The sequence below is a fragment of the Ranitomeya imitator genome, chromosome 1, assembly GCF_032444005.1.
Source record: "Ranitomeya imitator isolate aRanImi1 chromosome 1, aRanImi1.pri, whole genome shotgun sequence".
In the NCBI taxonomy this organism is placed as follows: Eukaryota; Metazoa; Chordata; class Amphibia; order Anura; family Dendrobatidae; genus Ranitomeya; species Ranitomeya imitator.
Genome location: NC_091282.1, coordinates 373,108,602 through 373,252,780, shown reverse-complemented (window position 1 = coordinate 373,252,780; position 144,179 = coordinate 373,108,602). Strand labels below are relative to the sequence as shown.

The following is a 144,179-nucleotide window of genomic DNA, read 5'->3' as shown; positions in this document are numbered from 1 at the left end:
AGCACTCTGCCCCATCTGTTCCCAATCCTGCCCCATCTGTGTCCAGCAATCTGCCCCATCTGTTTCCAATCCTGCCCCATCTGTGTCCAGCACTCTGCCCCATCTGTGTTGAGCACTCTGCCCAATCTGTTTCCAATCCTGCCCCATCTGTGTCCAGCACTCTGCCCCATCTGTTTCTAATCCTGCCCCATCTGTGTCCAGCACTCTGCCCCATCTGTGTCCAGCACTCTGCCCCATCTGTTTCCAATCCTGCCCCATCTGTGTCCAGCACTCTGCCCCATTCTGTGTCCAATCCTGTCCCATCTGTGTCCAGCACTCTGCCCCATCTGTTTCCAATCCTGCCCCATCTGTGTCCAGCACTCTGCCCCATCTGTTTCCAATCCTGACCTGCCCCATCTGTTTCCAATCCTGCCCCATCTGTGTCCAGCACTCTGCCCCATCTGTTTCCAATCCTGCCCCATCTCTGTCCCGCACTCTGCCCCATCTCTGTCCCGCACTCTGCCCCATCTCTGTCCCGCACTCTGCCCCATCTCTGTCCCGCACTCTGCCCCATCTCTGTCCCGCACTCTGCCCCATCTCTGTCCCGCACTCTGCCCCATCTCTGCCCCATCTGTGTCCAGCACTCTGCCCCATCTGTGTCCAGCACTCTGCCCCATCTGTGTCCAGCACTCTGCCCCATCTGTGTCCAGCACTCTGCCCCATCTGTGTCCAGCACTCTGCCCCATCTGTGTACAGCACTCTGCCCCATCTGTGTCCAGCACTCTGCCCCATCTGTGTCCAGCACTCTGCCCCATCTGTGTCCAGCACTCTGCCCCATCTGTGTCCAGCACTCTGCCCCATCTGTGTCCAGCGTTCTTCCCTGGGCCCCCCGGATCTCCGCTCTCAAGGAAAAAAAAAAAAAAAAAAAAAAAAGTTCTTCTTACCTGGCCGTGCTCCTGCGGCGGGCGAAGTTCTCTGTCTCCACGCAGCTGCAGCGTGCACTCGCTGGCGACTGACAATGATGTCAGACGCCGGCGAGTGCACGCACGCTGCGGCTGACATCAGCTGCCAGCCTCAGATTGGCTGGTGGCTGTTAACTATTGACATGCGGGCCCGCACCCGCACGTCAATAGCTTTGAACAGCTGCAGCATCGGCGCTAAGGGCCCGGTTCAGCCTGCGGCTGCCGGTAGGGGCCCGGTGAGCAGATGAGACGGGGCCGGATGCGGGCCCACCGGGCCCCATACGCCAGTCACGGCCGTCATGCCCTGATGGCGGCCCTGTAAAATGCTCACATATATACATACAGTATACAAGTATATGACGTCTTCTCACGCATTATAGGTGAGGTGTGTTATTAAAGATAATTCATAAAAATACACACATGCATTGTGTGCTGGTATTAGGGTACTGAGTGCAGCACTCCTCTGCAGACATGGCATCTCTACACTGATAGAACTATAATATATATACATACACATATACACACACACACTGTACACTATACATTACGTACAATATATACTACAGATACAAGGATCATATATACACTGTACGCTATACATTAACTACACTATATACTGCAGATACACTATTACATATACAAGGATCATCTCCAGTATATCCATACACTTATTTACAAACAATAAAATACATATACTGCACACTATATATTACATCCACTATATACACATAGTATCATACGCACACTATTATATATACTTACCTATCCTGCAGGGCCTTCACCACCTGCACCATTATCCCAGGGCAGCAGTCAGTAGGAGGAGCCCCCAGCACAGCAGGAGACTATAGAGCAGCTGCTGTCTCTTCCAGTGCAGACTCTTGGTCACCCCCTCCCCCGGTCCCGACTGCAAGTGATGCGAGTACAGGGAGACTTCCTACACAGCAGTTTTCCTAGCACTGGTGTTATGGAGACAGAGAAGTGTAGCCTAGTGCCGGCAGCTTGATCCCACAGGAATAGTGGGGCCCCGGGGTCCCTCCTGCAGCCCAGTGAGAAGCCCTAGTTCTGGAGCCACTAGGAGGCAGCACCACAGAATTGCTGACCTTTCCTGGCTTCAATCTCTTCCTGCAGACTCAGAGCTCCGGTCACTGCTGCTGTTATGTTCTGGAGTAGGTGAGGGTGAGAGATGATGGAGGCGGCACCGAGCTCTGCACAGAGCAAAAGCCCAAGTCCTTGTGCAGCGTCTGCTGCAGTGAGTGCGGCCACATCAGACAGGAGCGATGCAATCACCTCATAATACCTCCAGACCAGCAGGAAAAGAGGTGGGGCCCAAAGTGTATGAGACATGCTGACTGCATGTCTGGTCACTCCGGGCCCTCCCTCCTTACCTCTCCTCACCGGCCCTGAGTGTGGGAACTACTATGAAGGTTATCATACAGTTTGGTGATCATGGGGGCAATCATGCAGTGTGGACGCATGAAACCGTGTCAGTGCTCCTGTGGGGCCATCATACAGTGTGGGGGCAGTCAGAGTGGGGGCTACTAAGGGGCCATTATATAATGTGGGCCCTACTTTGGGGCCATTATACAGTGTGGCCTACTACACCATTATGATGAGGGGGTCTAATGTGATAAATTGTGTAAGTGGTTGGAAGAACTAACATCTCTCTCTAACCCCTTAAGTGACGTCCCAGTTGTATTTATTGCTGCTGTATGTATATAAGTTATATATCTGTGTAATATATATGTAATATCATTGTGCTGGTAGGCTGAGTGTAGTACTCAAAGTTAGCCACAAGATTGGGTACATTATAGATGGAGTTGTAGCGTTGTAATGGTTAAACATAGGAGGGGCACGGTGGACTTAAGGCAGGAAGGACTTCCTTATAGATCTCAGTTGGGACCTGGGCGCCTGTGCAGTTCACTTGGGCTAGACAGCCCTGGGCTACATCGTGCCACGCAAAGATAGAAAAAGTGAAAGGCCCAGCCATATAGCATCTCTGGCCAGGACCTCATCAGAAAAAGCAACAGCAACAGTGCTAGTGGTGCAGTATTAGTGGGACTGCAGTTGCTAGAAAAGGCTAAGCAGTACAGGCAGGTTGCTCATCATGTGGCAGCTTATTGCGTGGGCTGGCGCCCTCAGAAGTGGTGCGAAACAGCTGAGGGAGTTCCCAAATGGAGTAAGGCTGAGCAGAGAGGATGCTGAGGGATCGAAAGGTACGGTCCGTCTCGGAAGCGAGCTTAGGGAAAGAGAGAGAGGAGGTCAGGGACAGAAGAGGAGTTGCACGTTGTGAAACCTGATGTTGATGCTGGAAAGAATGTGGATATGCTGTGTAAGGAACTCAGTAAAGCAGTTGTTGTTAAAATTGAGCTGGACTGTGTCTCTCTTTGTGTGATACCGACGACAAGCAGCCTTCAGCAGCCCAGAGAGGAACTTGATGGTGCAGATACCCAGAACACAGGTATGTGTACTGTTGGAAGAGGCCAGGGTGTAAGACAGGGATTACTCTTAGCCATGACTACCACCCTGGCCCATCCCAACAATTGTGCAGTTTGTGGAGGCATTATGCTGTGTATAGGAGAGATGTGGGGGCATCATAGTGCAGCGCCCCAGAGATCTGGTCGTTGCAGTAACGTCGCTCTGCCACTAAGGGGAGTGATGGTATGTCTGATGGCACTAAAGGAGTTCTACTGACCAGGTATCACCAAGCACACACTACACTTCACACTCCGGCCACTAGGGGGAGTAAAAGGCTTATTTATTGGGCCACTCCTCACATTGGTAAAACTAGGGGTTGGACAGGAAGTTAGGCAGGACGAAGCCTGGGAGAGCTCCAGGGAGGACCTGTCAGAACTGGGAAATCTGGCAGGTACCTAGCGAAAGGACAGATTGTTACGGAACTGCGCCCGCACTACCTTGCGGCGGTATCCTAAGAAAGAGACACGAAGTGAAGGATATTGTGGAACAGTGAGAAACGAGATCAGCACAAAGGAGATCCAGTAGGAGTCGTGCCCCGAGAACGGCAACATCTTACTGAGGCGCGTGGCCGGAGCACCAAAGAAGTAACAGTCTCCACGCATTACTTCAAACAGCGGCAGGACAGTTAATTACAGGTTGGCTGTCTACCATACAACACCTAAGAAGGACATAGGAGGCAATCGTGGAAGAGGGACGACACTAGGGTTCCAGAATAACTCCAGGCCTACCTGTCATAAAGGTGCATCTTAGCCATAACATACCTGGGGGACGGAGAAGAGAAGGATCTAGAACGAACGAGGACAGAAGTTGTGAGGACTTTCCTGAATGCTCAGCAGGGAAGCACTACAGCACACAGGCGCTAGTGGGTAGACACTGATTTCCACCTGCAAAGGAACTCTGGATGTGCCTTCGGACCGGCCGGTCTCAGACAGCCCTGTTGAAAGTGCCCTGGATTGAGGATCCTGAAACCTTCAGTAAAAGGTAAAGAAACTGAACCTTGTGTCCTCGTTATTCTTCGCACTACGCACCATCACCCTTAATTGGACGCCCCTTAGCAGGGTCACGGACCGGGTCCAGCCACCGTGACAACCCCAGAACTGAGACAGAAAGGACCGGTACCGGGTAACCTGTGGCCCTGTGTCTGGGGGCGATCCAACTTGGCGTCACGAACAGGATTCTACTTAAGCCTGAAGAATCAGGTCATGTGTGCCTTGGAATTGTGACTTATTGCAAAGACTGTGTACCGCTATTTGCCGCCAAAAATCCACCATTGCCGCGCCGTGTGGAGCGCGAAGGGAGGAGCCATAGCTTCGTGGGTGGAGCCGGCTGGAAAAGCGCGCGGAGCGGAAGACGCGGTGAGGCGCCGACCCCGGAAGGAGAACCCCGACCCCGACAGATTAGCAAGGGGGAGGAATGGCCATGCAGGGCCCCGGAGGAGCGGAGGCGGAGGCCACAGCTGCAGACTCGGGAGCACTTCCGGATTCCGCGGTAAGCGCAGCCACAAACACAGTATCACCGCTAGAGGCCGTGGGGCTTACCGCTCCCACCAACCAGCCGGATAGTGCCGCCGCTACAGCAGCCATAATGCCCTTCTCTATGCCGTACCTACCAGGGGCCGCCTGGCTCCCACGATACTTTGGAGAAGCTCATACGTTAACTGACTTTAAATAAGGGATTTGTAGCCTGCTCGAGTTTTATCCCTTGACGGAGCCTCAGAAGGTTCATATGATAATCGGCCAACTCTTTGGAGCGGCATTGAGGGAAGTAAAGTCCTGGCCCGCTGCGGACAAGAAAACTGCGCAACAATTATTTGCCAATCTTAAAGCCACCTTTGACACCCGCACCGCTACGGAAATTAAATTGACGTTCTATGGGTGCAAGCAGCAGCCGCAGGATAGCTTACGGGACTATGCCCTTAATCTGCAGGAGGCGCTGCGGGCCATCAAGCAAAGTGACCCAAGCAGCATGCAAGATGAAGATAAACTCCTAAAAGAGCGGTTCATCGAAGGGCTCCTGTGCAGTAACCAAAGGGCCCAGCTACACTTCCTGGCCATGCAGAATCCAGACCTGACTTTCGCGCAATTCAAAGATAAAGCTATCCAGGCGCTACCGGAGCGGCAGCCCAGCCGTGCCACACTTCCCAGGCGGCAAGCCCTCCCATACCACCAGGAGGTGGCGCCGGATGCACCTGTCTCCGCCGAGGCCGATGCCCAGATCCTGGACGACGACTCCCCTGCAGGACTGCGCCTCCAGGTAGAGGAACTGACCAGGAGCGTTGCTGCCCTAGCCCAGACCATCCAGTCCCTACAGGAGGCCCCCAAGGAGAAGATCCAGCTGGCTTCCAGACCGGAGGATGACCCCTGGCAATGACCAAGGAGGGTTCCATCGACCAGAGGCAGAGACGACGATCGTTTTCATCAGGATGGACGACCTATCTGCCGCCGCTGCCATCAGGTGGGCCATCTTGCAAGGTACTGTCAGTTAAACGAGCAACCCCTGGGGCCAAGGGCCAACCCCCAGGAGTAGGACGCCCAGGCCCGCAAAATTGGAGAGCCAAATACGTCGGGGGGCGTCCTGTTCTCCCCATCGTGATCGACGGTATCCCCATGAACGCTTTGCTGGACACCGGTTCCCAGGTGACAACTATGCCCTACATTCTTTATAGGCGTTATTGGGAGGACACTGACATCACCCGTGCTCCTGATGATGATTTCACCATAATAGCAATGGTCAACCACTGCCGCAAATGGGATATAAAGAGGTCACTATTAAGGTGGGGCAGGTAGAATTGGAGGCCCAAGGAATTGTCATTGTTGATATTGACCAGCTTGAACGTAACCCCATGATGACCATCGGTACTAATGAAATAGAAAATTGTCTTGCAGAAGTTATTATTTTGTTGCAGCAAGTAGCAGAGACAGCTGGTCACAGTGAACAACGTGCCTTACAGAAAGAAATCAGAGCCCTAATGCGGAGACAGCAAGTGGAGCTGACTGGTGGTGAAATTGGCCGGGTCACAGTGAGTGATTCGAACCCCATTGCAATACCCCCCAGGAGTGAAATGTTAATATCGTGTCGGGCAGCCATAGGTCTCGGGGGTAAAGACTATCAGGCCCTGGTAGAACCTGTGTATTCGGAGAATAGGCCTACCCTCCTGACAGCCAGAGGGGTGGTTGACGTCCGCAAGGGGAGGGTGCCGGTACGTGTTCTTAACTGCGGGGAGGAGGAAGTCCACCTAACTAAATATGTCACACTTGCCAAGCTGTTTACTGTTAATAATAGTGTGATACAGGCACCCGGGCCCTTGGCTCCGTCCAAGTCGGCGGAGGACAATGGCTCTGCAGAGCAATCAAAAGATCGGTGCCAAGAATTACATGTGGGCACTGATGCTACTCCATCTCACCAGATACAGGGGGCCTACAGGGTGGTTCACGAGTATGAGCGGGTATTCAGCAAACACCCCCTTGATTTCAGGCGGGTAAATGGGATTCAACATCACATCCCCACAGGAGATCACCCGCCCGTAAAAGAAAGATACCGTCCTGTACCCCCAGCTCATTATCAGTGTGCCAAGGACATGTTGCGAGAGATGAAGGAGGCTGGGGTAGTGAGAGACAACTGTAGCCCCTGGGCAGCTCCATTAGTCCTTGTTAGAAAGAAAGATGGCACCATGAGGATGTGTGTGGATTATAGGCAATTAAACCGCATTACACATAAGGACGCATACCCCCTGCCTAGGATAGAGGAGTCCTTGGCTGCGTTAAAGTCTGCTAATTACTTCTCTACTTTAGATCTCACCAGTGGGTATTGGCAGGTTCCCGTGGCAGAGGCGGACAAAGAAAAGACAGCCTTCACGACGCCGATTGGTCTTTGCGAGTTCAACTACATGCCCTTCGGATTGTGTAACGCCCCAGGGACGTTCCAGAGGATGATGGAGTGCTGTTTGGGACGCAAGAACTTTGAGACCGTGCTGCTGTATCTGGACGATGTCATTGTCTTCTCTAAGACCTATGAAGACCATCTGAAGCACCTGGCCGAGGTCTTTGAAGCGCTGTCCAACTTTGGCTTAAAGGTGAAACCGTCCAAATGCCATCTGCTCAAACCCAAAGTACAGTACCTGGGCCAAGTGGTGAGTGCCGAAGGAGTGGCCCCAGACCCCGACAAGGTCACTGTGATCAAGGACTGGCCGCAGCCCAGTAACATTCATGAGGTCCGGCAGTTCCTCGGGTTGGTGGGTTACTACCGGAGGTTTATCAAGGACTTCAAGAAGGCCGCGCTGTTGCAAGACCTGTTGGTGGGCCAGCCCAAGAAACCCAAGGGTAAGAATACCCCGTTGGATTGGAACGACGGACTGGAAGGATCGTTCACTTGCTTAAAATCGGCATTAATGGGAGAGGAAGTACTAGCCAACCCGGAAAACGACCAACCATTTGTATTGTACACGGACGCCAGCAACGTGGGACTGGGAGCGGTGCTGTCCCAGGTCCAGAAGGGCAAGGAACGAGTAATCGCTTATGCCAGCAGGAAGCTTCGCCCCACTGAAAGTAACCCAGACAACTACAGTTCCTTTAAGCTGGAGTTCCTCGCAGTCGTTTGGGCCGTGACGGAGAGGTTCAAGCACTATCTGGCCTCAGCAAAATTCACCGTCTTCACAGATAATAATCCACTTACGCACTTGGACACAGCGAAACTCGGCGCCTTGGAGCAGCGGTGGATGGCCCGGTTGTCTAATTACGATTTTACCATCAAGTACCGGGCGGGGCACAAGAATGCGAATGCCGATGCATTGTCCCAAATGCCTCACCTACCCGAAATGGAGGAAGACCCAGAAGCATTTGAAGAAGTGGAGCTGCCCGCTTTCCATCGTCCCAAGGCAACTCAGTGTTCCCATCAGGTGGAGAACAGGCGCAGAAACAAACAGGGCGCCCCGTTGAATCCCCTGCCCCACCACGGGTGGACAGAGAACCAGGATGGTGACCCTGCGGTCCGTCGGGTGAAGGAGCTCCTGACGCAGGCAGGTTTGTATCCTGGCCCGGATGATCCACCGGAGACATTACAGTTGTGGAAGGAGAGGGACAAACTGTTTCTTCACGATGGCAAGCTGTGCCGAAGGAACATCGACCCTCGCACTCACGAATTAGTGTGGCAGATTGTGGTCCCCAGACAAGATGTGCCCATGGTCCTGGGAGCATACCACGATGGGGCAGGACACTTCGGATGGAGAAAGCTGGAGAGGCTACTCCATGGGAGGTTCTACTGGGTCGGCATGAGGAAGGCCATCGAGAAGTGGTGTCGAGAGTGTGGCCCCTGTAGCCTATGCCAACGGGCTCCCCTGCAGCCCATCATCACCAAACGGCCGCTCGAGTTGGTCGCGCTGGATCATGTAAAGCTAACACCTAGCCGGTCAGGGTATATCTCCGCTCTCACCATTGTGGACCACTATTCCAGTCGTACCAGTCAACGATCTGACGGTTAGGACGGCTGCCAAAACCTTCCAGCAGTACTTCTGTCGACCCCATGGGTACCCAGAGAAGGTGTTGACCGATCAGGGGCCGGCATTTGAAGCGGAGGTGTTCCAGGAGTTCTGCAATTTGTACGGGTGTAAGAAGATCAGAACCACGCCGTACCATCCACAGACCAGCAGGATGTGTGAAAAGATGAATCAAGTGGTGGTCGACTTACTGAAAACCTTCCCTGTAGAGGAGCGGAACTTGTGGCCTACAAAGTTACCAGACTTGGTGGACATGTACCGTACAACCACATTCCGGTGAATTCCACCAACTGCACCTCAGCGTACCTGATGCGAGGAAGGTCTAGCAAGTTACCCGTTGATCTGGACATGGGAGTTCTGACCCCCGAAGATATATCACCAGATGCGGATTGGGATACCGAGAGGCAGCAGAGGTACCGCAAAGTACAGGAATGTGTGGAAAAGAGTCTCGCTCAGGCCAGACAGAAGCAAGAGAGGGACTACAACCAGCATGCTCCCGTGGCTCCATTGGCACCGGGTGAGCAAGTACTCAAAAGAAAGAGGAGACTACACAAGCTTGATGATCAATGGGAAGCGGAACCGTATACCATTCTCCCCTCCGACTTCGACAATACAAAGGTCTGTCTCATAAGTAAGGACGGAGAGGAGACCTCAGCGGCCATATCCAGAGACCACCTGAAAATATGCCTGGATAAGCTGAAAGATGGGGAAACAGATCCCAGGATTTATCCGCCCGTGGAAGAAGAGAAGATGATACACACTGTTCTTGGCGATTTTCCCCAGTCCTGGACTCAAATAAATCAGGCCATTGTGGTACCTGTCCTAACGTTCCGTCAACCGAGATCACCAGAACTAAATGTGGTGCCAGCGCAGCCGACCCCACCAGAAGATGCGATGCCAACGGTCGATCCAGCGGGTCCTCCCTCTGTCATAGGTGAATCTGCCATGGCCACCACTAATGGTAGCACTGAGGACGCAAGTATGCCAGTGCTGCCCAGAATCACTAGAAGTGTAGCTAGAAGACAGTGCTCTACACTAGCGATAGCAAGCATAGCGGGTCCTGTCAGGCCAGTAGCAACCCCTGCGCTGCGGAAGTCCACGCGTAGCACCAAGAATCAGACTCCACTTCTGTGATGTGCTACTGCAGTGCAGTATGGAGCAATCTCCACCAGGGGGTGCTGGATAAGGAAAGGAGGCTGCACACACAGCACAGCTACACTGAACAACAACACAGGTGTCACAGGTAATGAAAGGGACATGAAACAAGCCAAGGTCATACACGGAGATAGCAGCGCGGTACAGAAGGGGCGAGCAGAGAATCGTCGGGGGCAAGCAAGATGTCAGAACCTACCGGGAACGTGGTAACCAAAACGTGAGGCGTACGACAGAGTCGGGGTACAGGCCAAAGGTCAGAACAAGTAACAAACGGGTGCAGTCAGTCAGAGGCAAAGAGGAACACTTAGAACAGGGATCCAGGTCAGGAGCTCAAACAGTGCAGGATGAACTTATAGCTGACACTGGCCCCCAGGCTGCAGAGGACTTAAATAGCACAGCCAGCTCCAGGGTGAGGCAGAGAGGATTAACTCCCACATGACCAGTCCAGAGACAAGAGAGCTGAACATAATCTCAGAACTGGATCATGACAACTTCGTTATAGACCTTGGCGATATTAGCGATAGTTGTTATTTGGTTGAAAATGCTTGTGCAAATATTTGTGTTATAGGTTAAAAATGGACAAGGGCGTGATGGACAGTGAATCACTCCAAAACTTTCACAGGGGCCCCTTTGTTTACTCGGGGTCCCTGCTATTCTATGGTTACACCTACAGAACTGGGAGTCATGGACTATGCATGACCAATCTTTTGCAACGTTCAAGCGTCCTTACCTTCCATAACGGAAAGCACTGTTATATTTATTTGTTCATAGTATATATATAAGAATTTTTGTGTGTTTTCTATTAACATGTACTGCTGTTCTTCTTTTCTCAGTCCGGGAGTACTGGATTTAACCGGGGGGGAGTGCAGCGCCCCAGAGATCTGGTCATTGCAGTAACGTCGCTCTGCCACTAAGGGGAATGATGGTACGTCTGATGGCACTAAAGGAGTTCTACTGACCAGGTATCACCAAGCACACACTACACTTCACACTCCAGCCACTAGGGGGAGTAAAAGGCTTATTTATTGGGCCACTCCTCACATTGGTAAAACTAGGGGTTGGACAGGAAGTTAGGCAGAACGAAGCCTGGGAGAGCTCCAGGGAGGACCTGTCAGAACTGGGAAATCTGGCAGGTACCTAGCGAAAGGACAGATTGTTACGGAACCGCGTCTGTTGTGATAGGCAATTCAGTATCACAATGGACATAGCGGTCAGAGCACATACAGTGATCTGACAATAACCCAAAATAATAGAACGAGCTCTGAGACGTGGGAACTCTGCAGACCGCAATCCCTAATCCTCTCCAAACAACACTAGAGGCAGCCGTGGATTGCGCCTAACTCTGCCTATGCAACTCGGCACAGCATAAGAAACTAACTAGCCTGAAGATAGAAAATAAGCCTACCTTGCCTCAGAGAAATACCCCAAAGGAAAAGGCAGCCCCCCACATATAATGACTGTGAGTTAAGATGAAAAGACAAACGTAGGGATGAAATAGATTCAGCAAAGTGAGGCCCGACTTTCTTAATAGAGCGAGGATAGGAAAGATAACTTTGCGGTCTACACAAAACCCTAAAGAAAACCACGCAAAGGGGGCAAAAAGACCCTCCGTACCGAACTAACGGCACGGAGGTACACCCTTTGCATCCCAGAGCTTCCAGCAAAACAATTAGACAAGCTGGACAGAAAAAATAGCAAACAAATAGCAAAGAAGAACTTGGCTATGCAGAGCAGCAGGCCACAGGAATGATCCAGGGAAAAACAAGTCCAACACTGGAACATTGACAGGAAGCATGGATCAAAGCATTAGGTGGAGTTAAGTAGAGAAGCACCTAACGACCTCACCAGATCACCTGAGGGAGGAAACTCAGAAGCCGCAGTACCACTTTCCTCCACAAACGGAAGCTCCCAGAGAGAATCAGCCGAAGTACCACTTGTGACCACAGGAGGGAGCTGTGCCACAGAATTCACAACACGCGCCTGCACTACCTTGCGGCGGTATCCTAAGAAAGAGACACGAAGCGAAGGATATTGTGGAACAGTGAGAAACGAGATCAGCACAAAGGAGATCCAGTAGGAGTCGTGCCCCAAGAACGGCAACATCTTACTGAGGCGCATAGTCGGTGGCCGGAGCACCGAAGAAGTAACAGTCTCCACGCATTACTTCAAACAGCGGCAGGACAGTTAATTACAGGTTGGCTGTCTACCATACAACACCTAAGAAGGACATAGGAGGCAATCTTGGGAGAGGGGTGACACTAGGGTTCCAGAATAAATCCAGGCCTACCTGTCATAAAGGTGCGTCTTAGCCATAACATACCTGGGGGACGGAGAAGAGAAGGATCTAGAATGAATGAGAACAGAAGTTGTGAGGACTATCCTGAATGCTCAGCAGGGAAGCACTACAACACACAGGCGCTTGTGGGTAGGCACTGATTTCCACCTGCAAAGGGAACTCTGGATGTGCCTTCGGACCGGCCGGTCTCAGACAGCCCTGTTGAAAGTGCCCTGGATTGAGGATCCTGAAACCTTCAGTAAAAGGTAAAGAAACTGAACCCTGTGTCCTCGTTATTCCTCGCACTACGCACCATCACCCTTTATTGGATGCCCCTTAGCAGGGTCACGGACCGGGTCCAGCCACCGTGACAACCCCAGAACTGAGACAGAAAGGACCGGTACCGGGCAACCTGTGGCCCTGTGTCCAACCTGTGGCCAATGGGAGCTCCTGTAAAGTCTATTCAATCATAGTGAAATGCATATAAGATATTAAAAGTAAAGACATATTCATTACCAGAGATGGCAGAGAGGATCCAGGCGTCCACCACACCCGACGCGCGTTTCGCAATGAAATGTTTTGTCCAGGGTACAGGTAATGAGGGGAGGACAGAGGAGTCTCTTAAAGAAGAAGTTACAGGTCTGTGAGAGTCCGAAATCTTGCCTGTTTTTAGATGACCAAATACTTGTTTTCCACCATAATTTGCCAAATAAACCTTGCCAAGTCAGACAAGGTGATTTTCTGGATTTGTTTTCTCATTTTGACTCTCATAGTTGTGGTCTACCTATGATGTCAATTACAGGCCTCTCTCATCTTTTTTCTTTTTAACTTTTTGTAATAAGGGGAAGGGAGGATAAGGGAAGGGAGGGAAGGAAAGGGTGGGATATGAAACATGGAAGACGGGTATGGATAGAGGGTAAGGATAAGCAGGGTCAGGGGAAGGGAAAGGAATCCCCATGTGTATGGGGAAAGAGGGGAAAAAAAAGACAGGCATATAAACAAACAAACAAGCAGTGGCATAAATTTGCCCAAAATAGTTGTCGCTTAATATCAGCACCTAAAAGTAAAGCATCTTTTCAGTATAGAAGATCAGTAGTCGGTAATATTACCAAGATGAAATGTTGCATAGGAACTAAACCTAGAAGTAAATCAATCGGAAATATGAACAAAATCAATTGTAGCTTATTAGCTAAACTTAGAAGTCTTTGGAAAACAACGGTAATACATGTTATGTTATGTAATATATGGCCTGCCGCATCCGGGAACGCCCTATTGGCTGCACTAAGATCAGGTGGAGGAATGTTCGGTTCATTCAAATAAAAGACTGTAAAAGTGGAAAAGAATTAGTTCAACTACTCAGATATCTAATCGTAGATTAATTAGTAGCCTTGAGGTTCAATCAACCTGGGCAACGATCCAACTTCAGTTTAGATGGTAGTCCAGAGGTGGCCTTAGAGATTTTGAAACCAGCACCTTCAAGGAAATTAATTCCCTCGTCCGGAGAAGAAATATGGATTAATCTGGAGCGATGATGATTGAGTCCAGACATAGGGAATCGCAGCACGCAGAAGTTCACGAGTGATGTGGGAAAAAGTTTATCTTTTGCAGAGTGTCTCTTGACAGGTCCTTGTAGAATATTAAATGGTTGTATGGAGATAAAAGAAACCTTGGCTCCCTCGACACACCAAGAAGCGCATTTCTCACCCAGTTGGGGTAAAATGAAACAATGACATCTCTTGACAGGTTCTGCGGAAGAGAGGGCGGCCTGCGTATTTGAGGAAACGTAGCTTTTCAATTGGAAGGTCTGAATCGACTCCGGGATTCCCCTAATCTTGATGTTGTTTCTCCTTCTGGAGTCCTCATAATTAGCCAAGTTGGTTTTGAGGAGAATAATATCCTTTTGAATCTCATCCATTGATTTTGAGGGTGTGATTGAGAATTGAGGAATGCTAATTTTGACTTTTTTGTTAGAAGATTCAATTGCTTCTGGAACATGAAAAGAACCATCATAGGTGCCACATAATGCTGACTCTGTGTCGTTGGCCACTGATATTAGCGTATATTGGAAGAGTCTTTTTATGAAAATTTTGGATGCTTTAGGGTTATTTATCTTTCTGGAGTCAGTCAGTTGGTCTTTATGGTCTTGTAATAGGTCGTTATCACACTTTCCATTAGGCTCCTTTTCCCCAAGATTCAATGCAGATAGAAAGGTTTTAAGTAAATTAATCATGAAACCCTCTGTCGGGTAGCCATCAGATGCATGAATCTCCTCCATCAGTAGTAAATTAGGGGAGGATCTTTCAAGATTATGAATTTCAGCGGGATTAGAACTCTCAAATGAAGCCCCACTTGACGAAATAGTGTCAGAGAGATCACCCATACTGTGAGTAGAAGTGTCAATATTTTCAAAAAACTCCTGAGTGTATACTTACTATGCTCTCTAAAGAGTCGGGAGAGCTGTTTGAATGATTGATCAAGACAACACTGTCGTTACCGTCTCCATGAGCCCCAAATAAAGCATCAAACTTTTTAAAGGAAGTGATTATATCGTTATTGAGCACTGGATCAATTCCAGGACTGTCTGTCAGGTTGCATCACACCTCATGAGCAGTTGTTGTATTGAGAACTGTTAATAAGCAGTGTTTTCCTGTTAGCGGGTGGGCTGCGGACCCTTGCTAAAATGAATAGCGCTACTACTCATGTACTTTGTAAAATGACTGTTTTTTTAACATGTTGCACTTGGTTTTAATGAATACTATGAATTTCGTTGAATGTGGGAGCAGGGGATTGAGGGAGGAGTACGCTGTGGCCGGGGTATTTCTTCTTTCATCATATCCTCTTACACATTGACCCGTGGAAACGCTGGTTCAGCACGAAACGGCCATTGTCAGCACCTGCTATCGCATGCTCCTATCCTCACTCTCCCGGCCATGATATTTTATTGAGATTTAATAAAGGATGTCATTTTGAAGATCGGTGAGTGCCATCCCTTTTTCTTCTATAACCGTGGAGTGCTCCTATGGAAAGTTTTGGAAGAGACGATGCATGGTTTGTAAGTGTGGTAATTCCCTTCCCTCCTCTACTTTGGCTTTACACCCATCCTCCACTCCCCACTGTATTCTTCTGTTATATGTGAATATTTGTATGCTTGCTATTTTCAGTTACCCTTGTTTGTATAGCTTTCTTTGTCATGTTGGAGTACTGCGGTGCACAGAAGTGACCCTCTTCCCTGGGTGGGGGAAGAGAACACATGGAGGGCTAACTCAGGAGATAAGGCAAGGCGCCCCCTAGTGGTAGGGACATGGAAGGAACCCTTGGTCCCAGGTCACCCACCAGCTGAGATATTGAGTTTTCTTCCCATATTGGAAATATCTGAACCCTCAACCCTCTAAGTACAAAAGTACAAAAACAGATTTCTGACATTCCACTAAGCTCTTAATATTACACCAAACCTTGGAAGAGATTTGTGGAAATTAATTAGTTCCCTGGAGTCTAAAAACCATCATCTGTACCTGAATCCTCCGTTACGATGGTAACAACTGTACCAAACACACCTTGTGCCTGATTATTCCAAGCTGCCTCTCAATCATCCAGATCCATAGTAACATTGGTGTGCCAACACTCAAGAAAACTGGTGGAAACACAGTTTTCTACTGAATGCAGGCACACTTGATTGCTTATCCGCGCACTATTACAGCTGCACATGCACATGCAGTCCGGACATCTATTATCCCGGCGCATGTGTAACGTATTGCCTGACACACCAAAGCTGTCTCTGTGAGATCCACAGATGATAATTATTTCTTTTGTTTTAATTACATTTTTTTTATTGAGAATTTTTGTATAGAAACAATACAAACATGCCCTCACAGATCCCCAGTCTCTCCCACCCCAACAAAGTACAATGAGACATAACAAAATGCAATGTAAACTGGACAATCATTCTGCTAGTCAGAGTACATAATAGAAAGGATATTAGTATTACATATACAACCACAATGATTCTTATATTTCAGAATTTAGGAGTTTTAAATAGATCCAAACTATATATCTTTGCAATTCTCGGGAGGCTAAACCGGATGTCAATACAAGAGACTTAAAATTTTTCGAACTTGGTGATTGAATTTCTCTTTAAATAAATATTCCATTCCACGTTCAACAGCCAGCTAATCTTATTTATGAATTCTGGGATCATATGGGTTTTTTCAGTTATCCAGTATTGAGCTAGTAATTTCCTAGGCATATACAACATATGAAAAACAGCAGTTTTACAATATTCGGCAATAGTCAAATCTTCAATGTACCCCATTATGCATACCAAAGGTGTGCCTATTTGTACTAAATACACCCTATGATTAATGTCCAGTACACCCTTCCAAAAGGATTCTAGCAGGACCAAAGCATATGTAATAAGTCTGCTGAGTTCATCTTATATCTAGCACATAGTGAAGGTGGTCTAAGCCCAATATCAAATAGGAATTTAAATGTTTTTTAGACTTGATGTACACTGCTAAAAAATAAAGGTAACACCAAAATACCATATTCTAGATATCACTGAATGAAATATTTCAGTTGCACATCTTTATTCATTACATAGTGGAATGTGTTGAGAACAATAAAACATAAAAATGATCAATGTAAATCAAAATGAATATACCATGGAGGTCTGGATTTGGAATGATACTCAAAATTAAAGTGGAAAATGAAATTACAAGGCTGATCCAACTTCAGTGGAAATGCCTCAAGACAAGGAAATGATGCTCAGTAGTGTGTGTGGCCTCCATGTGCCTGTATGACCTCCCTACAATGCCTGGGCATGCTCCAGATGACGCGGGGGTTGGTCTTCTGAGGGATCTCCTCCCAGACCTGGACTAAAGCACCCGCCAACTCCAGGACAGTCTGTGGTGCCACGTGACGGTGGTGGATGGTGCGAGACATGATGTCCCAGATGTGTTCAATCAGATTCAGGTCTTGCGAACAGGCGGGCCAGTCCATAGCTTCAATGCCTTCATCTTGCAGGAACTGCTGACACACTCCAGACACATGAGATCTGGCATTGTCCCGCATTAGGAGGAACCCAGGTCCAACCGCACCAGCATATGGTCTCACAAGGGGTCTGAGGATCTCATTTCAGTACCTAATGGCAGGCAGGCTACCTCTGGCGAGCACATGGTGGGCTGTGTGGCCATCCAAAGAAACGCCACCTCACACCATTTCTGACCTACTGCCAAACCGGTCATGCTGAAGGATGTTGCAGGCAGCAGATCGCTCTCCACGGCGTCTCCAGACTCTGTCACATCTGCCACATGTGCTCTGTGTGAACCTGCTTTCATCTGTGAAGAGCACAGGGCGCCAGTGGCGAATTTTCCAATTCTGGTGTTCTGCGGCAAATGCCAATCGTCCTGCACGGTTTTGGACTGTGAGCACAACCCCCATCTGTGGACGTCGGGCACTTAGACCATCCTTATGGAGTCGGTTTGTAACCATTTGTGCAGACACATGCACATTTGTGGCCTGCTGGAGGTCATTTTGCAAGGCTCTGGCAGTGCTCCTCCTGTTCCTCCTTGCACAAAGACTGAGGTAGCGGTCCTGCTGCTGGGTTGTTGCCCACCTACGGCCCCTCCACATCTCCTGGTGTATGGGCCTGTCTCCTGATAGCACCCCCAGCCTCTGGACACTACACTGACCAACACAGCAAACCTTCTTGTTACAGCTCGCATTGATGTGCCATCCTGCATGAGCTGCACTACTTGACTCACTTGTGTGGGTTGTTGAGTTTGTCTCATGCTACCACGAGTGTAAAAGCGCAACCAATATTCAAAAGTGACCAAAACATCATCAGGAAGCATTGGTACTGAGATGTGGTCTGTGGTTCCCACCTGCAGAACCACTCCTTTATTGAGTGTGTCTTGATAATTGCCAATAATTCCCATCTGTTGTCTATTCCATTTGCACAACACCATGTGAAATTGATTGTCAAACAGTGTTGCTTCCTAAGTGGACACATTGATTTCACAGAAGTTTGATTTACTGGAGTTATATTCAGTTGTTTAAGTGTTCCCTTTATTTTTTTTGAGCAGTGTATAATGTACAGCTGGGAGAGTCTATGAGATTTGCTTAAGGATAATTGTGGAATCCTGTCTAGAATGTTCTGCCAATGGGCCTATTATGCCCTCCCATTTTGCGTTATATTCATATAGGATATTTCACAGTACAAGATCGAGAAGGGTGCTGTACAATATTGATATTAAACCGCCAGAACAGTGTGAAGTGTCTATTCTGTGTATAATCAAATTTTTAGATAGGGATGTGTCTTGATTAGACCTTTCTGCTTTCAAACGTGGGTCTTAGTTGAAAGTATTTAGAAAATTGAGAATGAGGTAACCCAAACTCCGATTGTAAATCAGGGAATTCCTTGATTAGATCGTCTTTTAAAATATCGAGTAGCCTAAGTATCCCTCTAGGTTTCCAGTTTCCAAATCCTTGTAGACTGCAGAGATTGGGTAAACATAGTGTTTCCCAAAGGGAGGTAAACGGAGTTGTCCTTTGTATATTTTGCAACTCTCTCTCTTTCCGCCAAAGCCAGTGAATTAGTAGTACTGTAGGGAATGTACCTCTGAGAGCCTTAAATTTGTTTGCTGCTAGAGAGCTCCATACAGTCTAGAGGAGATAAAATCGTATTGTACTATGCGGCGTGAAGCTCCTCCGCCCCTGGGATCATCCAAACCTTGTATGTGATTTAACTGTGCTGCTCTAAAGTAAACCCAAGGATTAGGTTCTGCCAAACCTTCATTACTTTTCTCTTTTTGGAGTGCTTCCAATTTAATTCTAGGAGTTTGCCTACTCCAAATTAATTCCCTAAACAGACGGTTAATTTAAAAAAAATATCTTTGGGTAATCCAAATAGGGGAGTTATGAAGTGTGTATAACAGATGAGGCATCCAGATCATTTTAATTAAGGTTGTGCATCCTACTACTGACAGTGGCAATTTGGACCAAGTTTCTCTTTTTTGCTTAAATTTCATGAGGATTGTAGAGAAGTTTAGTCTGCTATAGTCATTTAGTTGTGCCGTTAGGTTAATACCTAAACATTTGAATTTAGAAGCTACTTGTAGACCAGAGCTACCATAGAATGGTAGATAATCACTATTATCTAGTCGGAGTAGAACTGATTTGTTCCAGCTGATCTTTAATCCCTTTAACCCAAAAGCCTGTCATTTTGTGTGGTAATATCTCAGGAACGTTTCCACAGATCTGACTGATTCTGAGATTGTTTTCTCGCGACATATTGTACTTCATGATAGTGGTAAAATTTATTCAATATGACTTGTGTTTATTTGTGAATAAAACAAAAATTTGGCAAAAAATTTAGCAATTTTCAAACTTTTATTTCTTAATCCCTTAAACTAGAGAGTTATACAGTGGAGGAAATAAGTATTTGATCCCTTGCTGATTTTGTAAGTTTGCCCACTGGCAAAGATATAAACAGTCTATAATTTAAAGGATAGGTTAATTTTAACACAGAGATAGAATGCCAAAAATAAAATCACATTGTATAAATTATATAAATTTATTTGCATTTTGCAGTGAGAAATAAGTATTTGATCCCCTACCAACCATTAACAGTCTTGGCTCCTACAGACCAGTTTGACGTTCCTAATCAACTCGTTACCTGCATTAAAGACAGCTGTTTTGCATAGTCACCATTATGAAAGACTCCTGCCCACAGAGGCAATTAATCAGTCATACTCTAACCTCTATAACATGGGCAAGACCAAAGAGCTTTATAAGGATGTCAGGGACAAGATCATAGACCTGTACAAAGCTGGAATGGGCAACAAAACCATAAGTAAAACGCTGGGTGAGGAGGAGACAACTGTTGGTGCAATAGTAAGAAAATGGAAGAAATACAAAATGACTGTCAATCGGCATTGATTTGGGGCACCATGCAAAATCTCACCTCGTGGGGTATCCTTGATCATGAGTGAAGTGAGAGATCAGCCTAAAACTACAGGGTGGGAACTTGTTAATGATCTCAAGGCAGCTGGGACCACAGTTACCAAGAAAACCATTGATAACACATTACCCCGTAAAGGTATAAAATCCTGCAGTGCCCGCAAGGTCCCCCTGCTCAAGAAGGCACATGTGCAGGCCTGTCTGAAGTCTGCCAATGAACACCTGGATGATTCTGTGAGTGATTAGGAGAAGGTGCTGTGGTCAACAATTGAGGTCTTTGGCATTAACTCAACTCACCGTGTTTGGAGGAAGAGAAATTATGCCTATGACTAGTGATGAGCGAGTATTACTCGTTGCTTGAGTTTTCCTGAGCATGCTCGGGTGATCTCCAAGTATTCGTGAGTGATTTGTGGCTACTAGACAGCTTGAATACATGTGGGGATTCCCTAGCAACCAGGTGACCCCACACATGTACTCAGGCTGGCTAGCAGCCATAAATCATGCAGCTGCGTCGACAAAAACTAAATCTCCGAGCACTGACAAATATTCGGGGAAAATCCAAGCAACGAGTATACTCACTCATCACTACCTATGACCCAAAGAACTCTGTCCCCACTGTCAAGCATGGAGGTGGAAACTTTGTTTTGGGGGTATTTCTCTGCTAAGGGCACAGGACTACTTTTTTTTTTAAACCAATAAATGTAGAATGAACAGCACTCCATCCGGGTGTAGAAATCTTGAAAAAAAGCTTTATTGAGCCATGATACAGTAACGTTTCGACCGACACTCGGTCTTTATCAAGCATACAATACAGCACAGGGAGCCATCTTAAGTAGTGTGGATGCCACACAGTGCACCAATCACCACCAGACGCCGCCCTCCCACATAGAACAATAAACAGGTAACTCCTAAAGAAACAGACATCGGTATTACACATACAATAGTGTCATAAATACATAACCTTATATCACATAAAGAACCACGCTTCACCGTATGAGTAGAAAGATCTTCTTATATTTATCCTGGATCCGTGAGCCGCTGCTTCCTGTGTCTCCGTCACCATGGGAACACTCGACCAATCCGCTACCTCCGGTCATCACAGTCCAATCCCAGTGTATTACACCAAAGGGAAAAACACCCAATCACACCCTCCGGTGCATATTATCCCACAGAGGTCACCCAATCAATAGTGCTCTATACTCAAGAAAAAAATCAATCCCCATACAAAACTTCCGGGTCAATAAAGTTCATACACAGGACGCATTGGGAAGCGCAGGCGCATAGGGCACAAAGTGAACCGCCACCCCATGACCGCAGCCGGGGCCATCCCCCAAGACATACCGCGCACGCGCACCCACACGGACACCCAAACTTCAGGCGCCGTAGACGCGCGCAGGCGCACTACATCCGGGACGAGACACCGCCGCAGGCCCGAAGCGTCAGCTCACCCCCGTGTTCCAACGCGCAGGCGCGACCTCTCAAACTATATAGTGCACTGACAGCGGGTACATAGGGAGCTACTTCGGTGGCGCGCAGGCGCATCACATCCAGGGCGAGATCCAAAGGAGCTCCTCCCACGACATAGACCCACGAGCGCAACCTCCGTAGGCATCACCCGCATGCCCTCATCGGGCACATAAGTCATAAAGAGAACTCCATCCCTATTATATTTGATAAAAACCATAAAGAGAACAAATGACCCCCATAAACTATGGTAAGTAGCACAAACGACAAAACGGCAATAAAAGTGAAAACCAAACATACACCATATCTATAGTACAATGAGACAATCGGACAGCATAAATGGAGACAGATACATCAATAAACATCCATTCATTAATAAATTCTATAGGACAAAAAGAATCCTTTTAGACAATAAAGAATCCATCTCCATCAGCCTCCGACTGTCCCAGTGTCTACAAGAAAAAAGATAAAAACATGACATTAACAAAAATTATCAAAAATCCAAGGTCCAATTAAAAACAAACACTGACGAATCAACTGACCTGCGGGGTAAAGACCATGTTAAACACACGATAATAAATTAAAATCCAAATTCAAACTCTTAGGTTGTAGCGACCCCAATGTGTAAATCCATCTCATCTCCTTTTTCTTAAGTATCTGCACCCTATCACCTCCTCTTCTCAACATGGGAACACTATCAATGACCCTGAAGCGAAGCTGGTTCACAGAATGCCTCATCTCCAAAAAATCTTTCGGAACCGGTAAATCCATCAAGCCCGTCCTTATAGTGCTTTTATGCTTGCTAATACGGATCTTTACTGCTGTAGTCGTCTCACCCACATAAGTCAAGTCACATGGGCACACAATCATGTACACCACGTAACTTCACAAGCAGGTGTATCTTTCCTTTAAGAAGATCTTCTTGCCAGTATGGGGGTGATAAAAAAATTCACCCTTCAGCATATTGTTACAACAGGCACAACCCAGGCACAGAAAATTGCCATGCCTGGCTGTGCCCAAAAGCTGCTGAGTAGGGGTCCTCTCGGAACCGATATCAGATCTCATTAATCTATCGTTCAAATTCCGACCCCTTCTAAACGACATCATCGGAGGTGACCTAAAACCCACAACGGACGGCAGTCCCCGTTGGAGAAAAGACCAATGTCTCTTCAACACCCGACCAATTTGATTGCTGGCAGAATTGTAGGTAGACACAAAGGGGATACGCTCACATGGCTGCCTTCTCGGTGGCATATTACAAATGCTCTCACGCGATGTATCGCGGGCCCTCGTCTTAAACTCATTCACCACCACCCTTGGGTATCCCCTCTTTAAGAATTTACCACACATCTCCTCCAGTCGTAGGTCCACCCTTTCTTCATCTGATACAATACGTCTGACACGTAAAAGCTGACTCCACGGGAGGGAGCCCACCATTCTCCTGGGGTGATTGCTGTTAAATAACAGAAGGCTGTTCCTATCTGTCCCCTTGATGTAAATATCAGTCTTCAATATTCCCCCATCTTTATACACCAGGGTGTCTAGAAACTGTATCTGAGTGGTAGAATGGGTAAGTGTAAACTGTAATTCGGGGTACACATTGTTGAGCTCCCCCCAGAAGTCCTCCAGTCCTTTCAGGTCACCATCCCATATGACAAAAATATCATCGATATAGCGCCACCAGGCTCTGACGTGGCGCCAGGAGTTGGAACTGTACACAAACCTGTCCTCGAATACCGCCATATAGATATTAGCATAAGTGGGGGCCACATTGGACCCCATGGCGGTACCCCTAAGCTGCTGGAAATATTCATCCCCAAAGAGGAAATAGTTCCTCCTCAGGATGAATTCCAGCAGCGTGAGGACAAGCTGTGCACACTCTGGGGCCACGTCAGAGCCCGATAGCGCACAAGACGCCGCTTTCAAACCTTTCTCATGCTCAATGGACGTATACAATGATGTCACATCGAAAGAGGCCAGAATAGTAGATTCATAGATTACTGTGTCACGGATTTTACCAAGGAAGTCACTTGTGTCCTTAATATATGACCTTGCCATCACAGCAAAGGGGCGTAACACTTTATCCAAAAAGATCGCAGTCTTATTAAACAGTGAACCTCTCCCGGACACTATCGGTCTGCCAGGCGGATTGTATAAATCTTTGTGAATCTTTGGTAATGTATATATAACTGGCACAATAGGCGCATCAACCATCAAGTACTCAGACAACTTATGGTCAATGAGTCCCATGGCAAGGGAATCACTGACCACAAGTTGTAACTCCCTCTGGAGCCGGGGGGTGGGGTTAGATGACAATTTCTCATATACCCGATGGTCACTCAGCTGGCTCTGGATTTCTGCCCTATATTTGGCTGTATCCATTACTACCACTGCCCCACCTTTATCAGCTGGTTTGATGGTCAATGCAGTGTTCTTTGCTAATTTATCAAGAGTCGATTTTTCCAACATGGTCATGTTATACTTAGGTCTGGGTTTGAATGTAGTTTTAATTTTGTCAATATCCCTTTGTACAAGCTCAATATAGGACTCCACAAAGTGGTTCCTATTTGGTGGTTGGAACTTACTTTTGTTATACAATCCCACTTTTTGTAATGAGAAACTATTGGTTGACTCCTCAACTATAGCATTATTCTCCATGACCTTATCGGAAAAAAAAGATGACAGCCTCAATCTCCTGAAGAAGGCTTGTAAATCAACCTCAATATTAAACCAGTCCGGATTATTAGAGGGACAGAAAGATAGGCCCTTAGACAGTACTTTAAGTTCTACCTGTGATAACTCAACAGATGAAATATTTACCACCAGCCTGTCATCAGTCACTGAATCTCCCTCGTGTTCCTTGTCCTCATTGTGGTATTGCGCACTTGACGTTGTTCCTTTGATGCTCCTTTGTTTCCTGTGCTTCCAACCCCCTCGGCGACCACGTTTTCTGGAGTGGTTTTGTCCACTGGTCCTTTCCCCAAAAAATGGGTCATTCTGGTACTGCTTCCCGCTGTAGATTCATCCGTAGAATCCGACTCCGCCATTGTAAAACCAAAATTGGAGTGCTTCTTCCCCTGTTGTCTCATGTACTTCTTATGGGTCATAGATCTACCACGCCCATTACCGGGATTCTGGTTAGATTTTATCTGCCAGGAGAAGACCCGGCCCACCCGGTAATCCTCCGCATCACGAAACCACTTGTTTCTCTTGGTGGTCTCGATCTCATTCCTGAATTTCCCCGGATTTTCCTCGATCTTAGTTTTGAGGGAACCCCAGACTTGTGCTGTCAGCTGTACTGTGATCTGTACCTCAAGATCACTCACGCTTTTCTTAACCCCTTCATGACCCAGCCTATTTTGACCTTAACCCCTTTACCCCCAAGGGTGGTTTGCACGTTAATGACCGGGCCAATTTTTACAATTCTGACCACTGTCCCTTTATGAGGTTATAACTCTGGAACGCTTCAATGGATCCTGGTGATTCTGACATTGTTTTCTCGTGACATATTGTACTTCATGACAATGGTAAAAATTATTTGATAGTACCTGCGTTTATTTGTGAAAAAAACGGAAATTTGGCGAAAATTATGAAAATTTCGCAATTTTCCAACTTTGAATTTTTATGCAATTAAATCACAGAGATATGTCACACAAAATACTTAATAAGTAACATTTCCCACATGTCTACTTTACATCAGCACAATTTTGGAACCAAAATTTTTTTTTGTTAGGGAGTTATAAGGGTTAAAAGTTGACCAGCAATTTCTCATATCTACAACACCATTTTATTTTAGGGACCACATCTCATTTGAAGTCATTTTGAGGGGTCTATATGATAGAAAATACCCAAGTGTGACACCATTCTAAAAACTACACCCCTCAAGGTGCTCAAAACCATATTCAAGAAGTTTATTAACCCTTCTGGTGCTTCACAGGAATTTTTTGAATGTTTAAATAAAAATGAACATTTAACTTTTTTTCACAAAAAATGTAATTCAGCTCCAATTTGTTTTATTTTACCAAGGGTAACAGGAGAAAATGGACCCCAAACATTGTTGTACAATTTGTCCTGAGTATGCCAATACCCCACATGTGGGGGTAAACCACTGTTTGGGCGCATGGCAGAGCTCGGAAGCGAAGGAGTGCCATTTGACTTTTCAATGCAAAATTGACTGGAATTGAGATGGGACGCCATGTTTCGTTTGGAGAGCCCCTGATGTGGCTAAACATTGAAACCCCCCACAAGTGACACCATTTTGGAAAGTAGACCCCCTAAGGAACTTATCTAGAGGTGTGGTGAGCACTTTGACCCAACAAGTGCTTCACAGAAGTTTATAATGTAGAACCGTAAAAATAAAAAATCATATTTTTTCACAAAAATTATCTTTTCGCCCCCAATTTTTTATTTTCCCAAGGGTAAGAGAAGAAATTGGACCCCAAAAGTTGTTGTACAATTTGTCCTGAGTACGCTGATAGCCCATATGTGGGGGTAAACCACTGTTTGGGCGGATGGGAGAGCTCGGAAGGGAAGGAGCGCCGTTTGACTTTTCAATGCAAAATTGACAGCAATTGAGATGGGACATCATGTTGCGTTTGAAGAGCCACTGATGTGCCTAAACATTGAAACCCCCCACAAGTGACACCATTTTGGAAAGTAGACCCCCTAAGGAACTTATCTAGAGGTGTGGTGAGCACTTTGACCCACCAAGTGCTTCACAGAAGTTTATAATGTAGAACCGTAAAAATAAAAAATCATATTTTTTCACAAAAATTATCTTTTTGCCCCCAATTTTTTATTTTCCCAAGGGTAAGAGAAGAAATTGGACCCCAAAAGTTGTTGTACAATTTGTCCTGAGTACGCGGATACCCCATATGTGGGGGTAAACCACTGTTTGGGTGGATGGGAGAGCTCGGAAGGGAAGGAGCGCCGTTTGACTTTTCAAAGCAAAATTGACAGGAATTGAGATGGGACGCCATGTTGCGTTTGAAGAGCCACTGATGTGCCTAAACATTGAAACCCCCCACAAATGACACCATTTTGGAAAGTAGACCCCCTAAGGAACTTATCTAGAGGTGTGGTGAGCACTTTGACCCACCAAGTGCTTCACAGAAGTTTATAATGCAGAGCCGTAAAAATAAAACAAAATTTTTTTCCCACAAAAATTATTTTTTTAGCCCCCAGTTTTGTATTTTCCTGAGGGTAACAGGAGAAATTGGACCCCAAAATTTGTTGCCCAATTTGTCCTGAGTGCGATGATACACCATATGTGGGGGGAACCACTGTTTGGGCACATGGGAGGGCTCAGAAGGGAAGGAGTGCCATTTGAATGCAGACTTAGATGGAATGGTCTGCAGGTGTCACATTGCGTTTGCAGAGCCCCTAATGTACCTAAACAGTAGAAACCCCCCACAAGTGACACCATTTTGGAAAGTAGACCCCCTTAGGAACTTATCTAGATGTGTGCTGAGCGCTTTGACCCACCAAGGGCTTCACAGAAGTTTATAATGGAGAGCCGTAAAAATAAAACAAAAATTTTTTCCCACAAAAATTATTTTTTAGCCCCCAGTTTTGTATTTTTCCGAGGGTAAAAGGAGAAATTCGACCCCACAATTTGTTGTCCAATTTGTCCTGAGTGCGCTGATACCCCATATGTGGGGGGGAACCACTGTTTGGGCGCATGGGAGGGCTCGGAAGGGAAGGAGCTCCATTTGGAATGAGGACTTAGATGGAATGGTCTGCAGGTGTCACATTGCATTTGCAGAGCCCCTAATGTACCTAAACAGTAGAAACCTCCCACAAGTGACACCATTTTGGAAACTAGACCCCCTAAGGAACTCATCTAGATGTGTTGTGATAGCTTTGAACCCCCAAGTGTTTCACTACAGTTTGTAACGCAGAGCCGTGAAAATTAAAAAAAAAAATCTTTCCCCCCAAAATTATTTTTTAGCCCCCAGTTTTGTATTTTCCCGAGGGTAAGAGGAGAAATTCGACCCCAAAAGTTGTTGTCCAATTTGTCCTGAGTACGCTGATACCCCGTATGTTGGGGGAAACCAACGTTTGAGCGCATGGCAGAGCTCGGAAGGGAAGGAGCGCCATTTGGAATGCAGACTTAGATGGAATGGTCTGCAGACGTCACATTGCATTTGCAGAACCCCTAATGTACCTAAACAGTAGAAACCCCCCACAAGTGACCCCATATTGGAAACTAGACCCCCCAGGGAACTAATCTAGATGTGTTGTGAGAACTTTGAACCCCCAAGTGTTTCACTACAGTTTATAACGCAGAGCCGTGAAAATAAAAAATCTTTTTTTTCCCACAAAAAATATGTTTTAGCCCCGAGTTTTGTATTTTCCCAAGGGTAGCAGGAGAAATTGGACCCCAAAAGTTGTTGTCCTATTTGTCCTGAGTACGCTGATACCCCATATGTTGGGGTAAACCCCTGCTTGGGCACACGGGAGAGCTCGGAAGGGAAGAAGCACTGTTTTACTTTTTCAACGCAGAATTGGCTGGAATTGAGATCAGACGCCATGTCGCGTTTGGAGAGCCCCTGATGTGCCTAAACAGTGGAAACCCCCCAATTATAACTGAAACCCTAATCCAAACACATCCCTAACCCTAATCCCAACAGTAACCCTAACCACACCTCTAACCCTGACACACCCCTAACCCTAATCCCAACCCTATTCCCAACCGTAAATGTAATCTAAACCCTAACTGTAACTTTAGCCCCAACCCAAACTGTAGCCCTAGCCCTAACCCTAGCCCTAACCCTAACCCTAGCCCTAGCCCTAACCCTAGCCCTAACCCTAACCCTAGCCCTAACCCTAGCCCTAACCCTAACCCTAGCCCTAACCCTAGCCCTAACCTTAGCCCTAACCCTAGCCCTAACCCTAGCCCTAACCCTAACCCTAGCCCTAACCCTAGCCCTAACCCTAGCCCTAACCCTAGCCCTAGCCCTAGCCCTAACCCTAGCCCTAACCCTAGCCCTAACCCTAGCCCTAACCCTAGCCCTAACTCTAACCCTAGCCCTAATGGGAAAATGGAAATAAATACATTTTTTTAATTTTTCCCTAACTAAGGGGGTGATGAAGGGGGGTTTGATTTACTTTTATAGCGGGTTTTTTAGCGGATTTTTATGATTGGCAGCCGTCACACACTGAAAGACGCTTTTTATTGCAAAAAATATTTTTTGCGTTACCACATTTTGAGAGCTATAATTTTTCTATATTCTGGTCCACAGAGTCATGTGAGGTCTTGGTTTTTGCGGGACGAGTTGATGTTTTTATTGGTAACATTTTCGGGCACGTGACATTTTTTGATCGCTTTTTATTCCGATTTTTGTGAGGCAGAATGACCAAAAACCAGCTATTCATGAATTTCTTTTGGGGGAGGCGTTTATACCGTTCCGCGTTTGGTAAAATTGATGAAGCAGTTTTATTCTTCGGGTCAGTACGATTACAGCGACACCTCATTTATATCATTTTTTTATGTTTTGGCGCTTTTATACGATAAAAACTATTTTATAGAAAAAATAATTATTTTTGCATCGCTTTATTCTCAGGACTATAACTTTTTTATTTTTTTGCTGATGATGCTGTATGGCGGCTCGTTTTTTGCGGGACAAGATGACGTTTTCAGCGGTACCATGGTTAGTTATATCTGTCTTTTTGATCGCGTGTTATTCCACTTTTTGTTCGGCGGTATGATTATCAAGCGTTGTTTTTTGCCTCGTTTTTTTTTTTTTTTTCTTACGGTGTTTACTGAAGGGGTTAACTAGTGGGCCAGTTTTATAGGTCGGGCCGTTACGGACGCGGCGATACTAAATATGTGTACTTTTATTGTTTTGTTTTTTTTATTTAGATAAAGAAATGTATTTATGGGAATAATATTTTTATTTTTTTTTTCATTATTTTGGAATATTTTTTTTTATTTTTTTTTACACATTTGAAATTTTTTTTTTTACTTTTTTACTTTGTCCCAGGGGGGGACATCACAGATCAGTGATCTGACAGTTTGCACAGCACTCTGTCAGATCACTGATCTGATAGGAGTGCAGGCTGCTTCACAGTGCCTGCTCTGAGCAGGCTCTGTGAAGCCACCTCCCTCCCTGCAGGACCCGGATCCGCGGCCATCTTGGATCCGGGGCTGGAGGGAGCAGGGAGGGAGGTGAGACCCTCGCAGCAACGCGATCACATCGCGTTGCTGCGGGGGGCTCAGGGAAGCCCGCAGGGAGCCCCCTCCCTGCGCGGTGCTTCCCTGTACCGCCGGCACATCGCGATCATCTTTGATCGCGGTGTGCCGGGGGTTAATGTGCCGGGGGCGGTCCGTGACCGCTCCTGGCACATAGTGCCGGATGTCAGCTGCGATAAACAGCTGACACCCGGCCGCGATCGGCGGCGCTCCCCCCGTGAGCGCTGCCGATCGCACATGACGTACTATTGCGTCCTTGGGAAGTAAAGCCCACCCCACATGGACGCAATAGTACGTCTAATGGCAGAAAGGGGTTAAAGACCTTGCCGTTTTTTGCAATTCTGACCAGTGTCCTTTTATGAGGTAATAACTCAGGAACGCTTCAACGGATCCTAGCGGTTCTGAGATTGTTTTTTCGTGACATATTGGGCTTCATGTTAGTGGTAAATTTAGGTCAATAAATTCTGCGTTTATTTGTGATAAAAACGGAAATTTGGCGAAAATTTTGAAAATTTCACAATTTTCACATTTTGAATTTTTATTCTGTTAAACCAGAGAGATATGTGACACAAAATAGTTAATAAATAACATTTCCCACATGTTTACTTTACATCAGCACAATTTTGGAAACAAAATTTTTTTTGTTAGGAAGTTATAAGGGTTAAAATTTGACCAGCGATTTGTCATTTTTACAACGAAATTTACAAAACCATTTTTTTAGGGACCACCTCACATTTGAAGTCAGTTTGAGGGGTCTATATGGCTGAAAATACCCAAAAGTGACACCATTCTAAAAACTGCACCCCTCAAGGTACTCAAAACCACATTCAAGAAGTTTATTAACCCTTCAGGTGCTTCACAGCAGCAGAAGCAACATGGAAGGAAAAAATGAACATTTAACTTTTTAGTCACAAAAATTATCTTTTAGCAACAATTTTTTTATTTTCCCAATGGTAAAAGGAGAAACTGAACCACGAAAGTTGTTGTCCAATTTGTCCTGAGTACGCTGATACCTCATATGTGGGGGTAAACCACTGTTTGGGCGCACGGCAGGGCTTGGAAGGGAAGGAGCGATATTTGACTTTTTGAATCAAAAATTGGCTCCACTCTTTAGTGGACACCATGTCAAGTTTGGAGAGCACCCGTGTGCCTAAAAATTGGAGCTCCCCCACAAGTGACCCCATTTTGGAAACTAGACGCCCCAAGGAACTTATCTAGATGCATAGTGAGCACTTTGAACCCCCAGGTGCTTCACAAACTGATCCGTAAAAATGAAAAAGTACTTTTTTTTCACAAAAAAATTCTTTTAGCCTCAATTTTTTCATTTTCACATGGGCAACAGGATAAAATGGATCCTAAAATGTGTTGCGCAATTTCTCCTGAGTACACCAATACCTCACATGTGGGGGTAAACCACTGTTTGGGCACATGGTAAGGCTCGGAAGGGAAGGAGCGCCATTTGACTTTTTGAATGAAAAATTATTTCCATCGTTAGCGGACACCATGTCGCGTTTGGATAGCTCCTGTGTGCCTAAACATTGGCGCTCCCCCACAAGTGACCCCATTTTGGAAACTAGACCCCCCAAGGAACTTATTTAGATGCCTAGTGAGCACTTTAAACCCTCAGGTGCTTCACAAATTGATCTGTAAAAATGAAAAAGTACTTTTTTTTCACAAAAAAATTCTTTTCGCCTCAATTTTTTCATTTTCACATGGGCAGTAGGATAAAATGGATCATAAAATTTGTTGGGCAATTTCTCTTGAGTACGCCGATACCTCATATGTGGGGGTAAACCACTGTTTGGGCACTCGGCAGGGCTCGGAAGGGAAGGCGCGCCATTTGACTTTTTGAATGGAAAATTAGCTCCAATTGTTAGCGGACACCATGTCGCGTTTGGAGAGCCCCTGTGTGCCTAAACATTGGAGCTCCCCCACAAGTGACCCCATTTTGGAAACTAGACCCCCAAAGGAACTTATCTAGATGTGTGGTGAGCACTTTGAACCCCCAAGTGCTTCATAGAAGTTTATAATGCAGAGCCGTGAAAATAATAAATACGTTTTCTTTCCTCAAAAATAATTATTTAGCCCAGAATTTTTTATTTTCCCAAGGGTAACAGGAGAAATTGGACCCCAATAGTTGTTGTCCAGTTTCTCCTGAGTACGCTGATACCCCATGTGTGGGGGTAAACCACTGTTTGGGCACACGTCGGGGCTCAGAAGGGAAGTAGTGACTTTTGAAATGCAGACTTTGATGGAATGGTCTGCGGGCGTCACATTGCATTTGCAGAGTCCCTGGTGTGCCTAAACAGTAGAAACCCCCCACAAGTGACCACATTTTAGAAACTAGACCCCCCAAGGAACTTATCTAGATATGTGGTGAGCACTTTGAACCCCCAAGTGCTTCACAGACGTTTACAACGCAGAGCCGTGAAAATAAAAAATCATTTTTCTTTCCTCAAAAATGTTTTAGCAAGCATTTTTTTAGATTCACAAGGGTAACAGGAGAAATTGGACCCCAGTAATTGTTGCGCAGTTTATCCTGAGTACACTGATACCCCATATGTGGGGGTAAACCACTGTTTGGGCACACGTCGGGGCTCGGAAGTGAGGGAGCACCATTTGACTTTTTGAATACGAGATTGGCTGGAATCAATGGTGGCGCCATGTTGCGTTTGGAGACCCCTGATGTGCCTAAACAGTGGTAACCCCTCAATTCTAACGCCAACACTAACCCCCAACACACCCCTAACCCTTATCCCAACTGTAGCCGTAACCCTAATCACAACCCTAACCACAACCCTAATTCCAACCCTAACCCTAAGGCTATGTGCCCACGTTGCGGATTCGTGTGAGATATTTCCGCACCATTTTTTAAAAATCCGCGGGTAAAAGGCACTGCGTTTTACCTGCGGATTTTCCGCGGATTTCCAGTGTTTTTTGTGCGGATTTCACCTGCGGATTCCTATTGAGGAACAGGTGTAAAACGCCGCGGAATCCGCACAAAGAATTGACATGCTGCGGAAAATACAACGCAGCGTTTCCGCGCGGTATTTTCTGCACCATGGGCACATCGGATTTGGTTTTTCATATGTTTACATGGTACTGTAAACCTGATGGAATACTGCTGCGAATCCGCAGTGGCCAATCCGCAGCCAAATCCGCACCGTGTGCACATAGCCTAATTCTAAAGGTATGTGCACACTGCGGAAAACGCTGCAGATCCGCAGCAGTTTCCCATGAGTTTACAGTTCAATGTAGACCTATGGGAAACAAAAATCGCTGTACACATGCTGCGGAAAAACTGCACGGAAACGCAGCGGTTTACATTCCGCAGCATGTCACTTCTTTGTGCGGATTCCGCAGCGGTTTTACAACTGCTCAAATAGAAAATCGCAATTGTAAAACCGCAGTGAAATGCGCAGAAAAAACATGGTAAATCCGCCATAAATCCGCAGCGGTTTAGCACTGCGGATTTATCAAATCCTCTGCGGAAAAATCCGCATAGGACCAGAATACGTGTGCACATCCCGAACCCTAACCCTAGCCCTACCCCTAACCCTACCCCTAGCCCTAACCCTACCCCTACCCCTAACCCTACCCCTAACCCTAACCCTAGCCCTAACCCTACCCCTAACCCTACCCCTAACCCTAACCCTACCCCTAACCCTAACCCTACCCCTAACCCTACCCCTAACCCTAACCCTAACCCTATTCTAACATTAGTGGAAAAAAAAAATTTCTTTATTTTTTTATTGTCCCTACCTATGGGGGTGACAAAGGGGGGGGGTCATTTATTATTTTTCTTATTTTGATCACTGAGATATAATCTATCTCAGTGATCAAAATGCACTTTGGAACGAATCTGCCGGCCGGCAGATTCGGCGGGCGCACTGCGCATGCGCCCGCCATTCTGGAAGATGGCGGCGCCCAGGGAGAAGACGGACGGGACCCCGGCAGGATCGGTAAGTATGATAGGGTGGGGGGGGACCACGGGGGGGGGGGATCGGAGCACGGGGGGGGGAATCGGAGCGCGGCAGGCGTGGAACGGAGCACGGGAGGCGTGGAACGGAGCACGGGGGGGCTGGAACGGAGCACGGGGGGGTGGAACGGAGCACGGGGGGTGGATCAGAATGCAGGGGGGGGTGATTGGAGCACGGGGGGGTGATTGGAGCACGGGGGGAGCGGAGCACTGGATGGAGGGGAGCCGGAGCAGTGTACCGGCCAGATCGGGGGGCTGGGGGGGCGATCGGTGGGGTGGGGTGGGGGCACATTAGTATTTCCAGCCATGGCCGATGATATTGCAGCATCGGCCATGGCTGGATTGTAATATTTCACCCGTTATAATAGGTGAAATATTACAAATCGCTCTGATTGGCAGTTTCACTTTCAACAGCCAATCAGAGCGATCGTAGCTACGAGGGGGTGAAGCCACCCCCCCTGGGCTAAACTACCACTCCCCCTGTCCCTGCAGATCGGGTGAAATGGGAGTTAACCCTTTCACCGGATCTGCAGGGACGCGATCTTTCCATGACGCCACATAGGCGTCATGGGTCGGATTGGCACCGACTTTCATGACGCCTACGTGGCGTCAAAGGTCGGGAAGGGGTTAATCAGCTCCAGCTCCTTTTTCAGGAATTCGATATTCAGGAGCATTATATCAAAGACGTATTTGTTAGAAATTGATTCAAATTTCATGCAAAACTGCATATTGTCTGGTAGCAGAGTTGGTCTCAGGTGTGGCCAAAGCCCCCTCGGAATCCCCCGTGCCTTGTAATATTCAGTCAGGGTTACAACATGGAGTTCTAGAGAGATCAACCTTCTCCTCTCATTCTCCCATTTTTTCCTCAGCATATCAGACGTAGGTGTACTCAAAAAAGCAGTGTCCATATTTGACCCAGATAAAATACGTGCAGCATCATCGTCAGTATATGAAAAAAACATGGCGTTCTCTAGATCACCCACCTCTAGATTGGCACTTGCCTCCATATTTATGTCCAGGGTGCACGTCAGTCCAGGTTCCAATAGTCCAATACAAAAAGCAAAAGCTGACAGCACTCACAGTCCTGGGGCGCCCGTTCAACATCCAGGGAACAGTCCCGGATATAGTCAGACCAATAAATGTAGAATGAACAGCGCTCCATCCGGGTGTAGAAATCTTGAAAAAAAGCTTTATTGAGCCATGATACAGCAACGTTTCGACCGACACTCGGTTTTTAAATCAGATAATTTTTATTAACAATATTCAAATTGACAACTACACACAATTGTGTAAGCAAAGGAGAATAAACACGTTTACAAACATTTTGAAACAATCCCCCAGTTCCCCACCCTCCCTCCTCCCTTAAAGCCTTTATAAACAAGAATAGGACAATAGCATACATTGCCTGCATAATAAAACAACATCCCACTGGAATCCGTTCCTCTCCATCCAAGGTTTCCAAAGTGTTTCAAAAGTTTTTCATACTTTTCCTTTTTTCATAAATTCTCTTTTCCATATTAATAACCATATCAGACAGTCTATAAAATTCCTGCAGAGTCGGCGGTACGTCACTCAAACAGTGCCTGGCCATTAGCTTTCGCGCAACATACAATAATCTAGCTATGGCCACTTTATGATGATTTGGAACTCGGATTTCTTCCACATACCCAAAATAAATATCACAGGTTCGCTTGCGATTGTACAGCCATACGATTTCCCAATTGCTTCTCCCACCTCCAACCAGTATGAATTCAATCTCGTGCATTGCCATACCATGTGTTGAATCCCTGCCCCCTCGGACTGGCACCTAGGACACTCACAGGTCTGTCTCAGCCCTGCCTTATATAATCTATCTGGAGTTCTATATACTCTGTGAAGCACATATATTTGCGAAAGTCTACCCGGCTTACGTAATGATAATTGGGGAATATATTCCATGATATCCTCCCATTTATCTTCCTCTATCCTTCCCAACTCTTCCTCCCATTTCTCTTTTGCCTTAATAGGAAATCTGTTAAGAAAGGTATATAACAAATCCCTATAAATATCCGAGACTACCCCTTTCGTTCCTCCCGTCGCACAGACATAGTCTACCAGAATGTCTCTATAAATTCCCATATCCATTGTTTTACTCTGCGCAAGATAGGCATGTCTCAACTGTCCATATTGAAACCTACAGGTCTCCTGCAACCCGTAACTCTCCTGCAGTGCCTCAAAGGATAATAGTCTTTGTGCGTCCTGAATCTGAGCCACATATTGAATACAAAAATGATGTCCAATTCCCCCATTTTAATAAATTCAGGTTCATATTGGGGAGAGATTTGTTAAAAGTCCCACTTCTCTTGTCTTTTTAATTGCAATCCCATACTTTTTGAACCAGTATCAAAGTAGGATAAGCCGTTCCAAACTTCCCAAATCCTCCTGCCTCCAATCCCTGAACCAATGGGTCCCTTCCCACCAACCAAACCAAAATCTGAACCGAACCCAGTCCATTCACCTCCAACCTCTCATCTGCTGATCCTGCGCTGCCAAAAAGTAGATCCAGGGATTCGGAATGGCCAATCCCCCATCTTTAGGCCTCTGAAGCAATTCCAGCCTAATTCATGGCTGTTTCTTCCCCCAAACAAGGTATCAAAATATAGAGTTAATGGTATGAAACCACTTTCGGGGCAACCAAACGGGGGAATTATGCAATATATACAATAATTGGGGCATAAAAATCATTTTAATTAAGTTTATCGTTCCCACCACTGAGAGATATAACTTGCACCACGCCCCCATTTTCTTCCTAAACCTGTCCAACAATAGGGACAGATTCAGATCTACATACAGTTATATGAAAAAGTTTGGGCACCCCTATTAATCTTAAACTTAATGTTTTATAAAAATTGTTTATTTTTGCAACAGCTATTTCAGTTTCATATATCTAATAACTGTTGGACACAGTAATGTTTCTGCCTTGAAATGAGGTTTATTGTACTACCAGAAAATATGCAATCTGCATTCAAACAAAATTTAACAGGTGCATAAGTATGGGCACCCTTATCATTTTCTTGTTTTAAATACTCCTACCTACTTTTTACTGACTTACTAAAGCACTTTTTTTGGTTTTCTAACCTCATTGAGCTTTGAACTTCATAGCCAGGTGTATGCAATCATGAGAAAAGCTACTTAAAGTGGCCACTTGCAAGTTGTTCTCCTGTTTGAATCTCCTCTGAAGAGTGGCATCATGGGCTCCTCAAAACAACTGTCTAATGATCTGAAAACAAAGATTATTCAACATAGTTGTTCAGGGGAAGGATACAAAAAGCTGTCTCAGAGATTTAACCTGTCAATTTCCACTGTGAGGAACATAGTAAGGAAATGGAAGAACACAGGTACAGTTCTTGTTAAGGCCAGAAGTGGCAGGCCAAGAAAAACATCAGAAAGGCAGAGAAGAAGAATGGTGAAATCAGTCAAGGACAATCTTCAGACCACCTCCAGAGAGCTGCAGCATCAACTTGCTGCAGATGGTGTCACTGTGCATCGGTCAACTATACAACGCACTTTGCACAAGGAGAAGCTGTATGGGAGAGTGATGCGAAAAAAGCAGTTTCTGAAAGCACGCCACAAACAGAGTCGGCTGAGGTATGCAAAAGCACATTTGGAGAAGCCAATTCCTTTTTGGAAGAAGGTCCTGTGGACTGATGAAACCAAGATTGAGTTGTTTGGTCATACTAAAAGGCGTTATGCATGGCGGCCAAAAAACACAGCATTCCAAGAAAAACACTTGCTACCCACAGTAAAATTTGGTGGAGGATCTATCATGCTTTGGGGCTGTGTGGCCAATGCCATCACCGGGAATCTTGTTAAAGTTGAGAGACGCATGGATTCCTCTCAGTATCAGCAGATTCTTGACAATAATGTTCATGAATCAGTGACAAAGTTGAAGTTACACAGGGGATGGATCTTTCAGCAAGACAATGATCCAAAACACCGCTCCAAATACATAGTAACATAGTAACATAGTAAGGCCGAAAAAAGACATTTGTCCATCCAGTTCAGCCTATATTCCATCATAATAAATCCCCAGATCTACGTCCTTCTACAGAACCTAATAATTGTATGATACAATATTGTTCTGCTCCAGGAAGACATCCAGGCCTCTCTTGAACCCATCGACTGAGTTCACCATCACCACCTCCTCAGGCAAGCAATTCCAGATTCTCACTGCCCTAACAGTAAAGAATCCTCTTCTATGTTGGTGGAAAAACCTTCTCTCCTCCCCTCGTGCCCGTCACCTTCCTTGGCATAAACAGATCCTCAGCGAGATATTTGTATTGTCCCCTTATATACTTATACTACTCATGCCTTAATCTACTCAGGCATTCATGCAGAGGAACAATTACACTGTTCTGGAATGGCCATCCCAGTCCCCAGACCTGAATATCATTGAACATCTGTGGGATCATTTGAAGAGGGCTGTCCATGCTCGGCGACCATCAAACTTAACTGAACTGGAATTGTTTTGTAAAGAGGAATGGTAAAAAATACCTTCATCCAGGATCCAGGAACTCATTAAAAGCTACAGGAAGCAACTAGAGGCTGTTATTTTTGCAACAAAATATTAATATCACTTTTATGGTGGGGTGCCCATACTTATGCACCTGTCAAATTTTGTTTGAATGCAGATTGCACATTTTCTGTTAGTACAATAAACCTCATTTCAAGGCAGAAACATTACTGTGTCCAACAGTTATTAGATATATGAAACTGAAATAGCTGTTGCAAAAAAAAATAAATCAATTTTTATAAAACATTAAGCTTAAGATTAATAGGGGTGCCCAAACTTTTTCATATAACTGTAGCTCGAGAGAGGAAAAGACACTTGAACACCTAAATATTTGAACTGAGAAACCACTGTCAGCTTACTATCTTCCCCTGATATTGGGATGTCAACGCATCCTTTATCCACTATCAAAATATTTGACGTCGCCCAATTGATTTCAAGACCCGATATATCACCAAATGTCCTAAGAATATGCATCACACCCTCCAAGGCCTCTCCAGAATTTTCTAAAAAGAGTAACATGTCATCTTCATATAGGGCTATTTTCTCCTCTATCATGCCATAACTGGAACCCCCTAACTGAAGTCGAGCTCCTAATTGTCTTTGCCAGGGGCTCCACTGCCAATGCAAATAGCAGCGGAGACAGCGGACACCCCTGCCTAGTCCCCCTATAAAAACCAAAACTTCCAGACAACTCTACATTATCTCTCACCCTAGCAGTCGGAGAAGAATACAATAACCTCACCCACGAGATAAAAGTCGGCCCGAAACCAAAAGATCTCAAAACCTCCCAAAGATAGCACCATTCAACACTATCAAACGCTTTACGCGCATCCAATGAGACTACAACTCTATTACCCTGGTTGTCCGACGGCAGCTGCAAGTTCAGGAATAATCTACATAAGATTATCGCTGTAGACTTATTTGGCATAAAACCAGATTGATCAGGATGGACCAGATTCTGGACCACACTTGCCAAACGGTTAGCCACTACTTTAGCCAAAATCTTAACATCCGCCGTCAGCAAAGAAATTGGCCTATAGGATTCTGCCAATTCCGGGTCCTTACCTTCCTTTAAAATAACTACAACTGTCGCATCTCTCATGGACGCCGGCAGCTGTCCCTCCCGTATCGCCTCATCAAAAACTATCTTTAATTTAGCCACTGAAATATCCAATAAATTCTTATATATCTCTACCAGGAGTCCATCAGCTCCAGGGGCCTTGTTGTAAGTCATTGACATGACAGCAAGTTGAAACTCCTCTTCCGTTATAGGTTCATCCAACCTCCTCCTATTGCAATCCCCAATCCTAGGAAGTTTCGCCTCACCCAAGAAGTTTACAACGTCCACCAATGTAGCCCTCAACCTAGATGAATATAACTGTTCATAAAAACTTCTAAACTCACCCAAAATATCCACTACATCTGTCAACACAGTCCCTTCATCTGTCCTTAGTTTGTACACATACGATGATTCTTTTTGTGCCGCCGTTACCACCGAGAGCAAGTGCCCCACTCTTTCTCCTTCCTCAAAAAACTAATTTCTGAAAAGCTCTTATTCTCTCCGCTTTTTTCATTTACAACTTATTAACCACTTCCTGGGCTTCCCTTGGTCTACATTGAGATATCTCTGATGGGTCCGACACCATATCCCTTTCTGCTCTTTCTAATTTCTCTATGATCTCTTTATCTTCCATCCTAGTCTTGGATTTACATCTAGAAATCTCCCTAAAAAGAAGGCCCCTCAGAAAAGTTTTCATTGCATCCCAAACTACCCGCTTATCAGCGCTATCTTCATTAAACTGCCAGTACTCTGTGATCTCCTTCTTAATGTTATCCATATTAATTATTATTAATATTAATGTGTACAAGCCAATGTGGTCAACCTTCAGGTGCTTCAAAGAAGTTTATGTTTAGGCATGAAAATAAAAAATAAAAAATCACATTTTCCCACAAAAAAATGTTCTTTTAACCCAAAATTTCCTATTTTCACAAGGGTAACAGGAGAAAATTGGATCCCAAAATTTGTTATTCAATTTCTCCTAAGTATACAGATACCCCATATGTGGTGTGGGGTTGGGGGGGGGACTACTGCTTGGGTGCACAGCAGGGTTCAGAATGGAAGGAGTGATGTTTTAGAGCTCAGAGTTTGATGGAATGGTCTGCAGGTGTCATGTTGCATTTGGAAAGCCGCTGTCCAAACAATGGAAACCATCATAGTGACCCCATTTTGGAAACTAATCCCCTCAAGGAATTTATCTGGACGCGTGGTAAACACTTTGAACCCATAGGTGCTTCACAGAATTTTACAATGTTGACCTGTGAAAATGAAAATAAATTATTTTTCCCACAAAAATGTTGTTTTAGCCCCAATTTTTTCATTTTCACAAGGTCCACAAAATTTGTTGTGCAATTTCTCCTGAGTACACAGATATCCCATGTGAGGTCAAAAACTACTTTTGAGGCACAGTGCAATTCTCAGAAGAGAAGAATTTCCATATTGGAGTTCAGTTTTTGCTGGACTTGTTTGTGAAGGTGCCATGTCATATTGGTAGAGCCCCTGGGATGCCAGGACACCAGAACCCCCATAAGTGACCTCATTTTACAAACTACACCTCTCAATTAGTTCATATAGGGGTGCAGTGATCATATTGACACAACGTCACAAAATTTTATATCATTGTGCAGTGAACAAAAAATTATATTTAATCAAATTTTGTTTTAGCCCCAGATTTTATATTTTCACTGAGAAATGGGTAAAAGTGGTGCCAAAATTGATATCACAATTTCTGCTGAATGTAGAAATACCCCATATTTGGCTGTACAGTACTGCTCAGCAACACAGCGAGACTTGGAAGAGAAACGGAAAGCTATTTGTCTCCTGGAGCGCAGATTTTCCTAGAATAGTTTGCGGACTCCATATACAGAGCCCTTAAGTGCTAGAAAAGCAGGATGACTCCATTTTGGAAATTCTACCCCTTTGGGAATTTATCTACAGTGTACTGATGATTTTGACTATGGGTGTTTTCCAGAAACAAGCAGTAGTGGATGTTGCGGAGTAAAAATTGCAAACTGCCATTGTAGTGCCCAGTACGTTGCAGTCATCAGTACATTGCAATGTTCAGTACATTGTAGTGCCCAGCTTATGGAGACATTCACCTGTAAATTAGGCGTACTGTTTGAAATGTCAAATATGTGGATGCTAGATGTGGTTTAGGCACACTTTGGGGCTCAGAAAGGAGGGGGTATTTGAATTTGGGAGAGCAGAATTTGCTGAATTTCTTTTTGGGGGCAAGGAGCCATAGTGCTCTTCCAGAGCCTTTGTACTACTAGTAAGGTTGAAACCCCCTATATTTCCATTAACACATGATGGAGCTGAGCGGGGACTTACTTTTTTTGTGGATTGAGTTGAAGATTTTTTTTAGGAAAATTTTACATAACATTTGGGATCACATTTATCCAGTGTGGGAGCCGTGAGTCTCTGACCAGCAATGATCTTATCGCTAATCAGAGGCAGTGTTTGCCATGCTGTCATGTGCATAACAGCGTGGCAAACACTGAATGCTCAGGAACCCCCCATTCATGAGAATGGGGTCTGGGTTCTGGTTTGGATACTGTTCTGGTACCCCAACCAAACTTTTTTTTTTTTTTACTATTCAGCTGAACCCGCCGGACCCGAAGATCCAGGGGTTCGCCCATCACTAATCAAGGTACATGCAATCCTAGATTATCAAAGTAAAAGATCTTTAGCTAAATCCTTCTTGTTCGACACCTTCAACATTGCAGGGCCCTGTTCTTTCTACTCCTTGAAGATATGTGCGAGTACTGTTGAGACGGCAGGGAGGAGAGCTACCGGGTTCGAAGTGGAGTCAATAGATGGTCAGACCTGCTTACCCCTGCCAACTGTATTGGAATGCAATCAGATTCCGGACAACAGGTCCGTAATACTTACACGGGAGGTAGAGGCACACCACCCCCATTTGAAGCATATAGCCCACCTAATACCAGAACTGGACCAAGGAGCTCCTATAGCCTTACTCCTCGGGAGAGACATATTACTAGTCCATAAAGGTACCGTCACACTAAGCGACGCTGCAGCGATACCGACAACTATCCGGATCGCTGCAGCGTCGCTGTTTGGTCGCTGGAGAGCTGTCACACAGACACCTCTCCAGCGACCAACGATGCCGGTAACCAGGGTAAACATCGGGTTACTAAGCGCAGGGCCGCGCTTAGTAACCCGATGTTTACCCTGGTTACCATCGTTAAAGTAAAAAAAACAACCACTACATAATTACCTACCGCTGTCTGTCCCCGGCGCTCTGCTTCTCTGGTCTGGCTGTGAGCACAGCGGCCGGAAAGCAGAGCGGTGACGTCACCGCTCTGCTTTCCAGCTACCCGGCGCTCACAGCCAGAGCAGAGAAGCAGAGCGCCGAGGACAGACAGCGGTAGGTAAGTATGTAGTGGTTGTTTTTTTACTTTAACGATGGTAACCAGGGTAAACATCGGGTTACTAAGCGCGGCCCTGCGCTTAGTAACCCGATGTTTACCCTGGTTACCAGCGAAGACATCGCTGAATCGGCGTCACACACGCCGATTCAGCGATGTCAGCGGGAGATCCAGCGACGAAATAAAGTTCTGGCCTTTCTTCCCCGACCAGCGACATCACAGCAGGGGCCTGATCGCTGCTGCCTGTCACACTGGACGATATCGCTAGCCAGGACGCTGCAACGTCACGGATCGCTAGCGATATCGTCTAGTGTGACGGTACCTTTATGCTAGAGGACAGATCAATGGCCTCCAGAATGCTCTGCATGCCCAGACACTTGACCTAGGATGGGTCATTATAGGAGACGTCTGTCTAGGAGTAGCAGACAAGCCAACTTGAGTCAACAGTATACTCATTGGTACACTTGAAAATGGATGTCCATCTCTCTTAGAGCCATGTCAGAGTAGTTTCCTGGTAAAAGAATTGCCACAAAGTGCTCCTCTGCCTTGTCCTTTCGCAAACCCTTTCTGTGAAGATCACGCTTGTGATGGTTAGCAAGATCACATAGGGTGCACAGTTTTCCACAAGACAAGAGAACACAACAAGGTCACAATATCAATTGAAGATAGAGTGTTTTTGGACATCATGGATCAAGAAATTGTGAATGATGAGTTTTGTTTGGAGGAGTCTTGTTCTAGTTGGGGTATTTTGACCTTCAAGTCAGATTTTCCCTATTGCTGCTTTAGTTGGTCAAACACTTCTTGCAGAGCCTGTTGCATGTATGAGAATTCCTCCTTCAGCAGTCCAATTTGGTTGTTAATTGAGGATATAGCAGAACAGCAGTGTGTTACAGTCAAACACATTTTTTAGTGTAGGTTCAGTAATCTGCTGGTATGTTTCATCCTGATCAGCTATTGTTTGGGGTTGCAGAACTGTAGGGAGCCCATCAATATGCTCATCTCTTTCTCTAGAAGGAGAAACTTTTCTGCATGATACCATTCTGGCAAAGCTGGCCAGTTTCACTGCAAAAGTTTTTCCCAATCTGGTGCCTGCTATTGAAGACATGTCATCTTGGGTGTCAATCCCCACCCCCACAACAGAGCTTCCAGTCATCTCCCCCGGCAAAGACACTGTTCACCAGCACTGCTGGATGCAGGAAATGTGAAGTTTTTACAATCAGCGATGATTTGGGGAGCAATGTCATCTGCTGGTATAGGTATACTCAGGGACGGCTCCAGGTTTTTGTGGTCCCCGGGCAAAAGAGTCTCAGTGGGCCCCCCCTTTAACACATACCACGATTCATGATCACATATAAACACAGCCATGTAGTATATAACACAGCCCACGTAGTATATAGCACAGCCACGTAGCATATAACACAGCCATGTAGTATATAACAGCCCACGTAGCATATAACACAGCCACGTAGTATATAGCACAGCCCACGTATCATAACAGCCCATATAGTATATAGCACAGCCACATAGTATATAACACAGTAGTATACAGCACTACCCACACAGTAGTATATAGCACAGCCACACAGTAGTATACAGCACTGCCCACATAGTAGTATATAGCACAGCCACACAGTAGTATACAGCACTGCCCACATAGTAGTATACATCACTGCCCACATAGTATATAGCAGCCCACGTAGTATATAACACTGCCAACGTAGTATATAACACTACCCACGTAGTATATAGCAGCCCATGTAGTATATAGCAGCCCAGCCCACGTAGTATATGGCAGCTGTTGTGAGTTCCGTTCTGGAGCTCCCTCCTGTGGTTGCTAATGGTATGTTTGCGAGTTCTGCCCTTGGGCTCCCTCTGGTGGTTTCGAGTGGAACTGCTGCTCCGTTAGGTAGCTGTAGCAGCTGCCTTCACTAATCGCCTTGCCTGGGTTTGTTATTTAAACCTGCTCTGGGCTTTAGTCCATGCCTGCTGTCTATGTTCTTGGTTGGATTTGATTCTTCCCTTGGATATCTCATATGGCCAGTCCTTGTCTGCAAAAGATAAGTTTTGCTAGTTTGTTTGTCCATTTGTTTGGACTCTATTGCTTTGCATTTTGTCTCTTTTGTCCAGCTTGTCACTATGTCTTATTTAGGCTAGCTGGAAGCTCTGGGAAAGCAGATTTGCCCCTCCACACCGTGAGTCGGTGTGGAGTTCATTTTTGTAAACTCTGCGTGGATTTTGTAGTTTTTAATACTGACCGCACAGTATCCTTTGCTCTCTGTCTATCTAGTTTAGTATTGGCCTCCCCTTTGCTGAATTCTAATTTCATTTCTGTGTTCGTCATTTCCCTCTCCTTTCACAGTCAATATTTGTGGGGGGCTATCTTTCCTTTTGGGGCTTTCTCTGAGGCAAGATAGCTTTCTATTTCCTTCTTTAGGGGTAGTTATATCTTAGGCTGTGACGAGGTGTCTAGGGAGTGTCAGGAACATCCCACGGCTATTTCTAGTTGTGTTGTTAGGATTAGGGACTGCGGTCAGTAGAGATACCACTTTCTCAGAGCTCGTTCCATGTTGCGTTTTAGCCACCAGGTCATTTCAGTGCGGCCTCTTAACCACCAGGTCATAACAGTACAGCAGGCCGAGAAGGAATTGAATGCATCTCAAAAGAAGGAAAAAAAAAGAGTTCTGAACCATTTTTTTTTTCTGTGCTCTATTCTGTCTTTTTTTCCCTCTTGATATCTGGGTGGTGCTGGATATATGCTCTGGTATGGAGGTTCAGGGTTTGTTTTCTCGTGTGGATCAACTTGCTGCAAGAGTCCAGAGGATCCAAGATTATATTGTTCAGACTCCGGCTCTAGAGCCAAGAATTCCTACTCCTGATTTGTTTTTTTGGGGACAGATCCAAGTTTTTGAACTTTAAAAATAGCTGCAAATTGTTTTTTGCTTTGAAACCCCGTTCTTCTGGTGATCCCATTCAGCAAGTGAAAATCATCATATCCTTACTGCGTGGTGATCCTCAAGACTGGGCATTTGCTCTTGAAACAGGGAATCCGGCATTATTGAATGTAGATGCATTTTTTCAGGCGCTCGGATTGTTGTATGACGAACCTAACTCTGTAGAGCATGCTGAGAAAACACTGTTGGCCCTGTGTCAGGGTCAGGAAGCGGCAGAGTTATATTGCCAGAAATTTAGAAAATGGTCTGTGCTCACTAAATGGAATGAAGAGGCGCTGGCTGCTATTTTCAGAAAAGGTCTTTCTGAAACCATTAAAGATGTTATGGTGGGCTTTCCTACGCCTGCCGGTTTTAGCGAGTCTATGTCTCTAGCCATTCAGATTGATCGGCGCTTGCGTGAGCGCAAGGCGGTGCACCATATGGCAGTGTCCTCTGAGCGAAGTCCTGAGTCTATACAATGTGATAGGATTTTGACTAGAGCAGAAAGGCAGAAATTCAGACGTCAGAATGGCCTGTGTTTTTACTGTGGTTATTCAGCTCATGCTATTTCTGATTGCCCTAGGCATACTGGGAGGGTCCCTAGGTCTGTTACCATTAGTACTGTGCAGCCTAAATTTCTCTTGTCTGTTACCCTGATTTGCTCATTGTCGTCCTTCTCTGTTATGGCATTTGTGGATTCTGGCGCTGCCCTGAACTTAATGGACTTAGAGTTTGCCAGGCGCTGTGGTTTTTCCTTGGAACCTTTGCAGAGTCCTATTCCCTTAAGGGGGATTGAGGCTACGCCATTGGCCAAGAATAAACCTCAGTACTGGACACAGTTAACCATGTGCATGGCTCCTGCACATCAGGAAAATATTTGTTTTTTGGTGTTGCATAATTTGCATGATGTTGTTGTGCTGGGTTTTCCATGGCTACAGGAACATAATCCAGTGCTGGATTGGAGATCTATGTCTGTGACTGGTTGGGATTGTCAGGGGATACATAGTGATATTCCTTTGATGTCCATTTCCTCGTCCCCTTCTTCTGAAGTTCCTGAGTTTTTGTCGGATTTCCAGGATGTATTTGATGAGCCCAAGTCCAGTTTCCTGCCTCCTCATAGGGACTGCGATTGTGCCATTAATTTGATTCCTGGCTGTAAGTTCCCTAAGGGCCGACTTTTCAATCTGTCTGTGCCAGAGCATGCCGCTATGCGGAGTTATGTAAAGGAGTCCTTGGAGAAAGGGCATATTTGCCCATCTTCGTCACCGTTGGGAGCGGGATTTTTTTTTGTTGCCAAGAAGGATGGCTCCTTGAGACCCTGTATAGATTATCGCCTTCTCAATAAGATCACTGTCAAATTCCAGTATCCGTTACCTTTGGTTTCTGATTTGTTTGCTCGGATTAAGGGTGCTAGTTGGTTTACTAAAATCGACCTCCGAGGGGCGTATAATCTTGTGCGTATTAAACAAGGTGATGAATGGAAAACAGCATTTAATACGCCTGAAGGTCATTTTGAATATCTTGTGATGCCATTCGGGCTCTCTAATGCTCCATCGGTATTTCAGTCCTTTATGCATGATATCTTCCGGAATTATCTGGATAAATTTATGATTGTGTATTTGGATGATATTTTGGTTTTCTCCGATGATTGGGAGTCTCATGCGCAGCAGGTTAGGATGGTGTTTCAGGTCCTTCGTTCTAATGCGTTGTTTGTGAAGGGGTCTAAGTGCCTCTTTGGAGTTCAGAGGGTTTCTTTTTTGGGTTTCATTTTTTCTCCCTCGGCTATTGAAATGGACCCTGTTAAAGTCCAGGCCATTCATGATTGGACTCAACCTACATCTGTAAAGAGCCTTCAGAAATTTTTGGGCTTTGCCAATTTTTATCGTCGCTTTATTGCAAATTTTTCTAGTGTGGTGAAGCCTCTGACCGATTTGACGAGGAAGGGCGCTGATGTCGTGAATTGGTCCTCTGCGGCTGTTGAGGCCTTTCAGGAGCTTAAACGTCGTTTTACTTCTGCCCCTGTGTTGCGTCAGCCAGATGTTTCTCTCCCTTTTCAGGTTGAGGTTGATGCTTCTGAGATTGGGGCAGGGGCCGTTTTGTCTCAGAGAAATTCTGATGGCTCTTTGATGAAACCATGTGCCTTCTTCTCCAGAAAATTTTCGTTTTCTGAGCGTAATTATGATGTCGGCAATCGGGAGTTGTTGGCTATAAAGTGGGCATTTGAGGAGTGGCGACATTGGCTTGAGGGAGCCAAGCATCGCGTGGTGGTCTTGACTGATCACAAGAATCTGATTTACCTCGAGTCTGCTAAGCGGTTGAATCCTAGACAGGCTCGGTGGTCTTTGTTTTTCTCATGTTTTGATTTTGTGGTCTCGTATATTCCTGGATCTAAGAATGTGAAGGCTGATGCCCTTTCTAGGAGTTTTTTGCCGGATTCTCCGGGAGTTCTTGAGCCGGCTGGGATCCTCAAGGAGGGGGTGATTCTTTCTGCCATCTCCCCTGATTTACGGCAGGTACTTCAGGAGTTTCAGGCTGATAAACCTGACCGCTGTCCTGTGGGGAAATTGTTTTTTCCTGATAGATGGACTAGTAGGGTAATCTCTGAGGTTCATTGTTCGGTGTTGGCTGGTCACCCTGGGATTTTCGGTACCAGAGATTTGGTGGCTAGGTCCTTTTGGTGGCCTTCCTTGTCGCGGGATGTGCGTTCGTTTGTGCAGTCCTGTGGGACCTGTGCTCGGGCTAAGCCTTGCTGTTCCCGTGCCAGCGGGTTGCTTTTGCCTTTGCCTATTCCTGAGAGGTCCTGGATGCATATTTCCATGGATTTTATTTCTGATCTTCCTGTTTCTCAGAAGATGTCTGTCATCTGGGTGGTTTGTGACCGGTTTTCTAAGATGGTCCATTTGGTGCCGTTGCCTAAGTTGCCTTCCTCTTCTGATTTGGTTCCATTATTTTTTCAGCATGTGGTTCGTTTGCATGGTATTCTGGAGAATATTGTGTCTGATAGAGGTTCCCAGTTCGTTTCTAGGTTTTGGCGGTCCTTTTGTGCTAGAATGGGCATTGATTTGTCTTTTTCTTCTGCATTCCATCCTCAGACAAATGGCCAAACGGAGCGAACCAATCAGACCTTGGAAACCTAGTTGAGATGCTTCGTGTCTGCTGATCAGGATGATTGGGTGACCTTTTTGCCGTTGGCCGAGTTTGCCCTTAATAATCGGGCTAGTTTGGCTACCTTGGTTTCGCCTTTTTTTTGTAACTTTGGTTTTCATCCTCGTTTTTCTTCAGGGCAGCTTGAGCCTTCGGACTGTCCTGGTGTGGATTCCGTGGTGGACAGGTTGCAGCAAATTTGGACTCATGTGGTGGACAATTTGACGTTGTCTCAGGAGAAGGTTCAGCGTTTTGCTAACCGTCGTCGGTGTGTTGGTCCCCGGCTTCGTGTTGGGGATTTGGTCTGGTTGTCTTCTCGTCATGTTCCTATGAAGGTTTCTTCCCCTAAGTTCAAGCCTCGCTTTATTGGGCCTTATAAGATTTCTGAAATTATCAATCCAGTGTCTTCGTTTGGCCCTCCCAGCTTCTTTTTCCATTCATAATGTGTTCCATAGATCCTTGTTGCGGAGATATGTGGTACCTATGGTTCCCTCCTTTGATCCTCCTGCTCTGGTGTTGGTTGAGGGGGAATTGGAATATGTGGTAGAGAAGATTTTGGATTCTCGTTTTTCGAGGCGGAAGCTTCAGTATCTGGTCAAGTGGAAGGGTTATGGCCAGGAGGATAATTCTTGGGTTGTTGCCTCCGATGTTCATGCTCCCGATTTGGTTCGTGCTTTCCATTTGGCTCGTCCTGATCGGCCTGGGAGCTCTGGTGAGGGTTCGGTGACCCCTCCTCAAGGGGGGGGGGGGGGGGGGTACTGTTGTGAGTTCCGTTCTGGAGCTCCCTCCTGTGGTTGCTAATGGTATGTTTGCGAGTTCGGCCCTTGGGCTCCCTCTGGTGGTTTCGAGTGGAACTGCTGCTCCGTTAGGTAGCTGTAGCAGCTGCCTTCACTAATCGCCTTGCCTGGGTTTGTTATTTAAACCTGCTCTGGGCTTTAGTCCATGCCTGCTGTCTATGTTCTTGGTTGGATTTGATTCTTCCCTTGGATATCTCATATGGCCAGTCCTTGTCTGCAAAAGATAAGTTTTGCTAGTTTGTTTGTCCGTTTGTTTGGACTCTATTGCTTTGCATTTTGTCTCTTTTGTCCAGCTTGTCACTATGTCTTATTTAGGCTAGCTGGAAGCTCTGGGAAAGCAGATTTGCCCCTCCACACCGTGAGTCGGTGTGGAGTTCATTTTTGTAAACTGCGTGGATTTTGTAGTTTTTAATACTGACCGCACAGTATCCTTTGCTCTCTGTCTATCTAGTTTAGTATTGGCCTCCCCTTTGCTGAATTCTAATTTCATTTCTGTGTTCGTCATTTCCCTCTCCTTTCACAGTCAATATTTGTGGGGGGCTATCTTTCCTTTTGGGGCTTTCTCTGAGGCAAGATAGCTTTCTATTTCCTTCTTTAGGGGTAGTTATATCTTAGGCTGTGACGAGGTGTCTAGGGAGTGTCAGGAACATCCCACGGCTATTTCTAGTTGTGTTGTTAGGATTAGGGACTGCGGTCAGTAGAGATACCACTTTCTCAGAGCTCGTTCCATGTTGCGTTTTAGCCACCAGGTCATTTCAGTGTGGCCTCTTAACCACCAGGTCATAACTGGCAGCCCATGTAGTATATAGCAGCCAACATAGTATATAGCAGCCCACGTAGCATATAGCAGTCCATATAGTATATAGCAAAGCCCACGTAGTATATAGCAGCCCACGTAGTATATAGCAGCCCAGCCCACGTAGTATATAGCAGCCCATGTAGTATATAGCAGCCAACGTAGTATATAGCAGCCAACGTAGCATATAGCAGCCCACGTAGTATATAGCACAGCCCACGTAGTATATAGCAGCCCAGCCCATGTAGTATATAGCAGCACAGCCCATGTAGTATATAGCAGCCCACGTAGTATATAGCAGCCCAGCCCACGTAGTATATAGCAGCCCACGTAGTATATAGCATCCCAGCCCACGTAGTATATAGCAGCCCACGTAGTATATAGCACCCCACGTAGTATATAGCAGCCCACGTAGTATATAGCAGCCCAGCCCACGTAGTATATAGCAGCCCAGCCCACCCCATGTAGTATATAGCAGCCCAGCCCACGTAGTATATAGCAGCCCACGTAGTATATAGCAGCCCAGCCCACATAGTATATAGCAGCCCAGCCCATGTAGTATATAGCAGCCCACGTAGTATATAGCAGCCCAGCCCACGTAGTATATAGCAGCCCAGCCCACGTAGTATATAGCAGCCCAGTCCACGTAGTATATAGCAGCCCAGCCCATGTAGTATATAGCAGCCCACGTAGTATATAGCAGCCCAGCCCATGTAGTATATAGCAGCCCAGCCCACGTAGTATATAGCAGCCCAGTCCACGTAGTATATAGCAGCCCACATAGTATATAGCAGCCCAGCCCACGTAGTATATAGCAGCCCACATAGTATATAGCAGCCCAGCCCACGTAGTATATAGCAGCCCAGCCCACGTAGTATATAGCAGCCCACGTAGTATATAGCAGCCCAGCCCACGTAGTATATAGCAGCAGCGCCCACGTAGTATATAGCAGCCCAGCCCACGTAGTATATAGCAGCCCAGCCCACATAGTATATAGCAGCCCAGCCCACATAGTATATAGCAGCCCATCCCATGTAGTATATAGCAGCCCACGTAGTATATAGCAGCTCAGCCCACCCCATGTAGCATATAGCAGCCCAGCCCACGTAGTATATAGCAGCCCACGTAGTATATAGCAGCCCAGCCCACATAGTATATAGCAGCCCAGCCCACGTAGTATATAGCAGCCCAGCCCATGTAGTATATAGCAGCCCAGCCCACGTAGTATATAGCAGCCCACGTAGTATATAGCAGCCCAGCCCACGTAGTATATAGCAGCCCACATAGTATATAGCAGCCCACATAGTATATAGCAGCCCAGCCCACATAGTATATAGCAGCCCACATAGTATATAGCAGCCCAGCCCACGTAGTATATAGTAGCCCAGCCCACATAGTATATAGCAGCCCACGTAGTATATAGCAGCCCAGCCCACCCAATGTAGTATATAGCAGCCCAGCCTACGTAGTATATAGCAGCCCAGCCCACGTAGTATATAGCAGCCCAGACAACGTAGTATATAGCAGCCCAGCCCACGTAGTATATAGCAGCCCAGCCCACGTAGTATATAGCAGCCCACGTAGTATATAGCAGCCCAGCCCATGTAGTATATAGCACCCCACATAGTATATAGCAGCCCACGTAGTATATAGCAGCCCAGCCCACGTAGTATATAGCAGCCCAGCCCATGTAGTATATAGCAGCCCAGCCCATGTAGTATGTAGCAGCCCACGTAGTATATAGCAGCCCAGCCCACGTAGTATATTCAGCCCAGCTGCCCATGTAGTATATAGCAGCCAACGTAGTAGTATATAACACAGCCCAGCCAGTAGATAAGAGCCAATACCTTGTCCTCCTAGCCAGGCTCTGCATCCCCCCGCAATCCTTTGTTCCAGCCAGGTGGCAGGTGCTGCACTTCCTGCTTGGGGACGCTCGGCTCATTCTCTGGGCACTGGACGGTCGGAAGTCACTCTGCTCGGCTCTGCATATCCATGGCGATGGATTGTGGGCAGCCCTCCAGCAGCTGCAAGTCCCAGAGCTCCATGCTGCCTCCTCTCTTCAATCGTGCACCTCGGACCGCAGATGCCTGCCTCAGGGGCCGCATGTGGGCAGCCTGCCCCTAACGCCAGCCCTGAATGGGCCCCCTGTCTCGCCAGGGCCCCAGCATTTGCCCGGGTACGCCTGGTACTGACGCCAGCCCTGGGTACACTGTGTTTTATAAAGACCAAAGTTAGCGCAGCCATCTACCAGGAAATTTTAGAGCACTTCATGCTTCCCTCTGCCAACAAGCTTTTTGGAAATGGCAATTTCATTCTCCAGCAGCAGGACTTGGCACCTGTCCACACTGCCAAAAGTACCAATACCTGGTTTAAAAACAACAGTATCACTGTGCTTGATTGGCCAGCAAACTCACCTGACCTTAACCCCCATAGAGAATCTATGGAGTATTGTAAAGAGGAAGATAAGAGACACCAGACCCCACAATACACATGAGCTGAAAGCTGCTATAAAAGCAACCTGGGCTTCCATAACACCTCAGCAGTGCCACAGACTAATCGCCTCGGTACCACGCCACATTGATGCCAAAGGAGCCCCGACCATTTATTGAGTGCATTTACAGAATATACAGTTCAGTAAGCCAACATTTTGGATTTTAAAATCATTTTTTCAAGCTGGTGTTATAAAGTATTCCAATTTACTGAGAGAATGACTTTTGGGTTTTCATTGGCTGTAAGCCATAATCATCAACATTAACAGAAATAAACACTTGAAATAGTCATTACAAACAGAGTGATCTATCTACTATACGAGTTTCACTTTTTGTATTGAAGAACTAAAATAAATTAACTTTTTGATATTCTAATTTTGGGAGATACACCTGTACATTAACAGCATATTTACCTACCCCTCCCCCCCCACCTGATGGAGTGTTGGTGCATGGGTTTTCGGTTTTGTTTTTCCTCTTAAATAAATTAACTTGTTCCAAAAACTGGAGAACTGACCAGATTTCACCGTCTTTTAATCAGGACAGGCTTTAAGCTTTTGGATGTTGGAAATAATGCTGCCATTTACTGAGAGCAGAAAAAAGCAAGGAAGGCGTGTGTCCTTGACTATGTACTGTACTATGTATTAATATAATAAGCGTACTGATGAATACATGTTTACAGTATGAACCTCTCTTGTATGTTGAATGGGCAAGTGAATACAGTATTCCAAACCTTCAAGGACTGAGTGTACTAATAGTTTGCACACGTAACGAGCTTATGCAACGGTGCAGGAGCAATATATATATATATATATATATATTAGTGTCCATGTGTAAGGGTGGGTGTAGGATGATTTTTTTTTCTAAAGAATAATTCTGGCGACATATTTTATTGGCATTATTTGAGGAGGCTAATGTATACAAATCTATGTCCATGCAGCTCTTTTGTTGGTAAATAAGTTTCACTCTGCTGTATTTACTGCTCCATGAGCCATATATTCAGTGCCAAAAGTAGCTATAGATCCCATAAGGGAAAACTGGGAAAATTTTTCCAAGAAGCTTTTTTTTTTTTTGGGGGGGGGGGGGGGGGGGGGGGAACTAGTCCCATTTTCAAAGCAAAATTTACATCTCTAACATGAAGTCAAAATACAACTGTGCTAATATTTCACTGGCTATTTTCTTACTGTAGGACAAAAGGCAGCACAATGAATGTAGCAGCAATGTCATAAATTAAATTCTATCTGCACTACTCCTTTACACAAATAACACCGTTATTTTCAGCCAAACTAATGCAGAGAGGAGGAAACCGTTGAACTTAAAATTATGTGGAGCTGAGAGGTCATAATTATGGGTCATAATGTGCAGGCACTGACATCAAAATCAAAGGCAAGCAGGGAAGGGGGGGGGGGAGAAATCCAGTATAATGAGAGAGAGGACAATCTAATCTTCTAGCCTGGAACATCAAAACAAAAAAAAAGATTAATTTGAAGCAACAAGAATCATCAGAAACATTTGCAGTTGAGTCAAGTGAGGAACAGGGCTCTTGTTTAGAGGGGAGCAAACCCAAACTTAAAAGTTTGGGGTTCGTACAGATACTCTGGCTGGTGCTAAACGCAGACTTCTAGAAGTCTGATTCAATGTCCCGGAGAGTGCGAGAGCGTGAATTTTCCAGCCCAATTGGGTTTGGGTTCCGGTTCAAGTTCAGTTCTGGTATCCAATCCAAACATTGGTATAAAGTTCAGGTAGGGTACTAGAACACAAACTTCAACAGGTCCACTCATCCCTACTCTTGGTGTCATGAAGTATCTTCCTCATACAACCCAGCAACCTCAACTGAATCACACCTTATAACACAAAGAGAACTGAATGATCTTGTTAAAGATTTGGATCTACCCAAGGGTGAGGCCAAGTTCTTAGGTTCCAGGCTACAGCAGTGGAACCTCCTAGCGGGTGATGTTCAGATTTCTTTGTTCCACAACCGTGATAAATATCTTGAACAATACTTCATGGAGAGCGATCTTGTGGCATGCAACATCATCAACAGTTTAATGGAGGCTCTGAAGATAAGTCATAATCCAGAGGAATGGATGCTCTTCATTGATTTGTCCAAAACAAGCCAAAAAGCTGTCTTGCTGCTTAATGGCAATGTGCTACCTTCAAGTCTAGTTAGTTGTGCAGTCCACATGAATGAAACCAATGACAACATGAAACAGCTGTTGAGGTGTCTGAACTATAACCAACATTTGTCACCCCTCTGTGGTGCCTTAAAGGTAGTTGCCCTCTTACTTGGTGTCCAGGGTGGATACACCCAGTACTGCTGCTTTCTCTGTCAGTGGGATAGTTATGCAAGAGTATCACTGCAACAAAGGATTGGCCTCACCAACTCACTTCAGTCAGGGAGTGAAAACGGCCTGCATCCAGTACTTGTTGACCCACATAAGATTGTTACCAGCATTGCCTATCAAGTTGGGCCTAAGCCTCTTTCACACTTCAGTTATTTGGCGTCAGTCAGTACCGACATAGTGACGGATTGACGGATCCGTCACAATTGTTGCGAAAACGGTTCTAACGGATCCGTTTTTTTGACGGATCAGTTACTTGGGGGTTGTCTGGGAGAAGTATCTACTTTTTGGAGCATGCGCAATTGAAAAAACGGATTGGGGCGACGGATCCACCGAAAAAACGGTTGCGGCGGATCCGTCGCCCATAGGCGCCCATTCTATGGAATGGCGGACGCGACGGATCCGTCGCGATCCGCCATTTCGGCGTTGACAAAAAATGTTACAATGTCCGTCTATTTTCAGAAAACGTCCGCCAAATTTCGACGGATCCGTCGCATGGCGGATGGAACGGACGACCATCCGTCACAATCCGTCACTAATGCAAGTCTATGGGAAAATAACGGATCCGTCAAAAAAAATGACGGATCCGTTATTTGAGGAAAATGGCGGTTTTAGACTGACGCCAAATAACTGAAGTGTGAAAGAGGCCTTATAATGAAGAACTTTGTGAAGGTAATGGATAAAAACACATTCAAGTATCTCATTGATAAATTTCTAAGGTTGAGTGACACAAAGCTAAAGGAAGGAGTCTATTGGTCCTCAGATTCATAAGCTTCTTCAAGATGAAAAGTTTCTCTGTTTGTTACAGGGCAAGTAAAAGGCTGCATGTGTAGCATGCGCATTAGTGGTAACTAATTTTTTGAGAAACTCAAGAGGAGATAACTATGAAGAGTTGGTGGAAACTCTTCAAAACGTAAGAATCTTGGCTGTAACAGGTCCTTAAAGATTAATTTCATACATACGCATCTAGACTTTTTTTTCCCACCAAACTGCAGAGCAGTTAGCTACTTCAACATATTGCAGCTATGGAGAAAGGATAATAAAAAATGCAATCCATCAATGCTTGCAGATTTCTGTTGGACAATTGTAAGACATGATCTGATACGATACACTTTATTGATCCCGTGGGAAATTATAGTATCACAGCAGCACAACTTAAATCATAAAAATCATAAAAGAATTACATAGTTGACATGACAGTAGAGTTGACAGAAGAACATTATACATTAGAATAGGACATACACAACGAGTGAACTGAAATGTAGAGAAATAAGTAGACATTCACCTTGGTGGTTTAACCCCTTAGTGACAGAGCCAATTTGGTACTTAATGACCAAGCCAATTTTTGCAATTCTGACCACTGTCACTTTATGAGGTTATAACTCTGGAACGCTTCAACGGATCCCGCTGATTCTGAGATTTTTTTTTCGTGACATATTGTACTTCATGTTAGTGGTAACATTTCTTCGATATTACTTGCGATTATTTATGAAAAAAACGGAAATCTGGCGAAAATTTTTAAAATTTTGCAATTTTCTTTGTATTTTTATGCCCTTAAATCAGAGAGATATGTCACGAAAAATAGTTAATAAATAACATTTCCCACATATCTACTTTACATCAGCACAATTTTGTAAACAATTTTTTTTTTTTGTTAGGGAGTTATAAGGGTTAAAAGTTGACCAGCAATTTCTCATTTTTACAACACCATTTTTTTTTTTAGGGACCACATCACATTTGAAGTCATTTTGAGGGGTCTATATGATAGAAAATAATGAAGTGTGACACTATTCTAAAAACTACACCCCTCAAGGTTCTCAAAACCACATTCAAGAAGTTTATTAACCCTTTACGTGCTTCACAGGAACTGAAACAATGTGGAAGGAAAAAAATGAACATTTAACTTTTTTTTGCAAACATCTTAATTCAGAACCATTTTTTTTATTTTCACAAGTGTAAAAACAGAAATGTAACCATAAATTTTGTTATGCAATTTCTCCTGAATACGCCAATACCCCATATGTGGGGGTAAACCACTTTTTGGGCGCACCGCAGAACTTAGAAGTGAAGGAGCGCCGTTTGACTTTTTCAATGCAGAATTGGCTGGAATTGAGATCGGACGCCATGTCGCATTTAGAGAGCCCCTGATGTGCCTAAACAGTGGAAACCCCCCACAAGTGACACCATTTTGGAAACTAGACCCCTTAAGGAACTTATATAGATGTGTGGTGAGAACTTTGAATGCCCAAGTGCTTCACAGAAGTTTATAATGCAGTCATAAAATATATATATATATATATATATATATATATATATATATATATATATATATATATATATATATATTTTTTTTTTTTCCACAAAAAATATTTTGTAGCCCCCAAGTTTTTATTTTCACAAGTGTGACAAGAGAAACTGGACCCCAGAAGTTGTTCAATTTATCCCGAGTACGCTGATGCCCCATATGTGTGGGGGTAACACACTGTTTGGGCGCACGGCAGAGCTCAGAAGGGAGGGAGCACCATTTGACTTTTTGAGCGCAAAATTGGCTGTCGTGTTTGGAGACCCCCTGATGTACCTAAACAGTGGAAACCCCCCAATTCTAGCTCCAACCCTAACACACACCTAACCCTAATCCCAACCTGATCCATAATCCGAATCACTAACCCTAACCATAATCACAACCCTTACCCCAAAACAACCCTAATGTCAACCCTAACCATAACCCTAATCAAAACCCTAAATCCAACACACCCCTAATCCTAATCTCAACCCTAACCTCAAACCTAACCCTAATCCCAATACACCCCTAATCACAACCCTAACCTTAACCCTAATCCCAAACCTAACCCTAATCCCAAGCGTAACCCTAATGCCAACCCTAACCCCAACCCTAATCCAAACCCTAACCCTAATCCCAACTCTAACCCTAACTTTAGCCCCAACCCTAGCCCTAACTTTAGCCCCAACCCTAAGGCTACTTTCACACTTGCATCGTTTGGCATTCCGTCGCAATCCGTCGTTTTGGACAAGAAACGGATGCTGCAAATGTGCCCACAGGATGCGTTTTTTGCCCATAGACTTGTATTGCCGACGGATCGTGACGGATGGCCACACGTCGCGTCCGTCATGCACTGGATCAGTTGTGTTTTGGCGGACCGTCGGCACAAAAAAAAGTTCAATGAAACGTTTTTTGTACGTCGCATCCGCCATTTCTGACTGCGCATGCGTGGCCGTAACTCCGCCCCCTCCTCCCCAGGACATAGATTGGGCAGCGGATGCGTTGAAAAACTACAGCCGCTGCCCACGTTGTACACAATTTTCACAACGTGCGTCGGTATGTCGGGCCGACGCATTGCGACGGCCCCGTACCGATGTAAGTGTGAAAGAAGCCTAACCCTAACCCTAAATTTAGCCCCAACCCTAGCCCTAATTTTAGCCCCAACTGCTGTTCTCCAGCCGGCCAGCAGATGGAGACAGATGGCGGGTGCACTGCGCATGCCATTTTCTTTTGCCGGCGGCCAGGAGGAGCAGCAGGAGGATCCAGGGACACAGGTAAGTATGGTAGGGTCCCCGAATCCCCCTATTTCTCTGTCCTCTGATGTACGATCACATCAGAGGACAGAGAATTACACTTTTTTTTTTTTTTGCGGTCGCCGGTAAACAGTTACCAGCGATCGCAAAACAGGAGTCGGTAAAACCGACCCCGATCATGCTCTTTGGGGTCTCGGCTACCCCCAGCAGCCGAGACCCTAAAGATTCTCACGGGGCCGGTGGGCGCACTGCGCACGCGCCCACCATTTTGAAGATGGCGGCGCCCACCAGGAGCCACGAGGAGCACCGGGGGAGACAGGTAAGTATTGGGGGGCTACTTGGGACCCCTTTTCTCTGTCCTCCGATGTGCGATCACATCGGAGGACAGAGAAATTAAAAAGAGATCGCTTTTTTTTTTTTGCGATCGCCGGTAAACGGTTAATTACCGGCGATCGCAAATGCGGGGTGGGTAAAACCCCCCCGAATCATGTTCTCTGGGGTCTCGGCTACCCCCAGCAGCCTAGACCCCGGAGAAAATCCGACTCTGGGGGGCGCTATTTACTTTTTCCACAGCGCCGTTAATTAAGTACCCTTAGCGGCCGCCGTTAAAAGGTGTATCGGCGGTCGCTAAGGGGTTAACCCTAATGTTATTGTTGTACATTCCCATGGCAGTTGGCACAAACGATTTCCTATATTTTTCCTTCTTACACCTCAGAAGTATTAGCCGGTTACTGAAGGTGCTCTTCTGTCTCATGAATAGCTCATATAATGGATGTGCATTATTGTTCATAATTGCCATACACTTTTTCAGAGTTCTTTTCTCCACTACCTCCCCAAAAGAGTCCGGATTACAGCCCACAGCAGAACTTGCCTTCTTAATAATCTTATTCAGCTTATTAGCATCAGAGGCCCGCACACTATTACCCCAGCATGATTGCAAATAAGATGGCACTTGCCACTACAGATTGGTAGAACATTTCTAACATTTTGCTACACACATTAAAAGACCTCAGTTTCCTTAGGAAATACAATCTGCTCATCCCCTTCATGTAGACAAACTCTGAGTAGCATCTCCAGTCCAGTTTGCTATCCAAATGGACCCCCAAATATTTGTAACTCTCCACCTGCTCTACCTCCTGACCAGCAATAGTGATCGGTAAGCATTCCATCATGCTATAGTTGGCCACCAACTCCTTAGTTTTCTTAAAATTTAGTTGTAGATAGTTACCATTGCACCAATCCACGAAATTCGACATCACCCTTCTGTATTCCTCATCCCCCTGATCTCCCCTAATGCATCCCACAAACACGGAGTCATCCGAAAATTTTTGAAGGTGGCAAAGTTCAGATTTATACTGAAAGTCTGAAGTACACAGAGTGAAAAGAAAGGGGCACAAGCACCGTTCCCTGGGGGGCACCTACACTGCTCAATAATCTGCTTGACACCACTGCTCCCATCTGTACAAACTGTGGCCGATCTGATAGGTAGTCAGTTATCCAATTTCTCATCCCCTCCTCAACCTTCATATCAGTCATCTTTTTGTGTAGTAAAAGTGGCTGCAGGGAGTTAAATGCACTCGAGAAATCGAAGAACATCGCTCGCACCATGGTAAATAAAAAGTAGTCACTGAATTAGGACCAAATTTTGTAGTGCACCTTTCTGTACCTTTCCAATTCACAATAGTGTTTAGACAGGTCCGCAGGCATCGGGAAAGGTCAGAGGTCAGCACCTGCACACTGCAGTACTTTACTCTGCCCTCAACAGGGCAGATAAGTACGCCTGCGCAGAAGCGCGGTGCGGGAGAGTCATGAAGCAAGCAGGAGGGCAGCAATAAGAATATGGAAAGCGCCAGACAAGGATCTGCGACACCCATCGACCGGACCGCAAAAGTGAGAATAAAAACTTATTTTTCTTATCTTACAGGTCAGATCGGGGGCTTATCTACAGCATTATCAGCCAAACCTGGTGACAGGTTCGCTTTAAGGGTATGTTTCCACGTTCAGGAAACGCTGCGTTTTTGACGCTGCGGCTCAATGTTACAGCATAGTGGAGGGGATTTCATGAAATCCCGTCTCCACTATGCATTAAAAGACGCATGCGGCATACCCGCGAAAACGCACATGCGGCGCGTCTTAAGAACGCAGCATGTCCTTACATTGCAGAAACACAAGGACAGCGCAGGTGACCTGCCAATGACCTCAGGTGCAGATTTGGTCAGGATTTTACCTGCATAAAATCCTGACCAAATCCTGAACGTGGACACATACCCTTAGTGTTGTGTATATCCCCAAATTAGTCCTCAAATGTGCCTTCACTCTTTAACCCTGCTGTATGTCCAAAATATTGGGGCCACTTGGTTGGTGCTTCTATAGGCCCACATACAGACTAAAGGTACCTTCACACATAACGATATTGTTAACGATATCGTTGCTATTTGTGACGTAGCAACGATATCGTTAATGAAATCGTTCTGTGTGACAGCGACCAACGATCAGGCCCCTGCTGGGAGATCGTTGGTCGCTGAACAAAGTCCAGAACTTTATTTGGTCGCTGGACTCCCTGGAGACATCGCTGGATCGGCGTGTGTGACACCGATCCAGCGATGTCTTCACTGGTAACCAGGGTAAACATCGGGTAACTAAGCGCAGGGCCGCGCTTAGTAACCCGATGTTTACCCTGGATACCATGCTAAAAGTTAAAAAAAACAAACACTACATACTTACCTACCGCTGTCTGTCCTCCAGCGCTGCGCTCTGCACTCCTCCTGTACTGTCTGTGAGCCGGAAAGCAGAGCGGTGACGTCACCGCTCTGCTTTCCGGCTCACAGACAGTACAGGAGGAGAGCAGAGAAGCAGAGCGCAGCGCTGGAGGACAGACGGCTGTAGGTAAGTATCTAGTGTTTGTTTTTTTTAACTTTTAGCATGGTATCCAGGGTAAACATCGGGTTACTAAGCACGGCCCTGCGCTTAGTTACCCGATGTTTACCCTGGTTACCGGCATAGTTGGTCGCTGGAGAGCGGTCTGTGTGACAGCTCTCCAGCGACCAAACAGCGACGCTGCAGCGATCCGGATCGTTGTCGGTATCGCTGCAGCGTCGCTTAATGTGAAGGGGCCTTAAAGTCAGCTGATTCCACCTATATCGGCAGACAGTTTAATGTGTGTCTATTGTGCATGGGAGTCTCCCAACGATTCTCAGCAGAAGCTGGATTTTCAATAGATAATCCTTTGTTCTCAGAAAAATAAGACGCTGCCAGAGTAAACTTGCAGTGGCTCTCAGAGAACAAAAGGAGTACTCGGCTCAGCCAAGCATCCCTGCTTACATGGGAGCCGGAAGAGTGACTGCATGTCAACAATAAATGTACCCGACAATAGCTAATGTGTATGGCCAGTTTAACTAGGCAGCATTTCTCAACTCCAGTCCTCAAGACCCACCAAACAGGTCAAGTTTTCAGGATATTTTAGTTCACAGGTGATAATGCTTGAGCAGGTGATTAAATTAATTCCATCACCTATGCAATAATAAGGAAATCCTGTTGGTGGGTCTTGAGGACTGGAGCCCAGAAACGCTGCCGTAAGGAGTGATTATTTCATCCCTTTTGAAACATAGCTGTTGGTTCTAATGCACGACCATTCTATCTATTGTGAATCACCCTCAATGAAAAATGTTGTACCACCTTGTAATTTAGGGTTAAAGCGTGGAATTTAGGAGTAAAATATGTTGGAAGCAATAGGGGTTTATACATGTTGCTATATCAGATGTGACTGCCATAATATCAGACATTAAAAAACCAAACAAACATTTGTTAGTACTCCATCAGGGGAAACTTTTGAGATCAAATAGTTCTTGAATTGTAGTGGCAAGTCTAATATGTAGCTTTTTGAATGTGTGTGCACTTCAATATACAGAAGTGACCATCCTGTTATTAAAGGAAAATATACAGAACCATAGATTTACCAGTAGACGTGTTCAAGCACCAGAATAGTAGCTAAATATTTTAATTTTGGAACATCAGAATAACCCTGGATTAATGAAAGTTACACCAATTGGACAAGTTAGATGTTCTCATATCTGCAAAGAAAAGCGAGTAGTGGTGAGGTTTTGGATATTTCAGTTAGATTGTCTGGCACCAAGTTAAACATCTCCCTTGAAAAAAGTATTCGTATTTAAAAGGATCCTATGATGTGATACCGCGACAGAGTGGGGGCAGACGATCGCAGCATCTGGTGACAAACACTGCGGAAAGACTTCATCGTTCCATTAGCAGTTACGCTTTGTTTGCTCTTTTTATGCAATGATTTAACTGCTTAGTGGGACTCCTGGAGTACTCTGTCTTATTGTTTTGGCTGTTCTGAGTGGACTACTCCCTGCAGGTTTAAGAACCCTCCCCTCCTTGCTTCTTTCTTTGCCAGTGATATCGTTTGCCACTTCCTGGTTTGGAGTTGAAGCAGAGTTCAAAGTTAGGAGCAGTCGGTTGGAGTTGTGTTCAGAAGATTTGTGTGGATTTGGTTTGTCTGCGATTCTCCCTTTCCGCTTCACATTTGGATTATCCCACCTACTCCTCCCTTGATTCACACTTGTCATTTTTTGGAGTGTATTTGTAGAATTGTGAGTTTTCCTTTATCGCTGTCCGTTTTGGTTTATGTTATTCCATATGCTTCTGTACCATTCCTTTGTGAGGGAGGAAACAGATAGGTGTTCATGTAGGAGTGTATGAGGTACGAGACCCTGGCATCCCCACCATGAGGAGCAATCTGGGGGACAGGATTAGCCCAGGTTGAGGGGCAGAGTAGGAGCCTATTGTCCCAGGAAATCCAACTGCAATATTGTGACCGTTGATTATGCATACATTAGAAATATAAAATAAGGTTTATTAGTGGAATGAAAGCGGGTATATTATATCGGTCAATCCATGAAAAATATCATCCAAGTGCAGTCTGATGTTTTCCACCGGCTCGCTGACTAGCATGACTGAGTGTAACCCAGTAAGCTGATCCAACTTGGGCATGCTGTGATTTTTTTCATCTTACTGGCTCTGCCTGAGCAAAATATCATACATGTGCACAGCCCCATTAAACATTGGTTTGAGCAAGATCTGATGTTTTATCGGATCACACTCAGACCGAATATATACAGTCACGTACACAAGCCCTTAAACTACCAAGAACATGAGAGTGTGCGGGGGAAAAATGGATCTGTTCCCTCCAGAGTGTTTCCTTTTTACTTTTGTTTGGTGGAGGTGATCACATTGAATCCAGTTAGCTGGCACTTTTTTTTTTTTTATTTTATACCCCCCTCCACCCTTTTTTCCTTGTTTACACTGTGGCCTGTATAAGTTTTCTATTTTTCCTTCTCAAAGATTTTTCACATTAACAAGCCTTAGCTTATCATTTTCAAGTTAGAAAACAATCCAATTTTTGCCACGCATATGAAATAATTCAAAGATGCACGGCATACAGATAATTTACAAGTAATTTTATTTTACTTTTTTTTTTTTAAACCAAAATATATTTAAAAAAAAAAAAATGCAACTTTACAAAATAAACTGAAGCCCATAGGACCTCATATTTGGTACATTTTAGGAAAAACCATTTATACAGTATATTCTTATACCAGATGCTAGATGAACATCTTCACACATACAGTGAGGGGTCCCAGTAAATAACAGTTGAGGGTTAAATGAGCGATCTGCCACACACATTGTTTAATTTTTAGGTCATTACACTCTTGCCAACCTCATACAATAATTCTTTTTGTGTCGCTCCTCCTCCCAATGTTATAACAGGAGAGTGAACAAAAATTATAGCCAGCCAAGTAGACCTTGCTTACCCCCCAAAAACTACTATATCATGAGAAGTAAACATTAACACTACTGAAGTGTTTCCTGCTCCCATTTACAGTAGTAATTGCTACCCATAGTCAAATGTGATGCCTTCCCTAATATCTAGTTGGCAGCCAATAAGCAGCAGTGATGAGTTGCTGTACACACAAGGTATACGGGATACATCCCAGTGCTGGGTGTTACGTAGGACTACACCACATATTATTCTTGTGATTCTCTAGAACATCAGAAGCCTGTGATACTACTGTGGCTGCATCTAAAACGTGATCCGTTTCTATATGTACACAGAATGCACAACATATCTATATTTACATATATTCCAACCTTCCAAAAACAGCAGCTCCTGAGGCTACAGATGTGAATAGAGAGAGAAATCTAGACAGAGCACACTAGGGATTGAGGAAAATAATGCACTAAATTAAAGGGAACAAGAATTCCAGCCGTAGTTATATTAGGTGTTTGTGGAGGAACTTGTACGTATGCACAAAAGACTGCTTTTCCCAGCTAACTTTTTACAAAAATGAAGTGTTACCGATTCTGGGTTCTCTCACCCAGCCAGTCGGCAAAGTACAAATGAGAGGGATTTAATTGAAATCTGTAAGAAAACATCTGGTTCTTCATTTACCTGTGAAGGGAAAAACAAAACAAAGTTTTACAAAAAGTATTTGACAGAACAGTCAAAGAACAACTTTACTGAAAACTTAACGGGAACATGTTAGCAGGATTGTGCACAGTAACCTACACAGTGTCAGGTTAGCACCGTTATACTGATTGATACCTGGGTTGATGAAATCCGTCTTGTGGTTGTTTTTTAATCTTTATTTTCAGCTTTGAGTTAATAAACTTGTGTCCAGGGGCAGCCTGTGTGTGTGTGTGTGTGTGTGTGTGGGGGGGGGGTCATGTGGTGCTCTGCTTAGGTATTCAAAGTGACAGATTATGACCGGTCACTGATCCCTGAGGACCTGCCCCCTATTTAATATAATGCTTGTGGGGTTTAAAAAAAAAATAAAAAAAAATTAACATCCATCAAAATGGATTTGGAGGCGCCTGCGCTATAGCACAATACATGGCTAATATGCATATATTCATTTATGCTGTATATGCTATAGTACTTTCACTCCCCCCGACAATATCTTCATCAAAATGCTGATGGCCGTGGCTCCTGCGCAGTAGTATCTGTCACGTTCTTCCGCCGTTTTGCTAGGTGGTGCCTGAACAGTAGCATCTATTGAAATGTGATAGATGCTACTGCGCAAGCGCTGCCGTCATTTTGAGGAAGATCTTGAGAGGGAGGGAAAAAAAAACAAACCTTTATATAGAACTACTGCATAAATGAACATATGCACATTAGCCATGTATCATGCTACAGCGCAGTCACCATTTGATAAATGTTCATTTTTTTTTTTTAAACCCCACAATAGGATATTCATTATGTAAAACGGGGCAGGTCAGAGGGATCAGTAAGGGTACCGTCACACTATACGATTTACCTACGATCACGACCAGCGATATGACCTGGCCGTGATCGTAGGTAAATCGTAGTGTGGTCGCTGGGGAGCTGTCACACAGACAGCTCTCCAGCGACCAACGATGCCGAGGTCCCTGGGTAACCAGGGTAAACATCGGGTAACTAAGCGCAGGACCGCGCTTAGTTACCCGATGTTTACCCTGGTTACAAGCGTTAAACTAAAAAAAAACAAACAGCACATACTTACATTCTGGTGTCCGTCAGGTCCCTTGCAGTCTGCTTCCCGCACTCAGTGACTGCCGGCCGTAAAGTGAAAGCACAGCCGCTGTGCTCTGCTTTCACTTTACGGCCGGCAGTCACAGTGCTGGAAGCAGACTGCAAGGGACCTGACGGACACCAGAATGTAAGTATGTGCTGTTTGGTTTTTTTTAGTTTAACGCTTGTAACCAGGGTAAACATTGGGTAACTAAGCGCGGTCCTGCGCTTAGTTACCCGATGTTTACCCTGGTTACAAGTGAACGCATCGCTGGATCGCATCGCTAGATCGCTAGATCGGTGTCACACACACCGATCTAGCGATGACAGCGGGAGATCCAGCGATGAAAGAAAGTTCTAAACGATCTGCTACGACGTACGATTCTAAGCAGGATCCCTGATCGCTGCTGCGTGTCAGACACAGCGATATCGTAACGATATCGCTGGAACGTCACGAATCGTACAGTCGTAGCGATCGAAATGTTATAGTGTGACGGTACCCTAACCTGTCAGCAATCTGCAGTATGAATATCTAATCAGAGCACCACATGAAGACCCCCCACAGTCCGCCCCAGAGCACGAGCATATCATTAACTCAAACCTGAAAATAAAGATTACACAACCACAAGACGGATTTCATCAACCAGTGTATCATTTTATTCAGTATAACGGTGCCAACCTGACACTGTCTGTAGGTTACTGTGCACAATCCTGCTGACAGGTTGTCCTTAACCTGTTCTCGTTTTTTGCTCCCCTTCTCAGAGCAATATCTTATTTTTCCATCAATATGGCAATGTGAGGGCTTATTTTTTGCGGGATGAGTTGTACTTTTGAACGACACCATTGGTTTACCATGCTGTGTACTAGAAAACGGGAAAAAAATTCCAAGTGTGGTGAAATTGCAAAAAAAACTGCAATCCCACTTTTTTTTTTTTTTTTTTTTTTAAAGCTAGATTCACTAAATGCTAAAACTTATCTGCCATTATGATTCTCCAGATCACTACGAGTTCATAGACACCAAATATGTCTAGGTTCTATTTTATATTTTTTTAATAAACAAAGCGCCATATTCTGATACCCATAGAGTCTCCATTTTTCGTGACTTCGGGTTGGGTGAGGGCTTATTTTTTGCGTGCCGAGCTGCCATTTTCATCGATACCAGATTGATGAAGATACAATCTTTTGATCGCCCGTTATTGCATTTTAATGCAATGTCACAGCAACCTCCCCCCCCCCCCCCCCAAAAAAAAAAAAAATGTAGTTTGGGCGTTTTGACTTTTTTCCCCTCACTAAGCTGTTTAGCAATAGGGTTAATAATAATAATAATCCTTTTTTATTGATAGATCGGGCGATTCTGAACACGTCAATACCAAATATGTGTATGGGTTTTTTTTATTTTAATTTTGAATGGGGTGATTTGAACTTTTTTTTATATATATATATTTTTTTACTTTTGGCATGCATCAATAGTCTCCATATGAGAGTAGAAGCTGCCATAACCCGATCGCCTCTGCTATATACAGGCGATGATCAGATTGCCTCTATATAGCAGAATTACTTGCTATGAACACGGATCACTGGGTGTGGCTCACGGCAAGCCGGCACTGAACCATAGAGGTCTCCAGGAGACCTCTGGTTGTCATGCCGTCATGCGGGTCACCGGTGGGCGGATTTCAGGCGCGATTGCCGGAAGCGTTTGTTAAATGCCGCTGTCAGTTTGACAGTGGCATTTAACTTGTTAATAGCTGCAGGTGGATTGCGATTTCACACGCGGCACATGTCAGCTGTTCAAAACACATGTCTCGGGAAAGATGTTGGCTCACCACTGGAGCCCATATTAAAGAGATGGAGTTTGACATCGGCATAAATGTACGTCGGAAAGGGGTTAAAGGGAATCTGCAGCCCCCCTCTGAGCACTGAACAAGGCAGGGATGGGCACACTGCAGCGCACACATTGCATTTTGAGGTAAAAGTCCCTGGTATTCCTGAGCTCATAGCTTTCAACCTCACTACTGTGCATTGGGAGAACATGGTAAATCAGTGGCTGGAGGACAGTGTTGGTGGGTTTCGCCCACAGCTAATGAATACTAACGACTCTTGAGCTTGTGCTACATGTAATAAAATAATTTCAAGAAGACTACACATTACGGGTACAGACACATTGTTAAAACATACATTTTAGTAAACACTTCTCACTATTCCAAATTTGACCTAACAATGGGCCTAAGTAAAAAAAGGTCAGGCATACTCACATAGCTTGTGGGTTGAAGAAGTGTGAAAGTGGAAAGCTCTGTGTGGAGACTGACTGCGTCGCAAAGTTGAAAGCTACAAAAAAGATTAAACATGAATTATTTGGACATGAAGCCTTTAGTGAAACGCTCTAAGAATATGCATAGCCATTCATTTACCAGAAAGAGCAGGGTTCAGGGCGGTGAATGGAAGGCCTCCATTTAGGTTAAGAGCTGCCTGTGCAGCAAGAGGTATCTGCAGACCTGTACCTGAGTAACAAAGGAAAATTACTATATTAGCAGCCTGACCAAAATATTATTGGTAGCAAAGAAACAGTGTAGTGGCGACCAGCAAAAACACTGATAATTCTCTAAACAAGAAGTGAGCTACTAATATTCCTAAAGAAGCACTCACAAAAAAACTTGTTGCCTAAACCCGAGTATGTCTATGTAATCTACTATATAATTGTCTAAGGGTCACTTCCGTCTGTCTGTCTTGGATATTCATTGGTCGCGGCTTCTGTCTGTCATGGAAATCCAAGTCGCTGATTGGTCACGGCAAAACAGCCACGACCAATCAGCGATGGGCACAGTCCGGAAGAAAATGGCAGCTCCTTACTCCCCAGTCTCTGCCCGGCGCCCGCATACTCCCCTCCAGTCACCGCTCACATAGGGTTAATGCCGGCGGTAACGGACCGCGTTATGCCGCGGGTAACGCACTCCGTTACCGCTGCTGTTAACCCTGCGTGTCCCCAACTTTTTACTATTGATGCTGCCTATGCGGCATCAATAGTAAAAAATGTAATGTTAAAAATAACAATAATAATAAAAAAAACCTGCTCCACTCACCCTCCGTTGTCCGCCGAGCCGCCATCTTCTGTTCCCGGCGATGCATTGCGAAATTACCCAGAAGACTTAGCGGTTTCGCGAGACTGCTAAGTCATCTGGGTAATTTCGCAATGCATCCTGGGAACGGAAGATGGCGGCAGCCGCGCGCGTATAGCCGGAGCTTCGGTGGATCCCAGGGGGTGAGTATATAACTATTTTTTATTTTATTATTATTATTATACATTTTTATAGCGCCATTTATTCCATGGCGCTTTACATGTGAATACGGGGCAAATATAGACAATTACATTAAACATGAGCAGATAACAAGGCACACTAGTACATAAGGAGGGAGGACCCTGCCCGCGAGGGCTCACAGTCTGCAGGGGGTGGGTGAGGATACACTAGGAGAGGGAAGAGCTGGCTGTGCGGCTGTTCAGTAGGTTGAGGATCACTGCAGGCTGTAGGCTTGTCGGAAGAGACAAGAGAGTGAAAATTATTTTTTTTTTAACAGGGATATGGTGCCCACACTGCTAAATACTACGTGGGCTGGGCCAATATACTACGTGGGCTGGGCCAATATACTACGTGGGCTGGGCCAATATACTACGTGGGCTGGGCCAATATACTACGTGGGCTGGGCCAATATACTACGTGGGCTGGGCCAATATACTACGTGGGCTGGGCAATATACTACGTGGGCTGGGCAATATACTACGTGGGCATGCATATTCTAGAATACCCGATGCGTTAGAATCGGGCCACCATCTAGTGTAGTATAAGGGTGCAGTCAGATGGCCGTATAACACGGACGACGATCGCAATGCTCAGACTGGCTGGCCTGACCCAAACCTGACATATATTTCTATGCAGCTGTCAGGCTGTGGTCAGGAGCTCCACCGGACAGTCCATGCACTGTGATGCAGTTGTAGTCCGACGGTCAGCTTCTGGGTCACGAGACTTCTATTCAGACATGCCAGATCATACGGATATTATTGAGCTATAGTCTCTTTCACAAATGTACAAAAGTATCTTTTACAATTTACTAAAGTTCTGATGCTCTCTAGACTTACATTGTAAGGGATCTAAAAAGCCACATTGCACTGACCAAATCGGCATGGGGAGGTGGGGGGGGGGGGGGGGGGGAGGGAGTTGGAGATAAGAAAACATTAAAAAAATGTGATGCCACAATAGATTTTTCTGGATTCATTACAATTCTGTAACATAGGAAACTGTAACTGGTTACTAGTTGCTGTAAAAAGATTGGCTGCATACCGCACACAAAGTGAGAAATAAAAGTCGTCCCACTTTCCTGGATGAAAATCTGCCGCTGGTTTCCGGGATGGACGGCAATTGGTGAAATATTTATAAAATAAGATGTTTACACTGGTTTAGGCAATAAGTTTTGTGGGAGTGCCACATTAATTGAACAGTAGTTGTAAAACGGTGAAATACAGGTGCTTCTCACAAAATTAGAATATCAGAAAGTTAATTTCAGTTCAATACAAAAGGTGAAACTCTTATTGTCATTACAGCCAGAGTGATCTATTTCAAGTGTTTATATCTGTTAATCGCTTTACGTCATGCGCTGTACATGTTATGCATTATGCACAGTGTGGGGCGGGGATTCCAAAGGTGGCTGGCCGCAATGCCCGCGCAGGCGCAGTCTGCAAGCCTGGCTGGGACGTCAGACGGCCAGAGCTTACTGCGTCTGCGCAGCACAGCAGTACACTGCACAGGCGCCGGTTTTGAAACGTACACAGCGCTGAGGGGGCGTCGCCGAAAGCGCAGGAAGATTGGAGTGACGGCAGAGGAGCGGTTAGAGCTGGGGAGTGAGGACCCGCCTCCCTGGATAGAGACAGGAATTGTGGCCAAGTATAAAAACGCTTTATTTGGGGTATACTTGAACCTAAAACTAAAAGAGCCACCTTGTTAGAATGCAGCATCACTGCTGCACAAGGTGGCTCTTTTAGTTTATAACGGCTGGAGGGGGGTGACAGTGGCCCTTTAAAATAATTTTTTAAGCTGGTGTTATAAAGTTTTTCATTTACTCTGCTTGTCTGCCCTATCACCTTTCAGGTGCAGCTTTATATAATACCTTCCCCTGCTCATGTTTCCTGTTGGTCTTTGTTGGATCCATTCACTTTGCTGCAGTTTATGTTGGTTGCAGGTGTTTTGTGCGTGATACTTTTATTCCTTAGGGAATTGCTACTCTAGCGATACTAGAAGCTGCTAAGGAAATTCAGGGTAAGCCGCTGTCAAGTGGAGGCGCCATTGCATTATCTTAGAGTGCCAACCTCTGGGAAAGGCAGGGATAGCCAAGGTTCAGAGGAGGGCTTTTCCTAGTCTGAACAGGGATCTGTCAGGTTCAGGCATTAGTCTCCCTGGTTTGTACGCTATCCATGTGAACGTGCTATAGCAGAAATAACAGTGTGGCCGAGATCTGCTGATTTTGTTCGGAGGAGTCTTGTTCTATTTGGGGTATTTTGTCCTTCAAGTCACAGATTTTCCCTTTTACTGCTTTTGTTGGTCAAACACTATTTGCAGAGCCTGTTTGATGTATGAGAATTCCTCCTTCAGCAGTCCCATTTGGTTGTTAATTGAGGATATAACAGAACTGCAGTGTGTTACAGTCAAACACATTTTTCAGTGTAAGTTCAGTAATCTGCTGGTATGTATCATCCTGATCAGCTATTGTTTGGGGTTGCAGAACTATAGGGACCCCATCAATATGCTCATCTCTTTCTCTAGAAGGAGAGACTTTTCTGCCTGATGCCATTCTGGCAAAGCTGGCCAGTTTCACTGCAACAGTTTTTCTCAATCTGGTACCTGCTACTGAACACGTGCCAGCATCATCTTGGGTGTCAAACCTTCCCTCCCCCCCCCCACGACAGAGCTTCCCGCTGTCTCCCCCAGCAAAGACGACACCGTTTACCAGCACTGCTGGATGCTGAAGATGTGAAGTCTCCACAATCTTGGCTTGGGGGAGCCCTGTCATCTGCTGGTGTAGGTCCACTCTGTTTTATTAAGACCAAAGTCAACGCAGCCGTCTACCAGGAAATTTTAGAGCACTTCATGCTTCCCTCTGCACACAAGCTTTTAGGAGATGGAAATTTTTTTTCTACAGCAGGATTTGGCACCTGTCCACACTGCCAAAAGTACCATACCTGGTTTAAAAACAACAGTATGACTGTGCTTGATTGGCCAGCAAACTCGCCTGACCGTAACCCCGTAGAGCCATAGAGAATCTGTGGGGTATTGTCAAGAGGAAGATGAGAGACACCAGACCCAACAATGCAGATGAGCTGAAGACTGCCATCAAAGCAACCTGGGCTTCCATAACACCTCAGCAGTGCCACAGGCTGATCGCCTCCATGCCACACTGCATTGATGCAGTAATTGATGGAAAGGAGCTCCGACCAAGTATTGAGTGCATTTACTGAACATACATTTCTGTAAAATCATTTTTTCATGCTGGTGTTATAAAGTATTCTAATTTACTGAGATAATGACTTTTGGGTTTTCATTGGCTGTAAGCCATAATCAAAAAACACCAAATAGTAACCCTATCAGGGTCATGAAGGAACCAAAGTACAAAACCAACAAAAAACCTTCACATGACAGACCCAAGGAAAATAACCAAGAGTATATAAAAAATATATTTTATTAAATAAATACACATACAAAATAAAAACAAGGCAGTAGCCACCAGTGCAGCAGCAAAGGTGGGACTCCCACAGGGACGACCTCATAAATGTACATAGCAAGTAAAACAGTCACAGTTACTCTGGTGCCTAGCTTTGCATCCAGTAAAACAATATATGTGAAACATACAGTATGATGTAAGATCAATGACAATAGACAGAGTGATCAATATATTAATAATAAGTAGTCCAAGTGAACCACACTATACACGTTTAGACATAAATATATATACTAAAAATAGCCAGCTAGGAAACCATATATATGAGCATAGTACTAATAAAGGTATAGTTACCATAAGGAAGACCCCGGGGACCCACCACACCCGACGCGCGTTTCGCGTAAGCCATAATCATCAACATTAACAGAAATAAACACTTGAAATACATCACTCTGTTTGTAATGACTCTATATAATATATGAGTTTTACTTTTTGTATAGAAGAAAATAGAATATCAAAAAGTTAATTTAAAAGCAACTGTGCCAATCACTTTCCACTTACCTTCTGCCAGTTTAGCCATAAGCTGCAGTCGCCCAGTTGCCCCCAAATCAATACCACTTCTCTCAAGGTCATCATTATCAAGGAATGAGACATCAGAATTGCCATACTCTCTGTCTGTCACATGACCAACCCTCATGGCTCGACCAGCCAATTCAAAGCCATTCAACTGATCTAGAGCCCGACGGGCACATTCGGCATCTACAAACTGCAAGAGAAAGAAATCTTTTTCTTCTCCTTTGGTTAAAAAGGATTACATTACTTTTTAAATAAAAAAAATAAAACACACAAAAATAAATAAATAAGGAGAGGACCGTGGCAAACCCCACCTTAAAGGGACTACTAGATTTAAAGGAAAAGATGGGGCACTTGCCGACAGTAGAACTTCTTGACTCTGTCAAACAGCCATTAAAATGTGTAGTCGGGGAAGACTGCATTGCAGGCAACAGATGTTTTGTGTACGGCTATGATACTTCTAGTCAGACTGTAATGCTCGCTTTCCCAGTTGCACATTTTAATGGATGTTCAATAAAGAGTCAAGAAGTTTTACTCCAATAGCAGAAGTACCATAAAGAAGTACCATAGTAAAAGAAAAAGTACTTTTCTTTTACCATTATGAGCAACCCCACCGGATTTATTTTCCCAAAATGCAGGTATTGAGCGTTTTTTTTTTTAAACATGCGATAAAAGTGAGAATACATTGCGATCATAACTGCTCATCTTGTAACTGGTTAATAAAAAAAAAAGTTGGGTATACTCTCACATAAAATTAAGATTAAAAAATAAAATAAAAATAAAAAATCCTTTTAACTGGTTTTTGTGCTGGTTAAAGCAATTAAAGCTCCCAAAAGAGTTTGGAGGAGTTTAATATTAAGCCTTGGGAGAGTGCAAAGTTTTGTCAGCGGTTTTATCCAGAAAGCCCTTCTCTCACCATATCCATTTTATAATGCACGTGTTTAACTTAAGGACCATTTTAGTTTTTACTTGCCCCCTTTTTTTTTTTAAAAAGAGCCATATCATTTTTTATTTGTCTTTTAACAGAGCCATATGCAGGCTGTTTTTCAGGACAAATTGTAATTTTGATTGACATTATTTACACATAAAACTCATTGCAAGTGAGGTTTAATAGTGAAAAATACCCAAAACAATGCTGTAATTGTATTTACGGCATTAATTGTGGGCGAAAAAAATATATGTCGCCATTTTCCAAGGCTCAACTGTTTGCTTGCTTTTTTGGGCAGTGAGTGGTAGATTTTAGGTGTTATTTTGGGGTACATGCTAGGTTTATATAGCTTTTTGTTGCATTCTGGAGAAGTGTGGTGGCCAAGAAACAGCCAGTTTGGGGTTATGATTTTATTTTTTTAAATCAATAACTATTTAACCATGTGTCATAATCAACATTACCCATACAACTCAGTGTATCTCATACAAATGCATTGCAACAAATTATTCATAATTTTTCTCTTATATACAAGGAAAATGACAGGAAGAAACCACAAAACAGAACAAAGCACATGGCCACACTAACCCATCCCAACTAATGCCCTCTTCCTGACCGGTGTGCAACCAAACTCCATTTCAAAAAGGGTTTTATTAGAGAAACAGATTAAAGACCACATCCCTTGCCAACTCCTCAGACACAGAACATGTAATCCAGCATCCCAATTGCTTACCAAAGTGTTACTGCTCTCCTTTTAATATAAACCTTTTTCATCAGATTTGTATTGTTCAGACATCGGATTATTTCTTCTATCATGGGGCCTTGTTTGCTAACCAGTGTTTGGCTATGGATATTCTAACCTGGTATAATATTTTGGCTATGGCCAACTGGGTTGGGTCAGACTCAGGGCTGTGGAGTCGGAGCCCATTTTGGTGGAGTCGGTATAAAATGGACCGACTCCTAAAATATATAATAAATTGGGTACAGTAGTTCAATGCAGTTTGTGGGGAATATTTTTTTTTCATAAGCATTTGTGAAAATTATTAAATCTCCTATAAATGTCTGTCCTATTCCTGATCTAAGGTCTAGACCTTTAGCTGAGAAGAATCTGTGCTGCAGTTTATGTTCATAAGAAGTGAAGCTCCTCCTCTACAGACAAGGGAAAAAATGAACACACAGGGAAGGAAAGCTTACATTCATCTCAGAAGTTCGAGTGAACAGGAAAGCAGGATTTAAGAAGGTAAGTACTTCCTAAAGCATATCTAAACTTTCATTAAACTGCATATATCAATAGTCCAGTATATGTGGTCTCTGTATGCTTGATGTTTTAGATTGTTTAACAGTATAAATAATAATAATCTTTATATAGCGCTAACATATTCCGCAGCGCTTTACAGTTTGCACACATCATCACTGTCCCCGATGGGGCTCCCAATCTAGATTTCCTATCAGTATGTCTTTGGAATGTGGGAGGAAACTGGAGTACCCGGAGGAAACCCTCGCAAACACGGGGAGAACATACAAACTCCTTACAGATGTTGTCCAAGGTGGGATTAGAACCCAGGACCCCAGCACTGCAAGGCTGCAGTGCTAACCACTGAGCCACCGTGCTGCCCTACATAGAATATAAGAGAAAAAAAATGTTTTTTGACATCTCAAATTAGGAAATACAGTAGCAGGATCAGTGTGTGTGTGTGTGAGTGAGTGAGTGAGTGAGTGTGTGTGTGTGTGTGTGCGCGTGCGTTCTGGAATGTGATTCAGCACAAACATGCTCCCTCCCTCCTCCCCTCTTCATAGGCTGTGAAGCATTTAGTGAGCTGTACCCTGCTGAGACAAGCCTTGACATTGAAAGTTCAGAGTAAAGCTATTTAACAACACATTTTTACAAACTTTATACTTATCAGCTGTCCTATTGATTTATGCAAAGATTATTTTATTTCTATCCCAAATTATGTAGTGTACGATTACCTATTCTTGCAAGAATTACAATATACTTTATTTTTACAGGACAAAATTATTTAGAGAGCGAATTTACATAATTACAAAATGTCTAAGAAGCATCTTATGAAGTCAGCTGTATTTGAGCATTTCACAGTGACTTAAGATAACATTTTGTGGGTTAGTGTATAAGTGACCCAGATGAAAACAAATGCTGTGATGCCAAAATCAGTGCATGCTCAGGCAGTGGTAAAAATGCTCCTTCAAGAACTTCCAATCTAAAAAGATTTTTACAATGCAGCCACCCAGAAGTTTACAAAGCTGTGACTGAAAAAGATCACAGCAGCACCAAGAAACCAGAGACCAGCACTTCCCATCATGCAAAGGAGGAAAGAGCATCTCAAAAGTCAGTTACAAGATATTTTGTAAGTGACAAAGTTACTGTAACAATGACAGCAGATGTGTTTAAAAGACAGCTCATCGAGCTTGTTGTGAAGGACTTTGTACCATCATCACTATTTGTACGACCAGCTTTTACAGCTCTTAATGGAGAAATGGCTAGCAAACTTGGCGTTTCTCTGGAAAGAGAAAGTATTAGAAAATTAGTGATTGAAGAACCCCTTAACCAAAAGGAAGATCTTAAAAAGACTCAAGAGATGCTTTATATTTCTTAAAATGGATGCCTGCACACTTCACAGGGTGAACTATTTTGTTATCAACGTTTGATATGTTTGTGACAACAAGAAAACTGTCACTAAGACACTGGCAATAAAAGATACTAAATGTCATCACAGCAGCCAGTTTCTCCAGACCTTAGTGGAAAAAGTTCTGCAAGATTATGAACTCAAACAACAGGTTCTTGCTATTGTAACTGATAATGCTTCAAACATGATAAGTACAATTAAACTGATGAATGAGAATAATGAAGATTAACAGCAGCTAGAAGAACATTTTGCATTCAGTATGTTGGCGGTTAGAGGCCACAGTCCTGTTTCCACAACAGAGGAACAACCAGATATTACAGATATTGTGTGTGTAGCCCATTCACTATCCCTATCTATCCCCCACCCCCTGAAGATGGCTGGACCATCATTGTAAATACATCATTGTAAATACACACCTGTGCTTTGTATCTCCCCCACCTCATTGTAGATTGTAAGCTCTCACGAGCAGGGTCGTTTTATTTCGCTTTAATTATTGTATTAACGTTTTTACTTATGACTGTTGTGTTTGAAACTGTTAAACTGTAAAGCGTTGCGGAATATGTTGGCGCTATATAAATAATATAGCAGCTGCAGCTTAGAATAACCAAGCTGTTGCACAACTCTTGGGGTAGATAGTAGAACACAGCTAGAAGAGTATAACCCAATGAAATAAAACGTAACTTTTACTCATACTATTAAAACATGGACAAAAACAATACAACAAAAAATAGTGCTCATGCCGAAAACTGTGCTCTAATAAAAAACTGGTTTGGTCTCACCAATTATGGACGCAGGGTACCCATACCGATGAAGAGGGATCCCTGGGAGGGTCCAATAGATGTAGGGTGTAACAACAAGGGGGACGGGGGACCTTCTTACTAAACCCCTGTCGTGCCCCAGCAATGACTCCTGTCCTCACAAGGACAGGCCCAAAATGTGCCCTACTATCGACTCCCCCCACCATATATAATGTAGTAATTCTCCCTACTCTTCTAGCTGTGTTCTACTATCTACCCCAAGAGTTGTGCAACAGCTTGGTTATTCTAAGCTGCAGCTGCTATATTATTTATATAGCGCCAACATATTCCGCAGCGCTTTACAGTTTGCACACATCATCACTGTCCCCGATGGGGCTCCCAATCTAGATTTCCTATCAGTATGTCTTTGGAATGTGGGAGGAAACTGGAGTACCCGGAGGAAACCCTTGCAAACACGGGGAGAACATACAAACTCCTTACAGATGTTGTCAGTTTCAAACACAGTTTCCGCTATATAAATAAAGATTATTATATTACTACAGAACAACATCAAAATGATTCTTTACAATTAGATGATCTTGTTGAAGCTTCTTCACACCTATTTCCTATTCATCACATGCGCTGTGCACACGCTGCAGCTGGCAATAAGATAGTCTGCAAGAGGGACATGCTAGAACTCCGATTAGCAAAGTGAGGAAATTGGCCATTGCTGCCAGAACCCCCTAAAATTGACTGCATCTTGAAGAGACATGCTGGAAAAGGGGCAATTGTGGATTAAGCCACTCGGTGGGGCAGCATCTATTTAATGATTGAGCGATTGCTTGAGCTGAAACCCTTCCTTGTAGATATGGCCAACCCTCAGGTAACACTACATGAAGGTCAAAGGACACAGGTGGCTGAATTGAAGGAATTGCTTCATCACCCATTTACAGTGACTAAAAAGTTACAAGCTGAGGATTTAACTCCTGGCATTTTTAAAAAGGAGTGGAAGAACTCTGGTTTAACTTCAGATGGCATTGCTGGTTCAATGAAAGAGAGAGACACAGCTGCCAGAACAATATTATTTTGTAATAGCAGTTTATGTGGACCCGAGTCATTGTATATTGCTGGATGATCAACAGCTTACTAAAGGAAAAGAAGCTCTGATTGAGGTAGCAGTTAGGATGAGTGGGCTAAAGGATGGCCAAGAGCAAGAGGACTCGGGTCCCGCCAGTGCTGCTGCCGTTCCTTCATCCTCATCAGATGACGAGTTTGATTTTGACAAGTATTTGTACGACATGGAGCAGGCAAAGCGTTGCTGCAGGGAAAAAGATTCCAATCCCATAGAAAACAGATTGACCATATTTCAGCAAAATTTTTCACGTGCTCTCAAAGAAGTAGAAGAGTTCAATCGTTCATCAAAACTGACTGTGCACGAGTCAATTCCTTTATACCCGGAAATTGTTAGAGATGCTGACCATGTGGTTACGGCTTTGCCACCAACCCAAATTAGTGTAGAGAGGTTGTTCTCTAGCCTTAAAATAATTAGGTAAGATTTGAGGTAATCTATAAAGGAGGATCTTATGGAGGCGATACCATTTCTCAGAACAAATTCATAGACTGCACAAATGCTATTCAGTACGTTTTTGTTGAAAACTGTTTTCCACTTACTGCAGAGTGTATAATAAATTGTAAATACGCAAAGTTTTTTTGTTCTAAAGTTGTATTCCAATAAATATATTTTATGTTCATTCTTAATGGATATTATTGTATCATAATAAAGATTAAAAGCCTGATGCTACCATTTTACTACAGTAAATTTATCACAAACTTAAACATGAGCCATGTATGTCATGGGAATTGAGAAGTCGGAGTTGGAGGTTTGGCTTACCGACTCCACAGCCCTGGTCAGACCTCATCTCATCCCCTACCAAAGCCAAAATGAACATCTTGGGATCAAGTAAAATTTTAAGAACAAACTTCCATAATTAATTTTCCAGCACTTCCCCCCCACAGTTCAACCAGTTTGGAGAAAGACTAAAACATATGCATTAAACCCGCGCATTCCTCCCTACTAGTGTTGAGCGATACCGTCCGATACTTGAAAGTATCGGTATCGGATAGTATCGGCCGATACCCGAAAAATATCGGATATCACCGATATCCGATACCAATACAAGTCAATGGGACATCAAGTATCGGAAGGTATTCTCATGGTTCCCAGGGTCTGAAGGAGAGGAAACTCTCCTTCAGGCCCTGGGATCCATAGGGATGTGTAAAATAAAGAATTAAAATAAAAAATATTGATATGCTCACCTCTCCGGCGGCCCCTGGACATCACGCTGCTAACCGGGAGGCTTCTGTGTTTAAAATGCGCGCCTTTAGGACCTGCGAATGACGTCACGGCTTCTGATTGGTCGCGTGCCGGTCATATGGGCGGCACGCGACCAATCAGAAGCCGGGACGTCATTCGCAGGTCCTAAAGGCGCGCATTTTAAACACAGAAGCCTCCCGGTTAGCAGCGTGATGTCCAGGGGCCGCCGGAGAGGTGAGTATATCAATATTTTTTATTTTAATTCTTTATTTTACACATCCCTATTGATCCGATACCGATACCCGATATCACAAAAGTATCGGATCTCGGTATCGGAATTCCAATACTTGCGGTATCGGAATGCTCAACACTACTCCCTACATCTCAGGCAAGCATCCTCTCCTCATCCAAGGCCCATCTTACACAATGCTTTGGGGGTCCTATACACTCTGTGTACCAGAAATTTTAATCTCCTCTGTGCCACATTAATAGAGATCTTCCTTTTCTATGGAAGAGTTAGAGGATCTTCTTGCATTCACATGTTTTCCACATCGCTTTCTCACCAAACTTTAACTAGGGCCATGGGATCTCCCCACGTTTTTCCTAGCACAGTATTTTACAATAGTAAGATCAGTCCCTTGGTAGCTTTTGCACATAGCACACAGTCTAGTATCCCATTAGTTGAGATGGTCAGATCTGTTCAGGCTTCCAGAGCTCTAATAGTGTGCATTAATTGTAATTATTGAAAGAACGAGTTAATCTGGTTAAACTCGTTTTAGATCGTCAAATGAGCAAAAACACCATATGCATACAATTGGTACAAATTTCAAGCCCTATCTTTTCAGGTTCCCAAATCCCTCCAGAAGAGAAAAGCTCCTTCAGACATAGATCATCCCAAATGAACAGCCTCTCATTCCCAACATGCTTTTACTAGGCACTTCCATCCCCCTACAAATTTCAGCACTGAATTTGGGAGGCCAAAAAATACCCCCATATATGCGGCAGTGCTATTTCACCCCTGATCCTTAGGTGATTGTAACTTTTCTAATTTAATTCTGGGAATACCCCCTTCCAAATCAGGACCCTAACGATGCTCTGCATTCTTCTACACCAATACTTCGGAATCTATACTGGAGAATTATGGAGAATGTATAAAACATCGGGCATAAAGCTTGATTAAGTTTGTTCTCCCTAATGCAGACCGTAGTAATTTCCCCTAGGCACTAACTTTATTTTTCATTTTATTCACCATATGGATGAGATTTAGGGGGAATATAAGCCTGCATTTTCCTTGTAAGGTGAAGGAAGAAAGGCAGATTTGGACCAAACAATGGTTAAGCCAAAACCTCTCAATAGCTTCCATTATAGCAGATACTGAAATATTTAACTTATTACCACCAAATAAAATAATCTGCATACAGTGCAATCCATTCCTCCCTGCCCACATATTTAAAACCTTCTATTCCTGAATTCCCTCTAATACTACTAGAGGCTCAATCACCAAAGCAAAGAGCAACGATGATAACGGGCATCCCTACCTCATCCCCCTATGTAGTATTAGGCTATGAGAGATATTTCCATTGGCCCTTACTCTAGCTGTCTGGGCCTTATACAATAGCCTAACCCATTTAATGAAATTAGGACCAAAACCCATTTATTTTAGAATTGACCATAGATATCCCCACTCCGCACTATCGAAAGCCTCAGTGTCATCTAATGAAAGAATAGCCTTATCTTAAGGATCTGCCTGAGTCGCCTGTATGTTTAGAAACAGCCTTCGTAGATTAATAGCTTTGGGCTTAGAGGGCATAAAACCTGCCTGAATATATTTAACGATTTTTTTTTCCCCATCAGAGTTCTTGAACTTTTGGCATTGCAGCATACAGTTCTAATCCTGGTCTCCTGCGAAGCCCAGCCCCAGATCAATCTATACAGAAGAACAGTCATAGCTGAATGCCACTGCAACTCATTAACACCCCATGATCACATCGTATGGGATATATAGCCAGCCAGAACGGAACGCCAGGCAGGATTATGCGGTTTAAATGCTGCTCTCAATGATTAACAGCAGCAGTTTACAGATTAACAGCGTCCGGTGAAGCTTGCTGCCGTTGGGGGTGGAAGCTGGCTGTGTGACAGTCTCTAACTTATGTGGAGCAGGTTCGGCTCCTGAGCCTGCTCCATACACTCACACCAAGACATGAGCAGGAAGGTGATAAAGATAGAAAGCGTTAATAAATGACAATATAACCCTTAGACACTTACAGTTATAAAACCATAACCCTTGGATCGTCCAGTGTCAGGTTCTCGCAAGAGTTGAATATTCTCAATCTGTATGAAGATCATAAACAAATTACCACCTGAAACAGTTAAATCAATCATATTTAGTTCCCAAAGCAAACGGATAAGTTTACCCTTCCAAAGGGTTCAAAGATTCCTCTCAGCATGTCTTCTGTGATGTTGACGTGTAAAGATCCCACATACAGACGCGTGGGTCCAGAATTACTTCTCTGCATATTACTGGCCATCGCAGCCAGGCGGTTCTTCTCAGCCTAAAAAAAGAAATGCATGAAAGGCACCTTTAGAACATGAACACAGATCTATGGCTTACTGAACGTGGATAGCTTGGTACTACACCAATATCCAATCCACTACTTTGCTTTATGGTTACTACATACATCGATGTAATTCTTGCTGCAGCACATGTGTCTGATAAGAAGTGTGTGACTGCCTTCAATACTGGTCAATAAACGTTCTTGAACAAGCAGCAAAGCATGGAGTACATCACCATGTATAACGAGGGATGATGTTACTTTTGTTGGTAGAGTGTAACGGTTATAACACCAAACGTGTGCAGTATGCCAAAACCCCTTTTTCAGTCAGAGGCGCCAGCTTTCAGTCAGGCATGCACGGAGTGGCTACATTCACGGCTCACTATAGAGCGAGTGGTGACTGCAAGCACACCCCGGCACTTTGACAGCACATCTGTGGAGAGAGAACGGGCAAAGCGCCGAGGAGTCCATTTTGATGGAGTCGGTATAAAATGGACCGACCCCTAAAATATATAATAAATTGGGTTCAGTAGTACAATGCAGGAGGTGCTGTAAATGTTCTCATAATTTGGTAAAGTTATGAAATGTCCTAAAAAATGTCTGTTCTGTTCCTGATCCAAGGATTTTAGCCAAGATGAATCTGTGCTGCACTTTATGTACATGCTCAGGAGTGAGGCAGGGCTGTGGGGTCGTAGTCAGGGAAATTGAGGAGTCAGAGCCAGCAGAAGACGATGGTTTGGCTATCGACTCCACAGGCCTGTCTGAAAGGCATCGGTTTTTGCCTTGATGCAATATTTTAAGTGTACCTGGAAACCTTTTAAGTTGTACTAATAAACTGGTTAAGCTTTATATCCAAACTGCTGGATAACTTTACTTGCATTTACATATACCTTTATATCACGCAATATTAACACCTACAGGACCCATATTTGCCTGAGGAAAACCAAGTGAAGCTCACCAGTGTTTCCTATTGAATATGGCATTTGTATATAATTGGTATTGCTAGAATAAATTAAAGAAAAAAAAAAAATGAATAAAGACCACCACTTTCAGAGTTTGCTCTTACCTGTGAAGCCTGCACAATAATAGGTACACCCAACAGCCTTTGCCCAGTTAGCCCAATGGCTAAAGATACAGATTGGATGTCAACAAATTCAACATATGCTATACCCTTTGACCTTCTTGAGTTTCTGTCAGATATCATCCTTACATCACGCACCTAAAATAAAATTAATAAGTTCAGAAAACAGACAAAACTACACACAGTTATTACAGCAATTCTCAAGAAGTGACCAACTTTGCCAACTGCTGAAAAGAAGTCTTCCAAGTCTCGGGGACGAATGCGTGCAGCCAGCTGCATACAGAACACTGTCCGTGCATCCCGTTCTTCTGGGGACGTGTTAGGCTCTGGTTGCCTAAGGAATTCAGAGAGGAGGTTATGCTTCTTAAGTTCATTATGCAATTTATTTTGCTTGGCAATTTATACATTACAGCAAAGTACCTCAAGGCTACAATCAAACAGTGCAACACCCACTTAAAGCACAGAAAGGGACAGTGCTTGTGCTCACTGAATACACCATGTACTCCCCCCATTGAAGGTGGTCTCACAGCAGAGAGGCCTAGGTTGGCTACAAAGCCCTGTACACTTGAGATGAAGCACATAACAGTACTTGATCCTGCAGCCATGTTGTGATTTTGCAGTAAGTGTTGCCATGCAGACCCAGCCTTACATAAGGCTGGCATTTTCTGTACAGCTCCTGTAGACAGATGCCAAGACCTGGAAATGACTGAGCACCCCATGGACTATAGAGCCTTCTAGCATGCTGACACATACCTCAATGGACTTTTTTCTTTCTGTCGAGGACTGCGACTCTTGCTATGTGTGTGAAGTTGGCTCCTGATGAAAACAATTAAAAATATATCAACATCGGCATCTATTGCTCAATACAATGGTCGGTAAACACGTGTATACAACAATTATAACCAGCTGTATAAAGAATTTAGGGTAACATACTTGAAGTCTATGGCTCTCCATCTTAACCCCTTCTCGACATACAACGTAAACAAAGTCATGTTGTGTCCCTCTCTGATGACATGCTGAGCCTGCATCTTGCCCCGCACATGAAAGATAATTTAAACAACCATCATGTGCTTTAACCCCTTTCTGACCTTGGATGGGATAGAACGTCCGAGGTCAGAAGCCCCGCTTTGACACGGGCTCCGGCGGTGAGCCGGCGTGTACTATGGAGGACAGAGAATGAACTTCAATCCAATATTGCAGCCAGCGGGTAAGGAAAGGGTGAATCAAACACCCGAAAACCCCGCCCCTATGGCTGAAGATTGTTCCCTCCAAATTCAGGTGACAAAGTCCCTTTAAGAAATGAAGGTCAGTCAGTCCGAAAAATTGGGAAAACTTTGAAAGTGTCCCCAAGTGTAGTGGCAAAAACCATCAAGCGCTACAAAGAAACTGGCTCATATGAGGACAGCCCCAGGAAAGGAAGAACAAAAGTCACCTCTGCTTCTGAGGATAAGTCATCCGAGTCACCAGCCTCAGAATTCGCAGGTTCACAGCAGCTCAGATTAGAGACCAGGTCAATGCCACACAGAGTTCTAGCAGCAGACACATCTCTACAACAACTGTTAAGAGGAGACTTTGTGCAGCAGGCCTTCATGGTAAAATAGCTGCTAGGAAACCACTGCTAAGGACAGGCAACAAGAAGAGACTTGTTTGGGTTAAAGAACACAAGGAATGGACATTAGACCAGTGGAAATCTGTGCTTTGGTCTGATGAGTCCAAATTTGAGATCTTTGGTTCCAACTACCGTGTCTTTGTGCGACGCAGAAAAGGTGAACGGATGGACTCTACATGCCTGCTTCCCACCGTGAAGCAAGGAGGAGGAGGGGTGATGGTGTGGTGTGACCGCTCAATACAGGAAGAAGCTGCCGGAGAACCAGGAACTGCATCGCGCCAGGAGCAGGTGAGTATAACGCAGTGCGCGATATTCACCTGTCCCACGTTCCACCGACTGCCACCGCTGCGTGTTCCCTGTCGTCTGCAGTGACGCTCAGGTCAGAGGGCGCGGTGACGCGATTACTGTGCGCACCGCCCTCTGCCTGAATGTCAGTGCACAGGATGGGGAACACGCAGCGGCGGCTGGCGGCAGTGGAACGGGGAGCAGGTGAATATAGCAAGTGTCGGGGGCCTGAGAGGTGAGTGTCATTTTTTTTATCTGAGCAACAGCATATGGGGCAAATGTCTGTATGGAGCATCTTATGAGGCCATGTGCAGCATTATATGGGGCAAATATCTGTATGGAGCATCTTATGAGGCCATGTGCAGCATTATATGGGGCAAATATCTGTATGGGGCCATGTACAGCATTATATGGGGAAAATATCTCTATGGAGCATCTTATGGGGACATGTGCAGCATTATATGGGGCAAATATCTCTATGGAGCATCTTATGGGGCCATAATCAGCATTTGTGCAGCATTGTATGGGGCAAATATCTGTATGGAGCATCTTAAGGGGCCATAATCAGCATTTGTGCACCATTCTATGGGGGCAAATGTGTCTACGGAGCATCTTATGGGGTCATAATCAACATTTGTGCAGCATTATATGGGGCATATTTTAATATGGAGCATCTTATGGTGTGAAGGAGAAAATGTCTAATGAAATCAATTATTAAACCTTATAAAAGTCATTTCAGATATGGTGTAGCAAGATGGCGATTGCGTCTTTGAAGATGTCTTGGAGAACCCTTGAAACAGACTTGGAAGGAATCTTTGGAATGCAGGAGTGAAGACACGAATACACCGTATTTGGAAATGAAGCTTGGAATGAACCAGAGTGACACTAACTGTACAGAAGTTGTGAGACCTCCCCTATTTCCTGCTCTTAGTATATGCTTTTGTTCAGAATAAAGTTCAGTTGGCGAAAACTTTCACCGAGAGAGGCCGTCTGTAGCACTCGCTAGCGTCTCCCTCCGTTCCTAAGGAATGCTGTGAGTGAAGGACCTTCGATGATGTAGGTCAGGTGACCGGTCACCTGACCGCTTATGTGACCGCGACGTCATCAAAGGTCCTTCACTCTCTGCATTACTTAGGAACGGAGGGAGACGTTAGCAGCGCTGTGAGCCAGGGGCCGTCCGAGGGTGAGTATATCCATGTTTTTTTATTTTTATTCTTTATTTTTTACATGAATATGGATCCCAGGGCCTGAAGGAGAGACTCCTCTCCTCCAGACCCTGGGAACCACACGCCGTATAAGATGACTGGGCGTATAAGATGACCCCCGTCTTATACGGCGGGCATATCCCAAATTCCATATTTTATATGGGAAAGTTGCAGGTCGTCTTATACGCCCAGTTGTCTTATACACCAGAAAATACGGTACATGTTTGTTATTTGTGTACTGATAGTGCCCTGGAGAATCATACTGCCAGGTCCGTTTTACCATACAGTGACCATGGTAAATGGAGGGGAAAAAAAAACAAACAATCAATTAGGGAGTTGCACTTTCACTGCACTTGGAATTTTTTCAGTATTAATATATGGTAAAATGAAAAATGTCATTCAAAAGTACAATTCCTCATCCATCAAAAAAACAAGCCCTCATATGACTAAATTGATGGAAAACTTACAGCTCTTGGAAGAAGGGGAGGGGAAAAAAATGAAAACACTAATGTGGAACAGTTTCTCATTGTGGAGAGTGACATCAGTATAAGGGGACTTTTAGGCCATGAGATGCTCCTCTGGGAAATTAAACATGCAAATTGCCTCTTCATAGATGAAGAGTAAACTGCAGTGCCACCTATTGGAAGCAGCAATCCTAAAAGTCAACATCAACCTTTCATGAGCATTGCCATAGGATAAAAGCCAAACCAGAATCTCAATTTGCAGACATGTTTCGGGTGTTGCCCCTCAACAGTGCACAGCATGAGAACGGATTGGGCATTTGTTGGTCTGGCAACAGACATGGCGGAGGAGTGGGTTTCCTTCTTTCTAAAAACTGATAATTCAACCCTATCCAACCCCCACCCTCCCTTCTTTCGAGGCTCACTCTGTCCGTATCTACTCTACACTCTAATCTCCAAATGCCTGTCATATACCGACCACCGGGCTCAGCCACTGCCTTCATTGACCAATTCTCCACCTGGCTTCTTCACTTTCTCTCTGCTGACATCCCCACCATCATAATGCGTGACTTTAATATCCCTACTGACACCCGCCAGCCAGCAACCTCCAAGCTCCTGGCCCTTACCTCATCCTTTGAACTTACCGTATTTTCCGGTGTATAAGATGACTTTTTAACCCCTGAAAATAGTTTCAAAAGTCGGGGGTTGTCTTATACGCCAGATACGGCGTGTGCAGGGAGCAATTCTGGATGGTTCCCAGGGTCTGGAGGAGAGAAGACTCCTTCAGGCCCTGGGATCCATATTCATGTAAAAAAAAAATAAAAAAAAAAATATGGATTTACTTACCCTCCAACAGCCCCTGGCTCTCAGCGGTGCAAGCGGCGACCTCGGTTCCCAAGGATGCATTGCTCGAAGGACGGAAATGACGTCGCAGTTGTGTGACCTCGACGTCATCTCTGGCCCTTCGCGCAATGCATCCTTGGGAACGGAGGCCGCAGCTTCAACCGTTGAGAGCCGGGAGCCGTCGGATGGTAAGTATACCCATATTTTCTATACATAGATTTTTTTTTTTTTTAAACACGAATATGGATCCCAGGGCCTGAAGGAGAGTCTCCTCTCCTCCAGACCCTGGCAACCATCTGGACCACACATGCCGTATAAGACGACACCCAGCGTATAAGATGACCCCCGTCTTATACGGCGAGTATATCCCAAACTTCATATTTTATATGGAAAAGTTGGGGGTCGTCTTATACGCCCAGTCGTCTTATACACCAGAAAATACGATACTCAGTGGTCCTCCACAGCCACCCATGAAGACGGACATACACTAGACCTCATCTTCACCCACCTCTGTTCCTTATCTAATCTCACAACCTCTCCCTTCCCCCTGACCACCATCTACTCCCCTTCTCATCCTTGTCCTCCTCACCTGCCCCCTATGTCCAGCCACTACTACATCCTCCAGAAACCTTGCATACCTAGACATTCTCAGACTCTCTTCTACCCCTGTCCTCCATATCTTCACTCCACGACACGGACAGCGCCATAGCTTTCTATAACTCCACTCTCACATCAGCCATAGACTCAGTCGCCCCTCTGATGCATGGCAAAGTGCGACAAATCAATAGGCAACCCTGGCATAACTTCATCAAAAAACTCCGACAAGCATTCAGGGTCGCGGAGCGGCGTTTGAAAAAAAAAAAATAAAAAACATCCTGCCAGGCGACTTCACTGCTTTCAAACAAGCTACACTTGCCTTCAAATTACGGATCCGCAGCGTTTTTTTCCACGCAGAAACGCTGTAGATCCGCAAAGTGATTTACAGTACAATGTAAATCAATAGGAGAAAAAAAAAATGCTGTGCTAATGGTGCGGAAAATTCCACATGGAAAACGTAGCGGATTGAAAAAAGAAGAATGTCACTTCTTTTGTGCGAATCTGCAGCGTTTCTGCACCCATTCCATTATAGAGATCCGCAGGGGTAAAAAAACGCATGAAATCCGCAACAAAAAAGCATCAAATCTGCACCTGCGTTTTCTGCCAGGAGATGCAGATTTTGTGCAGATAATTCTGCACCCAAATCTGACACGTGCGCACACAGCCTAAAACTCAATGTAGACAAAACAGAACTCATATTTCCCCCATCTCCGCATATCCCCCCTACCTGATCTATCTATTACGGTAAACGGCATCACGCTCTCTCCCGCACCTGAAATCCACTGCCTCAGGGTAACTCAACTCTTCCCTGTCCTTCAAACTGAACGTCCAAACTCTTGCCACCTCCTGTTGCCTCCAACTCAAAAAGATTGCCAGAATCCGTCCCTTTCACAGCTCACAATCTACTAAAACTTGTGCATGCCCTCATCTCCCACCCAGATTACTGCAACACCGTCCCCTGTGGCCTCCCCGCTAACTCTTGCACCACTCCAGTCGGTCCTCAACTCTGCTGCCCGGCTAATCCACCTCTCTCCTCCCCCGTTTCTTCCCTCTGCAAATCCCTCCACTGGCTCCCAATTCCCCAACGAATCCAGTTCAAACTACTAACACTGATCTACAAAGCCATCCACAACCTGTCCCCTCATTGTATCTCTGAACCAATCTCCCACTATCTTCCCTCACGTAATCTTCGATCCTCCCAAGACCTCCAACTCGCCTCCACACTTATTCGTTCCTCACACCACCGCCTCCAAGATTTCTCCCGAATATCCCCCATTCTCTGTAATTCCACGCCTCAACACGTCCGATTATCCACCACCCTCGGATCCTTCAGACGGAACCTGAAAACCCAGCTCTTCAGGAAAGCCTACATTAACCATTCTGCCGCCTCACCAACCGCCAGAGCTGCCGCACCCCCGACCTTCTGTCTGTTCCCCATTATCCCGTAGAATGTAAGTCCGCAAGGACAGGGTCTTCTACCCTCTGTACCAGTCTGTCATTGTAAACGATATCTATAATTCTGTATGTAAACCTTAATGTACAGCACCATGGAAGTAATGGTGCTAAAATAATATTTATTGTATGCTGAATTGCTTCCTCTAGGTGAAAAATAAAAGGAGTCATTACCTTCATCCACTATGACGCCTCAGCAGCTGCTCCTGCTTTTGTTGAAAGATTACAGAATTTACAAGAAAAGGGAGGCGAGGAAGGGGAAGGGGGGGAACGGTCTTTTACGTTATTGTATGCAATTCATTTTGGGGAGAGGCTCCCCCTTGGTTGTAATTATTTGAAAAATGTGTCTGTCTATATATCCATCTCAACAAATACACACATAGTCGTTTAATCAAAATTAATGAGCTCAGCGACTCGTGCCTTCCACATCAGCATAATTGCCAAGCCCACTGATTGGCTGCAGCGGTCACATGCACCGAAGTCATGACTTTACCCCCAAAACCTTTCAGGGTGAGTAACCGCTCAATTTATTATTTTCACCTAGAAACAGCAAATCAGCACAAAATAAGGAGATTTTTGTGCACTCACTGTAAAATCCTTTTCTCCGAGCCAATCATTGGGGGACACAGGACCATGGGTGTTATGCTGCTGCCACTAGGAGGACACTAAGCAAATACAGAAAGAATAGCTCCTCCCCTGCAGTATACACCCTCCTGCTGGCTCTAAGTGAACCAGTTTGGTAACAAAAGCAGTAGGAGCTTAACATTTAACAAGGATGAACTATGTCGAAACCAAGTCAACACAGGAAACCAAAGCCAATAGGCTAACAGGGTGGGTGCTGTGTCCCCCAATGATTGGCTCAGAGAAAAGGATTTTACGGTGAGCACACAAAAATCTCCTTTTCTCCTACGCCTCATTGGGGACACAGGACCATGGGACGTCCTAAAGCAGTCCCCGGGTTGGGAAACAATCAACTGCAATTGCTCCTTGTACCCACAAGTTACAGATGCGGCACTGCTGCCTGCAAAATTTGCCTGCCGGTCGCATCTGCCGAGGCCTGAGAAGGAATATGGTAATGTTTTGCAAACGTATGCAGGCTGGACCAAGTCACAGCTTTGCAAACTTGTGCTGCCGAAGCTTGGTGCTGGATGGCCCAAGACGCACCCACTGACTGAGTGGAGTGAGCCTTAATCCCCGCTGGGATAGGAAGACTTCTGACTAGGTAGGACTCCTGAATAGTCAAACAAATCCATTTAGCTATTGTCGCCTTGGAAGCGGGAAACCCTTTCCTTGGTCCTTCCGGGAGCACGAACAGGGCATCTGACCTGCGGAAAGACGCCGTCCTCGAGACGTATCTCCTAAGAGCTCTCACTAAATCCAGTGTGTGAAGTGCCTTCTCGATGCGATGTACTGGTGCCGGACAGTGTGACGGCAAAACAATCTCCTCATTGAGATGAAAAGAGGAGACAACTTTCGGTAGAAAAGATGGGGATGTTCTCAACACCACCTTATCCTGATGGAAATTCAGGAACGGAACTTGAGAAGACAAAGCCACCAGCTCGGAGACTCGTCTAATGGAGGTGACCGCAACTAGGAAAGCAACTTTCCATGAAAGAAAGGACAGAGAAACCTCCTGTAGAGGTTCGAAAGGAGCCTGTTGCAAAACTCCGAGGACCAGATTAAAGGTCCCAACGGCATCTTATAGGGTGGCACCCTATGGGAGACTCCCTGAATGAACGTCTTCACTTGTAATCTGTTGGCAATCCTACGTTGGAACAGAACGGACAGGGCTGAAATCTGCCCCTTGAGAGAACTAAGGGCGAGACCCAAGTCCAAACCCATTTGCAAAAATTCGAGGATGGAAGGAATGGAAAATTCAAGAGGAGAACGTCCCCAGTCGTTGCACCAGGAAAAGAAGGTTTTCCAAGTGCGATGATAATGCGCATAGACGTAGGCCTTCTAGCGCTGATCATGGTAGAGATGACTTCCGGAGATAAACCTGCCTGGGTTAGAACTAGTTGAACTAGTTCTGCGTACCACGCCCCGCGCAGCCAATCTGGCGCAATCAGGATTACCGGTACCCCCTCCACTCTGATCTTGATGACTCTCGGCAGTAAAGGAAGCGGTGGAATTATGTACGGAAGCCTAAAATTATGCCACGGGAGTACTAGAGCATCTGCCCCGATGGCTGACGGATCGTGGGACCGAGTTATGAAGTCGGGAACTTTGGAATTTAGCTGTGAGGCCATCAGATCCACATCCGGAATTCCCCAACGAAAGCAGATTTGATGGAAGATCTCCGGATGGAGAGACCACTTCCCGGAGTAGAGACCTTGACGACTGAGGAAATCTGCCTCCCAATTGTCCACTCCCGGGATTTGAACCGCAGAAATCATTGAGCGGTTTTCCTCGGCCCATCGGAGGATGTGGCCTACTGCTGTCATTGCTGCCGGTTCCCCCTTGGCGGTTGATGTATGCCACTGCAGTGGCGTTGTCGGACTGAATCCTGATTGGGCGGCCCGCCAGGAAGGGGTGGAAATAGAGAAGCGCCAACCTGATTGCCCGAATCTCTAAGATTTTGATCGGAAGGAGTGATTCCTGGGGGGGGGGGGGGGGGGGGGGACCAGCAGCCCTGAGCAGTGTGATGAAGGAACACCGCTCCCCAGCCTAGAAGACTGGCATCTGTTGTCATAACTAACCTGTGTACTGGAAGAAAGGACTTCCCTTGACTCAGGAAGTATTTCAATGTCCACCACCTGAGAGACTGACTCGCTGGGGAAGGAGGAACCGACGGTTGAGGGAGAACGGGTTCCTGTCCCAAACAGTCAGAAGGGCATGCTGCAGGGGGCGGAGGTGTAATTGAGCAAATGGACCGCCTCCATAGCTGCTACCATCCAGCCGAGAACCGTCATACTGAAGCGAGTGAGTGCGAGACAGAGAGCTTCTGAGCCTCTTGCTGTAAGACATCTTTTCCGGGGGAAGAAGAACCAACCCCTGGGATGAGTCGAGTATCATTCCTAGAAAGGAAATTCGCTGAGTCGGTACTGGGGAAGATTTTTTGAAATTTATCTTCAACCCAGGTGAGAAAGTATCTATTTTGATGTTCACAGCCTGCTTGCAGGTGCGAAAAGAGGGGCCTATGATAAGGATATCGTCTAGATATGGTAGCACCACCACTCCTCGGGTGTGGAGTATGGCCACGGCAGCCGCCATGACCTTGGTGAACACCCTCTGAGCGGTGGCGAGGCCGAAGGGCAGAGCAACGAATTGAAAGTGATCCTCCTGAACAGCAAAATGAAGAAACCTTTGGTGAGAAGGTAAAATAGGAATGTGGAGGTAAGAGTCCTGGATGTCTATAGATGCCAGGAACTCGCCTTTTTCCATGGAAGCGATGACAGAACAAAGCGATTCCATCTGGAACAGTCGCACCCTGACGAACTTGTTCAGCAGTTTTAGGTCCAGTATGGGCCTTACCGTACCGTCCTTGGAACAATGAAAAGGTTTGAATAAAAACCTTGAAACCTTTCGCTTTGAGGGACCGGAATAATAACTCCGTCATTTCTCAGAGAGCTTATGGCTTGGAAGAACTCTGCTGCTTTTGGCCTGGGAGGAGAAGACCGGAAAAAACGGTTTGGAGGGCGAGATAAGTAGTCTATCTTGTATCCGGAGGACACTAGGTCGCGGACCCACTCATTGTGAATGACAGAGAGCCACACGGCACTGAAGGAAAATAGGCGGCCGCCTTCTTTGAGGGTGTCCCCCGGATACCACGGAGTCATTGTGTGGAAGATGTGCCCGTTCTGGAGCCCGACTGCCTAGGTCTGCCTCTCCATGAAGGGGGAGGTTTATAAAGAGGCCTGGGAACCTCTGTTTCCACGTTGTGCCTGGCCAGAAGCGGGAGACGTGGAAGTAGAGGACCAGCTTGAGTTGAAGCGGGGGGGTGGGGGGGGGGGTTGGGGAAATGAAAAAAAAAAAAAAATCGGGACCATGCCTGTGGTTGCAGGTTCCGAAAGGGTAGAGAGGGTCTCTGTGGAAGAAATTTATTCTTTCCTCCAGTGGCGTCGGAAATTAATTGGCCGAGCAAAAGGCGACCGCTCTGATATGGTAGAGAAGTCAATGACTTTTTGGAAGCAGAATCTGCACGCCAGTCCCTGAGCCATAAGGACCTCCGGATGGTGATGGCGTTTGCTGCTGCTTGAGAAGCACAGTTAGTGGCATCCAGGGACGCGGTCACTACAAAATCTCCAGCTCTGGCTATCTGAGTAGCAAGGTCTGCTATCTCGGGGAGAAGATTGGTATCCAGCACCGCTGAAGACAAGACCTCAGCCCAGTGTGTCATAGCCTTAGCCACCCGCTTAGCGGCAAAAGATGGGAAGAGTGCAGCCGCTGAGGCTTCAAAGGCTGAACGCTCCATATTGTCCTTTTCCTGGAAGAGCAAGAGCTCCTTGGCAAGGTACGACCCCTGGAGTACGTGGGGTTCTGACAATCGGAAGCGTCGTCCGAAAAAAGGACCCTGGTTAGAGGAAGGGTCTCGGAACGAGTCTAATGCTTTTGCCAGGGATGCAATAGACCGGGAAAGGGAGGTAGCCCACTCAGGGGGACTAGGCTCACTGGGTTCGGTATCAGTAACAGGTGGTTCCTGAGCAGTCACCGGTTCACAAGCTGTGCACAATGCAGTATTGTGACCCCGAGGTAATGACACCTTACAAGAGGTACATGCAACGAAGAACACAGTATGGGTTTTCCCAGACTTTTTTTGATGCTTTGATTGAGACATAGTATAGCCTTGAGGAGAGCACTTGCTAGCAGGGGAAGGGTTAAGCTACATTTCTGCAGCTTACCCAGGTCCTGGGTCTTGAGTCCCCAGGGGAGGTCCGCAGTGTATGCACAGAAATAGTTAGTCCTGAAGGCTGATTCAAAAACGGCTGGAGCAGCGCTGCAGCATCAGCCCTGTGGGTATCCCAAGATGGCCACCGAGATCAGGAAGTGAGAGCGCTTCTCAGGGAACGAGACGCGCCAGAAAAAATGGGCGGCGGTAACTGCCAGTGGGCGTGGCCAAAACTCCGGCCTGTATAAAGGGGGAAAGCCGGGAACTAAATTTTAAACCCGCGGTCGCGGCCTGCAGCGCCACGACCGCTATTAGCGCCATCCTTAACCCTGCTGTTCTGTTCGGTCTGGGGAGACCTATTTTGAACTTTGGTATTTTTTGGGGTGTTCAAGATGCGGTTCTGAAACTTGTGGTTGATTGACTTAAATGAGGATGGGTCGGTCGGCCACGGGTTTCAGAGCCGCATCTTGAATATTTTAAAGAATATTGAAGTTCAAAGTCGGTCATTTTTGACCAACAGAACAGCAGGGTTAAGCCACACACTGCATTGAACTGCCGCACTGCGGACCACCCACGGACCCGGGCTTTAAGGTGCGGATCTCCCATACCCCGGGGACCAGGACCCCCCAGCTTCTCGGCTCCCGCAGTGTACGCACGGTAGATGCGGTGGGCCGGTGCTCAATCCACCGTCCCCATAGTCAGGGAGGAGAGCTTCTGCCGCCTTGCGTCATCCGCTATAACAGTGGTGATGCAGAGGGGGGTTGCACGGACGGCATACATATTCTGTCCGGCTATGCACCTGGCTCCAGGAGAGGTAGATGGAGGGCTACTCCATGTGGTCACCTGCTATGGAGGGGGAGATCGGAATGCAAAGGAACCGTCGCCCGTAAGGTGAGCTCAGGGCTGGCATCCAACGGTGCAGGAAAGGATACGGGAGGGAAGCTCCACGTACTTGCCTGTTGATGGTTCGGGGGAGATCAGAAGCTCAGACACTAAGCAAGAACTGGTTCACTTAGAGCCAGCAGGAGGGTGTATACTGCAGGAGAGGAGCTATTCTTTCTGTATTTGCTTAGTGTCCTCCTAGTGGCAGCAGCATAACACCCATGGTCCGGTGTCCCCCAATAAGGAGTAGGAGAAAATTATATATGGAGACATCATAATAAACAGAATTCTGAAATTTTAGCTCACCCAGGACTGCAATGCCTTGAACGTTCTTCGCAGCGGCGGTGACCCCCATCACGACTCCGGGAGCTGTTCCTCTTGCCTCTACTACGGTTTCTGTATCGACGTTCATGACTTGTATGCCTATCTCTACTACTCCTCCGTCTTTTCCGGTCCCTGCTCCGGCTAAGAAGAAAGGTTTAATTTTACTTGTCTGTAAAGTACAGTGGAGATTAATGGCGCTATATAAGCATCATCTCTATTCTCACAATCTGAAAGTCCCTATATGTGATGAGCAAACATGCACGGATATTTATTGTATAGCGCCATTTATTCCATGGCTCTTTACATGTGAAAAAGGGGGCAAATATAGACAAATACAATAAACATGAGCAAAAAACAAGGCACTAACAGGTACAGAAGGAGAGAGGACCCTGCCTGCCAGGGCTTGCAGTCTGCAGGGGATGGGTGAGGATACACTAGGAGAGGGTAGATCACTGCAGGCTTGTCGGAGGCGGTGAGTCTTCAGGTTCTTTTTGAAGGTTTCTATGGTAGGCGAGAGTCTGATGTGTTGGGGTAGAGAGTTCCAGAGTTTGGGGGAAGCACGGGAGAAGTCTTGGATGCGGTTGTGGGAAGAAGAGATAAGAGGGGAGTAGGGAAGAAGAGATAAGAGGGGAGTAGAGAAGGAGATCTTATGAGGATTGGAGGTTGCGTGTAGGTAGGTACCGGGAGACGAGGTCACAGATGTATGGAGGAGACAGGTTGTGGATGGCTTTGTATGTCATAGTAAGGGTTTTGAACTGGAGTCTCTAGATGATAGGAAGCCAGTGAAGGGATTGACAGAGGGGAAAGGCTGGGGAATAGCGGGGAGACAGGTAGTCGGGCAGCAGAGTGAAGGATGGTTTGGAGCCTGAGTGCTAGAGGGGAGGTCAGAGAGTAGGAGGTTGCAGTAGTCAAGGCGGGAGATAAGGGCGTAATATGTCAGAGTCCCTGCGGCTGCATCATTCGCGACTGTTATGCTAAAAAAAACAGGCAATCCCCGCATGTATTGTGGCTATCTTACAGCTGCGAGACATGCAGCCGTGGGGACTTGAACATATTATCCGAACACGCCCAGGATACTTCGACAACATCTGAGCACATTCGCTCATCACTAGTCCCTATCAATACATGGCTGGAGGCCATGCAAACGCAGGAAGAACATCCAAACTCTGCAGTTGCAAGGTGACAGCGCCAGCCTCTGAGCCACTGTGCTTTTTTATTTACCGTATATACTCGAGTATAAGCCGAGATTTTCAGCCCATTTTTTGGGGCTGAAAGTCCCCCTCTCGGCTTATACTCGAGTCATACGCAGGGGTCGGCAGGGGAGGGGGAGCGGGGACTATCTAATTATACTTACCTACTGCTGGCACGGTCCCTGCTTCTTCCAGCGCTGCATATTCTTCCTGTACTGAGCGGTCACATGGTACCGCTCATTACAGTAATGAATATTCAGCTCCACCTCCCATAGGGGTGGAGCCGCATATTCATTACTGTAATGAGCGGTAAAGGTGCAGCGAGGGGAGAAGCAGGGACTGCACCGTGCCAGGAGCAGGTAAGTATACGGGGAGGGGGAGCACAGCGCTGCGCAATATTTACCTCTTCTTTTAATTCCGGTGCAGCACGGTCATCAGCGTCCTCTGGCTGTGACGCTCAGGTCAGAGGGCGCGATGACGTTGTCAGTGCGCGCCCTCTGCTGAACGTCAGTGCCGAGGACGGAGCCGCACCCAAATGAGGAGCAGGTAAAAGTGCCGGGGGTCCTGAGCGACGGAGAGGTGAGTATATGATTTTTTTTTTTTTTTAATCGCAGCCACAGCATATGGGGCAAGTGACTGTATGGAGCATCTGTATGGGGCCATAACGATTGTGCAGCATTATAAGGGGCAGTGACTGTATGGAGCCATAACGCTTGTGCAGCACTATAAGGGGCAGTGTCTGTATGGAGCATCTTATGGGGCCCTTATTACCCTTTATGCAGGATTATATGGGGCATATTTTAATATGGAGCATTTAATGGGGCCCATCAAACTTTATGGAGCATTATATGGGGCTCCTGATTCTATATGGATATTCAAAAAACACTTAACCTACTGATGTCTCAATTAATTTTACTTTTATTGGTATCTATTTTTACTTTTGACATTTACCGGTAGCTGCTGCATTTTCCACCCTAGGCTTATACTCAAGTCATTAAGTTTTCCCAGTTTTTTGTGGCAAAATTAGGGGGTCGGCTTATACTCGGGTCGGCTTATACTCGAGTATATACGGGTAAGTGGAGAAAAATAAAGTTTACACTTACCTTCTACGTCGCTCGCGACTCCGAGAGCGACTCCTTTTTCTGCTGGTAAGAAAGGACAAACAAATAAATACATTGCAATTCAATCCATGAAATCCTTCCCAAGTCACACACTATAATAATTTACCAACATTTTGTAACTTACCAACATTCTGCTTTGCCCCGCCCATGGGTAGGAGGCACTTCATAGGTTCGTGCCCAGCAGCCACATATAATACTGATGTGCCCTCAGCTCTAACTGGAAGGTAAACTTTATATGTGTAGTAAGAGGCAGTGTTCTCGTTCCCTTTTAGCTCTCCATACACAGATCAAGTTGACTTTTCATCTTTCTAGTGTAGTTTAAACAATTAACGCCTTGGTTTTGCAATACCAAAAGTATTGCTTTATCCATTATGGCCTAATAAAAACATTACAGACGTGTTCCAACATTTAGCATTTGTGCTGTGAATTCCGCAGTGCAAGTCCCCAGCAACACACAATATAATGCAAGTGAATGGGGTATTCAGATTTGCGGGGAAAAAAAAAAAAAAAACGCTTATGGAAATGAAAGCAAAGTGTGGATTTTACACTAACCTGCTCATTCTTGTGGATTTCACCTTATACAATGCTTTGAAAGGCCTCATTCAGACATCAGTGTTGCACATACATGTTCTAGCCGTGTTTTTCATGGACACAACAAACACCTATGTTTTTTTCAGACTGTACGTTCTTGCAAAAATCAGAGACATGGACATTGTTTTCTGTCAACATGGATGAAGTGTGCCAATACAAGGGTCCACTTACAAGGGATCAATCCACGTGCTGTCCGTAGCCAACATTGCAAAGGATAGGAGAAGCTTTGTCATTTATCCATCATCCATAGGTGAAAAACACGACACCGGTACCATATTTTTATTTTTTTTGCATACATGAAAAACATTAACATCTGAATCTGGACCAACTGTGTAAAGTGAAATCAACACAAACAAATCCACAGGTACAACATGTTGATTTAATTTCAAATGTACAGAAAGGATAGCAGGCACCACAAAGCATGAGTAAGTCAGGGATCAACCATACACATATGAGGAAGACTATAAAGAGAAACTAAGAAAAAAAGATATGCACAACACTGGGATCGACCATCAAAAGATTACAACTTTATTCATACAAAAAGGCACATCAAAACAAGACATACATTTAAAAGCATTTAAAAACGGAAAAAAACAGCACATGGCTAGTAAGCTACATGCAACCCCCCAGACAGTTGGAAACAAATGTCATTTAGCACTGAACAATGTGACAAATACTTAGAGAAGGTACATGCGTATGAATTGAAACACGTACACCAATATATACTCACTAGCTACTTAACCCGTTCTACGCCCGGGTGGCGAGCATTTATATTGGTATATGGTCTCCATCCTGGTATGTGTTGCTTCCATCCTGCGCCCTAATCTTGTCATGAGCTGCTACCATCTTGCGCCCCCATCTTGTCATGTGCAGCCCCATCCTGTGCCCCCATGCCGTCATGTGCTGCTCCCATCTTGAGCCCCCATTCTGTCATGTACTGCTCCCATCCTACACCCCAGTTCTGTCATGTGCTGCTCCCATCCAGCTCCCCCATCCTGTCATGCGCTGCTCCCATCCTGCGCCTCCATTCTGACATGTGCTGCTCCCATCCTGCGCCACCGTTCTGTAATTTGCTGCTCCCATCCATATGCCCCATAAGATGCTCCATAGTATATCCCCGTATGCAGCTCCATAAATGTTGATGGCCCCCATGAGACGCTCCATAGTATTATATGCCCCATATGCTGCTGCGAGAAATATATATATATATATATATATACATACATACATACATACACACACACACTCACCTATCGTCGCTGGCCGCCGAGTGCTGGGGGGCCTGAGCAGGCAGGGACACCGGTGCGCTGTGGGGTCGGGTGCCGGAGTCGCCGCCAGCTCAGGGGAAGATGCTCTTGTAGCATCGATACGCGTGGGGCTCAAGTTCTCCCCAGTACTAGCACTTTATATTTGAACTACCTCATCTCTACTTGGCATCCCTGCACTTTAGGCTCCTTCAGAGTTTACTATCTGCCTCGCTTCTGGTCTTTAGGTGATATATTCCTTTATAACTTGGCTATTGTTTCTGTGGGGTATATCTTGATCTAATACATGGTTATCTTACCCCCAGTTTTCTGGATAGCATCTCATATATTGTTATTGCTTCCATTGGAATTTTTAGGGTGCATGAGGGGGCATACTCTGAGCCTAAATTTTGTATACATTATACTTTTTTCCCCTTAAAGGGAACCCGTTACCCCGTTTTTTCAGTACGAGATAAAAATACTGTTAAATAGGGCTTGAGCTGTGCGTTACTATAGTGTATTTTGTGTACCCCGATTCCCCACCTATGCTGCCGAAATAACTTACCAAAGTTGCCGTTTTCGCCTGTCAATCAGGCTGGTCAGGTCATATGGGCGTGGCGACATCGCTGTTTCTTCCCCCAGATCTTGCATATATTTCCGATGGTGGCGTAGTGGTTTGCGCATGCCCATGTTCTGAATCCACTGAGCAGGAGAAGAAAAAACGCGCGATTGGCACCATTTCCCTGGTGATCTGTGGGGGCGGCCATCTTCCTGAGGCCGCGCGTGCGCATATGGAGTCCTCTGCTGCCCGGGGCTTCAGGAAAATGGCCGCGGGATGCCGCGCGTGCGCAGATGGAGATCGCGACGGCCATTTTCCTGATGCCGAGTTCGCCCGTTTTTTCTTCTCCTGCCCAGTGGATTCAGAACATGGGCATGCGCAAACCACTACGCCACCAATGGAAATATATGCAAGATCTGGGGGAAGAAACAGCGATGTCGCCACGCCCATATGACCAGACCAGCCTGATTGACAGGCGAAAACAGCGACTTTGGTAAGGTATTTCGGCAGCATAGGTGGGGAATCAGGGTACACAAAATACACTATAGTAACGCACAGCTCAGGCCCTATTTAACAGTATTTTTATCTCGTACTGAAAAAACGGGGTGACAGGTTCCCTTTAATGCTGTTTGATGCCTGCAGAGTATAAGTTGGTGGTATATGAGTATATATATTAGTGTACGTGTTTCAATTCATACGCATGTACCTTCTCTAAATATTTGTCACACTGTTCAGTGCTAAATGACATTTGTTTCCAACTGTCTGGGGGGTTGCATGTAGCTTACTAGCCATGTGCTGTTTTTTTCCGTTTTTAAATGCTTTTTAATGTATGTCTTGTTTTGATGTGCCTTTTTGTATGAATAAAGTTGTAATCTTTTGATGGTCGATCCCAGTGTTGTGCATATCTTTTTTCTTAGTTTCAAATGTGTGATGAAAATCCTCAAAAGAAAAATGTTCCACATGTGCCAGAAAGCCTTTTATTCCCTTATAATATGACCATTACGTCGTATCACTCCAGTCTTTGATAGTCTCAGGAGATGATGGCTGCATCACACAGGCATCATATACCTCTAGTAGCAGCAAGCAGTGCCATCCTCCAGCTGCGGCTGATAAGCACTTAAAAAGGGTCTTTCCATCTCCAAGATCCTACCCCAATATGTAGTGGGTGTAATATTAGCAAATACCTTTAATTAGAAATGTGGTCTAGTTTTTCTGATTCGCTATGTCTCATCCCCTATGTGCAGGCATTGCAGGACCTTAGGTATCCATGGTTAGGTCCACTGATGAAGTGACAGCAAGTTTGTAGTGGTCGTAACCATGCATACCCAAGGTGCACATTTCAAATGCTAAAACTGACCTGCAATTATGATACTGCAGGCCATTTTCCAAGACTCATAGCATCTCCATTTTTCAGAAACTGGGGCTGGGTGAAGGATTATTTTTTTTCGCACCGAGCTGACATTTACATTGATACCATTTTCAGGTAGATACAAATGTTTTTAGCGCTTTTTATTGCAATGTTGCGGTGATCCAAAAAACATAATTCTGACAGCTGTCATGTGCCAAAAAAGTGGAGGCCAGAGCCAGAGCCCGCATCAAAGGTAGATACACAACCTAGGACATGCCTATACATCAGGAGTTAACCCCTTAATGACTGCCAATACATCTTGTTACTGATCAGAGATATAAAAGAATAGCATCCCGATACGGGCGACAATCCAGTAGTTGTAAGCTGCACACTATAGCTGTCAAATTGCTGCATTAGCCACGATCAGTGTTTGTCAGGGGTAGTCGAATACCTAAAATGTACTTTATAAATAAATTTTTGCACCCTAAACACTTTCAGAATTTGCTTTATTATAAACCAACACGTAGTCAGGGAACGCCGATAGAAGCAGGGCGAGTAACAAGAGCGCCTCCCCACAGAAACTTCACTGCCCACAAACAGTAGGTGCGTAAAGAGGAACAAAAAACACACAAAAGAAAAAGCCAGAACTATGATTTTTTTAGTTTCTAAATAAAATATGTCATATCAACTTCAAAATATTATCAGTGAAGTCATCAGCTCACTATGTGAAAGACAAGCCCTCACACAGCTCCATTGGCAGAAAATGAGAGCGCTACAGGTCCTGGAAAATGGCAACAAGCAAAAAAAAAAAAAAAAGAAAAAGTTTTTTTTTTTTTTAAACATTGTTATTCACCACTAAAAAAAAAAAAAAAAAAAAAAAAATCACCCTGTAGGGAAGGGGTTAGACACAAAAATATGAATTTGTATTTACCTGCTACTGCTAGTATGGCCGCCATGGTTACCAGGACGGCTACTCCTTTTGTGCTCCTTTTCCTCTTTACATGTCAGTTCCTCCTGTTCAGCCGAATAAGTGTCACATCGACACATGATGATCAGGAAGGTACGAATACAGAATTTAAAAAAAAAAAAAAAAAAAGGGAAGATAAGGCAAGGAAGTAGAAAAATACACAAAAAAAAAAAATTATAAATTTTTTACACAAGTGTCATAATAGTTTGCAAAATCATTAAGTCAGAGAGCTACCTACATGAAATCTTAATTAATGTGACCTTTAATGAAGGCTGAACGTGTACCTCACACATATACCTTACCTGATACATACATTAGTTACTATGGGCTATTTCCCCACTGTATCTTGACTCCTGGGCCTGGAGCAAACAGAGGGCATATAACTTAATGACTTACAGTGATTAAACACAGAGCACAGCGGTAAGGCAAAGAAGGCAGAAGCACAGACAGAAGGACTTGGCAGAGGCTTGTAAGAGAGTACAACAGGTAAAATATCAAATTTTGCTTAGGCTACTTTCACACTAGCGTCGGAATCTCCCCGTCGCAATGCGTCGGGCAGATTCCGACGCTAGCGTTTAACGCACTGCACAACAGAGGCAGCGGATGCATTTCTCCGGCGCATCCGCTGCCCCATTGTGAGGTGCGGTGGGGGCGGTCAGTCAGGAGCAAAAAACGTTACATGTAGCGTTTTTTGCTCCCGACGGTGCGCCAAAGCACGACGCATCCGTCGCACGACGGATGCGACGTGTGGCAATCTGTCGTCAATACAAGTCTATGGGGGAAAAACGCATCCTGCAAGCACTTTTGCAGGATGCGTTTTTTCTGCAAAACTACGCATTGTGACGGATTGCAGTTAACGCTAGTGTGAAAGTAGCCTTAGTGGAATCTGTCACCAGCTTTTTGCCACCTTTTCTGAGCAGCACGTTGTAGGGTCCGAGACATCGATTCCAGCCATGTAACATTAACTTGCAATTTTGATAGTCTCCTGTTGAGAAAACAAAGATTTACTACTACAGGACTAGTAAACCTGCTGCCATATTCATGAGCTTTGTATAAGCCCACCACTGATTGGCTGCTTTCTGCCTATGCACAGTGCATACAAAAAGCAGTCAGTCAGTTGTGAGAATGGGGTTATACGGAGCTCAGCATTTAGAAAAGTGGTAGCTCTGCAACAGTGTTTTATCAAAACTGCGGAAAGCAGCCCAGTAAGTGATATATTGCTGGAATCCGGGTCTCTATCCCATATCATGCTGCTCTCAGAAGAGATAGCAAAAGCTAAGTGTTACATTCCCTTTCATGACTTACATTTTAGGCTTGTGTAAAAAGATTTGCTGAGCATGCCAATGCAAGTAATTTTTTATGATAACCAATTACTTAAGCTCATCATGTTATGAAGTGTACACAAGGTTTTTTTTTTGTTTGTTTTTTTTTAATTAAGGCTACTTTCACACTTGCAATCCGTCGTTTTGGGCAAAAAACGGATCGTGCAAATGTGCCCGCAGGATGTGTTTTTTGCCCATAGACTTGTATTAGCGACGGATGGCCACACGTCACGTCTGTCGTGCAACGGATCCGTTGTGTTTTGGCGGACCATCGGCACGAAAAAAAAGTTCAATGTAACCTTTTTTCATACGTCGCATCCACCATTTCCTACCGCGCATGCACGGCCAGAACTCCGCCCCCTCCTCCTCGCACTTCAGAATGGGCAGCGGATGCGTCGAAAAACTGCATCCGCTGCCCACGTCGTGTACAAATTTCACAACGTGCGTCGGTACGTTGGCCCAACGCATAGCGACGGACCCGTACCGACGCAAGTGTGAAAGAGGCCTTAAGCAACCACTAAACCGAAAAAAAGAAACACCACAACTTTTCCTTCGATCTTGTTGGTTGCCTTGAAGTCACATGTTTTCAAGCCCCTTCCCCAGTTGAGTAGGACATGGAAGACTAGGCTCTATGAGAAGAATGGGAACTTTGCTACCGAGCCAGTGGCAGAGTGTTTATAGGACCAAGGTACCAGTGAAGGCCATTACTCTAGATACTCGTGGCATCTTTCCAACATCAGTGCTCCAATAAGGCATGTCTCTCCATGTAACTCTTGGCCACATACTAAATGCACAGTATAAATTAATCAAAAGTCACAAGAAACCATGCAAGGGACCTTGTGACTAAATATGAATCTGTACACTGGGCATCATTGTGGGTTTGCCATGACCTTCAGAGCAGATCTCAGCGTGACAACACATCTAGAATATGACCGAGTCCATACTAAATGGAACTAAAACATTTCAAAGCTCACAAACATTAAAATCGGTATCCAGCTCATAAAGCGATGGAATATTACTAAGTGATGTTTTTGACATCTACAACCCACCAGTTCTGAGAATGAAGGGGAAACCGTTCTCCAGGTGTGCTGTGTAATGGGGCAGGTTTTCCCATATAACCTACAGCCACCACCTTTCAGCCCCATGTGATCACATTCTATGACGCTGTATACATGATTCCAATTCGCCATGCACAGCAAAAAAACAAACAAACAAAAAAAGCAACAACACACTTCTACTCCCCTGTGGCGTGGTCCGGGGCCTCCTATTTGCAATGCTGCGCTCCTTCTCTGCATGACGCGCACTACCTCATCTACACAGCGTCTTCCATCGCACTCCTGCACACTTCTCTCTGCCTCCCTGAGGGCAAAGTACTGTTCTGTGCCTGCACCAGGAAAGGCCAAAGAGCACCGACACATGCACATTACAGTACCTTGCCCTGCCCTTGGCAAGGCAGAGAATAGTGCGCCCATGCAGGAGCATGTGTCATCCACACAAAGCAGAGGAGGCCAGCATCACAAGAAGAGAGGAGGCACAGGATGAAGAACAGCGGCGCCCATCCGACCGGACCACGTCACAGGAACGTATAATAAACGGTCTTTTTTTGCCTCGCAGGGCAAATTGGAGTCATATGTGCAGCACTGTAGAATACTGTCACATGGGGCTGAAAGGTGGTGGCCATATGTTATATGGGGAAAAACCTGGCGACCGATTCCCTTTAAAGGGATTTTCCCAAGAACAAAGTTGATTTTAATCACTTGATCTTGGAATAATAATAATTTCCACAATTGGATGTTTAAATAAAACGTTCCTGTGCTGAGATCATCTTATACATGTGCCCCTGCTGTGTACTTTGACTGTCTGACCGTGCAGGAACATGATCTGATCATACCACATCTCCTGGGCACAGGAGCAGGGTTGTGGAGTCGGTAAGGCTAGGTTCACACTGCGTTGTGTGAACCCGCTTAACGGACTACGTTACACCGCGGCATAACGTAGTCCGTTAACGCCGCCATTGCTTGTAATGGCGAACGCATTGCAAGCGCACGCCCACATTGGGCGTGCGCTAGCGATGTGCCGTCATTTGAGTGACGGACCTCGAACGCTGCTTGCAGCGTTCGTGGTCCGTTCCTCGCTAGCGCAGATCAGGCATCTGCGCTAGCGGGATCGGCAAATGCGATCCCTTTTGGGACATTGCGTTAGCGCAGTCCGTAGCGCTATGCGCTAAACGGACTGCCCTAACGCAATGTGACCCTAGCCTAAGACATTACAGCAGGGGATCGCAGATGATTCTCTCTTTTAGGTAAAACATTGTTTAAAAATATTTATATACAAGTTTTACCTCACAGTAAGAACCAGCTGCTGTAATATCTGTATACTCTTTCTTCCTCCCCTGGAGCTGTGATATGATCAGACCATGGCTCTAGAACTTATTACTCCAAGATGTGTTAAGTAAAATGTACTTGGTTTATGGGAAAACTCTTGAGGGGCCGTAACAGTGAAGCACTCTTGTGCTAAAGATCAGTGAGGGTCCTGACATTAGACCCCTCTACTCAAAGTCATGGCATATCAGCAATGTGGGATGATTTTAAAAGATGGCAATTGGATTTCTCTGTAATTGTTAAATTCTCTCAGATCATACAATTTTTCAAGAATAAAATGAGTTGTATCCCACCTACTGATGCATGCACACGCCATCCAGTTACAGGACTCTCACCCAAGATCAAACATAGGCAGCATGTAGACCTTTGTACTTACATGAATGAGCAGGGTTTACAGCAATGGAGAAAAGCTCTGGATACAATCAGAATGGGGGGTTATAAGCAGAGACTTTCATGTGTAAGGCCCAGTTAAGAGTTATCCAGTATATGGGTCTTCCACTACTATTGGACCCCCTTTCATATGTCCATGACAATGCTTTTATTACCTGCGCATCTGGGTGTAGATCCGGTGATCCTTTTTGGCATGCAGGCACTACCTCCTGCTCTGATGTGACCAATCTGCCCTTCTGGGCACTGGATTTGGAGGGGATGAGAGGAGCAGGTCACCCTGCTACTGGAGCGTTGGCCCCTTCAGCTGCCAAGCTGCCATCTGCTTTCTAATTAAAGGGTCTGGAACTGGGGGCGTGGCCTAGCGAGCGATGTGAGGACGTGCGCTGGATCTCTCCCGCTACACCTACCGCCATAAAGTATTTTAGGCTACGTTCACATTAGCGTTGTGCGGGGCATTTTTGGATGATTTTTGGCGCAGAAAAAAACTGCATCATGCAGCGTCCTCTGCGCCCTGACAGTTGCGTCAAAATGACGCGTGCGTCACAAAACGCAAGACAACGCAAGTCCATGCGCCCCCCATGTTAAATATAAGGGCGCATGACGCATGCGTCGCCGCGGCTGCGCCCGACGCTGCCCCGCACAACGCTAATGTGAACGTAGCCTTAGAGGCGCCGAACGCCTATAAAGTGCCCAGGAATGCCCGGAGACCCGAGGGGAACAAGTGGAGCCCGGTGGAGAGTCATCCAGGTCCGGGAATGACGCGCAGGAAGCAAAAGAAGCCGGCAATGGCGGGAAGCTCGCGGATCCAAGATGGCGCTGAGTCTGCAGAGGAGGCAGCAAAGGCATGCGTCGCATATCGCAAGAAGCTGGAGTTGATTGCTAAGTCGGAGGAGGCTGAGAAACTGCGCTCAGAGACTGAAGGTGAGGGATCTGGAAGAATAAGCGAACTGCTGGATGGAGGTGACGGAGCAGTATGGTGGAGCGGGGGTCCCCGGTGAGAGTTGATACAGTTCTTGAGAAGGGAGCCACATTAACTGCTGAAATGACCTCACAAGTTGATATGTCTGTGAATGTGGAGATGGCTGAAATGGAGGAACAGACGCTAAAAGACATTCTCAGTGGTGATGTACTGTAAATCTGCTCTTGCTGCTCTGAACTTGCGAGTGGATGACAAAGGGAGAGATGGTGTCTCTCAACTCAGCTATGCGCAAAGTTGAGAAGAGAGTGGAGGAGCGTGAGGAAAGTGTTGAATACAAGGCTAACGAATTGTTAAATAGGGAAAAAAAAAAAATACATCCAGCGTATTGCAGAGTTGGAGTTTAAGACCGATGATCTTGAAAACCGTTCCCGTAGGAATAATTTGAGAATAATTGGTGTGCCATAAAAAGTTGAAGGGAGTAATCCCACTGAGTACATTGAGTCATGGCTGAAAAATACTGTGGGAGGTGACAGCCTCACCAAATTATTTGTTGAAAGAGCACACCGGGTTCCTACTAGACCTCTACCTCCGGGGTCGGCCCCAAGAGCTATCCTGGCCAAAATTCTCAACCATCGTGATATTCTGCTGAGGAAGGCCAGGAATTGTGATGGTCTAACTACTGATGGGAACCGGATCTCCATTTACCCTGACTATTCTGCAGTGGTCCAAAAGCTTAGGATGAAGTTTAGAGAGGTCAAGAGGCGACTGCGAGACTTGGGCTTGAGCTATTCAATGATCTATCCGGCTAAACTCAGGGTGGTGGCTATGGATCGGATGCATTTTTTTCAAAATCCAGAGGAGGCAACACAATGGCTGGATCTCAATGCTAAGCACATTGGAGTGGACCCGCTGAAGCTGGTTCTAAGTGTTCTTGGGACAGTTAATAATCTCTGAATGTTATTAAGTTATTTTAAAATTGATTGCCATGGGTCACTTTTCATATGACTTGCTATGTTATTGTTCTGAGTTGGTTGTGTTCGGTAGTGCAACGGACATTTTAATTTGATATAGGTGGGTGGGAGAGGTATAGGAGGGAAGTGGTTGTATTTCTAGGCTGTAAAACATCGTTTCCAGATCTCATATAGAGAGAGTAAGTTTGATCTTAAATTAAAGAGTTAGGGTATGTTCACACGTTCAGGATTTCCATCCTTTTTTTTTTTCAGGACAGTTTTTTTAAAAAACTGCAGCTCTTGGCAGAAAACGCAGGTCCTTTTTTTGGTCCTTTTTTTGATGCGTTTTTTTATCCTTTTTTTATGCAGTTTTCTATGCAGAGACTGTGTGTTTCCTAGGAAGCTTTTTAGGGCTAAAATGGCTGAAAATACCCTAACCCTACCCCTACCCCTATTCTAACCTTAGTGAAAAAAAAAAAAAAAAAATTCTTAATTTTTTTATTGTCCCTACCAATGGGGGTGACAAAGTGGGGGGGGTGTAATTTACTATTTTTTTATTTTGATCACTGAGATAGGTTATATCTCAGTGATCAAAATGCACTTTGGAGCGAATCTGCCGGCCGGCAGATTCGGCGGGCACACTGCGCATGCGCCCGCCATTTTGCAAGATGGCGGCGCCCAGGGAGAAGACGGCCGGACGGACACCGGGTAAGTATAAGGGGGGAGATTAGGGCACTTTTGTGGTTTCCACACTCCCTCTTTATCAATATGTGTTTGTAGTATGCAAGTTGTTTAACCTTCGTCAGGCTGCATAATTTTACAACGTTAACAGGCTGCAGAGGTACAATTGTACCTTCATATATACCTCCACTGCGATATTTGGCCAATATATTCTTGATCAAAACTGCAGAGATGTCACGAAATTTCAGCCCTCTACGGCTTTTCGAAAAAAAGTTATTGCAATTTTAAAACGGAATAGTTACAATTGTACCTAGTCAGCCGGACGAAGGTTAATAGATTAATGTGTATAGTGTCTTTATATATTCCTCCGCTGTATTCTAAGAAAAAGTTACAGGAGATTCAGGAAATATCAGGCAGATGGGTGGAAATTCCTTTGCTCATAATGGGTGATGTGAATAATATAGCTAAAGACTATTGGGATAAGGGTAGACATGCTTTGCTGAGAGGAGAAGGGAATGAGACGCCTTTTGGTAATTATCTAAGGGAAATAGGATGGATAGATTTATGGAGGCTACGTAATGTAGATAAACATATTTACTCATGCTACTCGGCTACGTATGGCTCTCTGTCCCGTATTGATGTAGCTTTGGGGAATGAAGGGATGGAGAATTTATTTCAGGAGGTAGAGTACTTGCCTAGGGTTCTATCGGATCATAGTCCAGTACTGGTGTCATTACATTTTGGTAGACCATGGGAATGTGGTGGGGATGGGATGGAATATTCACCCTTTCTGGCTACAGCTCTTGGACATGGAAAAGGTTGGGGAGGAACTAGCGGAATTTTTTTTTAGGATAAATGAATGGAGTGCAGGGAGTCATGTAGTTTGGGATACTATGAAGGCGTACCTGAGAGGGATTCTATTTCGAGATATATCAAGGCATAAGACTGTCTAAAAACCATGATAAAGTTGTGATGGAGGAATTGAAGGCAGCTGAGGAACTCAATGCACAAGGGATAGGCAAAACAGAATGAAGGTGCTCAGGTGGAGGTTAATCAACTGCACATGCGTAAGGCAGAGAGGTTGCAAGCATTTCAAAAGGAGATATTCTACGCGGAAGGGGAAAAAGTGGGACATTTGCCATCAGTGGTGGCTTCTGCACAGCGGGACTCTTCTCATGTGTATGCCATAAAATCGAAGGGGGATAGAGCGGTCACTCAGGGGGAACAAATTTTAGAAGTCTTCTGGAAATTTTTACAGTGAGCTATATTCCTCTAGGGTACAAAAGGGAATAAAGGAGATAGATAAATATGTGGAAGAGGTTAATTTACCCAGATTAAGCAAGGACAGTGAGTGGATGGATAAGCCGCTTGGAGAGGAAAAACTGAAGGCGGCTCTGGCAGAATTGCTGGGGGTGGTGGGGATGCAGGGCTCCGGGGGCGGACGTTTAGAAAATTCTTAATGCAGAATTAATAACCAAATTGGAAAGGGTATTTATTGAATCGTTGGAGAGGGGAGTGCTGCCTCCATCTATGAGAGAGGCCACTGTTGTGGTCATCCCTAAAGCTGACAAAGATCCACAGCTGCCAGTCTTATAGACCAATTTCACTCTTAACGGCAGATATAAAGATCTTGACGAAAGCCTTGGCGAGCAGACTGATTCATGTGATTGACAAGGTGATTCATCCGGATCAATCTGGCTTTATGCCCAATAAATCTACAGCAATTAATTTAAGGAGGCTATATTTAAATATGCAGGTAAGAGTAGTGGTGTCCTTGGATGCCCATAAAGCCTTTGATTGTGTAGAATGGAATTACTTGAGGTCAGTGCTGGAACGCCTGGGGTTTGGGCCTAAATATATCTCTTGGGTGAGGCTGCTATACTCCGCTCTAATGGCAAAAATCAGAGTAAACAACAAATTGTCAGAGAGCTTTTCACTGTTAAGAGGTACGAGACAGGGGTGTCCGTTGTTCCCGTTGCTTTTTACTTTAGCTGTAGAGCCTTTGGCGACTAAAATAAGAGGAGCACAAGAGGTAAAGGGCTTTGTTTAAGGAACGAAGGAGGAAAAAGAGGCTTTATATGCTGATGACATTTTGCTTTTCTTGGAAGATTCGGAGGTGACCCTGAGTAACGCGATAGCTCTAATTGAAGAATTTGGGTTGTTTTCGGGACTTCCGATTAATTGGGACAAATCAGGTGTTCTGCCGATAAGACGGGGATAACGAAGGTCGAGGGGAGCTGGAAATTTCTACAAAATTAAAGATGGTTCAAAACTTTAAATACTTGGGGATTCATATTGCCCTTCCTCTAACAAGTTTTGATGAATTAAATTTAAACCCACTATTGCAAAAAAATACGTACCAAAATTTCAGCGTGGAATAAATTACACCTGTCAGTAGTTGGTAGGGTGAATCTTTTAAAGATGATTGTGATGCCTCAACTGCTTTATGTGCTGCACAATTCTCCTCTTTGGATCCCACAGTGTAGGTTTCGCAGGATTAAATCCCTGTTCGGTGAACTAATATGGGGGGAAAGAGCTCAAAGTTCAAACAAATATTACAGAGGCCCAAAACGGAGGGTGGTTTGGCGCTCCCTAATCCTTGGTTATATTTATCGGGACAGTGTCAACATCTTAAAGGCTGGGGGGATGAGACGGGGGTGACAAAACAAACGCCTAATAGCTTGAGGTACTTACTAAAGACGGGGTCACTGAGTGAAAGTTTGGAGGGAGGGCATTTTATGAAGGCGGGTTCTCAGCATAGTACTATTAATCTAATCCACAAGGCTTGGGAAAAAGTGAAGCATATCTATGAGTGAACCCGGGAGGTTATCGCAGTTATTTGTAATCCATAGGGCTTATAGAACCCCTGAAAGGTTATTCAAAGCTGGACTGAGGCCTAATTCTGATTGCCCAAGGTGTTCACAATCTCAGTCGGGTATACTGCACATGCTGTGGCATTGTCCTGGCGGTCTTCCTTCTGGATAGTGGTATTGAATCGTATTGAACTGGTGTTTGGGTGCACTGTCCCTAGAAACCCATTGGTATGCATATTGGGATACGTGGAAGAAATAACAACGGACAACTCGACCAAAATAGTAATTGCACGATTGTTATTTATTGCAAGAAAGCTGATAGCAAAATTTTGGATTAGAGAGGAACCTCCGACTATAAGAGACTATTATACAAACTGATCATATACTTCTTCTGGAAAAAAGTATTTCCACCAAGAGAAACAAGTTGGATCTTTTCCAAAAGTTATGGCAACCGTGGATTGATTGGAACTAGTGCAGTGGGAATGATATGTAACGCTATAAAGGTACCGTCACACTGAGCGACGCTGCAGCGATACCGACAACGATCCGGATCGCTGCAGCGTCGCTGTTTGGTCGCTGGAGAGCTGTCACACAGACAGCTCTCCAGCGACCAACGATGCCGGTAACCAGGGTAAACATAGGGTTACTAAGCGCAGGGCCGCGCTTAGTAACCCGATGTTTACCCTGGTTACCAGCGTAAAAGTAAAAAAAAAAACAAAAAAAAAAAAAACACTTCATACTTACCTTCCGCTGTCTGTCCCTTTGCGCTCTGCTTCTCTGCCCTGTGTAAGCCCAGCGGCCGGAAAGCAGAGCAGTGACGTCACCGCTTTGCTTTCCGGCCGCTGGGCTTACACAGGGTAGAAGCAGAGCGCAGAGGGACAGACAGCGGAAGGTAAGTATGAAGTGTTTTTTTTTTTTTTGTTTTTTTTTTTACTTTTACGCTGGTAACCAGGGTAAACATCGGGTTACTAAGCGCGGCCCTGCGCTTTGTAACCCGATGTTTACCCTGGTTACCAGTGAAGACATCGCTGAATCGGTGTCACACGCCGATTCAGCGATGTCTGCAGGGAGTCCAGCGACCAAATAAAGTGCTGGACTTTCTGCAGCGACCAACGACATCACAGCAGGATTCTGATCGCTGCTGTGTGTCAAACTGAACGATATCGCTAGCCAGGACGCTTCAACGTCACGGATCGCTAGCGATATCGTTCAGTGTGACGGTACCTTAAGAGATGTTCAGGTGTTGTGATAGTACGTTATTTGATTATGTGTGCAACGTGAGGAATGTTGGTTGCTTACGCTATGGTCTCCAAGGGCAGGGAGGGGGCAGGGGAGGGATACTTTACTTTATATTAAAAATTGTTACCTGAGTAAAATGTAATGTCATGAATGATACAGGTTTTATTCTGGCAAATTCAATAAAAATGTATCTGATTAAGAAAGGGTCCGGCACTGAAAAGCATTGCAAGGTAAGTGCTGAGGACAGTGAAGACATCTCTGCCTGTGTGCCGCAGACGGCCTGTCTGTAGAGCGCATGATCAGACACCCTGTCAATCACCTCAAAGCTGCGCCTTTGCCCCATCAGCAGCAGGACGACATGCTCCTCTCATTCCCTCCAAATTCTGCACCAGGAAGAGGGGTGGATCGGGCACAACGGAGCAGGCAGTAGTGCTGGCACGTCAAGAAAGGATCACATGACCCAAACCCACATGTGCTCAGAGACGCTTGGGCAATAAAAGTACATTAGAAAAGCAGAGTTATGACACCTGAGAAGGGGACAAATAGTGGTGGAAAACCAGTTCAAAATTTGAACCACGGTATTTTGGCCAAATTCAAGAACTCAAACTTGCTATATGTTAGAGGAGCCTTCAGCCAACAACTCTTTAGCAGACTGCCACATTGTGCACCTTACTTTACAAGCTCTGGCATACTCACAAAGATTACTAGAATGTGAAGCAACAGATCTTCAGTCATATTAAAGCCCATGCGGACCTCTGGCTGAATATTGGGGCACAGATATTGTGTGATGAGCGGGAGCAGGCCCGCACATTTACTTCTCAATCCTCTCTGAGCCGGGGAGGAAGCTACAAGCAAAGCAAGATGGCAGACCAGAGAGCTACACTGATTTATTTAGGTTTTCCTTTAATTTTTACAAAATGCAAAACTGCACAAAGGTGCACGGGATAAAACGGCAGGGTGCATTGTAAGAAATGCCCAACCTCAGCAGTTGAAGAGGTATCTGTATAAATATCCTACTGTCATGACCTTACACAGGATCACAAATGCTCACTGCATGTGAAGGATAAAGTACAAAGACGAGGTGATGACTTGCCTCCTTCTCCTGGCCATGATAGGGAGCTTCCAGCATTGCTTCAATCACAATATCAAAGTCATCAGAAGCCATGCCTGGTCAGGGGGCTTGTTCTGCAGACAACAAGAAAATTAATAACTCTCCAATACAAAGCATTACATCTAGTTAACGCAAATGCAGGTGAAACAAATTTATTTCCAGCCAGATAAATCACAAGGGTAGAGAAAGACGTGCTAATATTTAAGGGTCAGGGTAGTTTCAACAAACTTTGCAAAAATCTACAGCACAGACCAATATTAGGAATTTTCTGATATACCGTATATGATCAGAGGAAGCAGTCTCTTTCTACTCTTATGCGCCAGTTCTGCCCTTCATTTTAGTCAGTTACTCAGAAAACCAGGGCTATGGAGTGGGTAAGCCAAACCCCTAAGGCTACGTTCACATTTGCGTTGTTGTGTGTTGCGTCGGCAAACCGCATGCAAAAACCGCATGCAAAAACGCATTGTTTTGTGACGCATGCGTCCATTTTTGGCCGCAAAAAAAATGCAACTTGCTGCGTCCTCGGCGCCCTGACTCTTGCGCCAAAAATGCCGCATGCATCACAAAACGCAAGACAACGTATGTCCATGCGCCCCCATGTTAAATATAGAGGGCGCATGCGTTGCCGCGGCTGCGCCCGACGCAACGCTAATGTGAACGTAGCCTAACTTCTCAGTTTCACAGACCCCCAATCACACAGTCCTGCCTCACTACTGAGCATGAACATAAAGTGCAGCACAGATTCATCTCACCTAAAAGTCAAGACCTTAGATCAGGAACAGAACAGACATTTATAGGACATTTCATAACTTTCCCAAATTCTTATGAGAACACTGACAGCACATCCTGCATTGTACTACTGCACCCAATGTATTATATACTTTGGGAGTCAGTCGGTCCATTTTATACCGACTCCACAAAAATGGACTCCAACTCCACAGCCCTGCTGAAAACTGAGAATGAACGTAGGTTGCTGCATATGTACACTTTACAGACACTATACACAGGGGTGGACATACCGCATGTGCAGAGGGCAGGGAGCGATCCCTGCAGCTCAGCTGCCTATAGGAGAAAATATCAGCAGAGCTGCAGGGATCTGTCCGTCGCTTTCTGCCCGCGCTTCCTGTCTGACGTCATCATTCAGTGTGCGGCTGTCAGAGAGAAAGCTGCCGACAACGAAGATGCTGTGGGGATGTGCGGAGAGGCGAGTGGTGTTGTCTGTGTGGCTGGCGGGGAACTTGCAGTGTGGTGCTGTGTGTGTGGTGGAGAGGGCAATGATGTGGAGAAGGTAATGATTGGGTTGGTACCAACACTGCACACAGATACAGGGACGTAGCCTTATTATGTACAGCACAGTCCCTTAGTGTGTATATATAGTGCACTCATTTATGTATAGCACCGTCCCTTATTATGTGCCATCCTCTAGTTATATATGGTGCTGTCCCTTATTATATAGCTTCCTCTGATGTTATGTACAGTGCTGCATCTTACATAGTTTATTTTTGTTATTCACAGTGCCCTCTTATTACGTTACCCTCTCTTGTTCAATATAAAATGACTACTGATGAAAAAAGGACCACATATCCAATATTCTTGAATGGCCAAGTCAGTCACCTGATCTCAACCCAATTGAGCATGCATTTCACTTGTGAAAGACTAAACTTCAGACAGAAAGGCCCACAAACAAACAGCAACTGAAAACCACCGCAGTGAAGGCCTGGCAGAGCATAAAAAAGGAGGAAACAGCGTCTGGTGATGTCCATGAGTTCAAGACTTCAGGCAGTCATTGCCAACAAAGGGTTTTCAACCAAGTACTAGAAATTAGCATTTTATTTTAACCCCTTCAAGACCTTGGTATTTTCCGTTTTTCCGTGTTCGTTTTTCGCTCCCCTCCTTCCCAGAGCCATAACTTTTTTATTTTTCCATCAATATGGCTATGGGAAGGCTTATTTTTTACGGGACCAGTTGAACTTCTGAACGACATCATTGGTTTTACCATGTAGTGTACTAGAAAACGGAGAAAAAAATCCAAGTGCGGTGAAATTGCAAAAAAAAAAAAAAAGTGCAATCCCACACTTGTTTTTTGTCTTTTTTACTAGGTTCACCAAATGCTAAAACTGATCTGCCATTATGATTCTCCAGGTCATTACGAGATCATAGACACCTAACATGTCTAGGTTCTCTTTTATCTAAGTGGTGAAAAAAAAAAAAAAAAAAAAATTGCGCCATTCTCCGATACCCGTAGCGTCTCCATTTTTTGTGATCTGGGGTCGGGTGAGGGCTTATTTTTTTGGGTACCGAGCTGATGTTTTTATTGATACCACTTTTGTGCAGATACGTTCTTTTGATCGCCCGTTATTGCATTTTAATGCAAAGTCGCGGTGGCCAAAAAACGTAGTTCGGGCGCTTCAAATTTTTTTATCGCTACGCTGTTTAGCGATCAGGTTAATGTTTTTTTGTTTTTATGACAGATCGGGCGATTCTGAACGCGGCGATACCAAATATGTGTAGGTTTGATTTTTTTATTGTTTTATTTTGAATGGGGTGAAAGGGGGGCGATTTAAAACTTATATTTTTTTTTCACATTTTTTACTTTTTATTTTTAACTTTTGCCATGCTTCAATAGCCTCCATGAGAGGCTAGAAGCTGGCACAACTCGATCGGCTCTGCTACATAGCAGCGATCATCAGATCGCTGCTATGTAGCTGAAATGCAGGCTTACTATGAGCGCCGACCACAGGGTGACGCTCACAGAAAATCGGCATCAGTAACCATAGAGGTCTCAAGGACCTCTATGGTTACTATGCAGAAGCATCGCTGACCCCCGATCATGTGACAGGGGTCGGCAATGCGCTCATTTCCAGCCCGATGGCAGGAAGCGCCGGTTAAATGCCAATGTCTGCGTTTGACAGCGGCATTTAACTAGTTAATAGAGGCGGGTGAAACGTGATTTCACCAGCCGCTATTGCGTGCACATGTCAGCTGTTCAAAACAGCTGACACGTCCCGGCTTTGATGCAGGCTCACCGCCAGAGCCCGCATTAAAACGGGGGTTCTGACCTTGGACGTACTACCCCGTCCGAGGTCAGAAAGGGGTTAAATTATTATTGAATCTGTCCAATTACTTTTGGTCCCTTTAAAAACAGGGTGGCACATGTTAAGGAGCTGAAACTCTTAAACCCTTCATCCAACTGCATCTGAATGGTTTTGTTTAAAATTCATTGTGGCGATGTCTATAACCAGAATTAGAAAAATGTTGTCTCTGTCCAAATATACCGGTATATAGACTTAACTGTATGTGCGGCGATATAGATATATATCTGTCGCCAGATACATTTCTTGCACAGGGGCCCCAAGCTGTCTGTATGTATGTATGACAGACATATACAGTACGAAGCAAAAGTTTGGACACACCTTCTCATTTAAAGATTTTTCTGTATTTTCATGACTATGAAAATTGTACATTCACACGAGAGGTTAAAAAGGTCCCACTCCACCCCTTTCCTTCAGTGTTTTGACAAGTACCACACCATGGATAGACAATTTGAATTCTTTATTAACCAAAACATATTACAGCATATGACATAGTATACATGGGGGGGAGGGGGGGAGTAACGGTGCTGTCAGGATGGAATCCTGGAAACCGAATTACCGGTAGGTCTAATACCCATTTTCCAGGCATCCCCCTGACAGCACTCTGGAGAATACTAAAGAAAACTCCTTTAGGGTGGGACAACTGCTTGGAGAACCTTTCTCCCAAATGACATTTGCTGGGCTGCTAATAAGTCAAGTTTATAATGTTTACAAAATGTGTTCACCCTGGCCCAAGTTGCGGCTTTATATATTTGTTCTAAGGACGCCCCTGCTCGTTCAGCCCATGATGCTGAAATGGCCCTAGTAGAATGAGCTTTAATTCCTGCTGGACAATCTACCCCTTCTGATGAGTATTAGCAATTACCGTTGTGATCCATCTAGCTATAGAGGTTTTGGAAGCTTTTTTACCCCTATTCTTTCCCCCAAAAGGATAAATAGGTTAGATCTTTTCTCGAGGTACTAGTGGCCTCTAGATAGTCTAACACTGCTTGTCTGACATCAAGAGAATGTAAAGATTGCGCTTTTGCATTAGAGGAGTTTTCGCAAAAGGAGAATAAAATTATCTCCTGGTTTCGGTTTTGTACTGAAGCTATTTTGGGGATAAATGATGGATCTAATTTTAAAATTGTATGGTTGTCACGGATCTGAAGGTATGGATCCCTAATAGATAGGGCTTGAATTTCTCCCACTCTTAGCTGTTGTAATCGCTACCAAAAAGGCTGTTTTCCATGTCTGAACCGAGATAGGCATGTCTTCATCAAGGGTATAAGGGTTTTTACATAGAGCCCTGAGAACTACGTTTAAGTCCCAAGTGGGAGTCAATTGTCTAAAAGTGGGACGTAATCTCTGGATGGCTTTAACAAAACTAATTATTCAAGGGTCAGAGGCCAAAGGATAATCTAAGAAAGTGCTGAGGGCAGAGATCTGCACCTTAAGGGTACTAGGTCTAAGCCCCATATTGAAACCAGATTGGAGAAAATCCAGAACTCTGGGAACGTCGCCGACCTGCCACCCTCCATACAGAATCTTTTCCAGATTTTGTAGTAGATGGCTGAAGTTACCGGTTTTCGACTAGCCTGAATGGTTGAAATGACTTCATCGGATAAACCTTGGGCTTTCAAAATGTCCATCTCAGGATCCATGCTGAAAGGTGCAATCGTTCTGGGTTTTGGTGTAGGACAGGACCCTGATAAATGATGTCCTTCCATATAGGAAGTTTGATTGGGTTCTCTGTTGTCATGTATCCCAGCAACGGAAACCAGCTTCTTTTTGGCCAGAATGGTACAATCATCAGCACTGTTGCCTGGTCTTCCTGAATTTTCCCGAGTACCATCGGAATGAGTGCCAATGTAACTCCTTTCTCATGTACAGCACCATGGAATTAATGGTGCTATATAAATATATAATAATAATGGAGGAAACGCGTAAGAGAGTGGTTTGTCCCATGTTTGGCTTAAGGCGTCGACTGCTTCTGGCATGTCCGAAGTGTTGAGAGAATAGAATCTGGGCACATTCCAATTTTTTCTTGTGGCAAATAAATCTATTTTGGGAGTTCCCCAACGGTGGCATAATAGTTGGAAAACTTCTTGATTTAGTTCCCATTCTGTTGGACAGACTTTCCTCCTGCTCAGGTAGTCGGCCAGGATATTCTGAGACCCTTCTAAGTGTACTGCTGTAATTGACAGAACTGTGTTCTCCGCCCGAACAAATACCTTCTGTGCTAACTCTTGAAGTGGTTTGTGCCTGGGAACTCCCTGGTGTTTCAGGAAGGATACTGCGGTCATGTTGTCTGTTAGAATCTTCACATGCTTGTTTTTTTAGGCGAGAACGATTTCTTCTTAGGGTCTCCCAAACTGCGTAAAGTTCTCTGCAATTTGACGACTTGTGGCTGATGTCTTCGGGCCACCTGCCCTGGAAAAAACTTCCTTCTAGATGTGCTCCCCATCCCCACTGACTGGCGTCTGTGGTGATTACCACACAAGGGGTCAAGATCCATGGTACACCTATTCTTAGGTTGCTGTCTTGTGTCCACCACCGTAAATGATCTTCTTACTGCCGTTGATAGTTGAACTGTTCTGTCCAGAGATGTTTGGCGACGATCCCATACCAAGAGAACTTGATTTTGTAATAGTCTTAAGTGAGCTTGTGCCCACCTGACAAGTGATACAGGCTGTCATCCTTCCCAAGATCTTCATGGATGATCTTATGGTAACCTGATGACTCAGGAACTCTATGATCATCTTCTTTATTGCCTCCTGCTTTTCTCTTGGTAGAAAGGATTGTCAGGAGGTAGAATTCAGAAGAACTACCAGGAATACCTTCTGAGACTCGGGTTTTAGGTGTGACTTCTTTCGATTTACAACCCAACCCAGGTGTTCCAACACCGCTATAACTCGATCTCTGTGTAGGAGTAATGTGTCTTCTGCTCGGGCTACCAGAAGAAAGTAGTCCAAATAAGGAATTATTGTAATTCCTTGGTTTCTTAAGTATGCCACTACCTCTGCCACCAGCTTTGTGAATATTCTTGGAGCTGAGGCAAGGCCAAACGGGAGGCACTGAAACTGGAGGTGGCAGGTTTGATCCGGAAATCTTACCGAAAACCTCAGAAGCTCCTGAGAAGTTGAATGGATTGGAACCTGATAATATGCACTCTTCAGGTCGAGAGTGCACATCACAGAATTTTTGTCTATAAGGTGGATGGTTGACCTTATCGACTCCATTCTGAACCTTTTGTATTTGACGCATACGTTTAAAGGTTTTAGGTTTATTATCGTGTGTTTCTCCTGACGGTTTTGGGATTGAGAATAGGGAAGAGTAGTAACTTGAGCCGATTTCTGATGAGGGAACCCGAACTATGACTTGAGATCTGAAAAGTTTCTGAAGGTCTGAGAACATTGGCGAATTGTTTGCCACAGTTGTTGGTGAGATACACCTTTGTGGCGCGGGAGATATAAGCTCTATTTTGCAGCCCTTGGATATTATATTGAGGACATATGCGTTCTTTGTGAGCCACCTCCAGTTGTTCAGAAAAAGACTGAGTCTGCCCCCTATACCTATGGCGTCATTGCCTCCTAGTTCTAAGGGAATTTCTTACCCTTCTTTTCTGAGCATAGGATCCTTTATAGGCCCCTCTGCTGGATCTCCACTGTTCTCTATAGTCCGGTTATTTGCGAGGTGGAGGTCTCTTCCGAAAGGGCTGAAATTGTTTAGGTTTATCCTCGGGAAAACCTTTTTTACTATCAGACGCAAACTCTAAAAGGTCATCTAATGCCTGTCCAAACACTCTGGATCCTGCAAAGGGAATGGTACATAATTTATTTTTAGAGGCATTATCTCCCGACCAAGATTTAAGCCATATAGTCCTACGGGTTGCATTAGATAAGGAACTATGTCTAGCTGCAAATCTCACAGATTCCACTGAAATATCAGCCATGAAGGCCGTGGCAGACTGTATAATAGGTAGGGAAGAAATTATATCAGCCCGCAGGGTCTTATTAACGAAATGATCTTCTAATTGTCCCATCCACAAGTACATGGACCTGGCCACTGAAGTAGCTGCTATGTTGGCCTTTATCAGAGCTGCCGATGTCTGCCTTGCGGTCCATGGCATCTCTGAGGCTTGACGAATCCTCAAAGGGGATGGCTGTCTTTTTTGTAACCTTGGCCACAGGTACGTCGACTTTAGGGATTTCTTCCCATGTCTTGATATCCTCTGGGTCAAACGGTAGACGGCCCTTAAATTCCCGAGACATAACCAGTCTACGTTCTGCATCCTTCCACTCTTGCAATATCATAAGTCGGATGTGCTCGCTCACCGGGAACACCGTCTGTCTTTGGAATGTAAGACCTCCAAACATCAGATCTTGTCTGGACTTTGAACGCGGCTCCTCCTTCATCTGCATCGTATTTCTCACTGCTTGAACTAACTCAGTTTCTTTTTCCAGTGGAAGACACCTTTCTTCCTTGATCCTGTTCTTCTAGTGGCAACTCTCCTTCCTCCTGATCCGAACTCCTAAAATCTGATTCTTCCACTGAAGAAATATCAGGATCCCTTTGTTCTGGGTCGACTCTTGGTCTCTTGGGACTCGGACCTGGACTGGAAGGATACTGCTGTGCCATGCTAGCTAACGAGTTTTGCACCTCCTCCCGAATTAGACTCCTCATCTCTGACAAGAAAGGTGGTTGTTCTTCTCTTACAACCTTGGAAATACATGAGCTGCAGAGAGCTTTCTTGTATGCTTCTGGCAGTATTTCATGACATATGGAGCACCGCCTAGACTTCGCCGAGGACTTGCCTGGCTTTTTTGTCGTTGGGAGGGGTCTGTGGAACCTCCTTATCCTAGACATAAGAATGGGGACTGCTTAGCGTCTACATATGTGTGTGTAGGTACATCTGTGCTATGCGCACTTACCCCAGCATCCTCACTTCCATATCCTCTGTTGAAAAACAATTAGGCCTGGGTAAATGTAAAATCCCATGACAGAAGGACACAGCAGCAGCCGCTGCACTCACCCTTTGTCTCCAGCATTGCAGACACCTCTGCTCCAGCCCGCCCGCCGCTCCCACACACAGTGGAACGCTGGACGGATACACACTGAGATAACACGGATCGACGCTCAGTTATTATGCCTACTTCTGCGTTCCATGAAGAGGAACGCCTGCTAGGCTGTCGACGTCACCGGAAATTACATCTGGAACTGATCGAGAAACGCCGCTGACATCACCGGAAATGACGTTCGGCTACCATGACTACCTACTTACGCGTTCCACGCAGTGGAACGCACGCTGGTCCTCGCTGATTCCGGAAGTTCTCCTGACCCCTCCATCTTCATGTCCGGAACACGTGGGTCCCTGCGCCTCTCCTCCTACCTGGCGCCTCTTCTCCAATATGGCGCCTGAGCCAAGAGCCCCCCACTGGGAGGAAGCGGCTCTACCCAGGAGCCCGTCCGCTCGACTAGTCTCTGGGGCAGAGGGACTCCCCACCGGGAAGTTTCTGTCCTGGGCTACAGACAAGGGGGAAATATCTTGGACCAGCCGCACGATCTCCCTGAGCCCTCCGGTCTGGTAGGCTTCTGTGCTGACTCTCGTGTGTCCCTTCATGCAGGGACAGGAAAAACACTGAAGGAAAGGGGCGGAGTGGGACCTTTTAACCTCTCGTGTTGTTTCTCCTGTCCCTGCAAGGAGGAGGAGGAGGACGTCCTCCAGAGTGCTGTCAGGGGGACGTCCTGGAAATATGTCTTATATTCTAGGTTCTTCAAAGTAGCCACTTTTTGCTTTGATGCACTCTTGGCATTCTCTTGATGAGCTTCAAGAGGTAGTCACCGGGAATGGTTTTCAATTCACAGGTGTGCCCTGTCAGGTTTAATAAGTGGGATTTCTTGCCTTATAAATGGGGTTGGGACCATCAGTTGAGGTGAGCAGAAGTCTGCTGGATACACAGCTGATAGTCATACAGAATAGACTGTTAGAATTTGTATTATGGCAAGAAAAAAAGCAGCCAAGTAAAGAAAAACGAGTGGCCATCATTACTTTAAGATATGAAGGTCAGTCAGTCTGAAAAATTGGGAAAACTTTGAAAGTGTCACCAAGTGCAGTGGCAAAATCCATCAAGCGCTACAAAGAAACTGGCTCACATGAGGACCGCCCCAGGAAAGGAAGACCAAGAGTCACCTCTGCTTCTGAGGATAAGTCATCCGAGTCACCAGCCTCAGAAATCCAGGTTAACAGCAGCTCAGATTAGAGACCAGGTCAATGCCACACAGAGTTCTAGCAGCAGACATCTCTACAACAACTGTTAAGAGGAGACTTTGTGCAGCAGGCCTTCATGGTAAAATAGCTGCTAGGAAACCACTGCTAAGGACAGGCAACAAGCAGAAGAGACTTGTTTGGGCTAAAGAACACAAGGAATGGACATTAGACCAGTGGAAATCTGTGCTTTGGTCTGATGAGTCCAAATTTGAGATCTTTGGTTCCAACCACAGTGTCTGTGCGACACAGAAAAGGTGAACGGATGGACTCTATATGCCTGGTTCCCACCGTGAAGCATGGAGGAGGAGGTATGATGGTGTGGGAGTGCTTTGCTGGTGACACTGTTGGGGATTTATTCAAAATTGAAGGCATACTGAGCCAGCATGGCTACCACAGCATCTTGCAGCGGCATGCTATTCCATCTGGTTTGTGTTTAGTTGGACAATCATTTATTTTTCAACAGGACAATGACCCCAAACACACCTCCAGGCTGTGTAAGGGCTATTTGACCAAGAAGGAGAGTCATGGGGTGCTACGCCAGATGACCTGGCCTCCACAGTCACCAGACCTGAACCCAATCAAGATGGTTTGGGGTGAGCTGGACCGCAGAGTGAAGGCAAAAGGGCCAACAAGTGCTAAGCATCTCTGGGAACTCCTTCAAGATTGTTGTAAGACCATTCCCGGTGACTACCTCTTGAAGCTCATCAAGAGAATGCCAAGAGTGTGCAAAGCAGTCATCAACGCAAAAGGTGGCTACTGTGAAGAACCTAGAATATAAGACATAATTTCAGTTGTTTCACACTTTTTTGCTAAGTGTATAATTCCACATGTGTTAATTCATAGCTTTGATGCCTTCAGTGTGAGAGAATTCCTTAAGGCTATGTGCACACGTTCAGGATTTCTCGCAGAAAATTCCTGAGAAAAACCGTACATTTTCTGCAAGAAATCCGCAAGAAAACCGCATGCGTTTTTGCCGCGGTTTCTTCCGGACACTTCCCAATGCATTTTGTAGTGGGAAATCCGCAAAAAAAAACAAAACGCAAAATTAATGAACATGCTGCGGTTTTACCGCGATGCGGTTATTTTTTTTGCGGAAAAAAAACGCATCATGTGCACAAAACATGCGGAATTCATTCTAAATGATGGGATGCTTATTGTATGCGGTTTTATAGCGTTTTCATCGGGAAAAACCGCGAAAAAACCGCAACGTGTGCACACAGCCTAAATGAGAAGGTATGTCCAAACTTGTGGTGGTCGATATAGAGAATATATCCCCTCTCTGACGTTCGACGTACTATCCCGTCGAGGTGCCCTGGGCCTATCTGACCCTCGACGGGATAGTACGTCATGCCCTTTAATGCGATAAAGTCGCGGTGATCGCATTAAAATTCCGACGCCATCTTACCTGGGGAAGATGGCTCGGCATCCAGGGCATTGGCGTCGCCCACCCGCCCTCCAGATCGCTGTGATTGGCTGTTCAATTCTGAACAGCCAATCACAGCAATTCTCATTGTTTCAGCCAATCGGAGCAGCTGAAACAATGAGGTGACAGGCTAGGATCGAGTACCGATGTACTCGATCCTAGGTCCGGTGCCTGGCAACGCCAGGCACCGGCAAGAACACCCCGGATTGGCGCGATCGCATCGATTGCGCCAATCGCAGGGCACCACGCGGTAGTACCGCGCTGTGCCCTGCCGGAACCTGCGTGGATCGGTGCTCTAATAGCACCGATCCTAGGATAAAACATAGTACAGGCCCAGCAGGGCCTGCAGGAGCTGATTGGCGCGATCGATGTCATCGTCGATCGCGCCAATCACAGGGCACAGCGGCGGTCACGCTGTGACCGCTCTGTGCCCTGCAGGTGACCTGGCTGTGACCTGCCTAGGATCGGCGCGAACAGCTCCGATCCTAGGCAGGTCACAGCCAGGTCACCAGCAGTTGCCTGGGTGACTAGGAAAGCTCTGATTGGTGGGATCGATGTTATGGTCGATCCCACCAATGACAGGTCACAGCAGGAGCATGACTGCTCTGTGACCTGTCTGTGTCACCTGCCTGACCTGTGTATGACCGCTCTGCAGGGGTCCTCACTCTAGCTGAGGATTCCTACAGAGCGGTCATACTGCTGGATCTCCCTGCTGGATTTTGTGCCTGGATCTACCTGCCGTGCTGGGTATTGTGGTGCCACAGCAGCCTGTAGCACCACAATCCCTGCTAAAGAAAGAAGACAACTAAACGTAAGTTTTATCCCTGCCCAATCCCCGTTCATCCACCCCAATCCCCCCTCCATTTGTGCCGCCTCCGTGCGCACATTTAGTAGCCGCCGAGCGTTGATTGGTGACGCAGTTCACCGATCAACGCTCGCGCTCGCTTTTTTTCCCTCGCGCCCGTTGCGCCAACTCCGTACACACATCCCGCAGCCGCCAAACTTTGATAAGTGACACAGTTCTCTTATCAGAGTTTGTGCCTGCCGTTTTCCTTTTTCTTTTTTTTTTAAACACCCCCCCCCCCCCCCCTTGCTTGACCCTCGTGCGCACATCAAGCAGCGGCCAAATTTTGATAAGTGAAACAGTTCATTTATCAGAGCTGGGCTTGCTGTTTTAGACACTTACTTTTTTTTCCATCTCCGTGCGCACATCCAGCAGCCGCCAAATTTTGATAAGTGACGCAAGTTCACTTATCAGAACTAGGGTCTGCTGTTTTAGGCTTTTCTTTTTGCAGGTTTTTTTCTCCTTTTAGAGTTTTCTTTTCAGATAAGTTTGCACAAATCACTATATAGTGAGTGCAGCTCTGGAGTATAATACAGGATGTAACTCATGATCACTAATGTAATGTATGTACACAGTGACTGCACCAGCAGGATAGTGAGTGCAGCTCTGGGGTATAATACAGGATGTAACTCAGGATCAGTAATGTAATGTATGTACACAGTGACTGCACCAGCAGAATAGTGAGTGCAGCTCTGGGGTATAATACAGGGTGTAACTCAGGATCAATAATGTAATGTATGTACACAGTGACTGCACCAGCAGAATAGTGAGCGCAGCTCTGGAGTATAATACAGGATGTAACTCAGGATCAGTACAGGATCAGTAATGTAATGTATGTACACAGTGACTGCACCAGCAGAATAGTGAGTGCAGCTCTGGAGTATAATACAGGATGTAACTCATGATCACTAATGTAATGTATGTACACAGTGACTGCACCAGCAGAATAGTGAGTGCAGCTCTGGAGTATAATACAGGATGTAACTCATGATCACTAATGTAACGTATGTACACAGTGACTGCACCAGCAGAATAGTGAGTGCAGCTCTGGAGTATAATACAGGATGTAACTCATGATCACTAATGTAATGTATGTACACAGTGACTGCACCAGCAGAATACTGAGTGCAGTTCTGGAGTATAAAACAGGATGTAACTCAGGATCAGTAATGTAATGTATGTACACAGTGACTGCACCAGCAGAATAGTGAGTGCAGCTCTGGAGTATAATGCAGAATGTAACTCACGATGAGTAATGTAATGTATGTACACAGTGACTGCACCAGCAGAATAGTGAGTGCAGCTCTGGAGTATAATACAGGATGTAACTCAGGGTCAGTAATGTAATGTATGTACACAGTGACTCCACCAGCAGAATAGTGAGTGCAGCTCTGGAGTATAATGCAGAATGTAACTCACGATGAGTAATGTAATGTATGTACACAGTGACTGCACCAGCAGAATAGTGAGTGCAGCTCTGGAGTATAATACAGGATGTAACTCAGGGTCAGTAATGTAATGTATGTACACAGTGACTGCACCAGCAGAATAGTGAGTGCAGCTCTGGAGTATAATACAGAATGTAACTCAGGATCAGTAATGTAATGTATGTACACGGTAACTGCACCAGCAGAATAGTGAGTGCAGCTCTGGAGTATAATACCGTGGTTTGGTCGATCGGCGGAGTGTAACCACCGATTGACCAAACCGCTGCATGACCATCTCTACCCTCACCTACTGTATCCTCACCCATCCCTTGCAGATTGTGAGCCCTCGCGGGCAGGGTCCTCACTCCTCCTGTACCAGTTATGACTTGTATTGTTTAAGATTATTGTACTTGTTTTTATTATGTATACCCCTCCTCACATGTAAAGCGCCATGGAATAAATGGCGCTATAACAATAAATAATAATAATAATAATAATAATAATAATAATAATAATCCCCCCACACATACAGTTATCAATAAAGTGCACCCAATCACCATATTCACACAAAAATGTCCCGCTCGTCCCAACAGCGCTATTCATTGGAGGAGGCATATGCTTTCCTTGCCTCCGACACTGACAGCGAGGGAGAGGATCCCACTTTCTTTACTTTTCTGATTCTTCATCCTTTTCTTCATCCTCCTCATCTTTCTCCTTGGGTCCTGCGGAACCGCCACGCAGACGCCCCAGGACAGAAGATGAGGCAGCCCCCACCACTCCTGAACCAGCGCTCCCCACTGTGGACCCCATATGGACCTCGCCCCCCGAAAGTTACGAGCCACTGATTCCTGATTTTGTGGCAGAATCAGGAATCAAGTTTGACACCGCCGGCCTCACAGAAACAGACTTTTTTAAAGTCTTTTTCTCTGAGGATTTTATTAACCTCATGGTGGAGCAAACTAATTTGTATGCTCGTCAATTTTTGGAGCAAAACCCCGGTACATCATTTTCCAACTGGTCTCCTGTAGACGCAGTTGAAATGATGCAGTTTTGGGGCCTGGTCCTCCACATGGGGATCGTCAAGAAGCCAGAAATTCGGCAATATTGGAGTAGATATTTTATATAACACTCCAGTGTTCCGAATGGTCATGGTTCGGAAGCGTTTTGAGGCCATCCATAAGTTCCTGCATTATTCCGATAATGCACAGTGTCCCGCACGAGATGACCCCAACTTTGACCGTCTGTTCAAAGTTCGGCCGGTCATCGAACACTTCAACAAAAAGTTTTCTGAAGTGTACGTGCCCAAAAGGGACATCTGCGTGGATGAGTCCTTGGTCCATTTTAAGGGGCGGCTCGGATTCCGTCAATATGTGTGTGAGTGCCTCAGGGTACATCCACAGGTTTAGAGAGTGTATGAAGGGAAGGACAGCAGGATTGAACCCCCCCGAGTGTCCTCCTGTCCTGGGAGTGAGTGGGAAGATCGTGTGGGATTTGGTGCACCCACTGCTGGATAAAGATTATCACTTCTATACTGATAACTTTTATACCAGCATCCCACTCTACAAATCCCTCTGTGCGCGAGGTACCGCAGCCTGCGGTACTGTCCGCAAAAAATCAGAGAGGCCTCCCAAAGACGCTACTTGGGCAGATGCTCAGAAATGGTAAGAGCAAGGCCCAATGTAGCGACCACCTGCTGGTGGTCAAGTACAAGTGAGATGCCCTTCTCTTGACCACCATACACGGTGATGGCAGAGCCCTCAGCACTGTACGGGGTACCTCTACACAGGTCAGCAAACCGGACTGTGCACTGGGCTACAACAAAAGCATGGGGGGGGGGGGGTTGATCTCTGATCAACTCCTCCAACCGTACAGTGCTTTGAGAAAGGCCAAGGTGTGGTACAAAAAGCTGGCCGTGCACATTGTACAAATGGCAATGCTCAACTCTTTCCTGCTGTTACGATGTGCACGCCACACCGATACGTCGTACCTTCAGTTCCAGGAGGTAGTGGTTAAGGCCCTGATATTTGGCACTCCGGAAGGAGAGGGCCCCAGTACTTCCGGAACTGAAGGTGCTCGTATCGTACCAGGCCAGCATTTTCCGGGGGTGGTCCCGCCAACCGGAAGAAAAGGTAAGCCGCAAAAAAGGTGCCGAGTGTGTTACAAAAGGGGAATACGCAAGGACACCATTTATCAATGTGACACCTGCCCCGAAAAACCCGGCCTGTGTATGAAGGACTGCTTCAAATTGTACCACACCTCCATGCACTACTAATTTACTTTACAGGAAACCGTACATTAGTTTCAAAAAGGGGGCACATCTAGATAAGTTCCTTGGGGGGGTGGGGGTCTAGGTTCCAAAATGATGTCACTTGTGGGTTTTTTTTACGGTTTAGGCACATCAGGGGCTCTGCAAACGGAACATGATGCCCGCAGAACATTCCATCAAAGTCTGCATTCCAAAACGTCACTACTTCCCTTTCGAACCCCAACGTGTGCCCAAACAGTAGTTCCTCCCCACATATGGGGTTATCAGCGTACTCAGGACAAATTGGACAACAACTTTTGGGGTCCAATTTCTCCTGGTACCCTTGGGAAAATTAAAAATTGGGGACTAAAATATCATTTGTGGGAAAAAATAGGATTTTTTATTTTCACGCCTGGGCATTATAAACTTTAGTGAAGCACGTGGGGGTTCAAAATTCTCACCACACACCTAGATAAGTAACTTAGAGGGTCTAGTTTCCAAAATGGGGTCACTTGTGGGGGGTTTCCACTGTTTAGGCACATCAGGAGCTCGCCAAATGCGACATGGCGTCCGATCTCAATTCCAGCCAAATTTAGCTTGAAAAAGTCAAACGGCGCTCCTTTCCTTCTGAGCCCTGCCATGCGCCCAAAAAGTGGTTCCCCCTCACATGTGGGGTATCAGCGTACTCATGATAAATTGGACAACAACTTTTGAGGTCCATTTTCTCTTTTTACCCTTGGGAAATTAAAAAGATTATTGCTGAAAAATCATTTTTGTGACTAAAAAGTAAAATGTTAATTTTTTCCGTCCATGTTGCTTCTGCTGCTGTGAATCACCTGAAGGGTTAATAAACTTCTTGAATGTGGTTTTGAGCACCTTGAGGGGTGCAGTTTTTAGAATGGTGTCACTTTTGGGTATTTTCTGCCATATAGACCCCTCAAAATGACTTCAAATGTGAGGTGGTCCCTAAAAAAAATGGTTTTGTAAAAATGAGAAATTGCTGGTCAAATTTTAACCCTTATAACTTCCTTGAAAAAAAAAGTTTGTTTCCAAAATTGTGCTGATGTAAAGTAGACATGTGGGAAACCGGTTTTTACGTACCGGTAATAGGATTTTACAGAGTCCACGACAGCACCCACAATGAGAGAGGGGATCCGCCCACCTTCCGGACAGGAACCTACAGGTTAAAAAGGGGCGGTCCCCCTCGCCCTCCAGTTTGTGTTCCAGAGTACAAGGGATACCACCAATGAATCAGTACATGACAATATCATATTAAACAATACTAAATACCACCACCTCTATAGAGTGAACTCTACGGCACACCTTCCAACAGAGTGCAGGAATAAGTAACTAAATACGGGGGGGAATGTATGGGTGCTGTCGTGGACTCTAAAATCCTATTACCGGTACGTAAAAACCGGTTTTCCTATCGCCACGACAGCACCCACAACGAGAGACTTTCAAAGACTATTTAACTGGGAGGGACCACAGCACTAAGTACTGAACGGCCAAACTGTAAGCTGGAATTAGCAGATAGATCAAGGCGATAGTGCTTATAAAAGGTGGAAGGTGATGACCAAGTTGCCGCCTTACATATCATTTCAATGGGGACATCTGCCTTCTCCGCCCAGGATGATGCCATGGCCCGAGTGGAGTGCGCCCTGATGCCTTCTGGTGGTGTTACTCCCTTGGCAGAATAGGCAAGACATATCGCTTCTCTAATCCATCTAGCGATAGAGTTCTTCGTGACACCAGAACCCTTTTTCCGATTCTGGAAAGAAACAAACAGAGCCCTACTCTGTCTCCAGCTTTGTGTCCTATCCAGGTATTCTAATATCGCCCTCTTTACATCTAGAGTATGATATTTTTTCTCCTCTTCTGAACCTGGATCTTCATAGAAGGATGGTAAATAAATCTCCTGACTTCTATGAAATTTAGATGCTACTTTTGGTAAATATGCAGGATCAGGCTTTAAGACAATCTTATCCTGGAGAATTATTAGATAGGGAGGATCTACTGATAATGCATGTATATCACTGACCCTCCTGGCAGATGTTAATGCTAAGAGTAGAGCTGTTTTTAAGGTTACATTTTTATTGAAATAGAGTCTAATGGCTCGAACGGAGGTTCAGTCAACGCCTCAAGTACCAAATTTAAATCCCAAGGGGGTATTCTTACAATATGGATTGGGTTAGAACGCTGACATGCCTTAATAAATCTAGCAACCCATCTATTACCAGCTATATCACTGTTATATAGAGCTCCCAAGGCTGAAACATGAACTCTTAGAGTGTTGACCGCTAAGCCCAATTCCCAGCCTTTCTGAAGGAATTCTAAAATAGCTGAAATCGGAGCCTTATCTCCTAATGGTTGCTGATGAAACAAAAGGAATTTTTTCCAAATTTTCGAGTAGATCTTTGTAGTGACCTCCTTCCTACTTTTCAATAAAGTAGCTATTAAAGCGTTAGAGAACCCCCTCTCCCTCAGAAGCTCCCTCTCAAATTCCAGGCCGTTAAGTGAAGAGTCTCCAAATTTGGATGATGAAATGGACCCTGAGAGAGGAGTTCCGGAACCACTGGCAACACCCAGGGATCGGTCACAGACCTTGTCATGAGGAGAGAGAACCAAGGCCTCCTGGGCCAGAAGGGGGCGATTAAGATCACTCTGGCTCTTTCCTCCCGGATCTTCCTGAGAACTATCGGAATCAGACACATTGGGGGAAAGGCATATGCCAGCTGGAAGTCCCAACGGACACGAAGGGAATCCACTATAAATGGTTGGTCTGTTATCTGTAAGGATGTGAACTTCCTGACCTTCCTGTTCCTCCTCGTAGCAAACAGATCTATTGTCGGCAACCCCCACAGATTGACTATCTGATCGAATATCTGTTGGTTTAGGGACCACTCTCCCTGACGAAGGGAATGGCGACTGAGGTAGTCCGCCTCTATATTGAGTTCCCCTCTTATATGTACTGCCGACAGGGATTGTAAGTGTTTCTCGGCCAGGGACAATATCTGTGCTGTAGTGGTCATCAGGGATCGAGACCTTGTCCCCCCCTGATGATTGATGTAGGCTACCACAGTCATATTGTCTGTTTGTATCTGTACATGCGTATTCCTCAGGGATGGTAGTAAGGAAAGAAGAGCCTGATAGACTGCAGTAAGCTCTCTTAGATTCGAGGAATTCTGGGACTCCTGACTCGACCATCGCCCTTGGGTTAGAATGTCTCCCATATGGGCTCCCCAACCGAACGGGCTGGCATCTGTTGTAACTATATTGTTCGGAGTGATGGTCCAGAGAACTCCTTTTGACAAATGTGCTGGATTGAGCCACCATCTCAGATCGTGAAGAGTGGCGGGTGATAATTTGAACTTTCTGCTCAGAGCACCGTGAAGATCTTTTTCTGCTCGAAGAACTTCGTACTGAAGTATTCGGGTATGAGCCTGAGCCCATCTTACCGCCGATATACACGCAGTCAAAGATCCTAGTAGAGACATTGCGTCTCTTAAACTTAAGTTTGGAGCTTTTCTTACGGCCGTGATCCTTTGAACGATCTTCCGCTTCTTCTCTTCTGGTAGGAAGGATGACTGATCTTCTGAGTCTAGAAGAACTCCTAGGAACATTTGACGTCTTGTGGGTTCCAGTTTTGACTTTTCCCAGTTGATTATCCATCCGAGATCCTGTAGGGATGATATTATGGCATTTACCCTAGACGTACACTGGTCAATTGAATTTCCTACTATCAAAAAATCGTCTAGATAGGGCACCACAAGGGTTTCTCTTTCCCTAATATGGGCCATTACTTCAGAAACAACCTTAGTAAAAACTCTAGGTGCCATGGACAGGCCAAAGGGCATTGCCAAAAATTGAAAATGTTTAATCTGATGGTTTACCCATACTGCCATCCTGAGGAATTGCTGGTGATTTCTGTGAACTGGAAGATGGTAGTACGCATCTTTTAGATCCAAGACCGACATGTAGCACCTAGGAAACAAAAGCTTAGTTGTTGACTTAATGGATTCCATCTTAAAAGCGTGGTACTGAAGATATCTATTCAATTTACGTAAATTTATGATAGTCCTAAAGGACCCATCAGGTTTAGAGATTAAGAATAGCGGAGAATAAAAGCCCGTCTTCTCCTGATGTTTTGGTACTTCTTCAATAACTCGCTTTGTAAGCAATTGTTGAATCTCTAATTCTAAGGCCTGTTGTTGGGCCGGAGTGTCCAGTGATGTTATCACAAAATGATCTGGGGGAGTTCTCAAAAATTCTAATTTTAATCCGGACTCAACCACCCCCATTATCCAGGCACTAGAAGTAATCTTTTTCCATCTGAGAAGAACTTTAGTCTTCCGCCTACTGGTAGATCTGTTCTATCTGTAGTTACGTCTACGTCTTGAGAAAGATGAAGGGTTCTTATAGTATCCACCTTTCTTCTTATGATCTGATGTTTCCGAATCGCGATTATACCCCTGCTGGTCTGGCTGGAATCTCCTGAAGGGCATGCGTCTTCGGAAGGCGTTCCTAAAAGTGGGATTAAACGTTTTAGGAAATCCCTTCTTCCTATCTTCTGCCTTTGCAAGGATGTCATCCAGCACCGGGCCGAATAGGTACTCACCCCTACATGGAATGGAGCAAAGTTTGGCCTTAGCCTGGGCATCCCCCTTCCATGTCTTTAGCCATAGAGCCCGTCTGGCTGCATTCGAAAGACCTGCCGATCTTGCAGCCAATTTCAGAGAATCAATTGAGGCGTCTGCTAGATAAGCTGCTCCTTCTCTGACCTGAGACAGGGAATTCAGCAACTTATCCCTGGGTACCTTCGCTTTAAGCTGCTCCTCCAGCTGAGTCACCCAGACCATGATTGATCTGGCCGTACAGGTGCCTGCAATAGCCGGCTTAAAGGCTCCAGATGATGACTCCTAGTTTAAGGAGCATGTCAGCCTTTCTATCTGAAGGATCCTTGAGGAGCCCTACATCTTCTAACGGAAGTGAGGCTGTTTTTGAAGTAGAGGCTACTGCCGCATCTATTTTAGGAACCTTCATCCACTGTGACAAAGTGTCATCTTCAAAGGGGTACCTTCTTTTTGCAGCTGAAGGTAAAAACCCTTTATCCAGCTTGTCCCACTCCCGTTTGACCAGATATTTAACAGAATCCACCACTGGGAAAGCTTTCCGACTTCTCTGGCTCAGCCCTGCGAACATGATCTCCTGGGTTGTTTTTGGTTCTTTACTCTCTGCAACCCCCATAGTTGCACGGACTGCCTTAATTAAGGTTTCCATACCCTCCATGGAAAAGCAAGGTCTTCCCTCCTCATCTGAAGAGGATGCCGAAGAACTTTCCGAACACTCGCCTTCTTGTACTGAAGGGCTGGAATCGGACACCAACTCCACACTGCTTTTTTCATGCCGTCTGGTTTTAAGGGATGATTATATTTCTTCCCTAATTACTTCCCTCAGATCCGATACCCGGAGAGGGGCCTCTTCTTCTAACATACGACATATGCATAATTGGCATAACTTTTTAACATAGGTGTCAGGTAGAGGCTCTGTGCATACAGCACACTGCTTATGCTTGGATTTGGAGACCTTTTTCCCCTATAATAAAGCATAGTGTAGAAAATGGCTGTATCAGGCAATGGTTTACATATTACACTCACCACTGCTGAAAAAATGTAGAGTACCGGTTTTTGAGGGGGTGAGGCGCGACGTGACGCTGGTTTGCCAGGATCCTGCTGCCCACGTTCGCCGCTATGAGACCTGTGCTCTCCTGCCTGTCGGTGTTCAGCGTCTCCTGCTGAAGACATATTGCCGCACACACATCTCACCTGAGCGCTGCTCCTTTTCAAAAGTCCCGCGCTCCTCCTCCCGGTCTCCACCGGAAGTCGATCGATCACTTCCGGGTCATAAGCGCCGACCTGCTCCCGCAGAGTCGCGCGCGTGTGGACGACCCAGGGCGGCGTGCCTTCCCCTGGGAACGCCACTTCGGCATTCAGCCGCTCCTTGCCAGACGAGGGGGGAAGCTGGACACAGGACTTCCCCCGACGCTGCTTCCGGGCCCCCGACTCTGCCGTTCTCACCTGGACACCGCACAGAGGCTTGGCGGACCCGGGTAGGTGAAACGACCTGTAGGCTCCCGCCGTCCGGACAGGAACCCAAACTGGAGGGCGAGGGGGACCGCCCCTTTTTAACCTGTAGGTTCCTGTCCGGAAGGTGGGCGGATCCCCTCTCTCGTTGTGGGTGCTGTCGTGGCGATAGGAAAATGTTATTTATTAACTATATTGTGTCGCATAACTCTGGTTTAACAGAATAAAAATTCAAAGTTTTTTTTTCACAAATAAACTCAAGTTATATCGAAGAAATTTTAGCACTATCATGAAGTACAATATGTTACAAGAAAACAATCTCAGAATCGCTAAGATCCGTTGAAGTGTTTCGGAGTTATAACCTCATAAAAGAGACAGTGGTCAGAAATGTAAAAATTGGCCTGGTCATTAACGTGCAAACCACTCTTGGGGGTAAAGGGGTTAAATAAATATATATATATATATATATGTATATGTATATATATATGTATATATGTATGTATGTATGTATGTATGTATGTATGTATGTATGTATGTATGTATGTATGTATGTATATATATATATATATATATATATATATATATATTATATACACACACACATACATACATTATACATATATATACCAGCTGAAGAGCCCGGCGTTGCCTGGGCATAGTAAATATCTGTGGTTAGTTATAGCACCTCACTTCTCTTATTTTCCCATCACACCTCTCATTCCCCCCTAACACTTGTCATTTCGACCTCACATCTGTCATTTTCAGATCACTCCACTATTTTCCACTCACACCTTTTCATTTTCACCTCAGTATATATACGTTTGTCATCTCCCTTATATATAGTATACACCTGTATGTCATCTCCTATATATAGTATATACCTGTATGTAATCTCCCCTGTATATAGTATATACCTGCTGTGTGTCATCTCCCCTGTATATAGTATATACCTGTATGTCATCTCCTTCTATATATAGTATATATCTGTGTGTAATCTCCTCCTGTATATAGTATATACCTGTATGTCATCTCCTCCTGTATATAGTATATACCTGTAGGTCATCTGCTCCTGTATATAGTATATACCTGTATGTCATCTCCTCCTGTATATAGTATGTACCTGTATGTCATCTCCTCCTCTATATAGTATATACTTGTGTGTCATCTCCCCTGTATATAGTATATACCTGTGTGTCATCTCCTCCTGTATTAGACCTCGTTCACATGTTATTTGCTCAGTATTTTTACCTCAGTATTTGTAAGCTAAATTGGCAGCCTGATAAATCCCCAGCCAACAGGAAGCCCTCCCCCTGGCAGTATAGATTAGCTCACACATACACATAATAGACAGGTCATGTGACTGACAGCTGCCGTATTTCCTATATGGTACATTTGTTGCTCTTGTAGTTTGTCTGCTTATTAATCATATTTTTATTTTTGAAGGATAATACCAGACTTGTGTGTGTTTTAGGGCGAGTTTCGTTTGTCAAGTTGTGTGTGTTGAGTTGCGTGTGGCGACATGCATGTAGCGACTTTTGTGAGATGAGTTTTGTGTGGCAACATGCGTGTAGCAACTTTTTGTGTGTCGAGTTGAATGTGACAGGTTAGTGTAGCAAGTTGTGTGCAGCAAGTTTTGCGCATGGCGAGTTTTGCGTGTGGCGAGTTTTATGTGTGGTGCCTTTTGAGTATGTGCAAGTTTTGTGTGAGGCAACTTTTGCATGTGTTGCAACTTTTGTGCATGTGGCAATTTTTCCGCGTGTGCAAGTTTTGCGTGTGGCGAGTTTTCCATGAGGTGAGTTTTGCACTTGTGGCGAGTTTTGCAAGAGCCTAGTTTTTGCATGTGGCGAGTTCTGCGCGTGGCGAGTTTTGAGCGGCGACTTTTGTGTTTTGACTTTTATGTGGCGAGGTTGGTGTATTTGTGGTGAAATGTGTGCTGAGGGTAATATGTGTTCAAGCATGTGGTAGTGTGTGGCGCATTTTGTGTGTGTGTTCATATCCCCGTGTGTGGCGAGTATCCCATGTCGGGGCCCCACCGTAGCAACTGTACGGTATATACTCTTTGGCGCCATCGCTCTCATTCTTTAAGTCCCCCTTGTTCACATCTGGCAGCTGTCAATTTGCCTCCTACACTTTTCCTTTCATTTTTTCCCATTATGTAGATAGGGGCAAAATTGTTTGGTGAATTGGAAAGTGCGGGGTTAAAATTGAACCTCACAACATAGCCTATGACGCTCTCGGGGTCCAGACGTGTGACTGTGCAAAATTTTGTATTTTGTGGCTGTAGCTGCGACGGTGCAGATGCCAATCCCGGACATACACACACACATTCAGCTTTATATATTAGAATATATATATATTTTTATGTATGTATGTATGTATGTATGTATGTATGTATGTATGTATGTATGTATGTATGTATGTATATACACACACACACACATACATGCATACATACATACACACAGTTAGGTCCATATATATTTGGACAGAGACAACATTTTTCTAATTTTGGTTATAAACATTACCACAATGAATTTTAAACAAAACCATTTCGGTGCAGTTGAAGTTCAGACTTTCAGCTTTCATTTGAGGGTATCTGTTATGATAAGGTAATTGAGTACCACAATGGACATAGAAGTCAGAGCACTTACAGTGACCTGACAATAACCCAAAAACATAGCACGAGCTCTGAGACGTGGGAACTCTGCTGACCGCAATCCCTAATCCTCTCCAACCACACTAGAGGCAGCCGTGGATTGCGCCTAACGCTCCCTATGGAACTCGGCACAGCCTGAGAAACTAGCTAGCTTGAAGATAGAAAATAAGCCTACCTTGCCTCAGAGAAATACCCCAAAGGAAAAGGCAGCCCCCACATATAATGACTGTGAGTTAAGATGAAAAGACAAACGTAGAGATGAAATAGATTTAGCAAAGTGAGGCCCGACTTTCTGAACAGAGCGAGGATAGGAAAGGTAACTTTGCGGTCAACACAAAACCCTACAAAAAACCACGCAAAGGGGGCAAAAAGACCCTCCGTACCGAACTAACGGTACGGAGGTACACCCTCTGCGTCCCAGAGCTTCCAGCAAGCAAGAAAAAAAACAAATAAGCAAGCTGGACAGAAAAAACAGCAAAAATAGCAAAAGCAGAACTTAGCTATGCAGAGCAGCAGGCCACAGGAACGATCCAGGAGGAAACAGGTCCAATACTAGAACATTGACTGGAGGCCAGGATAAAAGCACTAGGTGGAGTTAAATAGAGCAGCACCTAACGACTTTACCACATCACCTGAGGAAGGAAACTCAGAAGCTGCAGTACCACTCTCCTCCACCAACGGAAGCTCACAGAGAGAATCAGCCGAAGTACCACTTGTGACAACAGGAGGGAGCTCTGCCACAGAATTCACAACAGGTATCCACATTAAAATTGGATGAAGGGTTTAGGAGTTTCAGCTCCTTAACATGTGCCACCCTGTTTTTAAAGGGACCAAAAGTAATTGGACAGATTCAATAATTTTAAATAAAATGTTCATTTCTAGTACTTGGCTGAAAACCCTTTGTTGGCAATGACTGCCTGAAGTCTTGAACTCATGGACATCACCAGACGATGTGTTTCCTCCTTTTTGATGCTCTGCCAGGCCTTCACTGCGGTGGTTTTCAGTTGCTGTTTGTTTGTGGGCCTTTCTGTCTGAAGTTTAGTTTTTAACAAGTGAAATGCATGCTCAATTGGGTTGAGATCAGGTGACTGACTTGGCCATTTAAGAATTTTCCACTTCTTTGCTTTAATAATCTCCTGGGTTGCCTTGGCTTTATGTTTTGGGTCATTGTCCATCTGTAGTATGAAACGATGACCAATCAGCTTTGCTGAACTTGGCTGGATCTGAGCACACAGTATGGCTCTGAATACCTCAGAATGCATTCAGCTGCTTCTGTCCTGTGTCACATCATCAATAAACACTAGTGACCCAGTGCCACTGGCAGCCATGCATGCCCAAGCCATCACACTGCCTCCGCCGAGTTTTACAGATGATGTGGTATGCTTTGATCATGAGCTGTACCACGCCTTCACCATACTTTTCTCTTTCCATTATTCTGGTAGAGGTTGATCTTGGTTTCATCTGTCCAAAGAATGTTCTTCCAGAACTGTGCTGGCTTTTTAAGATGTTTTTTTTTTTTAGCAAAGTCCAGTCTAGCCTTCTTATTCTTGATGCTTATGAGTGGCTTGCACCATGCAGTGAACCCTCTGTATTTACTTTCATGCAGTCTTCTCTTTATGGTAGATTTGGATATTGATACGCCGACCTCCTGGAGAGTGTTGTTCACTTGGCTGTTGTGAAGGGGTTTCTCTTCACCATGGAGATTATTCTGCGATCATCCACCACTGTTGTCTTCGGTGGGCGCCCAGGTCTTTTTGCATTGATGAGTTCACCAGTGTTTTCTTTCTTTCGCAGGATGTAACAAATTGTAGATTTTGCCACTCCTAAAATTGTAGCAATTTCTCGTATGGGTTTTTTCTGTTTTCGCAGCTTATGGATGGCTTGTTTCACCTGCATGGAGAGTTCCTTTGACCACATGTTTACTTCACAGCAAAACCTTCCAAATGCAAGCACCACACCTCAAATCAACTCCAGGCCTTTTATCTGCTTAATTGAGTATGACATAATGAAGGGATTGCCCACACCTGTCCATGAAATAGCTTTGGAGTCAATTGTCCAATAACTTTTGGTCCCTTTAAAAAACAGGGTGGCACATGTTAAGGAGCTGAAACTCCTAAACCCTTCATCCAATTTTAATGTGGATACCCTCAAATGAAAGCTGAAAGTCTGAACTTCAACTGCATCTGAATTGTTTTGTTTGAAATTCATTGTGGTAATGTCAATAACCAAAATAAGAAAAATGTTGTCTCTGTCCAAATATATATGGACCTAAGAGTGAGTGTGTGTGTGTGTGTGTGTTCCCTTGTTGATTTTGTAAATTTGGCCACTGACAAAGTCATGAACATAGTTTTAGGGGTAGGTTAATTTTAACATTGAGAGATAGAATATCAAAAATAAAAATCATATTGTATAAATGTATTTGCATTTGAGTATTTGGTCCCCTACCAATCATTAAGGGTATGTGCACACGTAGATGGAATCTCTGCTGATTTTTCCACACCCGTTTTGAGAAATCCGCAGGTAAAAAGCACTGTGTTTTACCTGTGGATTTAATGCAATTTTTGTGTTGATTTCACCTGCGGTTCTACACCTGCGGATTCCTATTGAGCAGCAGGTGTAAACCGCTGCGGAATCTGCACAAAGAATTGACATGCTGCGGAACAAACAACGCTACGTTTCCGCGTGGTTTTTTCCGCAGCATGTGTACTGCAGATTGTTTTCCATAGGTTTACATGGTACTGTACAATGCATGGAAAACAGCTGAAGAGTCCGCAGCAAAATCCGCAACGTGTGCACATACCCTCAGGGTATGTGCACACGTATCTGTGAGGGCTGCAGATTTTACCGCAGAGGATTTGATAAATCTGCAGTTCAAAACCGCTGCGGTTTCTACTGCGGATTCCGCTGTGGCTTTACACCTGCAGTTTTCTATTGGAGCAGGTGTAAACCCGCAGCGGAATCCGCACAAAGAATTGACATGCTGTGGAATGTAAACCGCTGCGTTTCTTTCCACAGCATGTGCACTGCGGATTTTGTTTCCCATAGGTTTACATTATACTGTAAACGCATGGGAAAACGCTGCGGACCCGCAGGTGTGGTTCCAAAGCAAAATCCGCAACGTGTGCACATACCCTCAGGGTATGTGCACACGTTGCGGATTCTCTGCGGATCCACAGCGTTTTTTGCAGTGCAGAAACGCTGCAGATCCGCAATTGATTTACAGTACAATGTAAATCAATGAGGAAAAAAAACAGCTGTGCACAGTAGCATGTCACTTCTTTTTTGTGAATCTGCAGCGTTTTTGTACCCATTCCATTATAGAAAACCGCAGGGGTAAAAACCGCAGCAAATCTGCAAGAAAACCGCAGCAAAAACGCACAAAAAACGCTGCGGAACCGCACAAAAAACGCGACAAATCCGCAGGTGCGTTTTCTGCCAGGAGAGGCAGAATCCGCACCAGAAATTCCTAAGCCTAATCCGCAACGTGTGCACATAGCCTTAAGAGGTTAAATTACTTTGGGCCACCGACCTCACACTACTAATACACATGAGGGAACCTCGCTGCATTGTATGTTATTATTATTTGTGGTTGATAAACCTATAAAAAAAAATTAAAAGAAAAAAAATTGAAGAAGAAACCAACGTCAGCTTCATAGCGATCAGTCAGTTGGGACACGGGGTTACACGACATTAAAGGGTTACAGCCAAACATCCCTTGTCCGCTATTGGTCGGTACGTCAGGTGTCCTGGAGCGGAGGGGTTGCTGTGAATAGAGCGAGCCCCTCCCCGACCCCCGGTGCACAGACACAGCCGCCTTCACTACACTACAACACCCCGCACTCAGCCACCGGTGCTGCACGTTATATCGTCCGACCCCGGTCACTGGGCGACTGCTCCACTCACCGCTGTCCCCAGCACTACACACAGTATGGCGCTCGGTCTGTTACCTTCCAGAAGTTTCCCACAACTCTGTCTGAAACCATTCAGCCAATAGCAGCACGTGACGTCAGAGAAGTAGGCGGGCTAAGAAGAAACAACCAATAGAAACTCTCAGGAAGCCGGTTCTGGGCAAATCACGGGAAAGAATGAAAGCGAGGCGTGACCCGCCTAATGGAGGGAGCTGAGTAAATAAAGGCCACGTGTGAGGAAGGAGCCCGAACTCACACAGTGTTACCTTCTTATAAGGAAGCGGAGGCGTATGTCAGGGCATGTTGGGAGTTGTAGTCCCACAGCTGGTGTGCTGAAGGTCGCTGACCCCTGCCATGTAGTGTACCACATCCCCTATATGAGCATTGCTTTCTTGTTATAGCTGTTCTGTATTTTCCAACCAACCTGAATGGGGAATATAGACACATAATTCCTGGCAACTTCCATTTGTTCTAGAGAAGACTTTTGGTGTTTTCCCTCCAGTTTATTCCATCTCCACCAGAAAGGTGCAGGATGGAGGCCCCAGCTCATCTGATTCATGCCGCGTTGTGCGGTTCCTTACTCCAGAAATCTTACTATCGTCCCTGACCGGAGTAGGATTTGTGGTGCGGTGCATGGAGGCGCACGCGGCACATTAGACTGGTGAAATTCATTAAAAGGTGTGCGCCTCCTAGAGAATCGGCGGCGTCTGACTCCAACGCATCCCCTGATCAAGGTCGGCGGTGTTCACACCAGCGTTGATGAATCGCGGCTTATGTCCTAACTGGGACTGCATGACTCTGGCCTAAGGGGCAGTACAGCCTCCAAGCACTGCTATACATACACCAGAGGGATACATCAAGGGCGGAGGGCATAGTTATGGGCGGAGGAGCGGGC

At 45.2% G+C, this 144,179-nt stretch overlaps 1 protein-coding gene across 4 annotated transcripts; it reads right to left on the bottom strand.

The window, feature by feature from the left end:
• Positions 1-64,416: 64,416 nt before the first annotated feature.
• RBM23 (RNA binding motif protein 23) lies at positions 64,417-143,374 on the bottom strand. 4 transcript variants are annotated; one of them, XM_069761783.1, is made up of 14 exons: positions 143,324-143,374; positions 115,339-115,430; positions 103,515-103,597; positions 98,824-98,862; positions 96,513-96,671; positions 84,798-84,860; positions 84,261-84,378; positions 84,030-84,182; positions 82,826-82,963; positions 82,677-82,742; positions 73,782-73,986; positions 68,930-69,019; positions 68,774-68,846; positions 64,417-65,423 (listed from the first exon to the last, which is right to left on the bottom strand). In XM_069761783.1, exons 2-14 carry the CDS (start codon positions 115,408-115,410, stop codon positions 65,420-65,422), a joined length of 1,263 nt encoding a protein of 420 aa, XP_069617884.1. In that variant the 5' UTR covers positions 115,411-115,430; positions 143,324-143,374; the 3' UTR covers positions 64,417-65,419. The 4 variants fall into 4 exon arrangements, with proteins under 4 accessions (XP_069617884.1, XP_069617881.1, XP_069617883.1 ...); XM_069761780.1 differs by having other exon boundaries at positions 98,824-98,865; positions 143,280-143,357; XM_069761782.1 differs by having other exon boundaries at positions 143,280-143,357.
• Between the last annotated feature and the right edge of the window lie 805 nt (positions 143,375-144,179).

What these genes read in the sequence shown, in the direction of transcription:
- RBM23 (XM_069761780.1), bottom strand. Translation starts at nt 115,410, where the DNA reads ATGGCTTCTGATGACTTTGATATTGTGATTGAAGCAATGCTGGAAGCT. An exon ending in TCTTTGAACCCTTTGGAAGG is followed by an intron (nt 82,743 to 82,825) that starts GTAAACTTATCC and finishes ATCTTCATACAG; the next exon opens with ATTGAGAATATTCAACTCTT. An exon ending in TATGGCTAAACTGGCAGAAG is followed by an intron (nt 69,020 to 73,781) that starts GTAAGTGGAAAG and finishes TTTGTTACTCAG; the next exon opens with GTACAGGTCTGCAGATACCT.